The sequence below is a fragment of the Hyperolius riggenbachi genome, chromosome 5, assembly GCF_040937935.1.
Source record: "Hyperolius riggenbachi isolate aHypRig1 chromosome 5, aHypRig1.pri, whole genome shotgun sequence".
NCBI classification, from domain to species: Eukaryota; Metazoa; Chordata; class Amphibia; order Anura; family Hyperoliidae; genus Hyperolius; species Hyperolius riggenbachi.
This window is the reverse complement of record NC_090650.1, coordinates 312798829-312943007: the sequence shown is the minus strand read 5'-3', so window position 1 is coordinate 312943007 and position 144179 is coordinate 312798829. Positions and strand designations below refer to the sequence as shown.

Below are 144179 nucleotides of genomic sequence, written 5' to 3'. Positions count from 1 at the left end.
GCCTCCTCCTGTTCCATCACGTGTGCTGCTGCTGCTGCTGCTGCTGCTGCTGGGTTACCGTTGCCGGTCCCTGTTTATGGAACCTCTTATCTTTATTACATTTATGACTACATGGCGGTACAAAGCATGCTATCCGCACGCTTTTTGTCCTCATGCAAGGCCTGGGTTGTTGTGTCTCACAAAGCGTGGCCTTCTCCTCCTGCGCCTCCTCCTGTTCCATCACGTGTGCTGCTGCTGCTGCTGCTGCTGGGTTAGCGTTGCCGCGTGGTCCCTGTTTATTGAACCTCTTATCTTTATTACATTTATGACTACATGGCGGTACAAAGCATGCTATCCGCACGCTTTTTGTCCTCATGCAAGGCCTGGGTTGTTGTGTCTCACAAAGCGTGGCCTTCTCCTCCTGCGCCTCCTCCTGTTCCATCACGTGTGCTGCTGCTGGGTTAGCGTTGCCGCGTGGTCCCTGTTTATTGAACCACTTATCTTTATTACATTTATGACTGCATGGTGGTACAAAGCATGCTATCCGCATGCTTCTTGTCCTCATGCAAGGCCTGGGTTGTTGTGTCTCAAAGCGTGGCCTTCTCCTCCTGCGCCACCCTCCTCCTGTTCCATCACGTGTGCTGCTGCTGGGTTAGCATTACCGGTCCCTTTTCCTGGAACCTCTTATATGTATTACATTTATGACTGCATGCCGACAAAAAGCATGTTACCTGTGCAAAGAAAACAGACATTTCCCGCATTTAAAAGACAGTTTTCCCTTTGAAACTTTAAAATCGATTTTCTCAAAAACTATAAGCTCTTTTTGCTAAATTTTTTTTCCTCTTGTACCCACTCCCAAGGTGCACATACCCTGTAAATTTGGGGTATGTAGCATGTAAGGAGGCTTTACAAACCACAAAAGTTCGGGTCCCCATTGACTTCCATTATGTTCGGAGTTCGGGTCGAACACCCGAACATCGCGGCCATGTTCGGCCTGTTCGGCCCGAACCCGAACATCTAGATGTTCGCCCAACACTAATGGGAATCCCAAAAGTCATCGAATTGGAGAGAGTTAACAGCAGTAAACATGGCTCTGCTACAAGTACAACACGAGGTAGCCAACTGCCATGTGCTGGTCCAATCAGACAATGTGACGACCGTGGCGTTTATAAACAAACAGGGAGGTTCAAGATCCCAGTTGTTACAGGAGATGGCAGAACAGATTTTTTCATGGGCAGAAAAGAACATATTGTCCTTGAAAGCGGTACATCTCAAGGGTACCTTGAATGTGGAGGCAGACAAATTGAGTCGCAATCAGTTTCTGGCCTCAGAGTGGTCTCTCAACAAGGAGGTGTTTGCAGAGATTGTGGCGAAATGGGGTCTTCCAGACGTAGATCTCTTAGCCACGGAAGAAAATGCGCAGGTTCAGAAGTACTTTTCACTGAACCCGAGAGTCAATTGTTTAGCAGTAAATGCATTCAACCAGAACTGGGAGTTTCCACTGCTGTACGCTTTCCCTCCATTGAATTTGATTCCAGCAGTAATCAGCAAGTGGAGAAAGTGCAGAAGGAAATTAATATTGATTGCTCCCTTCTGGCCAAGGAGAAGTTGGTTTGCAACTCTGAAATCATTGGTAGTAGAGGAGCCTTGGATACTCCCAATCAGGTCAGATCTACTGTATCAGGGTCCGCTATGGCATCCTCACCCAGATTATCTGAGTCTAGCAGGGTGGATCCTGAACTAAGGTTACTTAGAGGATTGGGGGTGTCAGACAAAGTGGCTTCTACTTTGATTAGTAGTCGCAAACTGGTGACAAGAAAAATATATATGAAATACTGGAAAACATTTCATTCTTGGCTGGAAATTCAAAGTTTAATAGCTTGTCAATCCCAGCGGTTCTGGAGTTTCTTCAGGAAGGCTGGGATAAGAGAATCTCAATAAGTACACTGAAAGTACAAGTTGCAGCACTTTCTGCGTTTTCTGGGTTGCCTTTGTCTTCCTCACCTTTAATTATAAGGTTTTTCAAGGCCCTGTCTAGGAAGTCTCCGATCTTTAGACCTTATGTGTCCCCATGGGATCTATCTATTGTGCTCAAAGGTTTATGTAAAGAACCGTTTGAACCTTTAGAACATTGCTCCTTTAGATTGCTCACATTGAAAACGGTGTTTTTAGTGGCAATCACTTCAGCCAGGAGAATTAGCGAAATTCAAGCGTTATCTGTAAAGAATCCATATTTTCAGGATTTCCAAGACAGAATTGTACTACAAACTGATCCTAAATTTTGCCCAAAGGTTATGTCCAAATTTCATAGATCTCAGGAAATTGTGCTTCCTACTTTTTGTGTCAATGCAGGTTGTGAGAAAGAGAAAATTTTTCACACTCTGGATGTTAGAAGATGTGTTATGGAATATCTAAAAAAGACATCTGAGATTAGAAAGACAGATTCTTTGTTTACGTTGTTTTCAGGGAAAACAATAGGTCAGAGGGCATCAAAATCTTCTATTGCTAATTGGATAAAGTTGGCTGTTGTTGAAGCATATAAGGCAATGCAATTAGAAGCTCCGGCTTCATTCAAAGCTCATTCGACTAGAGCAGTGGCGGCATCATGGGCCAATAATACAGGGGCTTCACCAGAACAGATCTGCAAGGCAGCCACGTGGTCAAGTTTTTCGACCTTTATTCGACATTACCGAATTGATGCAATTTCAGCTCATGATCAGGCGTTTGGAAGAAAAATTCTCCAAGCGGTGGTCCCACCCTGAGGTTGTATTACTTGTTAATCGTCTCACCTTGCCCTAAAGGATTGTGGGAAAAAATCAGAGTTAGTACCTGCTAACGCTGTTTTGAACAATCCTTCAGGGCAACGATCCCACCCGGGTGTTTATTGTCTATGTCATATAGTAGCATGTATGTGGGTTAGTGGATGTTCACCTGTCGGGTACATGGGTTAAAAGCACTGAGGGTGGACTAACCATGTGATTGTTTTATAGGGAAAGTGCTGCTTGTTCCTGCGTTTGGGTGGGGCAACGTCTCACCTTGCCCTGAAGGATTGTTCAAAACAGCGTTAGCAGGTACTAACTCTGATTTTCATATCTGCTGTTGTGTGTGCGCGGTCGCGGGGTGGCGACTGGATTGGCGCACACACATACAACCTGTCCCTTTGCTCATTTTCATTTGCAATCGCCTCTCTTGCGATTGCGTTCTGCGCTTCGTACAATTCCTGTCTGGCATTTGTGGAGGTACAGAGGATTGGTTCCTCTGCACTCCCCAGCGCCATCTGCCGACAGGAATTTTCCCTCTACGGGTGCGTAGCACCTTTTGCTGGGTTCCTGCAAATTATACGCTTGTGGAGGATTTCCGCCGTGTCAGCGCACGCGTTGTGCGCTGATCACGGGGAAAGTTCCACAATCGTTACAGTATGAACAGCCCAACCCAAAACCCCAGTGTAGACGGAAATTCCGATTTGTACGATTTTGTCGAGTTTGGGTCCTGTGTCTTTAAGAGCTTTAAAAGGCTTAATTCAGAGACCAAGGCGGAATTTCTTTCTGAATGTGTGAGGTTTTGCCTGAATCCCACCTTTCAGATTTCTGATCCGTCCACGTCGGCTCTTCTGTTTGCCTATGTGCTCTTAAAAGACGATTTGTTCACCTGGGCATATAATCTGTTAAAAATCAATTCTTGGAATGGTAATCTGTATCAGTTGCTTGCAGAGATATTCTCTCACTGGTTTAAACTGCCTGGCTTACCACCTGCTCTGATTGAGTGTGTAGCTGCTGATAAGTCAGCTGATCTTTCCCTTCCATGCAAAACTTTTCAGTATGACAATCAGTTCAATCTGTCTGTTGCCACTTCAGGTTTTAAACAGCAGATATGCAAAGTGGCGAAAAAGAGAAAAACTAAAAGACGCAAGCATCGGAATAAAACACTTCCTATTGATGTTTGTAATGATGTTGTTCCGTCTCCGGCTTTTTTGCCCCAATCCAAAGCTTATGTGGATCCTGCTATAGGTAGGATCGCACACTACATTAAAGCAGTTAAAAAATCTGTTCTTTTTCCTGAACTCCAACCCTATGGAGATTATCTGGATACTGGCCTGTTTGAACCCCCATTTGCTTCCTGGGATGTTGGGGCCTTGCTGGAGGAATTCGATTTTGATTGGAAAGCCTTTTGCGATTTTTACATCGCAAAAAGCGAAGATGTCTTGAATGCTTGTCTTGACTCTATGTACCTTCTGATTGATTCCGATGAATGTGACAAGGATGATGTGGATCTGGTGATCTATGTATGGCAAACGATTTTGGATGAGTTGCACACACACCAACTAATTGATTCCAATAAAGAGACATCGTTGTCGGATGATTGTTCCTGCCTTTCTGGGGTAAAGCATGTAAGTCTTGACTTTGTGCAATCTGAAATAAATGAGTGTGCCGCTGTGGTTGATTCCTGTGCGAATCCTGAAGGATTCACTCCTGACAGTGTGCAGTTTGAATCTGTGCGATCTGATGCCTGTTTCTCGGATGTTCCTGCAGATTGTGATCGGCATGAGTCTGCCGGTTTCCTCAAGGATGTGTGGGATCCTTTGTCATTTAAAAACAGATCTTTGAGATCTTCCGTCTGTGACCCTGCTATGGGGAAAAGTTCTCGACTATGCAGCGTCAAAAGTAAATTTAATATGCCTAATAAAGTTTGTCCTGTTGATGTCACTATTTCTTCTGCATATGAGTCTCTGTCTCACCCTGTTCACACCTGTAAGGGCCCGTTGCCTGGGGACAGTTGCTCCAACGTTTCGGTCCTAGATGCCTGGCAGTCTGCTCCGCAGATCGCGGAGGTTTGCGCTATAGAAGCGTCAGTTTCACAACCTAAAGTGAATTTTGATTTGCAGGTTTTGCGTTCTGATTCCTCGGATTCGACATTGTTAGCCGAATCTAAGAGTGAGACAGCGCTTCGGTTTTGCGAATCTGATGCTGAACCCTCTTTGCCTTATTCAGAGACGCTTTCTCTGAACCTGCCCTGTACCATGAATAACAATATGATGTCCAATCACACTGACATTTGTGAGTCCCTTTCTTGCTCTGAGGGAAGTTTTGACTCTCCACCCTGTACTCTGGATGAGTCAACATTGCCTTGTACAATATCTCCTCCCCTGCCCCTAGAGGCTCGTCTAGGTATTGCTGCTATTTTTACTTGTTTTTCTGCAGTTTTGGAGTTTAAAGCTAGTTTGACTGCCACACAGAATTCTGGGTACAGTGAGAATGAAGTTAGGGAGTCAGTGTGTGTTCCAGTAAATATACCTGTACATTCCCCTCATGATGATGAGATCCAGTCTCAGGTTATGGTGGAACCATTCCTGGGACATCTGCCCTGTCCACAAAATAAAGTTCCAGTTTTGCCCTGTAACATGGATAGTTCAGAATCCTTCCTAGAAAACTTGAAAAATGATGTTCCTGAGGTCTTGTTTGATGTTCTGGAGGTCTCCGAGTTCCTCCCAAAGGGTGCAGAACTTGTAGGAGATGTCTCCTGTCCCCCAAGTCTTTCTGAGGTGTTGCCCTCTTCCGTAGGCATTGCTGCCTTGCTGGCTACCTTTTCAGCTCTGGTGGAGCTTCAGTCATGTGTAGTCAATGATGATATTACAGTCACAGAAATTTCCGAATTTGAATCCGAGTCTTCTTTTGAAAGTCCAGTGCTTGAGACCATTGCTCGTGATGATTCTCTGCCCAGTTCTGGTTTTGGTTTCCTCGTGCCGGACTCTGAGGTTAGCAGTTCCCCGACATGTCCTGAGGTTTCTCTTGTGCTGGTGTACCCCAGTGTGCTCTGTGACCCAGAAAGCCCAAGTGTGCCTCGGTTACCAGCGTACTCAGATGCTTCCTCGGTGGAGACATGCTCTGATTTAGCCTGCCTGCTTGCATGCCCAGAAGTGGTCCCTGAAAGTCTTGATCTTGATGGGTGTCCTCGTAATTCTGAATCCAGAATTGTCATTGGTTCCATGGGGGTTCTTGGTAATTCTCCATGTGAGCCTGGTGATTGTTCTGCCCTCTTGGGATCTCTGTGGAGCTTCAAAAGGTTCTGGGAGATTCCGGGAGAAATTTTGCTTGGTCCCCTGGATAAGATCAACGGTGGCTTTTGTGTTGTAAGGGACACTTCGAGCAGGTATTGTGGCAGGTTTGGTATTTTCGGACGCTCCTTGGAAGGTGGTGGGTATTGTCTGGAGGGTGTCGATGGCTTCTTCTCTGGCGTTCACAGTCCTGATGGGTGTTATACTGAGACTGGTGGTACTGATAGGCATGTTTCGGTGGCTTCTGTTTCCGATGAGGTCGGTTTCGGGTGGACTGACTCTGGAATTGGACCTTGTCGGGCTGTCCTGACCTTCATGAGTCTTCAATTTGAGTCTGTTGCTAATAGCAGTTTTGAGGGTCGTCTGGAATTCGACCCTGGAGGGGGGGGGTACTGTGATGATTTGCTCAGCTGCCTGTGCAGGCAGCCAGCCTTTTGACCATTGTGTAGGTTTGCATGCTGCAGGACTCTGGAAAGAACAGCTTCTGTCAGTTTTGCAGCTTGTGCTTGCAGAGGAATTTGCATACGTTGTCATGCAAATTGCCTGGCCACATTCATTGGAGGCGTGTACTATAAGTACTATGTCTTTCCCACAATGCTTCGCTGTTCATAAGGATTTCGTCCTATGTAACACTCCTGGTGGGGTGTCAGCCTTGCTCTCTGTTTGAACATCAGCTTAGAGTAATTCCTAAATCTGCGCTAGGCAGATTTCCCTAGTGCTGTTAGGATTGTATTATCTGTAGTGCCTGTTCTGTCTTGTCTTGCCTGTTTGCCATTGTCCTGTCCCTATGGTGGTTGACAGGAAATGGTTCTGATCTCTGTTCTTGGAGTATAGCTGGTGCAGCGGTTGCTACCAGCTATCTCTTCTGTTCTGTCTCCTGGGATCGCACTAGCTACTTTTTGCTAGCGCTGGGGATCCTTCTGTTCTGTCTCCTGGGATCGCGCTAGCTACTTTTCGCTAGCGCTGGGGATCCTTCTGTTCTGTCTCCTGGGATCGCGCTAGCTACTTTTCGCTAGCGCTGGGGATCCTTCTGTTCTGCTTCTCTGTACCTGGATCGCGCTAGCCACTTTTCGCTAGTGCTGTGGATCCTATCTCTCGCTTGTCCCTGTTTTCGTGTGTCTGTCTTATCTGCTACGACCGCTTGCTGGAGGCTCGGTGAGGTAACCGTTAAGCAAGCGTTCGCGTCCTCTGTTTCATGTTTGTCTCTCGATGGTTAGTTAGGCGTGCTTGTCTCTATTGTGCTTATCACGTGGAGACCACGCATAACCGCGTGCACTGTTGCGAATGAGTGCGGTGTTCGCGGTTAGCTAGCATTTGTTGTTTTCCACATCTTCTCATTGTATTATTTACTGTGCCTTTGCTACCCTCGTATTCTGTCCTGATCTGCCTTGTGTCACGTCTGGCGATCGCACCTTTCGCGATCGCGTTCCTATTTCATATCTGCTGTTGTGTGTGCGCGGTCGCGGGGTGGCGACTGGATTGGCGCACACACATACAACCTGTCCCTTTGCTCATTTTCATTTGCAATCGCCTCTCTTGCGATTGCGTTCTGCGCTTCGTACAATTCCTGTCTGGCATTTGTGGAGGTACAGAGGATTGGTTCCTCTGCACTACCCAGCGCCATCTGCCGACAGGAATTTTCCCTCTACGGGTGCGTAGCACCTTTTGCTGGGTTCCTGCAAATTATACGCTTGTGGAGGATTTCCGCCGTGTCAGCGCACGTGTTGTGCGCTGATCACGGGGAAAGTTCCACAATCGTTACACCCTGTCACTGTTTTCCTGCTGTGTGCTGCAGCCCCTCTGTGTGTATATATATATATATATATATATATATATATATATATATATATATATATATATATATATATATATACACACACACACAAAATATGTATATATGTACAGTATCTGTCATAGATATTTTGGTGCAGAATGCACAGCCCTTAATGGAACAATAGTAGTTACTACAACAGTTAGCCCATTAGATCGCAGGACATTGGAATGTGTGCTGGAATATGTTAATACAACAGATAGCACATTTAAAACTGACTCTGTTACAATTTAAGTCTATAAAGGTTACTAACAGTCCTCTGGCTTATACATAAAAAAGAAGCTTCACAGAATAACAAGAACACTGAAGTTGAACATGAAACTATGTGAAACACGGAAAGAATGTTTTATATAATTTCATGCATGTCCAGATGGAGAAATCACTTTCAGATTGCAGCAAACACCGGTAGCAAAAACTTTCCTGTGAAGCTTTTAATGAAGAAAACTATTGTATCAAAACAACAAGCAAAACAAAAAATGTTAAGCTTCCAGTGCCACTAGTGTCATTTTAATAAAAATCTATAAAAGCAAAAAAAAAAAAATGTACCTTGAAAAGGCCACCCACAGGATTGATAAATCCATAGCTTCTGTTTTAATACAGTCCATCATGAATGCGGCAGCCAAAATTATCCACTCCTCCTATCGCTCCACCACGGCGGTTCCCTTCTGTGAATCCCTCCACTGGCTTCCTATCCAATCCAGAATCAGATTCAGATACTGTGTCTGGCCTACACATCTGTCCACAAAACCTGTCCAACCTACATTTCCGATCTTACTCAGAGGTACACACCTAGCCGCTCACTCCGCTCTTCCAATTAACTTCGCCTGACTGCCCCCCGCATGCCTCCAGGACTAGCTGCTCCAACACTATGGAACTCCCTACCTCCACCCGTTAGGGCAGCCCCCTCCTTCAACATCTTCAAGAAGGCCCTCAAAACTCACCTTTTCACTCTGGCCTACTACCCTTCACAAGTATAAATATAGGGAGCTGAGATATAGCAGTATCAAATTTTTAATCAATCAATTTGCACATATCAAAAAATACATAATTATATCCACAAGATTAAAAACAATTAAAACTCACAACCTATAGCTCCAAACCTATGCAGGATATTTTATTACGGGCAATATAGCTCCAGGTGCACCTGTTTATACCGGTATATGCATATATATATATATATATATATATATACTGTATATCTTCAGGCCCCTTTAAATCCTGTTCGGTTAGACTATAGAACGTCATCCATTAAGAAACGCAGTATCTTCAATCCACCCTGTATATTAATTTATGTGTAAGCCTCTTATCCATATATAGGAAACACCCCCATTACATGTAGCAACCTGCTACAAAACCTTGCTTGCCTTAACTGCCACCGGAACGTCCAATCATAAAAATGACATTTAGCAGGAATTAATTCTGACAACAGCAGGCAGTTGCGCTGGCTGGTTAAACAAAGCCACCTTGTGCTGTGTCGAGTCGGCCAAGCAAGCCTGGTACTCACGTGCCCTGTCAGGTTAGCAGGGACTTGGTCGTTATTGCAGCTGTATTTCCAGACGTGTCAGCGTTCTCCTTGCGGCCAGGCGGCTGGAATAGCCGCATTAGCGAGGTATCCGGGAGTTAGGCCAAGCTAAGGAAGAGGGGTGGAGGCGCGGGGTGGATCACTGCAGCCAGCGTGGTGGCGGGATGACGTCACAACACGTGATGCGTTTCGCCATTAGGCTTCTTCAGACGTGTATGGGCGGAAGTAAGGGCGCATCGTACTTATAGTCCTTTTAGATGCCGCCCTCTTCCGTTACGTATTGCGTAGATATTTCTTATGTTGACTACTTAATCAAGAGCACCATCTAGTGTCTATTTTGAGAAAGACAGGCCAAGCGAACTCAGTTAGGAAAAATAGGTATATTTTTATAGGAATACCTTTAAATTCATATCACAGTTCGTACCATTCGGTTGCAGTGCAGTGATCCACCCCGTGCCTCCACCCCTCTTCCTTAGCTTGGCCTAACTCCCGGATACCTCGCTAACGCTGCTATTCCAGCCGCCTGGCCGCAAGGAGAACGCTGACACGTCTGGAAATACTGCTGCAATAACGACCAAGTCCCTGTTAACCTGACAGGGCACATGAGTACCAGGCTTGCTTGGCCGACTCGACACAGCACAAGGTGGCTTTGTTTAACCAGCCAGCGCAACTGCCTGCTGTTGTCAGAATTCATTCCTGCTAAATGTCATTTTTATGATTGGACGTTCCGGTGGCAGTTAAGGCAAGCAAGGTTTTGTAGCAGGTTGCTACATGTAATGGGGGTGTTTCCTATATATGGAGGCTATATATAAGAGGCTTAAACATAAATTAATATACAGGGTGGATTGAAGATACTGCGTTTCTTAATGGATGACGTTCTATAGTCTAACCGAACAGGATTTAAAGGGGCCTGAAGATCTATATATATAAATTTGATACTGCTATATCTCAGCTCCCTATATTTATAATTGTTGATCTATACCACGTTAATAGGTGAGACAGAGAGCCATAATTAAATTATTTTTTAGGTTGATATCCCACAATTATTAATGTTACCCTTCACAAGTGCTCTAAACCCGCAGCTGAACTCTGGTCCCCTACCTTTCATGTCCCTACCTCTCCCTCTAGATTGTAAGCCTTTGGGCAGGGTCCTCCTCCTTTTGTGTCCTACCTGATCATGCACCTCCATTACTGTGAACCTATGCTATGCATTTGAGTGAAAGTAACTTGCCTAATCTCCATGTTCCATCCAGTGACAGACTAAGCATTACCTTGTACTCATACGGTGCTGCGTGATCTGGTTTTTCTTGTATTCCTGTATTGTCATATTGCTGTATGTCACCCCTAAATATTGTCTGTAACCTAAACTAATGTCCAGCGCTGCGTAATATGTTGGCACTTTATAAATACAATAAATAAATAATACATAAATAAATAAATGTGGCCCTGTAGTGGATCCATGCATTTTGAGTCTGTTGCACATGGGGCATTGTGCTGGGAACAGTTTAGCCACCAAAGGAAGAGGAGGGTTGTGCGTAAAAGGTTTCTGCACATGTGAGTTTGGATGTGGTGGGGGTTTGGGAGGCCTGGTGCGTGAAACTATGTAGCAAAAATGTTGACCTAGAAGAGCAAGTATAGACTCCAGGAAGTTTATAAAATGCTATGGAAGCCGGTCAGGGCGATTACTGGAGCTGCTACCTTGGAAGTTTCTATGATTTCCAGATTAGCCTCTCTTCAGCTATACTATCGTTACCCAACCCTGTCCTCAAGGCCCACCAACAGTACATGTTTAGCAGAAAAGCACAAGGTGGGTTCATAAGTTTCTGAGCAGTGTTGATTAACTACCTCTGTGGATTTCCACAAAATATGTACTGTTAGTGGGCCTTGAGGATTAAAATGGGAAACACTGAGCTTTATGATCAGTAGGATCATTTGACATATCTTCTCTCTATACATTATGCTTTAGAGTCTGAACACACTAATGCACTGTCCACTTTTCAGCAATACCTCAATGATGAAGATGCTGAAAAGCGGACATTAGGGCATTAGTGTGTTAAGGCCTTTTTTGTTTGTTTTTGGTCTGACTTAGTAGTGCATAATCTGTGTTTGTTTATAGATCTTGTAATAAGAACTGCGGCCAACAGGTAATTAGTGGTGTGATTTATACTGGAAATTCATGTAGTTATGTTTGTTGGGCTAATGTTCGTTTACATGTGCTGCACTTTCCAATGAACTGACCTTCGAGGGAAAGTGTGAAACAGCCTTTGAAAATACATCATACAGCCGCAGTTCTATCTCTGTGCTTTGCGCCTGTCATCTGACAAATGGCTGAACTCTACCTAACTTTTATGACCTACTTAAAAATCTTCTCAAGCCGTTGCTTTCTTGAAAAACGACACTGCTAGAGTTGCTATTTTCATTTGAGAGAAAAGATGCTTGAAATTGGGCCATTTATTCATGTTATTTACCTCAATTCAGCCTGCACAGCAGGTACCTGTTACTAGAGGATGCTGGGAGTATAATCCAAAGATTTATTACAAATTACACACATAAAATTAATTGAAAAAATAAAATAATATTACATTTTCTTTTTTGTGCATCAAAATCTTTAAAAAAAAATGACAGAATGGTTACAGGAAAATAGGTTCCAATTAATTATATCAACATATGGATAACACATTGACATAAACATACTGTACATACATACCATATCTACAGCTTATATGAAATGGACATACTCGTAGTAAAAACTGGGCCAGTAAAAAATGTTTTGAATATTAAAAGGCACAGAGTGGAGAATACGGCTATCTCCAAGTTTTAGTGATAATTCTACATGCATAACAGCGGCATACAGCCTATAACATAAGAAAAAAAAATTCTATTGAAACTAAATCCATCACACTATGCTAATTATTTACATTTCTGTCTAAGATAAAATTAGTATTTATTTATTATGTCAGTCCATGTGTCAATATTTATAAAAGCATATAATATAAAAGTGATTGCTCCCAGTGACAAATTTTAAGTCCAAATTTTATATACAGATTTATCTTATACAGGCATTGCATGGTCTTGTCAAATGATGATAATATATCGATAATATATCCAATGTCAAACCACCTAGAGACTATATTGTATTCCCTCTGGGCCGCAGGATTAGGATTGTTCATGGCCAGGATTATTCCTTCAGCAATTAAATTACTGTCACAAATTGTTAAGTAATATCCAGTAATATCCATAATAAAGTAATTTGAGATTGCAGACATAATAAATAGTATTGTTTTAAAGGAGTAGTAAGCACAGTAAGTGCATTCTGAAAACTGGCAAGTTAGAAAGAGCAATAAGGCACAACTATGAAACAGTTCCTGTTACTCCGTCGGTAGTTGTGGCTGTTGCCATTATGTACAGGAAAAACATACACAGAATCATTTAGAAAAAATAACACAGTGATAACTTGTATGTGCGTAGTCACAAGCCTTGCAGAGATTATAGGGGCATTTTGAGCAGTTGGGAGCTCTGTTTAAATAACAAAGTCAAGCCCTTGGATTACATTTTGGGGTTTGTCAATATTTACAGAACAATTTTCTTTCATGGAATCAATGTTAAAAATCCTGGGCACAAAATAAATAGATAATAATAAACAATATAACAAAAACTTCACCAATAGGATTTGTCAGTGTCTACTGTCTATAAGAGGTAAATCCTGTTTAAATGGCTCTGAGGGGGTTCCTTCCTCATCATCCTACATAATATCCTATTTCATTTTTTTAAATAAAATGTTATACCCACTAGTGTGAACTGTTTAATACAGGGCTGCTATTAGCCTGGAAAAGGCCTAAAGTGCCATCTGGTGTTAGAGACATCACTCCACTGTATTTAAAAAAATAAAATCTGCAAACCTTTGTGCACAATCCACAGGATGCAACACTTAAGTCCAAGGCCACTCAATCTCTGTCCCATTTGGTAATGCACATAAGCCAGCCCCTCACTTCTGGACTGGTCACAGGTCAACAATGCAGGTATTCAGCGAAGGACAGGCATCTACAGTGGCAGGCAGAAAAAGCAGGACTCCCTTATGTCAGGACCGAGGGACAAACTGCCACCAAGCTAGAGCAGGTAAACCTGCAGGAGCAGCAGTTGGGGTGGTATCGGTGAGCCTGTCTGATACAGTGCAGCCAGAATGACTTACTGTGTGCCGCTTGGTGCTTTACGGCTGGCTGCAACCTCTCGCTGCTTTGCATCCTGTCCTGTTGGGGGTATGTGGTTACAAAGTCTACCTACTACTAATATCAGAGGGGGGTAGAAATGGCTAATACCTTAAAGGGGAGCACAAAGGCTGCTGAATGATGAAATGTGGGGCACAAAGGCTACCTAACACAGATATCTGGGTTGCACAGGCTACCCAATATTGATATCTGGGGATGGAGGAGCACAAAGTCTACCTACTACTTAGCACCAACATGGTATTCTGTAAGTGTATTTTTTTTTTTTTTTTTACTGTGGACATTCCTTTTTCATCATATATTCTCCTTATACATTATGCAACACTTGCTGCTTCTCTGTTATTGTCCATAGCTGCTTATTATTTTTATTTCCATAGCTGCGTAGTATTCACACTGTTAATGTTTTAGATCATCCCCTCCCCCACTTTTCTTGCCACCACTCATTATCGTTGTTACTAGCAGTCACTTTCGGTTGTGTTGTTTGCAGATATTTGCACATGTTATTGCACCAGCACCTTTCTGTGAATAACTTACATCATTTTGCATTTGTTACTCAGTTATTTTTCTAATATAAATTGAAGTGATTTTGCACACTTTTTTTAACCTGCACTTTAATAAACAAAAGTGATAGCATGAGGGTCATGTGATTGGGAGTCAGTGATTGGCAGCAGGGAGTGTTCTGCTTTGAAGCAGCGTCTGGAAGTAGAAAAAAATTACAGTTACTCTGCATGGCTTTTTTTGAGTAAACGGGGAGTTTTTTTTTTTGCTAATTGGCTGCACTTGTGTTTGGGGAGCCCCCCCTAAGCCTCCATGCGATGGCAGGGGTCGCAGGGGTGATTGTTACACCCATGTATTAATCAATTGATTGTGTGAGTAGCCCCTTGTATGTGTTTGAATTGTGGATCATTTCCTTCATATTAACTTCCCTGGCGGTACGCAGTTTCAGAGGCTGTGTCCGCAGAGGATTTATCTTAATAAAATGTGTTTTTTTAATGTTTTAGCTAGCAGTTCGCTAGCTAACTATGTCCCCCAAGCCCGGCCGCACCTATCTAAACCCCCGATCGCCGCTGGCAATATTTACCTCTACCCCGGTCCCGCGGGAGCAGCAGTTTCACCATTCAGCTTCACTCGTCGCTATGGCGATGATCGGACATGACGGCTGACGTCATCTACGTCATGCACAGTCCCGATCCTCCCCATAGCGAAGCCTAGAGCTGATTGGGAGGCTGCGCCATTGCGGGATCCCTGGGGGGTATCGATAATGGCGGCGATCGAAGGGGATCGGTGGAGAGCGGTGAAACTTGGGGGACATAGTTAGCTAGCAAAGTGCTAGCTTAAGCATATACAGTAAATTTTATTTTTTAAAATTCCTCCCGGGGCCATGTGATCCTCTGCGGTGGCTAGCCCGAGCATAGGGAGGTGAATTGATAAATTGCAATATTGTATTTCCATTACTGCTGGTACTGCCCCTACCCAATTTTATTGTTTGTTTTATTGCTTGTATCATGTGTTTGGTGACTTACTAAAGAATGTTATATATTCTTGAATGCGACATACCGTCTCAGGGTTGGTGCTTTATGTGATTGCGGTTGTTCTGTCTGGATTGTTACTAAGCAATATGTGAGTCACATACCTAAAAGAGGCATGCAGTATGAGTCCGTGATTCAGAAAGTATTAGAGGAGAACAAAAGACGTACTAGAACAAATGAAAGTAGAACCTTTTACAAGGGAATAGAGATTGAATTCTCCTTATCCCTCCATCTACAAATTTCCTTCCAGAAGGAAATTGCAATTTAGTTCACACATCAGAATCAGTCCAATATTGCATCACTTCAGGACAGTGAGCAGAGTAATGCAGTACATTAATGTCTGTCTCTGTAAGCCAGGCCTGCAACCATAACTTCTGTTTTATAGCACACTTTTAGCTCATACTTACAGAATCAAGTTTCTTAGTGTACCCAACACACCTCCAAATGACCTCTAATGATGGGGAGAACATGTTCATTCAATAAAATACATAAAGTCTGCAAGCCAAGTTGTCTGAAAACAGAGATGTCAACAAAACCACAGGTACCATACTATTTACTTTTGAAAAGAAAATGCACTAGCAGGTTACCTTTTGAGGTTGAATTCAGCGGTGTAACTATAAGTCATGTGGTGCTGCAGTAAAAACTATTCTCGCATAACATGTCCATCCTTACATCCCAACAATGTTAGTGAGGGTCAACCTTTCCACTCCTATCCCATGCAGTCCTCCATTCCCTCCCCAATAACATGCTGGAATTCATACCTCCCATATTAATGCACTAGACAAAAAGTGTGGCTCCCTCTCCTAAAGCTTATTACCTCCTTGTCTACCATTCAGGCTGGTATTCCCCTGCTGTCAACTCTGCAACAAAATAAAGAATTATTTAGCAGTTAAGACCTGCTTTGGCATAAATATATTGTGGGCTGGGGCACACCGAGCGGGTTTTATGGCGTTTTTGCAGCCGCTTGCGGCTGCGGATACACTTGGTTAATGTATTTCAATGGGGTGGGTCACATCAGAGCGGAAATCATTTTTCTGAAATGCATACTCCCGGGGTGAGGCATTTTTTGGATTGCGGAGGCGTTTCTGCCTCCAATGTAAAGTATAGGAAAAACACAAACCGCTCTGAAAAACGGCAGTTCAGAGCGGTTTTTCAGGCGTTTTTGTTACAGAAGCTGTTCAGTAACAGCTTTACTGTAACAATATATGAAATCTACTACACCAAAAATGCTTCCCAAAACTGCAAAATATAACGCTACAGAAAAATAAGAAAAAGGGTTTCAAAATCTGCTAGCATTTTGCGGATCTGCTAGCGGGTTTTGGTGTGCACCAGGCCTATGAGGGGGTAAACCCTGGCAGCAGTATCAGCCTTTAACCCTCCTGGCGGTTTATTAAAATCCGCCAGGGGGCAGCGCAGCAGTCTTTTAAAAAAAAAATTTTTAAATCATGTAGCGAGCCCAGGGCTCACTACAGGATAGCCGCTATGCAGCGGCATCCCCCCGCCAGCTTCGATCACCTGCGGCGATCTCCGATCAGGAAATCCCGTTCAGGGATCTCCTGGAGGGCTTCCCCTGTCGCCATGGCGACGGGGTGGGATGACGTCACTGACGTCATTAGGAGTCCCGATCCACCCCTCAGCGCTGCCTGGCACTGATTGGCCAGGCAGCGCACGGGGTCGGGGGGGGGGGGTGGCGCGGCAGAGCGGAGCGGATAGCGGTGATCGAGCGCGGGGCGGCGGCGATTGGTGTGCTCACGCAGCTAGTGAAGTGCTAGTTGCGTGCAGCAAAAAAAAAAAGTATGCAAATCGGCCCAGCAGGGCCTGAGAAAACCTCCTGCGCGGCTTACCCCGAACTACATTCGGGGTTACCGCCAGGAAGGTTAAAGAACAAGTATCTAAGAAGAAATTAATAGATTTTGTAACACTTTTGTTTTTTTTTTATATGTATTGTTTTGATATCTTTTTTTAGAAACATAATATTGATGGAGAGATGATGCTCCCATGTTATGAGAGTGGTTTTAATTTGGACATGATTTTAATTTCTCTAATGTATAAATAATAAACTTGAATCAATTAAGAATGTTATGTTAGCACAAGTTTGCATACAAAAATGAATCGGTTAACAAAGTTATTTTCTCTTCCTCCTTGACTTCATGAAACTCAACAAAAGGGAGTATGATGAGACACTCAGAGCCCAATGGATTTCAAATTATGAGCTCTGGCTTAACCACTTGAGGACCCACCCTTTACCCCCCCTTAAGGACCAGCGCTGGTTTGAGTGATCTGTGCTGGGTGGGCTCTGCAGCCCCCAGCACAGATCAGGGTGCAGGCAGGGAGATCAGATTGCCCTCCTTTTTTCCCCCCTATGGGGATGATGTGCTGGGGGGGTCTGATCTCTCCTGCCTGCTGTGGGTGGCGGGGGGGGCACCTCAAAGCCCCCCTCCGCGGCGAAATCCTCCCCCTCCCTCTCCTACCTGGCCCCCTCCTGGAGATCCGGCTGCACAGGACGCTATCCGTCCTGTGCAGCCAGTGACAGGCTGTCTCCTGTCACATGGCGGCGATCCCCGGCCGCTGATTGGCCGGGGATCACCGATCTGCCTTACGGCGCTGCTGCGCAGCAGCGCCGTACAAATGTAAACAAAGCGGATTATTTCCGCTTGTGTTTACATCTAGCCTGCGAGCCGCCATCGGCGGCCCGCAGGCTATTCACGGAGCCCCCCGCCGTGATTTGACAGGAAGCAGCCGCTCGTACGAGCGGCTGCTTCCTGATTAATTAGGCTGCAGCTGGCGACGCAGTACTGCGTCGCTGGTCCTGCAGCTGCCACTTTGCCGACGCACGTTATGAGTGTGCGGTCGGCAAGTGGTTAAAGGACTTACTAAAAAAAAGTTAAGTACCTTAATCATTTTTAAATGCACGGAGGACGCCGTCCGCGCCCTCCGTGCTGTTCCGCCTGGTCCCCGCAGTCTGATCGCCCCCCGTGCCGCTCCCGACCCCACGGACGGGGTCGGGCTCCCCTTCCTCTCCCAAGATGGCCGCCGGAGCCGGCCGCGGCTGCGCAGTCCGCATACGCGTTAGTGCGGCTGCGCAGCTCTAGGGCCTCCCCCCTCGATCCACGCTACCCGACCCTGTCCGTGGGGTCGGGAGCGGCACGGGGGGCGATCAGACTGCGGGGACCAGGCGGAACAGCACGGAGGGCGCGGACGGCGTCCTCCGTGCATTTAAAAATGATTAAGGTACTTAACTTTTTTTTACTATTTGGGCTCGTAAGTCCTTTAAAGGGATACTGTAGGGGGGTCAGGGGAAAATGAGCTGAACTTACCCGGGGCTTCTAATGGTCCCCCGCAGACATCCTGTGTTGGCGCAGCCACTCACCGATGCTCCGGCCCCGCCTCCAGTTCACTTCTGGAATTTCTGACTTTAAAGTCAGAAAACCACTGTGCCTGCACGTCCGTGTCCTCGCTCCCGCTGATGTCACCAGGAGTGTACTGCACAGACACAGACCATACTGGGCCTGCGCTGTGCGCTCTTGATGACATCAGCAGGATCGAGGACACGGCAACGCAGGCGCAGTGGTTTTCAGACTTTAAAGTCTGAAATTCCAGAAGTGAACTGGAGGCGGGGCCGGAGCATCGGTTAGGGGCTGCGCCAACACAGGATGTCTGTGGGGGACCGTTAGAAGCCCCGGGTAAGTTCAACTCATTTTCCCCTGACCCCCCTACAGTATCCCTGCGGCCACAACTGCGAAGCTGATTGTGACCACATCCTGCTCAGGTGGCAAGCAGCTGTGATGTGCAGATTCTGGGACATCAGGAGCCAAGGCCTTCACTGAAATGAATAGGGAAGTGTGCTTGACCACGCCCATTTCCCTATTCATCGCTTGACATCGCTCGGTCTCATGGGCAGGTCTTTGTTGTCCATTTGAATTGTTTATAAAATGTTTATTTGCTTAGTGTTTTAAAACCAGTAGTACTATGTAAAACAATGATAAAAACAACCGTTCTTGTATTAATTTTTAATGTTGCTAGAAGGCTTCAGGGTTCATCTTCAGAATCTCCTCCTTGACCCACCACTGCTTCCTATTTTGGTTGGTGAGCAGCACCTCTCTAAAGCTGCCAAAAGTCTTCTTGCTGAAAGAAACTTGTTATGTTGAAATAAACTAGTATCTTCTAGTGTCTTGCCAGCTTGTACCCTCCTTCTTTTAGATATTTTGCTCAACTAAATAAGGCCTCACTGCTATAAACGACTGGGAGTTATTTGAATTCCTGCCACTATTGAATGATTGCATTACCCTCCCTTATTATTTTGCCTGAAGAGGAACTTTACAGAATACCATTTAATGAATAAAATTGCTCCATTATTATTATATCACTTATTTACTCAATGCTTGCCCATAGTAAAATCCTAATTTACACCTGGATAGTGTACTGGTAAGGCTATTGATGTGGGATTTGAGCCCTTTGACCAGGGTTTAAATCTCGGCTCAAGCCAGTACGTAAAACAGTCTGTGGGCAAGACTCGCTAATGATCCTGGTTGCCCGTGAAGCGTGCCTTAAAGAGGAACTCCAGTGAAAATAATGTAGTAAAAAAAAGTGCTTCATTTTTTACCATAATTATGGATAAATGATTTAGCCAGTGTTTGCTCATTGTAAAATCTTTCCTCTCCCCGATTTACATTGTGACATTTATTACATGGTGACATTTTTACTGTGGGCAGGTTATGTAGCTGCTCCTAGCTGTTTTGGCTGTTAGAGACAGCTATAAACAGCTAATTCCTGTCTGTGAACATTGTTATATTGTGGCAGTTTGCCCAGAGTACCGCGGTACTCAGAGCTTCTTGTGGGAGGGGTTTCAGCACAAAATCAGTCATACAGCGCCCCCTGATGGTCTGTTTGTGAAAATCATTATATTTCTCATGTAAAAGGGGGTAGCAGCTACTGATTGGGATAAAGTTCAATTCTAGGTTGGAGTTTCTCTTTAAGTGGCTACAACTCTGGCTCTGAGTCCGCCAGGAGAAGAGTGCGATATAAATGTTCTGTGTCTTATCTACAGCCATAAAATTATCACAGATGGTGACATCTTTACTAATGGCAAAGTGAATCACTGTGGAATGTTTTTTACCCCTCTCTGAAGTGAATAGTAGCAATGCCCGCTCTCCCAGAGTGCTCTAGGACAAGAAGGCTGTGTGGCATCTTAGCTTAGGCTAAGCATCACTGGTAGGGTAAGGTTACACATCAATATATAGGTATAAGAAGTATTTCTGATGCAGAAAACAATTTAAAAAAAATATAAATGTTTATCTTCAATAATGCAACTACCGGTATATGTCATTATATCTTTAATTTATAAATATAGACAGGGTGATTGGATTAAATTAATTGAACTATTGAGCTTAAAGAAGATGGAAACTGCAGTCAGTGACTCTTCAGTAATATTAGAAAACCCCAAACAAGCACACAAGACACCAGAGGAACACATAGTGCAAGCAAGATGACAAGATTCCCTCAGCAATAATAAATAATCTATCAATATGGAAATGGATGAAAATGGGAAACCTAGTCTGCTCTGCTGAGAGACCATTTTTATCCGTGTACCTGAGTGAGTGTGGTTTTCTAATTTCCCCCTTATAAAGGGATTGACCAGAAAGCACTATTAGCCCCTTCAGTGTGAACACTGAAAGCTTTGAGCCTAACATTGGGATAACAGTGCTTTGCAATGATAGGGGTGGGGGGTTGTGATTTAATGCTCTCCCCCTTCTAAGATTGAATTAACCAGTTCACCACTAAGGGGTTTCCCCCCTTATGGGCAAGCGCAATTTTCACATTTCAGCGCTCCTCTCTTTTATTCTCCACTAACTTTATCACTACAAAATGATCTCTATCGCGGTTTTTTTCACCACCAATTAGGCTTTCTTTTTTAGTTGTAAATTTTGCTAATAATTATTTTATTCGAAATGCATTTTAATAGGAATAATAGTGGCCATTATAGTTTTAAAATAAAATGTGCTACCGTCAATAAAATCTACACATTCTATTTGCCCATTTGTCCCTGTTATTACAATGTTTAACATATGTCCCTAATACAATGCATGGTGACAATATTTTATTTGGAAATAAAGGTGTATTTTTTCCTTTTTGAATCTGTCATTCAGTAATATACCCTCATGACATACATATTAAAAAGGTGAGTCCCTAAGAAAACGATTTATGTACTTTTTAAAATGTAACTTTTTTCAATGTTTTTATACAAGTGTTTTATTTTTTGAAACTATGGAAGAGGAGGTAAGGGGTTAATTAATGGTGGTATTTTATGTATTTTTATTTAATGTAATGTATGTAGGTGTATTTTTACTATTTGGCCACTAGATGTCCCCCCACTTTATTCCGCCTGTGTACTTTGAACAGTACACAGAGGAAGTAATGTGTGTATGCTTTACTTTCACTTTTGTCAATGGGGGGGAAGGGAGGAGTTCATTATGCCTGAATACTGATTATGATTATGAAACAAATGTGAAAAGAAACCCGTGCTTGGGAATAGAAACTGTTTATGAAACATACATTTTTCCTTGTTTTCTTTTTTTTTTTGTAAGAAAAATATAAGCGGTTAACATTTAAAAATCATAACATTTTTCAAAAATATTTCAGTTTTACAAAATAAAACACTCAGCATTGTACTTCAGGTCTCTATGAAGAGCTGGTGTGCAAGGCCTTTTGAATTCAGCTTGTGATCTATTTGTCTTCAGTTCACAATCAGTTTGCCATTCAGCAATATTGTTGACATATCCGACTGAATGCAAATGGCTGTCCAAGGCTCATATATAGTACATTACACAAACTCTAGATAGGCATAAATGTTTCACAAACACTCCAATATATTTTCAAATAAATAACAATAACCAATTTTAATTCATATTCATTCTGCTACCTAACATTTAATGCGTATTCCTAATTTACTTTTAGAAGCAGAAGCAGTGTTTGCAACAGTAAGAAGTATGTTGACAAGCGTATGTCAGATGCTTGTTTGCATAGATGTAGTCCTAGCACTTATAATGAAAGGTTCTGTTTTCCTGCTGGATGTGTCTTGTTGGAATTCTGGATGTTGAGGCATGAGGGGGCGTAAGGTATGCATTGTTTATCAAGATGCAGGATATCCAGCAGACCTTCAGCGGTAGCAGACATGATCCATAGCTGTGATTGTGTAATGTTGGTCTGCGTGTAGGTTGTGACTTGTGGGAATTCTTACTATCTATCTATCTATCTATCTATCTATCTATCGTTTTATAACATGTAACATAACAGCATCAGTGAGAAAACTGGCTGAGAATGTCCGTAACAGAAGGCAGGACTCTGCTGACGGTGCCATCACAGGCTGCTGTCTGAAAATGAATGACAGAGATGGAGAGTCATACAAAGGTGAACAGAGGGAAAAGCCATAGTCTCTGAAATGAGTGCATTTTGCAAGCATATTTTGAAAAGCATGGTTTCGCATACATGTTTACAGTTAGAGAGAAATATGCAATATATCATGCTGTAAAACATGGGATACCGAGGGACAGTTATGCATTTTTACAGTTTTTACCTTTCTATACAGGAAATATAAGCAGTATGTATACTTAGATAAAGCACCTTTCACACACATTGTAAGGAGAGAGAACCAGTGTGTACTGTACAGGAAAGCAATTAGAATTAATAACACTCTACTGAGTAATTCGGTAAGCATAAAGGAGATATATGTGAAAAAAATGCTCATTTCTTTTTCAATTTTGAATTTTGCTACAAGCAGCTGGTCTACCATGCTATGCTTCAACCAGATTAGCAGTCCATATAATACAGATCTTAGGCCTCAAACCCACTAAAAGCCTTTTCTAAGCACTAGTTATTTGAAAAAGCTCTTGCTAATGCAATGCTATGGGGTATTTTTTATAAAATCACATCCCTCAAGTGGGATCACACCCATAGCATTACATTAGTAAGAGCTTTTCAAATCACAAAAGCGTCAGAAAAGCACTCCTAGTGGTTCCAGGCCTGAGAGGTTTACACCCTCTTTGCCAATGCATATCAAAAACTTTGACATCTTTTTTGTATTCCCCTGAACCAAGTGCTATCTCTATGTATTTCATTTTCCAGCTCCATTAAAGGGAGATGTTTTGTGAAACTCTAAAAATAAAACCAATCAATTTTTTAAAAAAAATTATATTATGCTATGAGAATGTTTTAATCCAAGATAAATTCGGGCTCTAGAAGACCACCATGAGGTGCAAAAGTTTCCTCAGAGACCACACTATCGCTTAATAAGAATACATTTTGTATTTTTTTTTTTATGTCCGTTAAATGTTAATACTTTTGCATATGTATTTCCTAAAATGTTTCGTAAGCTCAAAAGCAAAGGCAATTACACTGACATGTTAAAATGCTTGACTAGCAGCACTGTGTACAAAGCCATAGTTCAAAAAAAGAAAAACAAACAAAAACAGTGAAACAGGCAGGTCTGACCTGAAAATAATTTTCACCATTTACACATCTGAGTGGCAAGCCTATCACAAATTCAGCAAATGGAACATGAAAAAAATAAATAAACTTGCTTTTAGCAATCTTTAAAAGTAAAGTACAGGCAGAAAGTTATACTTAAAAAGACTCTGAACCCACTTGAAAAACAGGTTTTTACCTTTTATTTAGGTTAAGCATGTTTGCCCCTGCTAAAACACTGCTATGCCACAGCAGAACAAGCGTTTTTTACCCCCCAAATCCTAGGGCAAAAATCCACAATTTTCCTGGTTGTGGATTTTGATGCCCGGGAGGCAGATCTTTGGGCTGTAGCTCTGCCTCCATTTACGTCAGTCTGCCCGCAGATCTCCGCCTCTCCCCTCTCAGCGAAAGAAGACTGAGAGGGACGGGGAGAGGCGGCTATCAGCGCAGATTGAAGTGCATGGAGGCAGAGCTACAGCCCAAAGCTCTGCCTCTATGCGGAAGGAGCCCCACAATGTACCCCAGGGGATTTGGGGGGGGGGTAAAAAAAAAACCTCGTTTTGCTGCAACCATGCTTAACCTAAATAAAAGGTAAAAACTCAATTTTTAAGTGGCTTCAGAGTCTCTTTAATGGAGGTTACAATTTTTGATGTAATGAACACGCTTTGGTTATGTAATGATTTGTGACTAACATAAGTAAACTATCCAGGGTTATATATTATTATCCTGTATGTTATTAGGTAAATGAGATGCAAATAATATCAAGTTGATGCAGGATTATACACATTTTCTATGCAAATTGAAAATGGACCAATCGAATTTTACCTCAGAATTTGATTGCTTCATTGTCCAGCTGCATACATTTGCATACAAAATTAGCATAACGCTGAATCAACTCAAAATGATTTGCATCTCAACAACCATCCCTATATGTTATGCTAAATGTTTAAGGGCATATTCACAGTGGGATGTTGTGCTCTAATGCAACGTTAAAGTCGCAACGCAGCATTACAACACAATGCAAAAAATAAAGGTAGTAACACACATTAACGCTGCATTACCATCACATACAGTAGATACAGTGGAGCATACAGGCAATGAAAAGTATGCCTCTCTGTATCTGTTTAACATCTGCATTTAGAGGTAACACACTGCAAGCAGTAATTTACAATAACACAACATTTACAATGCGATTTTAACGACGCACTGTGAATGTCGCATAGGCTTAACATTACAGTGCGTTAACCTGCATTATAATGTCTTTATAACACAGGACAATAACGTCCCTCTGTGAATTTGCCCTAAAGCAATCCTGAGGGCAAAGCTCGGATTCAAAAACAGATACTTACCATGAAGAGAGGGAAGCCTCAGGATCCTATTGAGGCTTCTCTCTGTTGTTGGCAGCCCCCCGTTGCTGAGCGTGGTCCCCCCTCCATATTGTGGCTGCGCGGCTCCTCTTCCACATTCATGGCCAGGCATTAAAAGCTCAAGCCCGTCCGCACATGCACAGTAGCACGGGTGGGCTTGAGCATCTAATGCGCGTCCATGAATGTGGAAGTGGAGCCACATGATCCGATAGGATTAGTGACAGTGCCCTCTCGCTACTAATAGAGGGGGCCGCGCACAGCAGATCACTGAGGGAAGCCTCAATAGGATCCTGAGGCTTCCCTCTCTTTAGGTAATTATCTGATTTTGTGTACCCCAGCTTCAGCTCAAGTACACTTTAAGTTTAATTGCTAAATAAAAATACATGTCTGGTTACTATTAACTGTGCCCAACTGCCTCATTGTTTGATAATGCACCATTGCACTAAACTAAAACTAACTCAAGAGAAACCATATCGATAAAGTTGGAAATACTTGGAATGTATTGCTGGAAATTGAACCCTGAATAAATCCAACACTGCTGCAGTGCCTGATTGTTTATTTACTCAACTTTATCAATATTGCATCTGTATTTAACTTTCATCATGAGCACACAGCAATAACTGTTGAGGTAGCAGTTTGTGACGTGATACACCTCTCTACCATTAAACCTGACTCCCCCCTTTGGAACTTGGAGCAACTCTCGTAGTGCCGACTGCTTTCACAAGCTCTCTTTGATCGATTGTATTACCTCAAGAGAAACACTGTAGCTTATGTATCCTAAATGTTTTTAAGTATGAGGACTGATGAAACAATGACTAACCTTGATGCACGGAAAATATGATCACACAGACATATCAATTATTCTCGTAATGTAACATTAGTGCAAATAACAATGATGAGTCATCTTGGATAATGAAAACATACAATGATCATAATACAGCGTTTCCTTTCCATTAAAATCACCCTAGCTGTGGTTTGCCACTATTATAAATCTATCCCACAAGAGAAATGCTTGTTATGTATCATAACAGCTTCAGAATGAATACAGTGTATGCTTTAACAATACAGCTATACATTTTTAAATAAATGATTTTTCTTTATTTATATTATTATAAATTATTTTGATAATAGAAAACATCAAAAGGCTGACATTCTGACAAATGGGCCAGTGATGCAAATCTACATTGAATAAATATGAAATGTAGCAAAAATACATTTTATCATGCAGTTCACTTAATTTCCATTTCTAGAAATTAAATTCTATGGTAGCTAGCACAATTTTCTTCTCCTAAATTACTATGTACTCTGCATTTCAAGTCTGCTTGTTGTAAGCAAGATTGCATGCCGTTATTAAAATACTGCAAGAGGTAAAAAATAATAAACCAAAAATAACAAAAATACATTTTGGTGCATGTGATATAGTAGAATGTAAACATTTCTTGAAACTTTATTATTTATAATAATAATATTAATGTTATCAGTTAATAACCATAGCATCCAAGAAAAATATTTTATTACAGAAGATTAAAATTATTTGAAAATAAAATTCTAACAGTCCCACAGAAGAAAAGTAAATTGATATCCTTTGTCCGTCTTTAAACATAGTTGAATATTCTGTAGCTTTACACTGCATCTGTAATATCTGTCTTCAAAGAAATGATAAAGCTTCTAAAATAGTTCCTTTAAAAAAAAATTCATTTTATCGCTATGTAGGCAGACTTGCTGCCTTAGCATCTGAGTAAGCCAAACTAAATCGCCATAACCGAGCAATTACTGACATGCCATCAGCAGGAAAAATATCTACTGTAGCTAAAAATGAAGTGTGCAGTTACTGTTAAAAATAATCTGATTTATACTGAAAGTTAGAGACAGGCTATTTTACTGTTTATTAATACAGTTAGGTATCAGTCATACATACAGTTACAATCAGGTGTTGGCGATGGTTATCAATATATACCAAACTGTTGACACTGCAGATCTTTGGATATTGGTGAGTTCCCTGTAATACAGAATACTCCGGGACAAACTACTGATGAGTATCAAAGTGTGGCTTAAAAAACTGTGTTATCTATGTCATCATCATCATCAGAATTTGCGTGAGACCTGGAGAGCATCAACAGTTTGTCTTTATTACTGTACTGCTTCTGTACTATATGTTGTTCTGTGCTGGTATCTTCCAAGGAAATTTCTATATCTATAGCCTCAGTCTCACAGTCTTCTGTTTTATTGGCTGAGGTGTCTATAGACTCGAAGGAGGTTCCCGCCTCCTCAAGATGAATGTAGCCCTTATTGCTTGATTGGTCAGACCCTGAACTCTGGGAATCTCTTCTTATCAGGGGTGCTGCGGTAAGAGAATCCACAAGAACAGCAGGTTTTGTTTTGCCAAAAGAAGAGCCTCTCACTAAAAGGCTACAGTCTAAGTCTGTGCTACTTAATGACTGGCTACCCAAGTCCGACAGAAGCCCAGGTGATATGGGCCTCCTGAAGTCAGGCAAACAGCTTGTGCTCTGGCGCCTTAAAGGTAATTTTCTATGACTTTTGGGAATATCCCAATTTAAGTCTGCATGGCTAAAATTGGTCAGACTTAATTCAATGTCTCCCTTGGATACTTCTTTGGCACATTTGTTCCCTTCCCCATGTTCTTCTTTCTTCTCCAAAAGACCGTTATCTAACTTGACAATAGGCAGTGTGAAAGCACTGAGGGAATGACCAACTATAGAACATGTACTACTCCTACCCCATCTTAGATCGGGTGATGCAGACAGGGCATCATTACCATCATCTATCCCTGAAATTCTGTCAAATGGTAAAGCAGAGTTCGACCTCTCTCTGTAAATACTATATACTCCTTCATTCATGTTCATTTGCTCAGTTGGGTGTCGTTGCACCTTAGGAGAAGACGTCCTTGTTTCCCTTAGATTTGGAGGAGAGAAAGAAATGGGTCCACCAAGAGCAGAATGCCATGAGCTCTTAGCCAACATTGCAGCCCCAAATGTGTCACCACCTTTCACATCAATACTCCGAGATTGCACATAATTAACAAACCCATTTAAAGGAGCTCCATCTTTGCATTTCATGCCATGAACATCAATCACTGTAGAGTAGAGATCCCTCAGATTGATGATCTTTGTTTTCTTGTCTCTATTTTCATGAAGAACTGCATTTGCACAAATAAACAGAAATATTCCAATGCCCATTATTAGGGGACCAAATACTTTTAAGTTATCCGAATGCAAGTATCCAGAAAACAGACCTGCAAAAAATCCAGGTGATTTGTTTTTCTGAAGGCCTCTTGTTAAATTTGTATCACTTACTTTGAAGGCATTCTGATTAGTTCCTTGACTGTTGTCATGGCTCCATGATTGGCTTGTATTTGCACTGATAATATTAGTGTCACCTGATGACAGTTTGGCTTGATTTGTCCCTACTCTGGTATGATAAACAGACTGACTTTTTGGCCAATATCCCATAACCGCCATGGCAATTCCAACTAGAAGAACCAAAATTCCACATAGAGCGATTAATCCAGAGATGGAACACAGTTTAAGTTTTCCTTTTACAACCACGACATCATTCTTCCGTTTCTTTTTTGCTTTTCTTTTTTTCTTCGGAGTTTGGCTTTTAGGTCTGAGAGGATCTTGTTTTCGTGCAGAGATCCTTAATAGACCTCCAGTGGCAATCATAACGACCTCAAACAGCCACGCAAATCACTCCAGCTCCTGTGAAATAAAGAACAAAAAAAATAAGCAAGACTAATACATAAACAGCTTCACGCTATGTCAAATCATGAAATTATCATACCAAAGCACAACTAAAACCAAAGCAGCAAAGCATGCCAGAGTATACATTAAGAAGGAATAAATATTATAATTTCACAACCTACTCAATGTGAATAGTTACAAGATACTACAAAATGTGAAATAAACTTTGTAATTTTTACCATAGAAAATAATCAGACGGTAATTATCGATTGTTCACATTTACTGAACGATTATTTCTTCAAATTTGATCATAAAATGCAACTTTCAGATCTATTTTATCCTATTTAGCAATCGACCAAAGAATTGTTCCTTATCGATTGCCTTCATAAATGGCATTTTCTATACAATTCAATCATTAAAATCGCAACAAAAGATCACATTTGGTGAAAACATTTTACCATTAATGGGAACCTTAGGTTGGCCTTTTTACTTGTGCTTTTCTTTTATTTGTGCAACAAGACATGTGTATAGAGATGGCTCGAACCTCTGATTTTTGGTTCGTGAACCGCGAACTTCCGCAAAAGTTCGGTACGCGCGAAGTTTCGCGAACCGCAATAGACTTCAATGGGGAGGTGAACTTTGAAAACTAGAAACATTTATGCCGGCCACAGAAATGATGGAAAAGATGTTTCAAAGACAAATACCTATATAGCGCTTTTTTCCTGGCGGACTCAAAGCGCCAGAGCTGCAGCCACTAGGACGCACTCTATAGGCAGTAGCAGTGTTAGGGAGACTTGCCTAAGGTCTCCTGCTGAATAAGTGCTGGCTTACTGAACAGGCAGAGCCAAGATTCAAACCCTGGTCTCCCATGTCAGAGGCAGAGCCCTAACCATTACACTATCCAGTCACTGTTTCAAGGGGTCTAACATCTGAGTTTTTGCATGGATGAGTGGGATAGACGCCAAAAGTCCCGAGGAAAAATCTGAATTTGATGCAAAGCAGTTTTTTAACGGCAGAAATCACATTTTATTGCTAAATTGGAGGCCTAAAGTGCTTTAAAACATCTTGCATGTGTATACATCAATCAGGGAGTGTAATTAGAGTACTGCTTCACACTGACACACCAAACTCACTGTGTAACGCACCGCAAACAGCTGTTTGTGTTGTGATGGCCATGCTGGACTGGTGCGCACCATGGCCAGAATGCAGGCGATGGCGGTTTTCAAGCCCATATGCTCGGGCTGAGGTAGCTCAATGACAGAACAACAGTGACTGAGTGTCCAGCTGATCGAATTTGGTCTGTCCACAATGAAGCAACAACCTTATTATCTTCGGTGTGCCCCCACCCCTGAGACACTCATATAGTTGGCGGTCATTGCTTCATTGTGATACACAAGCCCCTTCACCGCAGCAAGGTAACGATCACAAAGGGCTCTTTCACACTAGAGGCTGCGGTAGAAAAGGCTGAAAGTCAGCCTTTTGCTTAACGCCAATACCTAGCGTTTTCAAAGCGTTTTCAAAGCGTTTTACAGCTCATATGAAAAATGTCTTTTTTTTTCTATAAAAATAAGTGAACAAGTCAGCTGTAAAACGCTTTGAAAACGCTTTGAAAACGCTGAAGTTGGTGTTTTCCATTGACTATCATTGAAACGCCAACAGCCAACTTCGGCTGTAAACAGCTCTGAAAAAGCTCCTGGAAGCGTTGAAACGCAACGCTCCAAAATGCCGAGTTAGATGTGAAAGGTAAAATGAAAGTCTATGCATGTATTGCTGTGTTCTATTGCTTGTGTGTGTCGAATTTAGCATTCAGTATGGAGGCAGTGTTGGTGGGTTTTCTGGATGTGAGAGGTCCAGAGCCTGGGTGTGAGAGGTCCAGGCCCACCTGCACTCCCCTCCAGGTATCACGCATTGGCCTTGGGGCCCCGGCCAGTGAGAGAGGTCCGGGGCCCCTGGCCATCGTGCGAACCAATCGTGTGGTTTTAAACGTTTTTTTTCAGCTCTAGGACATGGCGGACAGGTGAGCGGTTAGGGAGGGACCCCTGTGGGAGGGATGCCTGCACGGGGCGGTCCTGCTAGCGACGCAATCTTGCGATTTGCGTCCAACTGAAGCCTCCCACCTGAATGCTAATGGCTGCTAGATGTGGTATGGCAGGTAAAGGGTGTATGACAGTGCATCCTGATTGGCTGACGAGCACCTGCTGATGACTCAAATGTAGCTGCATGCATGTATTGCTGTGTTCTATTGCTTGTGTGTGTCGAATTTAGCATTCAGTATGGAGGCAGTGTTGGTGGGTTTTCTGGATGTGAGAGGTCCAGAGCCTGGGTGTGAGAGGTCCAGGCCCATCTGCACTCCCCTCCAGGTATCGCGCATTGGCCTTGGGGCCCCGGCCAGTGAGAGAGGTCCGGGGCCCCTGGCCATCGTGCGAACCAATCGTGTGGTTTTAAACGTTTTTTTTCAGCTCTAGGACATGGCGGACAGGTGAGCGGTTAGGGAGGGACCCCTGTGGGAGGGATGCCTGCACGGGGCGGTCCTGCTAGCGACGCAATCTTGCGATTTGCGTCCAACTGAAGCCTCCCACCTGAATGCTAATGGCTGCTAGATGTGGTATGGCAGGTAAAGGGTGTATGACAGTGCATCCTGATTGGCTGACGAGCACCTGCTGATGACTCAAATGTAGCTGCATGCATGTATTGCTGTGTTCTATTGCTTGTGTGTGTCGAATTTAGCATTCAGTATGGAGGCAGTGTTGGTGGGTTTTCTGGATGTGAGAGGTCCAGAGCCTGGGTGTGAGAGGTCCAGGCCCACCTGCACTCCCCTCCAGGTATCGCGCATTGGCCTTGGGGCCCCGGCCAGTGAGAGAGGTCCGGGGCCCCTGGCCATTGTGCGAACCAATCGTGTGGTTTTAAACGTTTTTTTTCAGCTCTAGGACATGGCGGACAGGTGAGCGGTTAGGGAGGGACCCCTGTGGGAGGGATGCCTGCACGGGGCGGTCCTGCTAGCGACGCAATCTTGCGATTTGCATCCAACTGAAGCCTCCCACCTGAATGCTAATGGCTGCTAGATGTGGTATGGCAGGTAAAGGGTGTATGACAGTGCATCCTGATTGGCTGACGAGCACCTGCTGATGACTCAAATGTAGCTGCATGCATGTATTGCTGTGTTCTATTGCTTGTGTGTGTCGAATTTAGCATTCAGTATGGAGGCAGTGTTGGTGGGTTTTCTGGATGTGAGAGATCCAGAGCCTGGGTGTGAGAGGTCCAGGCCCACCTGCACTCCCCTCCAGGTATCGCGCATTGGCCTTGGGGCCCCGGCCAGTGAGAGAGGTCCGGGGCCCCTGGCCATAGTGCGAACCAATCGTGTGGTTTTAGACGTTCATTTTACCTTAGAAAACGCCAACTTTGGCTGTGGCGTTAAAACGCCGATAAAGTCCTCTGGTGTGAAAGGGCCCGAAGGGGAATTGACACATGTACATGCCTTTTGTTTTGTTGTTGCAGCTGCAGTGCAGCCAGAAACATTAGGCAGGCATGTACACGCACCAGAAAACTTATTATAGCGGCCGCTGCTAGCAGCGGCCTTAAAAATTCAGGAATATGCCTGAAGTCGTGGACCCTGTTGGTGGTGGCGGAGAAGGCAGTCAAGCGGCCTGCAGGCAGAGATGCTGTGTGGAGAGTGACTTAGTCATGGGGCAGGCAGTCACACAGCGTGCAGGCAGAGATGCTGTGTGTGGGGACTGACTTAGTCTTCGGGCGGGCAGTAGCCCTCCGGGATCCATTCCTCATTCATTTTGATAAAGGTCAGGTACTGAACACTTTTTTGACTTAGGCGACTTCTTTTCTCAGTGACAATGCCTCCAGCTGCACTGAAGGCCCTTTCTGACAGGACGCTTGAGGCAGGACAAGACAGAAGTTGGATGGCAAATTGTGACAGCTCTGGCCACAGGTCAAGCCTGTAGTCCAAGGGTTCATCACTGCTCACAGTGTCTACATCCACACGTAAGGACAGGTAGTCGGCTAGCTGCCGGTCCAGGCATTGGAGGAGGGTGGATCCGGAAGGGCTAAGGCAAGGCTTTGGACTAAAGAATGTCCGCATGTCTGGCATCACCATGAGATCGCTGGAGCGTCCTGTCCTTGCCTGCGTGCACATGGGAGGAGGATTACTGGCAGTGGTACCTTTATTCCATTGTGCTGTGACATCACCCTTAAACGCACTGTAAAGCATAGTTGCCAGCTTGTTCTGCATGTGCTGCATCCTTTCTGCCTTCAGGTGAGTTGGTAACATCTCCTCCACTTTGTGCCTATACCGAGGGTCTAGTAGCGTGGCCACCCAGTACAGCTCATTCTCCATGAGTTTTTTTATACGTAGGTCCTTTAACAGGCTGGACAGCATGAAAGATGCTATCTGCACAAATTTGGATCCAGACGTACTATCCATCTCCTCTTGCTCTTCCTTAGTGACACCAGGTAAGTTCTCCTCCTCCCCCCAGCCACGAACAAAACCACGGGAAAGTTGAGCAGCACAAGCCCCCTGCGATGCCTTCTGCGATTGTTCTTCTACCTCCTCCTCCTCCAAAAAACACCTTCCTCATCATTTGAGTCTGACTCCTCTTTCCCACACGTCTCTTCCTCCCCCTCCTCCTCCCCCCCCCCCCCCCTCTGTGCTGCCGCAGGTGTTGAGGAAACATCTGGTTCTGATGAGAATTGATCCCACAACTCTTCCTCCTGTTAATGTTCCTCTTCACGCTCCTCCACAGCTTGATCCACCACTCTACGCACGGCACGCTCCAGGAAAAAAGCATAGGGGATCAAGTCGCTGATGGCGCCTTCACAGCGACTCACCATGTTTGTCACCTCCTCAAACGGCCGCATGAGCCTGCAGGCATTTCGCATGAGTGTCCAATTCTTGGGCCAGAACATCCCCATCTCCCCAGACTGTGTCCTTCTACTGTAGTTGTTGAGATACTGGGTGACGGCTTTCTCCAGTTGTAGCAGGCGGTCAAATAAGACCAGGGTCGAATTCCAGCGAGTCGGGCTATCACAAATCAAGCGTCTCACCGGCAAGTTGTTTCTCCGTTGAATGTCTGCAAAGCGTGCCATGGCCGTGTAAGACCGCCTGAAATGCCCACAAAACTTCCTGGCCTGCTTCAGGACGTCCTGTAAGCCTGGGTACTTCGACACAAATCTCTGAATGATGAGATTCAGCACATGTGCCATGCATGGAACGTGTCAACTTTCCCAAATTCAAAGCTGAAATTAGATTGCTGCCATTGTCACACACCACGTTGCCGATGTCCAGTTGGTGCTGGATCAGCCACTGATCCACCTGTTTGTTAAGAGCAACCAGGAGAGCTGCTCTAGTGTGACTCTCTGCTTTGAGGCAAGACATGTCTAAGATGGCGTGACACCGTCGTACCTGCCATGCAGCATAGACCCTGGGGAGCTGGGGCTGTGTAGCTGGAGAGGAGATCGCAGCACCAGTAGAGTTGAACTGCCACTCAGCCAAGGAGGAGGACAGCGAAGAGGATGTAGCAGGAGGAGAGGAGGTGGCAGCAGGCCTGCCTGCAAGCCGTGGAGGTGTCACAAGTTCCGCTGCACAGCCACGTACTCCCTGCTTGCCAGCGGTCACCAGGTTGACCCAATGGGCTGTGTAAGTAATGTACCTGCCTTGACCGTGCTTGGCAGACCAGGCATCCGTGGTCAGATGAACCCTTGACCCAATGCTGTGTGCAAGAGATGACACCACTTGCCTCTTAACTTCATGGTACAGTTTGGGTATCGCCTTTTTTGAGAAATAATTGCAGCCTGGTATCTTTCACTGCGGTGTCCCAATGGCCACATATTTTCGGAAGGCCTCAGAGTCCACCAGCTGATATGGTAACAGCTGGCAAGCTAACAGTTCCGCCAAGCCAGCTGTCAAACGCCGGGCAAGGGGGTGACTGGCAGACATTGGCTTCTTACACTCAAAGATTTCCCTCACACACACCTGACTGCTGCTGTGGGCAGAGGAGTAGGAACCACTCAAGGTGAGAGGCGGAGTGGAGGATGGTAGCTGTGATTGTGAAGGTGCAAGGGAGAAAGCGGCTGAAGATGATGCACCTGAAGGAGGGAGAGGAGAAGGAGGGTGGCTTTGCTTTTGTGTGCTGCTTTTCCTCAGGTGGTATTCCCATTGCAGTGTGTGCCTTTTTAGCATGTGCCTTCGTAAGGCAGTTGTCCATATGTGGGTGTTGGCCTTTCCACGGCTCAATTTTTGGAGGCAGAGAGAACAGATGGCATTGCTCTGATCTACGATAGACACTAAAAAATTTCCAAACCGCTGAGCCCCTCTGGGGTGTGGGCACTATGGTGGCCTCAGCAGCTGACGTTGAAGGGCATGTTGGCTGGCTGTCCATAGGTGGCGATACATGGCGCCGGACACTGCCACCAGCTGTTTCTGATGACGAGCTCCCCCTGCTTTTTTCAGCAACTCGTCTCCTCCTACTCCTCTCTGACTCCCCCTCTGAACTGTCCCCCTGTTCATCTCCTCTATTGGGAACCCACGTGGCATCCGTATCATCATAATCATCCTCCCCAGCTTCGTTTGCCTAAGACACCTCAAACTGCATCAACAGCAGGTACTTCATCATCCTCCTCCTCACACATTACGTCCATAGTGTCGCCTAACTCAGGTGAGGTGGTGTAACTTGCTTAGCGTCTTCATCTTGTTGTAAGAAGAATGGCTGTGCATCAGTGATTTCCCCACCAAATAACTCCTGCGAAGTGTCAGATGCAGTGGATGTGGTGGCAGTAGTAGCGCTGGTGGCTGTGGAAGATGAGGTGTTCTGTGTTAAATAGTCAACCACGTCCTGACAATCTTGGGAGTTGATGGGACATGCCTTCTTCTGAACACTGTACTTTGGGCCAGGGCCGCATGAAATCACGTCAGCATGACCTCGAACGGACCTGCTGGGTGGCCTGCCTCTGGGTCTGCCCCTGCCTCTACCTGTGTTGTCCATATCAGGGGGGGAATGAAGTGAAAGGTATGCACTGACTTGACCAATACAATGTGCAGTCACACAGGTGCAGTGAAAGGTATGCAGTGATTGGTATTACAATACAATGTGCAGCTGTCACACAGGTGCAGTTAACAGGTATGCTCGGAGTGGTATATTACACAGCGTGTGGTCACACAGGTACTGTGAACAATTATGCAATGACTGATATTACAAATGTGCACCTGTCACACACACACAGGTATTGGACAGGCACAGTGACACTGCATGCGCTCACATAGGTAGGTGGGTGCACTGAACAGGTAGGTATATGCAGTGGTGGGTATTACAAATGTGCACCTGTCACACACAGACAGGTACCAGACAGGCACAGTGACACTGCGTGCGCTCACGAGGGTAGGTGGGTGCACTGAAGTGAACAACAGGTAGGTATATTCAGTGATGGGTATTACAATGTGCACCTGTCACACACAGACAGGTACCGGACAGGCACAGTGACACTGCATGCGTTCACGTAGGTAGGTGGGTGCACTGAACAACAGGTAGGTATATGCAGTGGTGGGTATTACAAATATGCACCTGTCACACACAGACAGGTACCGGGCAGGCACAGTGACACTGCGTGCACTCACATAGGTAGGTGGGTGCACTGTGAACAACAGTTAGGGGTAATTACTACTGTGCCAGGTGCAGATTTGTAATACCCATCACTGCATATACCTAAGGGCAGCTGCAACTGACTGACAGGGCTGTATATAATGCAAGTGGGCCACACCAAAAAATAAAAAAAAAATAGATCGCAAGAACTAGATTAGCTCTCAAAAGAGCTGTTGAGGGGTGCTTTAGCGATAAGAATCAGCAAGGAGCAAGCTAACAAGCCTACAAGAGCCTAACTAAGCTTTCCCTTTATCTCTCTCTGCAGCAGCTCTCCCTTCTCTAATTACTGCAGGCACACGAGTGAGTGAAAAGCCTGATGCTGCCTGCCTTTTATAGGGGGGGGGGGGGGGGCTCCAGGAGGGAGTGTAGCCTGATTGGCTACAATCAGGGGCGTAACTAGAAATCACTGGGCCCCCCTGCGAATATTTGTATGGGCCCCCCCCCCCATAGGTGCCAAATAATCGTAATGGGGCAGCGTTTCACTGTAAATTAATTGTAAAGTGGGCAGCATTTTACCAGACAATCGTAATGTGGGCCAGAAAATCGTAATGTGGGCAGAGTTCACCAGAAAATCGTAATGTGGGCCTTTAGAAAATCATAATGTGGGCATAGTTCACCAGAAAATCGTAATGTGAGCACAAGTCACCAGAAAATTGTAACGTGGACAGCATTCACCAGACAATCGTAATGTGGGCAGCGTTCACCAGAAAATCATAATGTGGGCAGAGTTCACCAGAAAATCATAATGTGGGCAGAGTTCACCAGAAAATTGTAACGTGAGCAGCAGTCACCAGAAAATTGTAACGTGGACAGCATTCACCAGACAATCGTAATGTGGGCAGCGTTCACCAGAATATCGTAATGTGGGACAGAAAATCGTAATGTGGGCAGAGTTCACCAGAAAATCGCAATGTGGGCAGCAGTCACCAGAAAATCGCCATGTGGGCAGCAGTCACCAGAAAATCGCAATGTGGGCATCAGTCACCAGAAAATCCTAATGTGGGCAGCAGTCACCAGAATATCGTAATGTGGGCAGCAGTCACCAGAAAATCCTAATGTGGGCAGCATACACCAGAAAATCGTAATGTGGGCAGCAGACACCAGAAAATCGCAATGTGGGCAGCAGACACCTGAAAATCGTAATGTGGGCAGCAGACACCTGAAAATCGTAATGTGGGCAGCAGACACCTGAAAATCGTAATGTGGGCAGCAGACACCTGAAAATCGTAATGTGGGCAGCAGACACCTGAAAATCGTAATGTGGGCAGCAGACACCTGAAAATCGTAATGTGGGCAGCAGACACCTGAAAATCGCAATGTCGGCAGCAGTGACCAGAAAATCGCAATGTGGGCAGCAGTGACCAGAAAATCGTAATGTGGGCAGCAGACACCTGAAAATCGTAATGTGGGCAGCAGGCACCTGAAAATCGTAATGTGGGCAGCAGTCACCAGAAAATCGTAATGTGGGCAGCAGACACCTGAAAATCGTAATGTGGGCAGCAGGCACCTGAAAATCGCAATGGGGGCAGCAGACACCTGAAAATCGCAATGGGGGCAGCAGACACCTGAAAATCGTAATGTGGGCAGCAGTGACCAGAAAATCGCAATGTGGGCAGCAGTGACCAGAAAATCGTAATGTGGGCAGCAGACACCTGAAAATCGTAATGTGGGCAGCAGGCACCTGAAAATCGTAATGTGGGCAGCAGTGACCAGAAAATCGTAATGTGGGCAGCAGACACCTGAAAATCGTAATGTGGGCAGCAGGCACCTGAAAATCGTAATGTGGGCAGAGTTCACCAGAAAATCGTAATGTGGGCAGCAGACACCTGAAAATCGTAATGTGGGCAGCAGACACCTGAAAATCGTAATGTGGGCAGCAGACACCTGAAAATCGTAATGTGGGCAGAAGACACCTGAAAATCGTAATGTGAGCAGCAGGCACCTGAAAATCGTAATGTGGGCAGCAGACACCTGAAAATCATAATGTGGGCAGCAGACACCTGAAAATCCCCCTGCAGAATTTCAATGTGTGTGGGCAGCGGGCAGCGGGCAGCAGCGGGATACATACCTTCTTCCTTGCGTTCCATCGGAAGTGACGTCAGCCGCTAGAGCGAGAAGGCGGCGATGGAACGCAAGGAAGAAGGTATGTATCCCACCGCCGCTGCCCGCTGCCCACACACATTCACTAGCTGGAGGGGAGCGCAGAGGGGAGAGCCCCGAGGTGAGGGAGAGGGGGGGAACTTCCCCTCTCCCCGCCGACTGTGGGCAAGGCTTTCCCCTCATGCTGCCACCCCTCCAGCCCCCAAAAAACGGCCCCGAGCGGGCCCCAGGGGGGGGCCGGGCCCCCCCGCGGGCGCAGGCGCTGCAGGGCCTATTGCTACGCCCCTGGCTACAAAGCGATTGCTGACTGTGATGTAGAGGGTCAAAGTTGACCCTCATGATGCACTATGGAGGCGAATCGAACTTCCGGTGCAGTTTGCAGTTCTCTGCGATCGCGAACCCTGGAAGTTCGCTAATTCCCGTTCGCTGGCGAACCGTTCGGGCCAGCCCTACATGTGTATAGCTTGCCTGTCCTTTTTTGTGTTATTTCTCAGTTACAGGAACAGGAAGACAAGCACTGCTGCTATTTGACGAACTTCTTTACATTTATTTTTATATCACTAGCTTTGATTTAAAAAATTGAATTGTTTATTAGCTAAAGTCCAATGTGGAGAGCTTTCATTTTTCATCAGTCTCCAACACATTTTTTTCAGCAAGCTCCCAAGTCTCAAGGAACAGCAAGCAATGGGCAGCGCTCACAGGCTGCAAGTGAAGTGAAAGCTCCAGAGATATGCCCAGCTCCTTGGGGCTAAATACACACCTTGAATACAAATCAGATGCAAATTATGTGCTAACACTAATCTAAATTCTAAAATTTGAATGCAAGCTGTCACCCCTGGAGGCAGCTAGCCTGAAGTATACTTAAGTTTTGTACAGCAGAAGGAAATGGCAGCGCTTCCAAACAGACGCTGCACCTGAATTGACTACCTGCACAAGTATGCAGAGCTCGACTAACGGGCAGGTTACACACCTTGCATTCAAAACAGGTACATTAAAGGGGGCGTTAGCTTCAGCATAAGTTGTGCACAAATTATCCCTAATAGCAGGGCCGGGCCGAGGCATAGGCTGGAGAGGCTCCAGCCTCAGGGCGCAGTGTAGGAGGGGGCGCAAAATTCATTCAGCTGTCATTCCTAATTGTGTATGTAGCAGAAAGAAATAAGAAAAGGGGATACATAGCAGTGACTGCAGGCCAGAAAACTAGATATTGAGGTGTTGGGGAGGTTGTGGGCTCTGGGGCGCCTCTTAGTCTAATAGCAATCAGTGTGTGACGGCTGGGGTAGGAGGGATGGAGGGGCGCACGTTGGTGTCTCAGCCTTGGGTGCTGGAGGACCTTGTCCCGGCTCTGCCTAATAGACTCTCGTACGGCGGTGACGTGCCCCAACAGGAGAGAAACTAACCACTAATCTAGCAGTGAAACATATCAAAAAGTGAAGCATGTTCAAACAATGAAAATTGTCCAAAAAAGGAAAAAAAAAAGGGTTAAAACCTCAAACTAATGTAACAGTGAAGCATATTCAACAGTGAAACAGAATTTAGATTAGTGTTAGCACATAATTTGCATCTGATTTGTATTCAAGGTGTGTATTTAGCCCCAAGGGGCTGGGCATATCTCTGGAGCTTTCACTTCACTTGCAGCCTGTGAGCGCTGCCCATTGCTTGCTGTCTTTTGAACAAATGTGTATACTATTTATGGCTAGCTGCACCAGGTAAGGATTATGATTTTAATTTTAGACTAGCTAGGGTTCACTGTTGGATATTTTTCACTGTTGAATATGCTTCACTGTTACATTAGTTTGAGGTTTTAACCCATTTTTTTTTCTTTTTTGGACAATTTTCATTGTTTGAACATGCTTCACTTTTTGATATGTTTCACTGCTATATTAGTGGTTAGTTTCTCTCCTGTTGGGGCACGTCACTGCCGTAGGAGAGTGTAACCTGCCCGCAAGTCGAGCTCTGCATACTTGTGCAGGTAGTCAATTCAGGTGCAGCGTCTGTTTGGAAGCACTGCCATTTCCTTCTGCTGTACAAGTCTCAAGGAAGACAAATACAGCACAGTCAGTCAAACCAAGCTAAAATAGACTGTTTCACAAATTTGAGTTCAATCGTTACCTTTAATTCTGATTATTCTACAAAAAAGGAGAGCCCCTATGCAAGCACAGGAAATTAGAAAAAAAGAAGGTTATAGCTTTAACACTTGATAAAGATACAGCTAAGTATCAAAAACACTGTTAAGATGTGTGTTTCAATATCGTGACTTGAAAATGGACAAGTAGCAATGGAAAACCAGCTCTCACAGCAGCAGGATGTGGTGAGATTGGACAGCACATGATAGCTGTAATAAACATAAAAGAGGATCAGAAGAAAAGTACTGCAAAGAAGAAATAAAATGCACTATTTAAAGAAGAAAAATTAACTATACAGATGAAAAAGGCTGAAACAATGTGGAGGTATACAAAAGAATATCAGATGTGAAGGAAATATTATGCTGAAAGGGAGAAAAATACTGAATAATAAAAAACAATACAGTGGTGAACCAATTAGAAAAGAAGGGTTTTTTTTTATATTTATTCTAATAAAATATGTTTTATTCATACTAAACTGGTTTTTAAACTATCCCTTCCATCTAAAGAGCTGTGTTCAAAAACAACCCATTCACTTACTGACCTGTAAAAGAGAGGACATTCAGGGTCCTCTTAATATTATAGGGGGGTATCGGTTGAAAAGGGCGCCTGAGCTGCCTGTATGAAAAGGGCGCCGCCATAGACATCAATGTTATTTCTGGAAATATGGGCTACAAGGTGTAGAAAAGGGCGCCCGAGTTTTGATATAGGCTACAAGCGGGCTCCCCTTTGTAGCCCATATTTTTTCGGCTACAAGGTTTTCGGCTACAGTAGGGTGCACCTTTGCAGCCCATATTATTGCCTTTTTTTTTTCCTGTAGCCAAAGTTTTTATATGGGCTACACTAGGCGCCTTTTTTGTAGCCTAAGTTTGTATATGGGCTACAAGCGCTCTAAGCCGAATTATTTCATTCCCCCACTATCCATGGCGGCCTGGAGGGGGAATAGTAATTAACACATCCTGGAGTTTTTCTTCCAGCCGAAGTTTTTATATGGGCTACAAGTGCTGGAAGCCGAATTACTTCATTCCCCCACTATCCATGGCGGCCTGGAGGGGGAATAGTAATTAACACATCCCAGAGTTTTTTTTGTAGCCGAAGTTTTTATATGGGCTACACCAGGTGCCTTTTTTTTGTAGCCGAAGTTTTTATATGGGCTACACCAGGTGCCTTTTTTGTAGCCGAAGTTGATGTATATATGGGCTCCACCAGGCGCCCTTTTTTACAGGCGCCCTTTTCATATAAACCCTATAGGGGGCATGCTATTTTTTTTCAAACATTTCATCTTAATTAACCCTTTAGCAGCAAATGTATTTAGAGGCTTGCAAGTGCTCCAGGCCAATTTATTTTAGCACTTTTTTATCTCTTATTTGTTACACTTCCTTGCTAATAATTAGTACTGCTGTAATGTGTATTTATGGCCACTTGTCACTAGGGGGCAGTGTGAGACAATAACAGAGGACTTCTGCTTTCAGTTTCCATATTTTCTGCTAGCAAAGAGACATCAAAGAATTTTGAAGAATTTACAACAGAACAAGTTCTGCTGACTGCGATCAAAAGCAGCACACGTATTTCATAGTTACATAGTTATTTTGGTTGAAAAAAGACATACGTCCATCGAGTTCAACCAGTATAAAGTACAACACCAGCCTCCTCCCTCACATATCCCTGTTGATCCAGAGGAAGGCGAAAAAACCCTTACAAGGCATGGTCCAATTAGCCCCTAAAGGGAAAAATTCCTTCCCGACTCCAGATGGCAATCAGATAAAATCCCTGGATCAACATCATTAGGCATTACCTAGTAATTGTAGCCATGGATGTCTTTCAACGCAAGGAAAGCATCTAAGCCCCCTTTAAATGCAGGTATAGAGTTTGCCATAACAACTTCCTGTGGCAATGCATTCCACATCTTAATCACTCTTACTGTAAAGAACCCTTTCCTAAATAAATGGTTAAAACGTTTTTCCTCCATGCGCAGATCATGTCCTCTAGTCCTTTGAGAAGGCCTAGGGACAAAAAGCTTATCCGCCAAGGTATTATATTGCCCTCTGATGTATTTATACATGTTAATTAGATCCCCTCTAAGGCGTCTTTTCTCTAGACTAAATAAACCCAGTTTATCTAACCTTTCTCGATAAGTGAGACCTTCCATCCCACGCATCAATTTTGTTGCTCGTCTCTGCACCTGCTCTAAAACTGCAATATCTTTTTTGTAATGTGGTGCCCAGAACTGAATTCCATATTCCAGATGTGGCCTTACTAGAGAGTTAAACAGGGGCAATATTATGCTAGCATCTCGAGTTTTTATTTCCCTTTTAATGCATCCCAAAATTTTGTTAGCTTTAGCTGCAGCTGCTTGGCATTGAGTACGATTACTTAACTTGTTGTCAATGAGTACTCCTAAGTCCTTCTCCAAGTTTGATGTCCCCAACTGTATCCCATTTATTTTGTATGGTGCTAGACCATTAGTACGTCCAAAATGCATGACCTTACATTTGTCAACATTGAATTTCATCTGCCATGTATGTGCCCATATAGCCATCCTATCCAGATCCTGTTGCAATATGACACTATCTTCCTGAGAGTTGATGATTCTGCACAATTTTGTATCATCTGCAAAAATAGCAACATTGCTCACTACTGCATCTACTAGGTCATTAATAAATAAATTGAAGAGCACTGGACCCAGAACAGACCCCTGTGGGACCCCACTGCTAACAGTCTCCCATTTTGAGTACGATCCATTGACCACAACTCTTTGTTTTCTGTCCATTAGCCAGTTCCCTATCCATGAACACAGACTCTTCCCCAGTCCTTGCATCCTCAACTTTTGCACCAGACTTTTGTGGGGAACAGTGTCGAAGGCCTTTGCAAAGTCCAAGTATATCACATCTACAGCATTCCCAATATCCATATTAGCATTCACTACCTCATAAAAGCTGAGCATGTTAGTCAAACAGGACCTGTCTTTAGTAAACCCATGTTGATGCTGAGAAATAAGATTATTTTCTACTATGAAGTCATGTATAGTATCTCTTAGTAACCCCTCAAATAGTTTGCATACAACTGATGTTAAACTTACAGGTCTATAATTTCCTGGATCAGATTTTTTGCCCTTCTTAAATAATGGGAAAACGTGGGCTGTACGCCAATCCACTGGGACTCTGCCAGTTGCAAGAGAGTCACAAAAGATAAGATAAAGGGGTTTATCTATAACTGAACTTAATTCCCTTAGGACCCGAGGATGCATGCCATCCGGGCCAGGTGCCTTGTCTATTTTTAATTTATTTAGTCTTGCCTTCACTTCTTCCTGCGTTAAGTATTTAATATTACAGTTAGAAGATTGAGACTCTTCTGCCTCTGTAGTTTGCAACAGTGCTGTTTCTTTTGTGAAGTTCATTCCTTTGAAGCTTGTAATGGATTAAAATAAGTAATATATTATTTTCAAAATATACATATAAACAAGATGTCAGGAAAAAGATTTAAATACATGCATACAGTTTAAATATGTATTTGTGCAGCAGCAGCAGCCTTGCCCTTTGTTTAGCCCTGTCACCAGAACCAATTGACAGGATTCAGTTAGCAGATTCCTGTATGCTAAGATGAAGTAAATTGGGCACTGGGGTTTGGCCATTTCCTAAGGAAACTCTGGCTAGAAGTGGAACAAGCAATAGGGTTGAGTAATCAGTGCCTCGGTTTCAGCTATTATTTAGCGAGATACCGCCACAACAAATGGTGAATAGAGATGGCTCGAACCTCTGATTTTCGGTTCGCGAACCTCAAACGCAAAACTTCCTCAAAAATTTTGGTTCGTGCGAACTTTTCGAACTGCAATAGACTTCAATGGGGAGGCGAACTTTGAAAACTAGAAACATTTATGCTAGCCACAAAAGTGATGGAAAAGATGTTTCAAGGGGTCTAACATCTGAGATTTTACAGCAGGTTCTCTCCCTTCTCTAATTACTGCAGCCACACGAGCAAGTGAAAAGGCTGATGCTGCCTGCCTTTTATTAGGGGTGGGGGGGGGGGGGGGCAGGAGGGAGTGTAGCCTGATTGGCTACCCCATGTCTGCTGACTGTGATGTAGAGGGTCAAAGTTGACCCTAATGATGTAGTATAGGGGGTGGGTTGAACTCGCATATAGTTTGCGGTTCACTGCGAACAGGAACCACCGAAGTTCGCGTGCGAACCATTCGGGCCATCTCTAACGGTGAAGGTAAGTATTATGTATACGAAAACGGAATATTGGCATTGGCAAACTTGTGTGACAGATTTGAATTAGAGGCCCCCAGGCTATTATATAGCCAAACACTAGATTGGCTGCGGCACATTGCATGGCTATCTTAATCAGTGTTTAGATCAGGCTTTCTCAACCAGAGTTCCCTGGAACCCCAGGGTTTCTTGAGGACTCTGCAAGGGTTCCTTGGCATTTCCCCCATCATGGGGGAAGTATAATAGAGCACACTATAATAGGTGGTACTGTAGCAAGAAGCACTAAATTGAGGGGTCAGGAGACAGTATAATGAGTGGCAGTGTAATAGGGGTAGTGAAATTAACAGCCTAACCTACTTTTAAAGACCATGCCTCTTTAAAAATAAATGTAGGCCAAAAAATTGTGTGCAGGGGTTCCTTGAGATCCAAAAGTTATTTGCAGGGTTCCTCCAGGGTAAAAAGGTTGAGAAAGGCTGGTTTAGATGAAGGGTTATACAGTATGCAAGGCTGTCTTTCTTCACAACAACAACAACAACAACAACAACAACACATTTGTAAAATTCTCCTGTAGGGAAAGCAGCTAAAAAGTGCAAAATGATGCAATACATCAGAGTGGGCTTCAGTCGTCATAATACTAAAGTTCAAGAAAGGAGTCCCCAATTTCTTTTCAAAATATACAAAATGAAGTACTGTAATCTGTTAAAGTGGACCTGAACTCTTGCACAGGACAGAAGAAAAACAGAGAGGAATGCACCCTGTATGTATTTAGAGAGTTTAGCCTGTAATTCCCCCTCATCTGTGACTAAACACAAGTTGCAATTTGATCCCTCAGCTGTGACAGCTGACTGCCACGGCAGAGAGCTCATTAGTAAACACAGGATGTTAGCAATATGCCTGCTTACATGAAAGCAGGAAGTAGACAAACTGCAGATTTATTGCAGAATTTGTATCAGCTGTAACAGAAAAATAAGTTTTTTGTTTAAAGGTTATTATGCTGTTGCTTATCTTTTAGAGAAGAGAGGAAGTTCTGAGTTCAGGTCCACTTTGAAGTGCAGTTACTTCTTTAGATCAAAAGCCTCTTTCATGTTATTATGGAAGCACAAGTTATGCATTTATTGGATATACCCAGCAATGGAAGTGCAAGAACTGTTGTAAATACATTTCAAATAATAATGTACTCTAAGGAAAGAAAGACTACAACAAAGAAGTTCATTGTTAGACTTTAGTTGCTCCAGTCAACTAGTTGCCATAGTAACTAGCAATGACCTGCACATAGTGTCAGACACATCCAGCATGCTGTAGCTCTTTTTATTGTCATTGGTAGACCTCTCCCCTCACTCGACCTCCTCCACATCTCCAGATTACGATCTAGAGCACTGAGAATTGCCAGTGACCCCTCACACCCGGGCCACCGCTTTTTCAGCCGGCTCCATTCAGGCCGCAGGTTTCGAGCCATTTACACCAGAACTTCGAGGCATAGAGACTCCTTTTTCCCCTCTGCTGTCAACCTTCTAAACTCCCTTCATCTCTAACGCTTCCCCCCCCCCAAATGCTGCAGTTGCCGACCTGATGGACTGTCTAGTATAAAACTGTTTAAACTGCACCCTGCGAACTACCGCCAGTGGCGTACCTAGGGCATTTGACACCCGGTGCTGGGTATTATAAGACCCCCCCCCCCCAAAAAAAAGTAAAGGGGCAAAAAATGGGTGGCGCTATCGCGCGCCGCGGCAAAAATGGGCGTGGCCATGACCGGATGAGGGCGGAGCTAACTGTAATTTGACGTGAACCCAGGTGAGAGTGATATGGAGGCTGCCATATTTATTTCCTTTTAAACAATACTAGTTGCCCTGCTAATCTATTTGGCTGCAGTAGTGAACTGAATCACACCAGAAACAAGCATGCTTGTTCAGGGTCTGTGGTTGAAAGAATTAGAGGCAGAGGACCAGCACGGCAGCCAGGCAACTGGTATTGCTTAAAAGGAGATAAATATGGCAGCCTCAATATATTTTCACCTCGGGTTCCCTTTAAAAGTGCAACGCAAAGACAGTGGACCCAAGTTTTGGTGACCCTTTCCCCAGAAAATTCACATAATTGTGCAGGTTTTCTCAAGAAAATACACGTAATGTGTGCAGATTTGCCCAGAGAATACGTTCAATCATGTCGGCAGATTTGCTCAGCAAATACATGCAATCATGTCGGCAGATTTGCCCAGAAAATACATGCAATCATGTTGGCAGATTTGCCCAGAAAATACATGCAATCATGTCGGCAGATTTGCCCAGAAAATACATGCAATCATGTAGCAGATTTGACCAGAAAATACATGCAATCGTGTGGCAGACCTGTCCAGAAAACACTTCAATCGTGTAGCACACCTGGCCAGAACATAAACGCTACCCCTGGCTGCTAATATACAGGATCTTCTCAAAAAATTAGCATATTGTGATAAAGTTCATTATTTTCTGTAATGTACTGATAAACATTAGACTTTCATATATTTTAGATTCAAATACACACAACTGAAGTAGTTCAAGCCTTTTATTGTTTTAATATTGATGATTTTGGCATACAGCTCATGAGAACCCAAAATTCCTATCTCAAAAAATTAGCATATTTCATCCGACCAATAAAAGAAAGTGTTTTTAAAACAAAAAAAGGCAACCTACAAATAATTATGTTCAGTTATGCACTCAATACTTGGTCAGGAATCCCTTTGCAGAAATGACTGCTTCAATGTGGCGTGGCATGGAGGCAATCAGCCTGGTGTTATGGAGGCCCAGGATGCTTTCGATAGCGGCCTTAAGCTCATCCAGAGTGTTGGGTCTTGCGTCTCTCAACTTTCTCTTCACAATATCCCACAGATTCTCTATGGGGTTCAGGTCAGGAGAGTTGGCAGGCCAATTGAGCACAGTAATACCATGGTCAGTAAACCATTTACCAGTGGTTTTGGCACTGTGAGCAGGTGCCAGGTCGTGCTGAAAAATGAAATCTTCATCTCTATAAAGCTTTTCAGCAGATGGAAGCATGAAGTGCTCCAAAATCTCCTGATAGCTAGCTGCATTGACCCTGCCCTTGATAAAACACAGTGGACCAACACCAGCAGCTGACATGGCACCCCAGACCATTACTGACTGTGGGTACTTGATACTGGACTTCAGGCGTTTTGGCATTTCCCTCTCCCCAGTCTTCCTCCAGACTCTGGCACCTTGATTTCCGAATGACATGCAAAAGTTGCTTTCATCCGAAAAAAGTACTTTGGACCACTGAGCAACAGTCCAGTGCTGCTTCTCTGTAGCCCAGGTCAGGCGCTTCTGCTGCTGTTTCTGGTTCAAAAGTGGGTTCATGCTTCCATCTGCTGAAAAGCTTTATGGAGATGAAGATTTCATTTTTCAGCATGACCTGGCACCTGCTCACAGTGCCAAAACCACTGGTAAATGGTTTACTGACCATGGTATTACTTTGCTCAATTGGCCTGCCAGCTCTCCTGACTTGAACCCCATAGAGAATCTGTGGGATATTGTGAATAGAAAGTTGAGAGACGCAAGACCCAACACTCTTGATGAGCTTAAGGCCGCTATCGAAGCATCCTGGGCCTCCATAACACCTGAGCAGTGCCACAGGCTGATTGCCTCCATGCCACGCCGCATTGAAGCAGTCATTTCTGCAAAAGGATTCCCGACCAAGTATTGAGTGCATAACTAAACATAATTATTTGAAGGTTGACTTTTTTTGTTTTAAAAACACTTTTCTTTTATTGGTCGGATGAAATATGCTAATTTTTTGAGATAGGAATTTTGGGTTTTCATGAGCTGTATGCCAAAATCATCAATATTAAAACAATAAAAGACTTGAACTACTTCAGTTGTGTGTATTTGAATCTAAAATATATGAAAGTCTAATGTTTATCAGTACATTACCGAAAATAATGAACTTTATCACACTATGCTAATTTTTTTGAGAAGATCCTGTAAATAAAAAAAAAAAAAAAAAAAAAATTAACTCACCTGCAGCAGAGCTCCTGTTCCGACCTCCGTCCAGTGCGCAGCTCCCACGATCCTCTGCAGCCAGCAACTCCCAAAGTCTCCAGAGCAGGGCTTCGGACATTTTACTATAGCCCTGCTCTGCCGCTGCGGTGAACTGATATGTCATCTATTAGATGCCGAAAGTCAGTTCATGCTGGGGGGTGCTTGGAGAATTTTAAGGGGTGCTTCAGCACCCAAAGCACCCCCCCCCCCCCCCCGGTGCCGCCACTGCCGCCAGTATAGGTAGCTAGCAGTTGCCCCCAGTATAGGTAGCTAGTTGCCCCCAGTGAAGGTAGTATAGTTGCCCCAATATAGCTAGTATAGTTGCCCCCAGGATAGGCAACATAGCTGCTGTCCCCAATGTAGGTAGTGTTGCTGCCCCCAGTGTAGCTAGTATAGTGGCCCCCGTACAGCTGCCCTCCAGTATAGCTAGTATAGTGGCCCACAGTTTAGATAGTATAGTTGCCTCCATTGTAACTGGTATGGTGCCCCCCCCCCCAGTATAGGTAATATAGTGGCCCCCATAGATGCCCCCAGTGTAGCTAGTATAGTGGCCCCCCGTTTAGCTGCCCCCAGTATAGCTAGTATAGTGGCCCCCAGTTTAGGTAGAATAGTGGCCACCAGTTTAGGTAGTATAGTGGCCCCCAGTTTAGGTAGTATAGTGCTCTCCCCCCTCCCCCGTGTAGCTAGAAGGAGGGGTGACAGCAGGGATAGCGGCGGGGAGGGGGGAAATATCCCCCCTCCCTCTCCTGGGTCCCCTCCTTCTGCCTCTCTTCTCCCCCCAATATGCGGGCAGCGGGCCGGGGGCAGTGGGCAGCGAGCAGGCTGGCGCGGAGAATACGTTACTTCCGCGTATCAGCCTGGAACGCTGCGTCGCCGTCACGTGCCTCTACTGCGCCTCCAATGATTGGAGGCGCAGAAGAGGCACGTGATGGTGACGCAGCGTTCCAGGCTGATACGCGGAAGTAACGTGAGTATTCTCTGCGCCAGCCTGCTCGCTGCCCACTGCTCCCGGCCCGCTGCCCGCATTTTTGGGGGGAGAAGAGGGGCAGAAGGAGGGGGACCCAGGTGAGGGAGGGGGGGATATTTCCCCCCTCCCCGCCGCTATCCCTGCTGTCACCCCTCCTCCTAGTGCTGCTCTTCCCCTCCTTAGTCAGGTGTAGGGGGGTCGTGGCGACACCCCCCTGGCTGTCTGGCACCCGGTGCGCCACGCCCCCCTGCGCCCTTAGGTAGGAACGCTACTGACTACCGCTATACCGCTGCTCGTCAAACTATTGATATGCACTACTGATTATACTGTATGTTTTGATATGTCTATGCCCTTATACTGTACTATTGCATGACTATGCTTCTTTTCTTATGTTGATACTACTCTCACTCTCTCTCTGAGCAATTGTATGTGCCAAACCTAATTCCGGGCAGGACCCAGTCGTGCTTGGCGATTAAAAAGATTTCTGATTCTGATTTCTGTCTGCACCTTCTGACAGTGCGTTACTACTTACAAGGCCACAAGCTCTATCTGTCCTCTGCTTTAAAATGATAACTATTGTACATTTATTAAAATAGCTTTGTTTCTACAATTCTAAATGACTGCATCAAAGCTGAAGTCTATGCTAAAAACAAAACAAAAAGAAAACCCGCTATAGTGGCTTTGTTTATATTATTTTTACCATTTATGCAAAAACAAACCCGAGGTGGACATTTTTGTTAAAATGAAAAAACATGCTACCTGATCCGGGGGGGCTCCGGATCAGGCCAACTTTTAGCTCTGGTTCCGTGTATCTTGACAGAGAGCACAACACAAGGAGGCGGGGAGAGGAGTGCCAGAAGATAGAAGGGGCAGGGGAGAGGCAGAGTTGGCCATTAAGGGCGTTCCTAATGCCAGAGTGGGAGATTTGCAGGAGACACCCCTTCCCCACTCGTAGATTGGTGACAAGCTTGCCAAGCTTGTCACCAATTTCAGTAGGAGGGGGGAGAGATAACAGCGCAGCGAGGAGGGTGGGCTGTGAGCAGCACATAGGGAACACAGAGGCATCGCATAGAGCTGGGAACATGCCTCTGCATCCCATCTGCCCCCCCCTCCCATGCCACCACCATCTCGGGTACACTTTAAAGAATTGGTACACTTAAAAACCAAAGTTTAATTTTCCATTATACAGTTGCCACATTATTTGGGGGTGAACTAAGACTAAAAGGACACATGAACTGAGAGGAATATGGAGGCTGCCATATTTATTTATTTTAAACAATGTACAATGCCTGTCTGTCCTCCCTCTGCCTCTAATAATTTTGTCCATAGCCCCTGAACAAGCATGCAGATCAGATGTTTCTGACTGAAGTCTGACTAAATTAACCACATGCTAGATTCAGGTGTGTGAGTCAGACATTTCTGTTGCATAAAAGATCAGCAGGACTGGCAGGGAATTGGTGTTGTTTAAAAAGAAATCAGTATGAAGCCTCCATGGCCCTCTAACGTAAGATGTGCTTAAAAGTTAGAATATCAGTGCATTTATATTCTGTTGTTGGCAATCTGACAGAGCACAGCGGCGTAGTGGCTAGCACTCTTGCCTTGCAGTGCTGGGTTCCAGGCCCAAATCCCAGCCAAAGTATTATCTGCAAGGAGTCTGTATGTCCTCCCCGTGTCGGCATGGGTTTCCTCCAGGCACCTCTGATATCCCAAAATTATACAGACAAGTGTTTTAGCTTCCCCCTAAATTGGCCATAGACTACAATGAACATATGACTATGATAGAGTTTAGATTATGAGCTCCTCTGCAGGACAGTTACCCAGGCCACTGCTTTTTCAGTTGGCTCCCAGCAGGATGTAGGTTCCAGTCCATCTGCATCAGGGCCTTGAAGCACTGTTTTTCCCCTCACTGTCAACTCTCTTCATGCCCTCCTCCAACCTCAGCACCCCCTTCCTCCTCCCACACCTCTTAGGTCTAGTGCTGTTTCGACAAACCATATTCATACTGCTGTATATTGTACAACGTGGTCTACATGTGTTACTCTGCTGTTTTCTGTTCTAGAATTGTCACTCTGCTGTATGCGTAACGGTGTTTGTTCTGTTGTGCCAAGTCCAATTCCAGGCATGACCCATGGTGAATAACAATGATTCCGATGACTATATACTCTGTAAAGCACTACAGAAGATGTCAGCACTATATAAATACTAAATAGTAATAATAATAGCTCTTGACAAGGCTTTTGGTTCTTCTACAACTTAGGTATCCCCTTATCTTTCCTAATGTGAAAACCTAATTGCTCGTCCTAACATAAACTCTTCTTCCTGATGCTTAACTCTAACATCCCACCAGTGTTAAATCCTTCCTTATACCAAACCCTAAATCCATCTATATTCCTTCTAATGTAGAGTCCTTCCTAACTGTAACTTTCTCTTGCTGTTTTTTTCAGTGTTATACACTATGGCCTCATTACTCAGCTATCTTAACCTGCAGCTGACCTTACATTCCATCCCAATGTTAACCCTTTCCTGATGCCTAATCCTAACTTCCCCATAATGTTAATTTCTTCTTGACACCTAACTGTAACCACCCCAACCTGACATAAAATCCTTTAACCTCCTGAGCGTTACGCCGCTCAGGAGGTTTTGTTACTTTTTGCCGGATAGTTAAATAATTGTTCCAAATGACTGTACATCCTTTAGCTAGCACTAGGCTAGCTAGTAGAAGTGTTCGGCACCTTCCGATCCCCGCTTCCCCCCCGTTTATACATTACCCAGCCTGGATCCAGCGATCAGCGCATCCTCCCTGGACAGCTCCGGTCTTCACTATGGGGAGGATTGCACATGACGTCATAACGTCATGCGCAAACCCGATCCTCCCCATAGGGAAACTGTGCAGGGAGGCTGCGCGATTGCTAGATCCACGGGGGGTAATGTATAAACGGGAGGATCGGGGGGGGGGGGGGAAATCGCAGGGGAGCGGTGGGTGCCCGACACTTTACTAGCTAGCCTAGTGCTAGCTAAAGGATTTACAGTCATTTGGAACAATTATTTAATTATGGGGGACTCCTGGGACCACAGAGTGGTATGCCCGACACAGTGTCAGGCATACCACTAAGGAGGTTAAAGGATACCTTAGCAGTAATTAAATAGTGTGGATGCTTGCCGTGTCCCAGCGTCTTCCTCTCTTCTCCGCTAGCGATCCAAGTAATCTTTTTCCCGGTTGGTGTGATCGGTGCCTTCCGACCTTGACATATTACGCTGCACATGTGCAGTATGTCCGCTTGAGCACCTTGCGATCGCACTCTCCAGGCAGTGATAGCATATGATGTAAGCACGTTGACACAGTCGTAAGGTGCCCAAGTGGTGTGCACCAACCGCGCCGACCAGGAAGATGATTACGTGGATAAGTACCGGCGAATGGAGAGAGACGCTGGGGCATGTGAGGTGCAGTAAGCATCCGCACAACTCCCCATACACACATTAGGTGCCCTTTTTAAAATTTTATTACTGCTAAGGTATCCTTTTAGGGCTCGTTTCCACTGTTGCGGTGCGGAATCGTCTGGATTCCACCGCAGAAGAAATCGCATGCGGCTGCGTTTCCACATGCGGATTTAGCCGCGATTTCACATGCGATTTCGCATGGCAAGGAGCCAGGCGATTTTAACCATGTCACTGCCTGTGTGAATTTACATCGGTACCTATGCGAATTCGCATGCGAATTCGCGGCAAAAAACGCATGGGGAAAACGCATGTGATTTCCCTATTAAATACTTTGCATGCGATTCGCATGCATTCCACTCTCAGGCGAATTCGTTGGCTCTTTTGTGCGTTTTTTCTCCGCTCAAAAAAACGCACATCACCAACGCAACAGTGGAAACAGGCCCATTCACTTGTATACCATGTGCGAATCCGCATGCGTTGGACGCATGCGGATTCGCGATAGTGGAAACGAGCCCTAAGTCTTATATATAAACCTATCTCCCCCTAACCTAATCCCCTTACTAACCCTAACTGCAAACCTTAACCAATGCCAACTTCATTACCAGCCCCACAGTGCCAGTGTGCCAGGGTGCAACATCCTCTGTGCACTGGCATCAATGGTTTTATTGCTGGCCAGCAAGCAAACTAAACATTGTGTTTTTTTGCAAGTACCCTTGCAGATAAACCCCTGGGCACTACTTACATTAAAGCCAAACACTGGAGTCCAAATTAGTCTGGGGAATAAAACAGCTGCTGTTATGTAGCACTACTACTAGTATTTATAATAGGTTAGGCCATCCGCTGATGAGTATTTTGTCAACATTTCTGAGAGATTAAATCTCACTTATTCTGATGCTGAACTACTGACCTCTGCAAAATAATAAACTTCCAATTGATTTTGTCCAGTATGTCAATAACATGACCCTGTGACTGTGTGCGGTGGTAATTTGAATTGATTGGGTGGGGAGAAGATGCATGCAGGATCAGTGGCCACATCCTTGTTTTTAAATTGTTTTACTTGTTATGTAATAAAGACGGTTTACACTTAGATGTGCCGTACATCTCTTTCATGTCACTATCCTACTGGACTCTCCTTTGGCGAGTCTCTGCGACCTCAGGACATCTACTATATTCCGGAGGAAGTTGTGGTGTGCAACATCGCTGGTTAAACGACACCATTTGAAAGCTCTGCAGACCATCTATCAATCTCGTTTACAACCTTATAATGTGGGTTGTTGGAATCTGGTAAGCCTTGCTCCTTTACCCTTTTGTTCGAAGATTCTGTATACCAGAAAATGACGAAAGCTGTATTACTATGGACCTGCGCTGACTTTATATATTCATTGCTTGTGTGGACTTTTGGACATTGTCCTTCTCGGCTGCGGTCGCCTTCTGCCTTGGCGCTGACACTTGTTGTTTATTAATGTTTTAGAACAAAGGCACTTCAGTGATAAGACAGGACACAGAACATTTATATCACACTTTTCTCCTGGCAGACTCAAAGTGCCAGAGCTGCAGCCACTTCAGGGCGTGCTCCATGGGTGACCAGGATATTTAGCCAAAAGACTCCTTATTGTTTCACATCCTGGCTTCAGCCGGGATTCAAATCCTGGTCAAAGGCCCAAATCCTACATCACAGGCAACAGCCTTATCAGTACGCTATCCAGCCTGAGTAAGGTTGAATGTAACTATGTCATAGTTGTGGTTGAATCCTTAGACCTGATCCACTATACACACTTCCAGACGAAGCTGATTGTGTTGTAATTGCAAATATGACTAGTTAGGCCATTCGATTCTAAGCTATTTTGGCAGGGAAAACTGCTACTAATGATTCAATAAAAGCTAAGTACTGAAAAATATGGTGGTGTTATACAAGTGGGCTAAATAAATGATTAGTATAGTTATAAATAGTTTATATTAACTCATACAGCACATGACACAAGCTCTTGGGTGACATTATAAAGAAAGGCACTGCTCTCATTACAAATATATTCTTCCCAGTGTAGTCAGTCTCTATTTACATGACTTGTTTATATGTCTATGCGTATTAGACTGTATTTCCACAGTAACTCAGCAGGAGATATCTTAATTAAAGACACAGCTCTTGCCATCATCTGTGCCCGCAAAACATGAAAACAAATACAAAATATATGAATATAAAGTCATTAAAGTCAGAATTAGCATTAAAGTCAGAACTCCAGAGTTGCCTCTACGCAGCTGCTCCAATTTTTATTTCTTTAAATGTCCCCATCATTTATAAAGGCGGCTACTACTATTACTACTAAGAGTCAGCGCTGTCATTGAGGCAAAGGGGGCAATTGCCTCAGGATCCCCTAACTGCTCCCAGGCACCCCTCACTCTATCGAACCCCCGTGTGGACTCCTGCCGATTGCTCCTGAGGCCTTGTGTATCTGCATTGTACTAACCTGTCCTAGTGGCAGGGCCGGATTTGTACTTTCCAGTGCCCTAGGCCTGCTGTCATCTACCGCCCCCCCCCCCCCCCGCCACCACCACCACTAACAAAAAACATTCTGACCAACACTGACTATCGATCATTGGTTTGAATGGGCTCATTTCAGTTGTGCTGCTCTGCCTCCCATTCAGCCAAGAATGCTCTGTCTGCTCAATAATTCCTACAATTTGTGCTCCTGCCCGAATGTGCAAAGCAGCCAATAGTGTTCTGGGAATGCATACTTGAGAAATGACGCTGATATATGTACTTGTCAAGAATGCATAACACTATACTGGCGTTGGTTGCTGTGCACATCTGGGCAGGAGCAGAAAACTTGCGCAAGTCGCAAGTGGCCAGAGCATGCGCTGCTTCTTTGTCCTCTGTGAGACTGGCTGCAGTCAGAGCAACAAACAGGTGACAGGGAGCGTGAGTGGCCAGAGAATGCACTGCTTTTTTGTCCTCTGTGAGACTGGCTGCAGTCAGAGCAACAAACAGGTGACAGGGAGCATGAGTGGCCAGAGCATGCGCTGCTTCTTTGTCCTCTGTGCGACTGGCTGCAGTCAGAGCCACAAACAGGTGACAGGGAGCGTGAGTGGCCAGAGCATGCGCTGCTTCTTTGTCCTCTGTGAGACTGGCTGCAGTCATAGCCACAAACAGGTGACAGGGAGCGTGAGTGGCCAGAGCATGCGCTGCTTCTTTGTCCTCTGTAAGACTGGCTGCAGTCAGAGCCACAAACAGGTGACAGGGAGCGTGAGTGGCCAGAGCATGCGCTGCTTCTTTGTCCTCTGTGAGACTGGCTGCAGTCAGAGCAACAAACAGGTGACAGGACAGCTCAATGGAGAGAAACAGAGAACAGGTAAGTAGCAAACATCCTGTCAATACCCACTTTGGATGTTTGGTTGTAATTAGAGCGGACCTGAACTCAGAACTTCCTCTCTGCTTCAAAAGATACATAATAACCTTTAAAAAAAACTTTTCTTTGTTACAGCTGATACAAATCCTGCAATAAATCGGTAGTGTCTACTTCCTGCTTTCATGGAAGCAGACATATTGTTAACATCCTGTGCTTTCAAATTAGCTTAGATGTTGTGGCAGTCAGGGGACACAGGAGAGATCAAATTACAACGTCAGATTAGACACAGATGAGGGGGAATTACACAGGCTCTCTAAAAAAATACAAGGTAGATTTTTCTATGTTTTCCTTCTGTCCTGTTCAAGAGTTCAGCTCCACTTTAAAGCATCTGAATGATATTTATTTATATTTGAAAAATCTATGTATCTCTTTTGAATGCTGAATGTACATATGGTGGTGTGCTCTAACATACTGACAGTATACAGGAACAAAGTCTTAAGAAGGCTTATTCACAGAAAGATTACTTTTTTTCTTCTAAGCCAATAAATGGTATCATTCTCATTCAAAACTCTCTGCTTTCGCTGTGGCTAAAATGGTACAATGCTTTACTGCTACAGGAAAGGAGAAGGATGCCAAACTATACAGACTAGCATAGAGGTAGTAACAGCTCAGGTGACAGTGACAGTTTAGCAATGAAAGTAAAGCAAACAGCATTTTTATTCCTCTCATAGATGGTAGGAACAGAAAATGAGTCAGGAAAGAGTTAACTGAGACCACTGCTGGCTAGGAAGAAAAAAAAACCCTAAAGCCATAAATTTAAGTAGACTAGAGATAAGAAAGTGTAATTTACAGCTGCTGGGGTCAGTGTTACAACTGAGAAAGTGAAGAAATTAGCAGGGTTCACTGATGTCTTTGAATGCCTGCATTAAAACTCAGCGGAACTTAGTTCTATCTGCTTTGTAATGTAAATCCCTGGTATTTCTCACATCAACTTGTATGATCATGATAAGAGGAATTGATCATCAGATGAGGTGACAGCAGATGTTGATTGAGAGAGAGACTTGCTGGAATTGAGGAACTCTGGAATTCAGCTATTAGTGCAGAGCAGGGCGCTGGCTGGCTGCGCTGCGGGACCAGAAGAGGTGATTAATTTTGACATATGACCTCTTCTCTCTCCATGTCATGCCGCCCTTCTTATCTTATCTGATTTTATCGCCAAAAGGCCGTGGCCTTTTTGGCCTTTCCAGAAATCCGGCCCTGCCTAGTGGCTGCTCTGTCCGTGCTCAGTCTTCATCTCCACTGCCTGCCTCTTCTCCATGACCCATCATAGCTTATTTATGCAAAACAAAGAGGCAGGCAGTGGGGATGAAGACAGAGTGTGGATGGAGGAGCCACCGGGACAGGTGAGTTACATATTACAATGCAGCTGCTTATCGTGCAGGGCAGCAATCAAGGGAAGATGGGCCCTGGGGACAGACTTTGGGGATGTTGGAGGCCCTTAAGTTACCTTTGCTCAGGGGACCCTATGCCACTTAAACTGACCCATAGTAGTAGGCATCTACTCAGGGCAGCCATCGGGGGGGGGGGGGGGGGGACGACAACTGACACTGTGGTGAGGGGCCCAGGGCTTCTGGGGGCCCTAGACCCCCCCCCCAAAGCACTGGAAGGGCCACATGTGCTGGCTGCGCATATAAAATCAAAGAAACGCAAGTTGAAAAATGCATGCGTTTTTCTTGCGTTCTAATGCGTTTTCTATTGCGTTTTGCACACACACGTGACCCAGGGGAAAAAAAAAATTATGGGAACCGCAGAGGGAAACGTACGCTAAAAACGCAATAGTACGCGTTTTTAATACGTGTCCATAGACTTTCATTGCGTCCGTTTCTATGCGTGACGCACAGAACTGCATGCAGCAATGCGGATAAGAAACGTATGCGTCTCATATGCATATATGTGAACTAGCCCATTCAAAAGCATTAGGAGCCGTTTCTATGCATTTTTGGTACCCGTACGCGTTCCCTGAAAACGGCTAGGAACGCACATAGTCTGAACAGGCCCTAATAGTGCATTTCATTCTTTATAAATGCAGTGATCAGGGAGAATCTTACAGGAGACATCACATGAAATATAATCAGAATACTAATCATGCCCCTTAATTGAGCTTTTACTCAGACAGGTATTTTGTAGTTGTTCTGGTTTTCTATGTAAAGCATCATAAGGTGCTCAGATTAAGACATACAGGGTAAAAAAAAGGTGGCTTTTGCTAAGGATACTGCAGTGTTTTACTATGCCTCAATCGCATGATGCATGCAGTTTGGAGTGGTTAGTAGTGATGTAGCAGAGCCAATTACACCTGAACACGCTATATGATGTCGTCCTGCTGGTTACCATGGCAACAGGATGTAGACGGTACACTGATAATACAACCTCTTTTCTTAACATTTATATGTTTCTTTGGCCCAAATACTTTTATTTAATAGAAGAAATTGACCACACAAGAAGAAGTCCACTAGCTCAGTTAGAGAGGGGTGTTAATGCATAGAACCACAGACAGTATGTGTTTATATATGCACAAACAACGGTTCACACAACAGTCAGGGGTCCCGCAATCTGCCACAGACCAGGGCCCCTAAACCACCATGTGATACCTAGTGGGAGATATAGGTGAGCCGTGGAACTCTCACCACCAGGGGAATCACTCCGTCTCTAAACTGAATGCTGACTGCAAAACACGAAAAACAAATGCACACTCCCAGCTTGCACATTCCTACCTTTATCTGATCAGCAGGCAGCCTGTCAGCCAATCAGGTGCCGTGGTATACACCCGAATGGCCGAATCTAGCAGGATTTGCATAAATTGCATACATTTAGCAGCATTCCGGTGGGAGGCTTCAGTGGGACATAATCATGGATTATGTCACTTAGCAGGGACACTGCGTGCAGGTACAACCTCCACTTGGTCCCCTCCATAATTACTCACCTATCAACCTCATCCTGGAAGCTGCAAAAATAAATTTAAACCCACAAACACTAGTTCACACGACAGTCAGGGGTCCGGCAATCTGCCACAGAACCCCTAAACAGAACCACACAACAGAACCCCTAAACCACCATGTGATACCTAGAGGGCCTCACCTGTATTCCCCTCTAGGTATCACATAGTGGTTTAGGGGTCTCGGTCTGTGGCAGATTCTGGGATCTGCACACAGTGTCCCTGCTTAAGTCAAGAAACCAAAATCAGCCTGCATCTAAGCCCATTTTTTTGGCATGTGATTTTAATTTTGTGTCTGAATAAAGAGCTATTTCTTCAAGAGTGGTGCTGCTGATCTTGGTTTCTTGAATCGGCAACCCTTGGGCATCAGGGTCATATCAGCTTTAGCACACTCCTATCTCCATTGGAGTGCTTGGTTTAACACTGTGGCTTCGATTCATAAACAGCAGTGCGATAAAAAAAAATTGTCGGGAAAATACCGCACTCGGTATTTTCCCGGTCTGTGTGCTAATTCATAAAGATTTCCCCAGCTGCCCTTGGAGGTCGGTAAATTACCGCAGCCCATTGAGCGGTAGAGTAGAGCAGTGTCTCCATTCTCTCTTGAAATGAATCACACAGACGGCTCTCTCTGGCTCTCTCCACTGATGACTAAGACAGATGAGTCACACAGTCTTTCCCTGTCTGCTAAATGACTCACACAGAGGGCACTCTGGCTCTCTCCACTGATGACTCAAACAGACTTCGGCTCTCTGCACTTTTGCATTCATCAGAGCTGTCAGAGCTGTCGGTAACATGTTAAGACCTCACCAGAGGTGTCGGTAACTACCGCCAGGCTTACCGCTTGTTGAAGGCTTTATGAATTGACATTTGCTGACAATTTATTGACATGTGTTGTCGGTAACTGCAGCCAAGTTGGTAATTTATCTCCCTGGTCGATAATGTCAGCTTTTCATGCGGTAACAGCCTTTATGAATTGACATTTTGCTAAATGGTCGGTAAAGTCTGCTGTTTTCAGCATTACCGCATGAGGTAATGCTTTATTAATGGAAGCCTGTGTGTGTCCCTGCTAATTGACATAATCCATGATTATGTGCAACCGAAGCCTCCAACCTGAATGCTGCTAAATTTATGCAATTACTGCTAGATTTGATACAGCAGACAAAGGGTGTATACCATTGCACCAGATTGGCTGACAGACTGTCTGCTGATCAGATAAAGGTAGGAATGTGCTAGCTGGGAGTGTGCATTTTTTTTTAGTGTTGTGTGTTTTTACATGGTTATCTGAAGCAACTGACAGGTGGCTGGAGGATTTTTATCAAACACTTGACAAAAGTCTGCTGTTGGGCAGCGATTGAGTCCAGTTTGCATCTACACTCAGTCCATTTGGTATTTGCTTAGCTTCTCAAAGCAATAGTATTAAGCTGGCCATACACTAGGCCGATTCCCCGCCGATCGACAGCAGATTCGATCACTGGGATGGAATCTGCTGTCACATCGCTCACGCTACACGCTAAATTTCCTGTCGATCGCTCCGTGCAGGAAATTACCATCGATCGCCCGCGGGAAGGGAGCGCGTCGCTAGCGGCGTTCGAGTGCCCGACGACCGAAGCAATACAGCAGCAATACATTACCTGCTCCGCCGGCGCGACTTCCCAGGTCTCTGTTTTCTTCTCCGCTCTGGTCTGGTCTGTCCCGGCAGGAAGTTTAAACAGTAGAGGGCGCTCTACTGTTTAAACTTCCCCCAGACAGGAAGAAGTGAAGCATGCCGGACCTGGAGACCAGACCAGAGTGGAGAAGACAGCGGAGCAGGGCCGGTTTAAGCAGCAATGGGGCCCCAGGGCAAAATAAACCTGGGGGCCCCCCCAACATATACCCCGGAACAAAAATCGGCATTAGGGGACCTTTTTTGCAGCTGGTATAGTCAGGGTGTGAAGTCCCAATCGGTCGGAGCTCCACATTCTGGCTATCCCAGCCTGCATGGGGGACAAGGGGTTAAAAAGTTTCAGGAAGGGGGACCCAACGTATTTTTTTTTTTTAAATTCCCACACTCTAAACATAAAAAAAAAATTGGAAAAATAGGAAAAAATGCCAGGGATCTTCATACAGCCATATTGCGGCTGTATAGCGATCCCTGGCCAAAGCGCTGCGGCTGCGTATAGACCCCCTGGAAACCCTGTCAGGAAATTATTGCGCTTTCGTTTGATGCATGTAAAATGACACTACCGTTAGGTTTGCTACTAAAAGTGACATTTACCGCATTTAAAAGTATACTTTTTTCCTTCTAAACTTTAAAATCGATTTTCTCAAAAACTATAAGGTCTTTTTGAATAATTGTTTTTTCCTCTTATTCCTAATGATCTTCTTAACATATCCTGCAAATTTAGGGTTTCTAGCATTTAAGGTGGATTTGCTATTAACCATTAAAGTCAGCAGGTTTTTAAATGTATTTTTTTTCCTTTGAAACTTTAAAATCGATTTTCTCAAAAACTATAAGGCCGATTTGCAAAAAATCTTTTTCCTCTTGTAGCCACTGGGGGCCCCTACAAGCTCTGGGGCCCTGGGGCAGCTGCCTCCTTTGCCTTAATGGTAGCGCCGGCCCTGCAGCGGAGACCTGGGGAGTCGCGCCGGCGGAGCAGGTAAATTTATGCGGGGGGGGGGGGGGGGGGGAGCGGCGGCAGCACCCCCACCACCACAGATTGTGAATGGTTTCATGCTGAAATCAATTCACAATCTGTTTGCAGTAAAGGCAGCCATACGATCCCTCTCTGATCAGATTCAATCAGAGAGGGATCTATCTGTTGGTCGAATCTGATGGCAAATCGACCAGTGTATGGCTACCTTTACAGTAGTTATTTATAATAAAAAGTACAGTGTCTTGCAAAAGTATTCTGCCCCCTTGAAGTTTTCCACATTTTGTCACATTACTGCCACAAACATGAATCAATTTTATTGGAATTCCACATGAAAGACTAACACAAAGTGGTGTACACGTGAGAAGTGGAACAAACATCATACATGATTCCAAACATGTTTTACAAATCAATAACTGCAAAGTGAGGTGTGCGTAATTATTTAGCCCCCTTTGATATGAGTGCAGTCAGTTTCCCATAGACATTGCCTGATAAGTGCTAATGACTAAATAGAGTGCACCTGTGTGTAATCTAATGTCAGTACAAATACAGCTGCTCTGTGACGGCCTCAGAGGTTGTCTAAGAGACTATTGGGAGCAACAACACCATGAAGTCCAAAGAACACACCAGACAGGTCAGGGATAAAGTTATTGAGAAATGTAAAGCAGGCTTAGGCTACAAAAAGATTTCCAAAGCCTTGAACATCCCACAGAGCACTGTTCAAGCGATCATTCAGAAATGGAAGGAGTATGGCACAACTTTAAACCTACCAAGACAAGGCTGTCCACCTAAACTCACAGGCCGAACAAGGAGAGTGCTAATCAGAAATGCAGTCAAGAAGCCCATGGTGACTCTGGACGAGCTGCAGAGATCTACAGCTCAGGTGGGGGAATCTGTCCATAGGACAACTATTAGTTGTGCACTGCACAAAGTTGGCTCTTATGGTAGAGTGACAAGAAGAAAGCCATTGTTAACAGAAAAGCATAAGAAGTCCTGTTTGCAGTTTGCCACAAGCCATGTTGGGGACAAAGCAAACATGTGGAAGAAGGTGCTCTGGTCGGATGAGACCAAACTGGAACTTTTTGGCCAAAATGCAAAACGCTATGTGTGGCAGAAAACTAACACTGCGCATCACTCTGAACACACCATCCCCACTGTCAATTATGGTGGTGGCAGCATCATGCTCTGGGGGTGGTTCTCTTCAGCGGGACAGGGAAGCTGGTCAAAGTTGATAGGAAGATGGATGGAGCCAAATACAGGGCAATCTTGGAAGAAAACCTTTTGGAGTCTGCAAAAGACTTTAGACTGGGGGCGGAGGTTCACCTTCCAGCAGGACAACGACCCTAAACATAAAGCCAGGGCAACAATGGAATGGTTTAAAACAAAACATATCCATGTGTTAGAATGGTCCAGTCAAAGTCCAGATCTAAATCCAATCGAGAATCTGTGGCAAGATCTGAAAACTGCTGTTCACAAACGCTGTCCATCTAATCTGACTGAGCTGGAGCTGTTTTGCAAAGAAGAATGGGCAAGGATTTCAGTCTCTAGATGTGCAAAGCTGGTAGAGACATAACCTAAAAGACTGTCAGCTGTAATTGCAGCAAAAGGTGGTTCTACAAAGTATTGACTCAGGGGGCTGAATAATTACGCACACCCCACTTTGCAGTTATTGATTTGTAAAAAATGTTTGGAATCATGTATGATTTTCGATCCACTTCTCACATGTACACCACTTTGTATTGGTCTTTCATGTGGAATTCCAATAAAATTGATTCATGTTTGTGGCAGTAGTGTGACAAAATGTGGAAAACTTCAAGGGGGCTGAATACTTTTGCAAGCCACTGTAAATTTACTACAATGCACCCAGCACAAATCTCAGGCTTAAAGTACACCTGAAGTGAGAGAGATATGGATGCTGATATATTTTCTTTTAAAAAATGCAAGTTACCTGGCTATCCTCCGGGAACTGTGTCTTTATTAATTTTAGCCCCAGACCCTGAACAAGCATGCAGATCAGGTGCTCTGACTTAAAGGACACCTGAAGTGAGACACATAGGGAGGCTGCCATATTTATTTCCTTTTAAACAGTGAGCATTGCCTGGCTGTCCTGCTGATCATATGCAACTAATCATTTTAGCCATGAACCATGAACAAGCATGCAGATCAAGTTCCCTTGCGTCTGACTGGATTGGCTGCATGCTTGTTTCAGGTGTGTGATTATTATTACACTTTTGATGCCAGAATGATCACCAAGACAATCAACTTGTTTAAAAGGAAATACATGTAGCAGCCTCCATATCACTCTCACCCAGGCACGTGCACAGGGGGGTGCTCTGGGTGCCCAGGCACCCCCCTTTTTAAAATCTTCAAAAAAAAGCCCCTCTTGCCGCGCAAAATAAGCCCCGCCCCCGATCGTGATAAGCCCCGCCCACCCGCAGAAAGCTCCACCTCCGTCTGGGACACTTTCAAGTGAAGAGGCCCAGACAGAAATCCTAGTGTGGCATACTGACCTCTCCCTCCACCTAGGACCAGGGGAGGACTGGGACCTTTTGGCCTGGAGGGAAAACACAAACTAGAGGCCCATTTTCACAGCAGCCCGGGCCCGAATTACATCACACACGTGCCCCACGTGCTATATGCCAAAAGTCACATGGGAAATACAGCAAGGACACATGAGGGACAGCGTAACAGATAAAGTATAATGCACTGGCAATGGGGGGGGGGGGGGGGGGGGGCAGATAAAACATTTTGAGTTACAACGGCCAGGGTTTCCGTCGCATTTATTGTTTGTGATTATCGCACTGGATTGACCACATCAACCCAAGATTTCCCAGCATCTCAGATTGATACTTTCAACCAATTTCCACCCGAAATCAGACAGAAATTTACCACGGACCCTGCAGGCAAGCCTCTGCTCTGCATCATGCTGTTTATATTAACCAACTTGCCCACCCTCTAATTACTCTGTAATTAGGCATTGATTTCCCTCGGCCAGCCTAGTGGTTCACATTGCCTTATACAAAACATGTACCAGGAACTGTACCAGCCCTAAATCATTAAATGAGAGGCAGCCTGGGGGGAAATTGCCCCCGTCCCCCCCTGGCCAGTCCTCCCCTGCCTAGGACCCATACTGACCTCTCCCTCCCCCCGCACCCATAGTGACCTCTGTCTCCACCTAGTACCCATATTGACCTTTCCCTCTCCAGTACCCATAGTGACCTCTCCCTCCACCTAGTACCCAGTGACCACTCCCTCCCCCAGCACTCACAGTGACCTCTCCCTCCACCTAGCACCCATAGTGACCTCTCCCTCCACCTAGTACCCAGTGACCTCTCCCTCCACCTAGGACCCATGTTGACCTCTCCCTCCCCAGTACCCATAGTGACAAATCCCTCCACCTAGTACCCAGTGACCTCTCCCTCCACCTAGGACCCATACTGGCCTCTTCCTCCCCAGTACCCACAGTGGCATCTCCCTTCACCTAGCAATCACAGTGACCTCTCCCTCCACCTAGGACCCATACTGACCTCTCCCTCCCCTAGCACCCATCGTGACCACTCCCTCCACCTAGTACCCATATTGACCTCTCCGCCCCCAGTACCCATAGGGACCTCTCCCTCCACCTAGTACCCAGTGACCACTCCCTCCCCTAGCACTCACAGTGACCTCCACCTAGGACCCAGTGACCTCTCCCTCCACCTAGTACCCAGTGACCTCTCCCTCCACCTAGGAGACCTAGGACCCATATTGACCTCTCCCTCCCCAGTGCCTATAGTGACCTCTCCCTCCACCTAGTACCCAGTGACCTCTTCCTCCACCTAGGACCCATACTGGCCATTCCCTCCCCAGTACCCACAGTGACATCTCCCTTCACCTAGTACCCAGTGGCCTCTCCCTCCACCTAGGACCCATACTGACCTCCCCCCCCAGCACCCATAGTGACCTCTCCCTCCACCTAGTACCCATATTGACCTCTCCACCCCCAGTACCCATAGTGACCTCTCCCTCCACCTAGTACCCATACTGACCTCTCCCTCCCCAGTACCCACAGTGACATCTCCCTTCACCTTTCACCCACAGTGACCTCTCCCCTACCCAGCACCCACAGTGACCTTTTCCTCCATCTAGCACCCACAGTGACCTCTCCCTACCCAGCATCCACAGTGACCTTTCCCTCCATCTAGCACCCACAGTGACCTCTCCATCCCCAGCACCCACAGTGACTTCTTCCTCCACCTAGCACCCACAGTGACCTCTCCCTCCCCCAGCACCCACAGTGACCTCTCCCTCCCCCAGCACCCACAGTGACCTCTCCCTCCACCTAGCACCCACAGTGACCTCTCCCTCCCCAGCACCCATAGTGACCTCTCCCTCCACCTAGCACCCACAGTGACCTCTCCCTCCCCAGCTCTAGCAGTGATCCTGCCTACCCCAGCACCCACACTGACCTATCCCTCCCCCAGCACCCACAGTGATTTTTCCCTCCCGCAGTGGCTACCCTCCTGTCCCCTGCAGCACCCACAGGGACCTCCCATCCCAAAAGCAGCACCTACAGTGACCTCTCCCATTGCCAGCGCCCACAGTGGCCTCTCCCAACACACAGCATCCACTCCCTCCTCCAGTAACCACACTGACTTCTCCCAGCACCCACAGTGACCTCCCCTTCCTCCAGCACCCATACTGATCTCTTCCTTCCACAGCACCCACAGTAGCCTACCCTTCCCCCAGCACCCACACTGACCTCTACCTCCCTTAGCAGCAAGCAACTATGCCATTCATAGCAGCACCCAAAGTCACCTCCCACCCCCTGCACCCACAATAACCTCTACCTCCCGAGACCCACAGTGATCTCCCCCAAAGGACCCACAGTGGCCTCCCTTTCCTCCAGCACCCATACTGACCTCTACCTTCCACAGCACCCACAGTTACTTCTCCCCCCAGCACCCACAGTGACCTCTACCTCCCCTAGCAGCAACTATGCCATTCATAGCAGTACCCACAGTGATCTCCCACCCCTTGCACCCACAACAATCCAACCAAAATTCATCTCCCACATACATTACACTCAACCAGTAACCCCCACTATAGCAAGCACCCAGTACTTGCACCGAGCACCCTGCACCCAATACTCACATCCGGCCTCAATATGGCACTTAGTACTTGCATCAAACAGCCACATGACACCCAATACCTGCACCCCTTCACCCTATAGCTGGCACCCAGTACTCACACCTACATGGCACAGTACTTGCACCCAGCCCCAACATGGCACCCACTACTCACACCTGCACACAGCCTCCACATGGCACCCACTATCTGCACCCACATAACTAGTACTAGCACCCAAAGTACCTGCATTTAGAACCCACATGACATAATGCCCAACCATAGCTAGCACCCAGGCATGGCTCCAAGTTTTTGCATCTATGTGATACCCAGTACCTGCACCCAACACCCACATGTTTCATCTGCAGTAGTTCCAGTTGCGTTAAGCCTCCACTTGGTGCCCAGCACCCACACCAAGCACTCACATATGACATCCAGTACTTGCACCCAGAACTCACAAGGGACTGAGTACCTGAAATCAACACCTACATGATGGTTGATACACACCCATACAGCCAGAATCCACATGACACCCTGTGCCAGCACCCAGAACCCACATGGCACCCAGCATCTGCCTTTAGCATCCACATGACAACAAATACCCCACTAGCCAGCACCCATCACCCATATGTCACCATGTACTCACTCCCAGTACCCACTTTTGCACTCAGTATTTGCACCTAAGACCCACATACCACCATAATGAACACGCACATGGCACAGTACTCAAAAGTCACCAAGTTCCAAAGCCATTATATGCACCTAGTACCCATCCATGGCCAGCACCCAAATAGCACCCAGTACCCATCCTTGGTCCAAACCCATATGAGACTTAGTACTCTCCCATAGCACACATCCAGACCACACATGGCACTCCCTACTCACTCATGTCCAACACTCACATGGCTCCCTGTACCAATTAGCACTCACATGGCACCCACTATTGTTTATCACCATCTGCTACTCATTCAGCACTCAATACTGCATAGCACCCACTGCAAATATACACCCAATACAAACTAGACCTTGGTACCCAAAGCAGCTTGCTACAGACTTTACTGCTAACTTGCTAACACTTAGCGCCGGTTAGTGAATCAAGCCCCAAGTATCTGCACCCAGGCCTAAAATTGCACCCAGTACTCACACCTGCACACAGCTTCCACATGGCCCCCGCTATCTGCACCAAGCACCTACTTAACCCGTACTCGCACCCAAAGTACCTGTGATGCCCAAAGCCCACCCATAGCCAGCACCCAGTACAGGTTTGGCACCAAGTATTCACACCCATGTCACATCCAGTACCTGCACCCAGCATCCACAGGACATCCAGTACATGCACCCAGATCTTACATGGCACTAAGTATTTGCAATCAACACCCGCATGAAACTCGATACCCAACCATAGCCAGAACCCACATGACACTCAGCACTTTACACCCAGAACCCACATGGCACCCAGCATCTGCATTCAACAGCATGACAATCAATACCCCCTAGCCAAAAACGAGGTGGGGGGGGGGGGGCATGCGGGGGAAGGCATTGCCAGGCCCCTTTTTTAAATTTGAGCACCCCCCACTTAAAGACCCTCTGCACGGCCCTGCTCTCACCTCAGCTTAACTTTAAAGAGACATTAAAGCGAAAAAATAATTATGATATAATGAATTGGTTGTGTAGTACGGATAATTACTAGAACATTAGTAGCAAAGAAAATAGTATCATATTTTTATTTTCAGTTAGTGTTTTTTATAACATTGCATCAGTCTTTAATATTTGCAGTTTACTTACTACTCCGGATTCTAAATGATTTTACAGAGCAGGCCAGAGAACTATTGACCTGTCCTCTCGAGAGAAAAAGAAAATACAGTGGCTGACAGTTGAGATAACAAGCTTCATAAGACAGAGCTCTCTGCGACTTTGAAAGTCGTGGAGCTCAATGGCTCTTTTGCATAGATAACAACTGGAGTTTCTTAACTCCTCCTGTATTGGAAACAATATTAGACTTATGTATTTGCTCCTATTATTTCTTAGCTGTACTACACATACAAATCATATCATATTTTTTTTCGCTTCAGTATCTCTTTAAACATGTACAGGTTAACTGTTATGCTAATTAGCCTTACATAGGAAGCAAATATTGGCATTAGCCAATGGCAGTTTTTAGCACCTGATCTAGTTAACTAGCAGCTATATTGTTTTTTTTGCTTCTAGCAATTTGGATAGCCCCAGCTTCTCTAAAAGGCTGGAGCCACACTATAAGCGCTTTTATGAGTGATTGTGATTGCTGAGCGCTTGTTACGCACTTTTTCCCATTCACTTTCATTAAAATCATGGTAAAAATCACATAAAATCTTTATTGTATGTATTGTGTGTATTTTTGCGTGATTTTTACAGTGATTTTAATGAAAGTGAATGGGAAAAAGCGGTCAGCAATCACAAGCGCTCACAAAAGCACTTATTGTGTGGATCCAGCCTTAGGCTCCCTGCACACTGCAAATCAGTTTTCTGATTCTGATCCCGATTCCGTTTCCGATTTTCAATTCCGATTTTCCCTGAATACATTCAACAGAAAAACGGATCAAAAACAGCAGCATGCAGTAAAGATTAAAAATCGGAATCGGAAATGCATGCAGTGTGCAAGAGGCCTAACAGTTGAGGTGAATTTCAATGTTAGGAGAATGTTTTGCTCATTATACTGATGAACTTATTTTATCTGTGAACAAATAACTAAACTGGCCTTATTAGCAGGGTTAAGTGGTGACTTCACAGGGGTTGGAGATGTGATCATAGTAGAATTCTGAGATCAGTCCATAGTAGAATTCAGAGATCATTCCATAGTAGAATTCTGAGATCTTTGCTTGCTACTTTGCTAACAAAGTATCCTCTATTCGGTGTCTCATTCAGTCCACAGCACCTAAGACTTATTCAACTCCTGGAAATAGTGGCAAAAACAACCTAACACCCTGGACTGACTTCAAAAGTATTAGTGAGGAAGAGATCTCAGACATCCTCCGTCGCCTCCGCTGCCAGACAACCTGCGACCTGGACCCTGGACCAACTAAACATATGCTGAAATGCCCTGACCTGCTTGGTCCAGCATTTCACAAAATAGTAAATTGCTCTCTGCAAGCAGGGAGGTTTCCTACCTCTCTAAAAGAAGGAATCATCAAGCCCCTTCTTAAAAAACCTTCCATGGATCCAGATGCTATGAGCAGCTACAGACCTGTCTCCAACCTCCCCTTCTTAGGTAAAGTTATTGAAAAGGCTGTCTATCGGCAACTTGAAACCAGGCTGTCAGTAAACAACATCCTGGACCCTCTACAATCTGGCTTTAAGAAACACCACAGCTGTGAAACAGCCCTCATCCAAGTCTGAAACGACCTGGTCATGGCAAGGGACAGAGGGGAATGCTCCATCCTAATCATGTTGGATCTCTCAGCGGCTTTTGATACAGTTGACCATGAAATCCTGCTTAACAGACTGCAGGAGTACTGTGGCATCAGTGGATCAGTCCTCCAGTGGTTCAGATCATTCCTGACTGACAGAACACAGAGAGTATCCCTAGGTCCTATAATGTCCAAACCTGCACCTCTACAATTCGGAGTGCCACAAGGATCAATCCTATCCCCTCTGCTGTTTGCAATCTACATGTTGCCACTCGGTACACTTATCCTATGTCATGGCCTGACGTACCACTGCTACGCCAATGACACACAGCTATACCTGTCCTTCAAACCTGGTGGAACAGACCCTACCCCAAAAATAAACTCTTGTTTAGCTGAGCTACAAGCATGGATGAATGATAACTGGTTGAAACTGAATGCTGACAAAACTGAGGTCCTAAATGAAGAAACAGAGGCGCCAAATAGAGTAAAAATAGTGCCAATTAAAAACAATTAAAATTGCGGGTGGCAATGGTGGACTTGCCCACCCTACAAGCAAACAACGGACCACTTTCTATGGTAAAAAAGCAAATTTAATCAATTTAGTACTCCAAGATAAAAAATACAGTTTGCAACGCGTTTCGCGGGTCTCAAGCCCGCTTCCTCAGGCAGAAATAATCATAAGCAGGAGCAACTGAAAACAGAAAGGAAAGGAAAAAAAATATATATATACCAAACAAAATCCATAACAATTCAAAATCAACATCAAAAAGGAAAAAAAACAGTCAGTCCACATAAGACTACAAAAAATTATTGCACATAAAAAATGGTAGTAGTAGTCTCTCCATCCAAAGGGCCCCAAAAAGGAGGGGGGGCCCAAACAAAAAGGGGGGGGGGGGGAGGGAAAGACAAGGGGTGTGACGTACCCCATCGACGATATATGATTAGTTAGTGTAGCTTGTTGGTTACTAGTTTCCAATTGTGGGACATATATATAATAAAAAAAACATTCCTTCATGATTATCTAGTCCTGGGTGATCAGAAATAATAATAACATTAGTGATAATAATGATAGTAGATACCAAATCACCATCATATCAGCCATTAGACATCAAACAAATGTATGCGGCTGCATCATATAACCCCATATCTACCCGTACATATGTATGTATGTATGCACATATGCGGGGGATGCGTGCGGGGGATACATCCCATACAAGCGCAAGACAAAATTCGGGAACACAGAGGTGCATGTAGTCATACATACCTATGCCGGTCAACATACAGGGGGCTCTATGGATGTCGTAAGGGACCATTGTATATAACCCCTAGAACTTAATTGGCAACAATGTATCATGTACCGGACCTGTAGTGAGGCATCATGCACCTGTTTACTTAAAGAAAGTAGCATAGCTCTTACATTAAATGTATAACGTGACCAAATAGAATATATATGGTCCTATGGTATGGGACAGGTCTTGTTCTTATATATTGGAGACGGCCCATTGTTCATCTCCCACATAGACAGGCCTGATGGTTAAATATAGACAAGATATACAGAGAACATATAAACCATATATATGTATATGTATGTGGGTAAAAAGGGCCTATAAAGAGTGAGAGGACAGCGGGGGCCAGTGGAAGCCATTGTGAGTTAAAATAAAATAAATAAAATAAATGAACCAAGGCAAACTTACCCAAGCAGTGATCAGAACTGGCGTGGCACCTCTGTTACGTCTAGGCGCCACGCCAGCCGCTATATACCCCCCTCCATGTAGTGACGGCCGTGTACGAACGCCGTCATAGATGGGCGGAGCCAGCAGTATGCGGAAGTAGACGCCTTCCGCCATCCAGCCATTGGTTAATGGTTCCCGGCGGAACTACGTCACCTCAGGGCATGAGTCCTGTGTGGCCATATCTGTTGGGGTCAGTGCTAAGTCTAATGGGGGCGGAAGTGTGTCAGATGTGGGTTACATTTTGTTGTAGCCCTGACATATACAGTGTTGCGCGTTGGATAAGCGCAGGGATTTTAACTAGATAAAATCTGTATATAAATAAAATGACTAAAAAAATAAGTAGATAAATAAATGGATAAATAAGTATAATATAACAGGTTGTGTTATATGGGGACTCGGGGAAAAACAGAGGTGGTAATTGTTAGGAACTGCTATGCCTAAGTTTGTGTCCCATGAGTTATTGCCCCATCTAGTGGTCAAAAAAAGAGATGGTGTTAGATAGAGGCTGTAATTGAATCAGGATTGTGTGTGATCCATTCCAGGTATTTAAGATGTGTTCCTGTGTTGTATATCTACACTTGCTCCTGTATCCTATGTTCTGTTGGGCTAGCACCCGACAGTGATAGTACTACTAATAATGAGTAATATATAATATATAATAATAATAATAATAATAATAATAATAATAATAATAATAAAAAAGTGGTGGAAAAAAGGTACTAAACATAAAAGGGATAAAAGAGAGCGACTGAGGTATAACAAAATCAACCTAAAATACATGATTTACAAAAAGGTCATGGTAAAAAGGAGGGGAAAAATGGAAAATAAGAATAAAGCACATATAAGTGTCAAATAATATGTACATGTGTGCTTCTAATTTCAATACTGCGCTGATGTTATATCTGGTGTGCAGTGCTCACTCTGGACAACGTATTACATAAAATGCAAGCACGATGGAAGAATATGTGCCTGCTATATCCAACCAAACTGTTAATGTATGGTGCTTCTAGAAGGTTTTCTCCAATTGTTCATTCAAACCCAGGGGCACCAGAGTTTTCAGCGTTTGGATCCAAAACATCTCCCTGTTCTTCAGTGTCTGGATCGCGTTCTGTGTGAAGGGGTTAATGTGTTCTAAAGCTATGAATGAGAGCAATGATACGTCTCTACTGTGAACTAAATCGAAATGTCTAGAAAGGCTGTGTGTGGCTAGGCCCTTGAGAATGTTACGTCGGTGTTGTCCAATTCTGTCCCGTAGTTGTTGGCTGGTACGTCCTACATATTGTATCTTACAGGGGCAGGTGGCTACGTAAATAACCAGTTTGGAATCACAGTCAATGTATTTCTGGATTGGGTAGGAGATTTTGTTGGTAGTTGCTACCAGATGATCCACATTGGTAATGAACGTACATGCTAAACAGCGTGTTTTATTACATGCGTGGGAGCCTGCCGATCGAGATGGCAATTTGGCGGTTGTCCTAATTCTACTAGGTGCTAGTAGATTGTGGAGGTTTGGTGCTCTGCGGAACGTCATTATTGGTTTCTTGGGGATACAATCCCGTAAATATGGATCCTGCTGTAGGATTTCCCATCTGTGGGCTAATATATTCTTTATGTGTTTGTGTTGGGCATTATATTTGGTGATGAATCGCAATGTGGTCTCTGTGTTATGGGAAAGTGTGGTATTGTCACTGCTGGAGGATGTGTGGGGATGCTTTGCCTTGGATTTGGCATTTTGTATAAGTTTTTTGGGGTATTTCCTCTCTCTAAATTTGTCCACCAGAACTTTGGACTGGGTCTCATAGTCTTCGATGTCGGTACAGTTCTTACGGATGCATTTGAATTGATTATATGGGGTGTTGGTTGTCCAAGGTTTGTAGTGGAAGCTGTTAAAGTGGATGTAGCTGTTTGAGTCCACCTGCTTGAAGAAGGGTTTTGTCTTAATCTTTCCTTCGTTATGAAACAAGACCAAGTCCAAAAATTCTAGAGCTGTACTGTTAAATTGTGAAGTGAAGGATAGCTTGGCTCTGTTTGAATTTAGATAATTAAGGAAAAAAGGGATTAGTGACGTGTCACCCTGCCAAATGAAAATTAGATCATCAATGTACCGTTTATATAGCACGATGTGGTCTCTGAATGGGTTGTTGTTATAAATATAAATGGTCTCTAATAGTCCCATGGCGAGGTTAGCATAACTGGGCGCAAAGCTGCTGCCCATAGCCGTGCCCCCTATTTGTTGGTAAATAGTGTCCATGAAGGAGAAGTAATTATGGGTTAATATGAATTCGACACATTGTAACAAGAAATTCTTCTGTTTTTGTGGCATATCCGGGTCAGACTGTAGGTAGAAATGTGTGGCTTCGATTCCAAACTCATGCGTAATGTTGGTGTATAAGGCTGATACGTCACATGTCAGCCATGTATAGTCGGATTTCCAGTCCTGGTCTTTGAGTATATCTATGAGGTGTTGGGAGTCCCTTGTATACGATTCCAATTTGCGTACATATTTCTGTAGGTGTTGATCGACATACTTGGATAAATTGCTGGTAACAGAGTTGATACCCGATATTATGGGCCTTCCTGGGGGGTGTTGCAAATTTTTGTGTATTTTTGGTAATTGATAAAAAAAGGGGGTAGTCGGATTCTCGATCAGTATGACATTTTTTTCATTTTTGGTGATCAGGCCATCCATTAATGCTGTATTGATAAATGTTTTTAGTGCCGTGTGATATGTAATAGTGGGGTCAGAAGGTAGTGTGCAGTGATTGACGGGGTCTCGAAGTAGGCGGTGGGATTCCTCAATGTAATCTTCCCTGTTGAGTATGACTATCCCTCCCCCCTTGTCTGCAGGTTTGATGATCAAATTTGTATTCTTTTTGAGGTTGTTGAGGGCAGTTTTCTCAGATTGTGTCAAATTGGACGGGAAATCTAGGTTCTCATGGCATAATTTCTGTAAATCCTCCAACGCTAGTGAATAAAAAGTTTCTATAAAATTGCCCTTGGAGGCTGTGGGATAAAATCTAGAACGACCCTTGAGGGAAGTCACTATACATTTCTCCAGTTGTAATTCTTGTGGATCTACCGTAATTGTTGGTATACTGTCATCCTGTGTCAGAATAGGTAGTTTAGTATTATCAATTTTCTTTAGCGCAAAATGCCTTTTCAGGGTCAACTTGCGGACAAAGGCATTGAGATCTGTGTACAGTTCACTGAGTTGGGCCATATTGGTAGGACAAAAGGATAAACCCTTGCTTAATAGTTTTGTCTCGTTTTCCTTAAGTATATAGCTGGACAGGTTAAAAATAGATCTGGTATTCATGTCGTTAGAGGATACTAGGTTTTGTTCCTTTTTTCGTTTGCCCCTCCCTCTTGCTCCTCGTTTTCTGTGTTTTGGTATGGACGTTTGCAGATGCTTGTGGGCTGCAAGACCATACGTGACGATTTCGGGCTGGGAAGCTGTTTGTGTAGTGAATCTTCACTACACAACAAAAGATTCACTACACAAACAGCTTCCCAGCCCGAAATCGTCACGTATGGTCATGCAGCCCACAAGCATCCGCAAACGTCCATACCAAAACACAGAAAACGAGGAGCAAGAGGGAGGGGCAAACGAAAAAAGGAACAAAACCTAGTATCCTCTAACGACATGAATACCAGATCTATTTTTAACCTGTCCAGCTATATACTTAAGGAAAACGAGACAAAACTATTAAGCAAGGGTTTATCCTTTTGTCCTACCAATATGGCCCAACTCAGTGAACTGTACACAGAACTCAATGCCTTTGTCCGCAAGTTGACCCTGAAAAGGCATTTTGCGCTAAAGCAAATTGATAATACTAAACTACCTATTCTGACACAGGATGACAGTATACCAACAATTACGGTAGATGCACAAGAATTACAACTGGAGAAATGTATAGTGACTTCCCTCAAGGGTCGTTCTAGATTTTATCCCACAGCCTCCAAGGGCAATTTTATAGAAACTTTTTATTCACTAGCGTTGGAGGATTTACAGAAATTATGCCATGAGAACCTAGATTTCCCGTCCAATTTGACACAATCTGAGAAAACTGCCCTCAACAACCTCAAAAAGAATACAAATTTGATCATCAAACCTGCAGACAAGGGGGGAGGGATAGTCATACTCAACAGGGAAGATTACATTGAGGAATCCCACCGCCTACTTCGAGACCCCGTCAATTACTGCACACTACCTTCTGACCCCACTATTACATATCACACGGCACTAAAAACATTTATCAATACAGCATTAATGGATGGCCTGATCACCAAAAATGAAAAAAATTTCATACTGATCGAGAATCCGACTACCCCCTTTTTTTATCAATTACCAAAAATGCACAAAAATTTGCAACACCCCCCAGGAAGGCCCATAATATCGGGTATCAACTCTGTTACCAGCAATTTATCCAAGTATGTCGATCAACACCTACAGAAATATGTACGCAAATTGGAATCGTATACAAGGGACTCCCAACACCTCATAGATATACTCAAAGACCAGGACTGGAAATCCGACTATACATGGCTGACATGTGACGTATCAGCCTTATACACCAACATTACGCATGAGTTTGGAATCGAAGCCACACATTTCTACCTACAGTCTGACCCGGATATGCCACAAAAACAGAAGAATTTCTTGTTACAATGTGTCGAATTCATATTAACCCATAATTACTTCTCCTTCATGGACACTATTTACCAACAAATAGGGGGCACGGCTATGGGCAGCAGCTTTGCGCCCAGTTATGCTAACCTCGCCACGGGACTATTAGAGACCATTTATATTTATAACAACAACCCATTCAGAGACCACATCGTGCTATATAAACGGTACATTGATGATCTAATTTTCATTTGGCAGGGTGACACGTCACTAATCCCTTTTTTCCTTAATTATCTAAATTCAAACAGAGCCAAGCTATCCTTCACTTCACAATTTAACAGTACAGCTCTAGAATTTTTGGACTTGGTCTTGTTTCATAACGAAGGAAAGATTAAGACAAAAACCTTCTTCAAGCAGGTGGACTCAAACAGCTACATCCACTTTAACAGCTTCCACTACAAACCTTGGACAACCAACACCCCATATAATCAATTCAAACTCATCCGTAAGAACTGTACCGACATCGAAGACTATGAGACCCAGTCCAAAGTTCTGGTGGACAAATTTAGAGAGAGGAAATACCCCAAAAAACTTATACAAAATGCCAAATCCAAGGCAAAGCATCCCCACACATCCTCCAGCAGTGACAATACCACACTTTCCCATAACACAGAGACCACATTGCGATTCATCACCAAATATAATGCCCAACACAAACACATAAAGAATATATTAGCCCACAGATGGGAAATCCTACAGCAGGATCCATATTTACGGGATTGTATCCCCAAGAAACCAATAATGACGTTCCGCAGAGCACCAAACCTCCACAATCTACTAGCACCTAGTAGAATTAGGACAACCGCCAAATTGCCATCTCGACCGGCAGGCTCCCACGCATGTAATAAAACACGCTGTTTAGCATGTACGTTCATTACCAATGTGGATCATCTGGTAGCAACTACCAACAAAATCTCCTACCCAATCCAGAAATACATTGACTGTGATTCCAAACTGGTTATTTACGTAGCCACCTGCCCCTGTAAGATACAATATGTAGGACGTACCAGCCAACAACTACGGGACAGAATTGGACAACACCGACGTAACATTCTCAAGGGCCTAGCCACACACAGCCTTTCTAGACATTTCGATTTAGTTCACAGTAGAGACGTATCATTGCTCTCATTCATAGCTTTAGAACACATTAACCCCTTCACACAGAACGCGATCCAGACACTGAAGAACAGGGAGAGGTTTTGGATCCAAACGCTGAAAACTCTGGTGCCCCTGGGTTTGAATGAACAATTGGAGAAAACCTTCTAGAAGCACCATACATTAACAGTTTGGTTGGATATAGCAGGCACATATTCTTCCATCGTGCTTGCATTTTATGTAATACGTTGTCCAGAGTGAGCACTGCACACCAGATATAACATCAGCGCAGTATTGAAATTAGAAGCACACATGTACATATTATTTGACACTTATATGTGCTTTATTCTTATTTTCCATTTTTCCCCTCCTTTTTACCATGACCTTTTTGTAAATCATGTATTTTAGGTTGATTTTGTTATACCTCAGTCGCTCTCTTTTATCCCTTTTATGTTTAGTACCTTTTTTCCACCACTTTTTTATTATTATTATTATTATTATTATTATTATATATTACTCATTATTAGTAGTACTATCACTGTCGGGTGATAGCCCAACAGAACATAGGATACAGGAGCAAGTGTAGATATACAACACAGGAACACATCTTAAATACCTGGAATGGATCACACACAATCCTGATTCAATTACAGCCTCTATCTAACACCATCTCTTTTTTTGACCACTAGATGGGGCAATAACTCATGGGACACAAACTTAGGCATAGCAGTTCCTAACAATTACCACCTCTGTTTTTCCCGAGTCCCCATATAACACAACCTGTTATATTATACTTATTTATCCATTTATTTATCTACTTATTTTTTTAGTCATTTTATTTATATACAGATTTTATCTAGTTAAAATCCCTGCGCTTATCCAACGCGCAACACTGTATATGTCAGGGCTACAACAAAATGTAACCCACATCTGACACACTTCCGCCCCCATTAGACTTAGCACTGACCCCAACAGATATGGCCACACAGGACTCATGCCCTGAGGTGACGTAGTTCCGCCGGGAACCATTAACCAATGGCTGGATGGCGGAAGGCGTCTACTTCCGCATACTGCTGGCTCCGCCCATCTATGACGGCGTTCGTACACGGCCGTCACTACATGGAGGGGGGTATATAGCGGCTGGCGTGGCGCCTAGACGTAACAGAGGTGCCACGCCAGTTCTGATCACTGCTTGGGTAAGTTTGCCTTGGTTCATTTATTTTATTTATTTTATTTTAACTCACAATGGCTTCCACTGGCCCCCGCTGTCCTCTCACTCTTTATAGGCCCGTTTTACCCACATACATATACATATATATGGTTTATATGTTCTCTGTATATCTTGTCTATATTTAACCATCAGGCCTGTCTATGTGGGAGATGAACAATGGGCCGTCTCCAATATATAAGAACAAGACCTGTCCCATACCATAGGACCATATATATTCTATTTGGTCACATTATACATTTAATGTAAGAGCTATGCTACTTTCTTTAAGTAAACAGGTGCATGATGCCTCACTACAGGTCCGGTACATGATACATTGTTGCCAATTAAGTTCTAGGGGTTATATACAATGGTCCCTTACGACATCCATAGAGCCCCCTGTATGTTGACCGGCATAGGTATGTATGACTACATGCACCTCTGTGTTCCCGGATTTTGTCTTGCGCTTGTATGGGATGTATCCCCCGCACGCATCCCCCGCATATGTGCATACATACATACATATGTACGGGTAGATATGGGGTTATATGATGCAGCCGCATACATTTGTTTGATGTCTAATGGCTGATATGATGGTGATTTGGTATCTACTATCATTATTATCACTAATGTTATTATTATTTCTGATCACCCAGGACTAGATAATCATGAAGGAATGTTTTTTTTATTATATATATGTCCCACAATTGGAAACTAGTAAACGCGTTGCAAACTGTATTTTTTATCTTGGAGTACTAAATTGATTAAATTTGCTTTTTTACCATAGAAAGTGGTCCGTTGTTTGCTTGTAGGGTGGGCAAGTCCACTATTGCCACCCGCAATTTTAATTGTTTTTAATTGGCACTATTTTTACTCTATTTGGCGCCTCTGTTTCTTCATTTACGCTATTATCCACCTGGTGGATGGGTGAGGACACCCCTTCTTTTTCTACAGAGAGCGACTTCTTAACCTGAGCGGGGACAGGTTTGTTCTCCCCGCCTGCAATTCGAGTGGTTGCCTGATCCCGGCAACCTACACTTGTGAGTATAATCTACTATTATTTTCCCTAGACCATTTGATCTACAATAATACACTATTGGGGGCTCTCGATTGTTCCTTTCTCTTTTTAAAACTGAGGTCCTGTTTGTCCAAAGACAACACTCGCCATCAAAACAGCTCTACCCTAAAGCAACACCAATCAGGATTAGGAATTCAGACATAAAGAGCTCCAACCTTGTGCGCAGCCTTGGAGTACTAATCGATGGGGAATTGAGTTTCAGAAACCAAATTTCATCTGTAGTTAAATCTTCCTTCTTTCATCTGAAGAACATTGCAAAGATTAAACATCTGATTCCCCCAGAGGATCTTCCAACCCTAGTCCACGCCTTCATCACATCACGGCTGGACTACTGCAATGCCCTTTATGCTGACCTCCCTAAAAAGGACCTGCGTCGCCTGCAATTAGTGCAGAATGCTGCTGCCAGATTGCTAACAAACCAGCCTCGCCACTGTCACATTACACCGATCCTTCGCTCACTGCACTGGCTACCAGTAGAATGGAGAATACTCTTCAAGATTGGACTGCTGACATTCAAATCCCTGCACAATCTGGGCCCTGGATACATGAAGGACCTGCTGAAGCTGCACCACACCTCTCACAACCTCAGAATCAGATCAGCAAGTTCTATAAACTTGGTCACTCCCAGAGTGCACCTCAAAAAATCTGGAGATAGAGCCTTCTGTCATGCTGCCCCTACTCTTTGGAACTCCCTGCCACACCCAGTAAAGACAGCACCATCCCTGGAGCTATTCAAGTCCAGACTGAAAAGCCACCTGTTTAGCCTGGCATTTCCAGACTTATAAAATTCTTCCTCTGTACCACGATGGTCGGAGCCATGCTTATGCGCTTTGAGTCCCATGGGAGAAAAGCGCTTTACAAATGTTAGTTGTTGTTGTTTGTTGTATTCCTGTTTATCATCTACGTTTTGGTACTCAGGAAGCTCAAATGTGTCGCTAACATCAAACTGGAGGTAGGGCTGGTTCACATTAGAGGAGCTTGCCATTAACTTGCCGATAGACGCCGATCCGAAAAGCACAGTACAGTATTTGTTTATGAAGGTGTTCCCACAGCGGTGCTGCAATTTCTTTAAAATAACAAACGTGCTGCAAGCAATATTTTTGAAGTGATTTCGTTTTCAAGTAATGTGTAAAAATGCACATACCTTCAAAAGCACTTAGAAAATCGCTTAGCATTTTGCAAGCGTGAACTAGGCCTGAGGTAGATTTTATGCATACGTCAAAAAAAGATTCCTCGAAATGTATGCACCCAGAAAAACTAATAGTAGAATATCTGCAAATTTACGGATATTCTACTATCAATTTAGAAAAAACAATAGTAAGATATCGGTATGAAATAGTGATATTTTACTTCAGCTAAACTTAAGCCTAACCTTATATTCAGATTTTTTCAGGAAGAATTAATGAAAAACAGTGGTGTGATGCACTCCTCTAGGAAAAGTAGATAGATGTGCCAGGCTGGAGTCCTGCAGCACTCAGGAACTGGTCCATTCCTATAATGATTGATACTATTGGTTACGAATATGACAAATTGTTATTGGCTAACTGTGAACCATGTCTAGTATATAAAGATGCTTGTTATCATTGTATGTTTGTATTACACACAGCGCAGCTTGATAAAGAGGAAGACGCCTGGAAACGTCACATATTTTTGCTGTGATGTTCATATTCAATAAAAAAGCCTAAGATTACTTAGGAAGAATTAATGAATTGCCCCCCACCTCCCCCATTCCAGAATGGTATGTACCAAACAGATGGTATAACAGACCTACAGCTCCAATATCCAAGTCTCTCAGCCTGCCAACAGTATGCAACATAATCATTTGTGCTAATTTATCAAAGTATTTTATATTACTTGAGTTAAAGGTTGTTTAAAGTTAGAAGTCATCTTTTCCTCACCAATTGCCCGTTTCAGAAGATTTCTAAATTTACAAGAGCTGGTTCACACTGAGGACGATTGTGCTGTGCTTGCCGATCGCCAGTGATTGGTAAAGGGCTAGTGCAGTATCATCCTATGAGGTTTTTCTCATGGCAGCATTTTGATTTTAAGAAAATTTAAATTTTGCTGCATGTATCATTTTTCAGAACGATTCTGCTTAAAGGAATGAGCTAAAAAAAAGGAACATTCTTTTAAAATTCACTCGGAAATTTACAATTGCTAAGATTAGCTTAAAGGTGAGCAAAATTAAAAGAGCCACCAGCTCAACTCACATGAAGGCAGGGGACATAAATAATACCTCCAAAATTTAGAGATTGCTAGTACCGTAGATCGGTGGATATGGACATTTTTTATTTTATTCTTGATTACTGTAGAAAGGGCAATTTTAATTGCTGGGGATGTCTCTATTGCACAGGTTTTCCCTCATTCCCTGTTCCTGGGATCTCTAGGAAGCTTCGTGACTTTAATATGAAAACTGGTAGTCTTGGTGGCAACAAAAAGTCAGGAATAAGGATTCTGTTACCTACTTTCAAAAATGGTTTATGCCTCTCAATTCCTGTTTGGGCAAGAGTCAGACTACATGGAAGTTCTCACAGGTGGGAGTATGGGGCAGCAATAAAAAGAGATTCTAACAACTTAACATAGTTCAAAACTAAAATAAGTCAGAATATTCAGTAAGTACACAAGGGATGCAAAGCTTTTAAGACCAAGGGCTAGTCCACAGTTTTTGAGACTGCTGGGGGGTGGAATGTTAACTTGCAAAATTTAAATACAACTTTTGCTGATTGCCTCATAGCACATATTTTCTGAAATAAAAGATGTCCAATATGGACTAAACTATTTGTCATACAACATCTGCAGTTATCATGCCCCCTACAGTGTGCACAGTATGTGCATAATCAGAAGAGTTTGCATGTAGGCATATATGAGGCAAACATAAAATACTTTAAGAAAACAATTATATAGTCAAGTCAATTCCAATCATATGCAAATAATAATAACGGTAGGCAGATATAAATGACATATAGATATCACCAAATGACAGGATATTTCCAATAACTTCCACACAATACTAGCAATGTCCAACAGATATCAAATGCCAGGTTATTTCCAACAATAAACATCATAATTAGGCAGAGTTCTCCCCCCGAAAAAAACAAAACATAGACTGCCCCCCAAATAACAATATGCAGAGTGTCTTTTCACCCTTTCCCTGCCAAGCACGTACTAGGTATGTTTCAGCAGGGAAGGGCTTCAACTACAAGCAACATACTAGGTACGTTAATTGGCAATTTGCCCCCCGGGAAGCAATGGGGTGGGGGGCCAACAGCATTCCTCTCTCCCTCCCTCCACATGGGTCCCCCTCCTCTGCCTCCCTGCAGTGCTGGATTAGTGGATGGAGTGTAATTACCCACCCGAGCCTGCTGCTGGAGGGGGACACCTGAGCATGGAGCCAGCAATCCGGTGAGTTATTTACACACTGACCGCTGAGCTCCAGCTCTGCAGGGGGCCACAGGAGGGGGGCCCATGTGCAGGGAGGAAGGATGATATCGGCCCCCCTCCTCACAGTGGCACCTATACCTTCTCCTTATACTGGGGGCACCTATACCTACTACCTATGCCGTGGTAACTATACCTGCTCCCCATACTGGCGGCACCTATACCTACTACCTATGCTGGGGCAACTGTACCTACTACCTATACTGTGGGCACCTATACCTACTACCTATATTGGGCCACCTATACCTGTTACTTATACTGGGGCACCTATTCCTGGCTACCTATACTGGCTGCACCTATACCTGGCTACCTGTACTTGGACATCTATTCCTGGCTACCTATACTGGCTGCACCTATATCTGGCTACCAGAATATCCTCCATAGAAATGCTGGTGGACTGATCAGCCTGCCCTATCACCCCTGGGCCCATATGGAATTCACTTTTTCTCCTGAGTTTTCTCCAAGGTGATATTTTAACAACTTGTAAATAAAATGCCTTTTACACCACCAGCAAGTAAACAAATACTCAAAATAATTTTGACAGTACTTTTTCACCTACATAACATATTGCCTTCATGTAAATAACAGAACCACTACCGGTGTGCCCATACACTTAAGTCATTCTGGTTAGCGTCCTCACTCAGGTTTAGAAGTTAGCATGCAATGTACCCCAGGGCCCAAAGGGATCAATCACCTAAAGTTCCTAATAACAAATGTCCAGACAAAGGCTCTCAAAGTTCCTCTCTGCATCCACCAAGGTGCATAAGGGGTATTTTATACAGTTTTTAAAACTGAATCTACATTATTGATTTTAGATGTGTTTTAGAATACAAGACTGTTACTGATTAGCCTGTACTTAGTGCTTGCTGTAGCAATTATTAGATCTACAGAGGCACGATAAGTTGTTTAGAGAGACCATTTACAACAAAAGAGAAGAATGAACTACAGTAAATTAAAGGATAAACAAAGGGTCATGTGACATGATGAGATAGATGTGGATGTACAGCACCAAGCACACAAAAACTATGCTGTGTTCCTTTTTTTTTCTCTTCCTGAAAGGGTTACCATTCAGTCATGCAATTGACAGTTTCTGCCCGGGTCAGACTATACTGTAACTCTTACTGATAAGGAATTACAACCATAAAACATTGTCCTGGCAGAAAATGGATTGTGGGTGCATGAAAGAGATAAAAAGGGACAATATTTCAAAGATTTAGCTCTCAAATACTTCAATGCATTTGCCATTGAGCAAAGACAATGAAACAGTAAAAACCTAAAAAGTAGCTTTAAATATAAATTAAACTGCGGGATATATATATAAAAAAAGTCATTTTTAGCAGGAGGAGGAAAGCTACAATTGTTTATCTCATCGCTTTATTTTCACTGTATTGTTCCTTTTAGTAAATGTGTTATCTCAAGACAATTTTTAGGGCACCTGCATTTTCCCGATTGCAATGATGGCAGTAGTTTAATGTACCAGTAATTGAAGTTGACTTTTCCAGTAGTGTGATATGATTTTTACACAAACTACTGCAGTTTTCAAGTGTTTGAATTTGTGTAAAGTCAATGGGGGCGCCCAACAAAATCTTATACATACATGGTGGTGCTTTGTGATCTCCTTCTTCGGTTTTAAAGTAAATTTTCCTAACCAATGCAATTGTAAACATAGTGACAAATTTAAAAATCACACAAAAATGCGCAAAAAAGCAAGATAAAATAAGCACAAATCGCAGTCACAATGAGTCTGCAATTTGTAATCCTAAAATTTGTATAGCTCTTCTTTCCTGTTAGACTCAAAGCAGTCTAGAGCTGCAGAAGGGTGCACTCAAGGGACCACCCTGAAGTGTTAGGAAGTCTTGCCCAAGGAATTCTTACTGAATAGGTACTGATCCTAGCCAGGATTCGAACCCTGGTATCATATGTCAAACACAAAGCCCTTAACCAGTACACTATCCAGCCATTTGTAGTGGCAAGAGTTGCTTACTTAGCAATGATCACTAATAAAAAACAATACTAATACTGCAATAATACTATATGTTAAAAGCAGGGCAGCTATCAAGGGGGAGGGGCAACTGACACTGCAGTGAGGGGCCCAGGGCTTCTGGGGGCCCTGCTGCCCCCCCCCCCCCAAAGCACTGGAAGGCATGTGCTGGCTGTGGGCCTGTGGCTCACTAACCAGCACACTGCGTTCCAGCAATGACAAAAGAGGCACAGGAAGAAAAGAGGAGGACAAAAGAGAATGGATAAAGAATAAGAACGGACCTACAAGTCCCTGTCTCATTTGTTAACCGGAGACTACCTGTATTTTGCTAGTATTTGACTCCACCCACAACATGCCATGGCCACCACGTCCACTTTTTGCCGCATCATGCTGTGCATGCTACTTTCTTCAGTGTCGGAGTGGTGCACATTTTTTTGCCGCAGCGCACTTCGTGCATGGGGGTGGGGTGGCTAGTGGGCGAGCACAGCAACCAGTGGGTGGGCCCAGGGAGGGGGGCCCCAGGCCTGATGATGTGTGAGGGGCCCCAAAATTTCTGATTAAAAGTCTAATTGTATAGTTTAATACAGCAAATTATGAATGCTTTTAAATACACAGAAGTGGCCTAACTAGGGCCTCGCTTGTAAGAACACTTGAAAATGGGAGATCTTTTCCATTGAACATTTGTCATTGTTCTATTTAAATACTGATGACGTGTACTGTTAGGTAGACCATAAAACTATTATTGTGCCAATAGATTTAGCAATGTTGTTTATATTCTGACTTAATGAGTGTTTTTTAAATGTTTACTGTGCACATTTAACATGTTTTTGTGCATGAGTGTTTTATGTGTCTTTGTGCATGAGTGTTTTATGTAACTTTGTACTAATGACTGGCTGAGTCACTCTTTCAATAACTGAATAGAAGAAACTGAACAACTCAGAAACTGCAAGATTTTAGAAGCACATTATTTTCAAACTGGGATCAGCACAAACTGTAGTTTATTTACTGTTGATATAGGAGCACAGGAACAGCTTTTATTGTACACACAAGTGTGAGATGCCATTTACTTAAAATAGAGACGTGAAAGTGCATCACATTACTGAGTCACACATCAGTTTCAAGCAAACCTGTAATGAAAAATAAACTGATGAGATAAACCAATGAGCGCCCGTTTCCTCTATCGCTAATTCGCATAGGCAATACAAGTGGATGGGGCTGTTTCCACTTGTCAGGATTTCTTTGCGGTTTTGTGCGCAGGAAAAATCTGCACGGCAGAGCCATCAGAATTTTCTCGCCGCAAACAGCTAGGCGATTCGCATACAATGTACTTAATAGGAAATGTGCATGCGGTTTCGGTATGCAAATGTTACCGCGAATTCGCATACGATTTCAAATAAAACCAATGTAAAAGCACACAGGCACTGACATGGTTAAATTTGTATACATACAAACATATACGAAATCGTATGAGAATTCACTGTAAACTTTGCATACAAACGCTAAAGAATTTGCATCCGCATGCAAATTCGTTACCACAGTTTCCGCGACGATTCCGCACCGCACAAGTGGAAACGGGCCCTGAAACTTCCTACCCTATGTATGCTTCCCTTTCCCCCCCCCCCCCCCCCTTTCTTCTTTAAAGTGTAACTGTCGGGCATTCAATCAAAAATCTATTCTTTATTTTTATCTGGTAAACAAGTAATAAGGATGCTAATCAGGCAATCCAAAAGTTAAAATCTCTGATACTGTTCTTGTTTATAAATGATCATTCCCCAGTTTACCTGACTCTTATTTGGTACGTTGCCGCACAAAGGAAGTTGCAGGGCATGCTGGGTTGTCATTTTTTGCTTCTGCACATTAGTTAAGTCTGAGAGGAAAGTAAAGAAGCAAAAAAGACAACCCAGCATGCCCTGCAACTTCCTTTTTGCGGCAACGTACCAAATAAGAGTCAGGTAAACTGGGGAATGATCATTTATAAACAAGAAAAGTAATAGTGATTTTAACTTTTGGATTACCTGGCTAGCATCCTTATTACGGTACTTGTTTACCAGATAAAAATAAATAATTGATTTTTGATTTTATGCCCGACAGTTACACTTTAAGCATCCCAAAGTTTTTTGTTTTTTTTTGTATTTTAAGGGAATGTGAAGTGAAAATAAACTTATGATATAATGAATTGTATGTGTAGTACAGCTAAGAAATATAACATTAGTAGCAAAGGACAGAGTCTCGTATTGTTTCCAGGATAGGAAGTGTTAAAAACCTTCACTTATTATCTATGCACCTTGGGCCAACTTGGGTCGGAGACAGTCCTATTTTCTGTAGCACTTATACATCAAAGAAACAGTGAGACACAGCTTCAGATAGGGTTTTACTGCATGGACATTCAAAGGGGCATTAGCTCTGCTCTGTTTCATAGTTTGAAATACAGTGTGTGGTTTGTAATTGCAAATATGACAGAATGATGCAATGTTATAAAAAAAAATGCTATATAACTGACAATAAAAATATGAGACTTTTTTTTGCTACTAATGTTCTATTAATTATCTGTACTACACATACAATTCATTACATCATAAGTTTTTTTTCACATCAGTGTCACTTTAAAAGCTAAAAAAGTAATTTTAATGATTTTAGAGTGTCAGCTGAATGACCCAGTATAGTGTTGCAGAACTACAATCTATAAACGATTGACCTATTTTTTCATCTATTCCATGCACTCAAAATGCATTCTTTGCCAAGCAAGAATTATTTTGCTTGTAATTGGTTATCAGTGCTGACCAGGCCTCAGTAGGGGAGAGGTTATACTGTATGTGTGGTTGAATTTCAGGTATGTATTAGCAATCCACAGAAACACTACATGGGAGGACGCTGTATGGGGGGGGGGGTACTATTTTGGGGAGAACTATATGTGGGGACATTGCATGGGGGTCCTTATATGTGGAGATCACAATATGGGAAGACACCATGTGGGGCGGCACTACAGTGCCTTTCAAACGTATTCCCTTGGCATTTTTCATGTTTTGATGCCTGACAACTTGGAATTAAAATGGATTGTTTGAGAGTTTTCACCATTTCATTGACAGAACATGCCTACAGCTTTAAAGATGTATTATTATCTAAATGCATAGTTTGTGTTTATTGCCACCCAATGGCTCTAAAAATGTCTTTAAAAACGATTAAAAAACGATTCAAGACAGATGACCCATATGAAAGCCAGGCCGCTAGCGAGTTTTCGAATGATGCCAATGGTTATAATCACTCACAGTAAGTCTGCTGGAATACAAGACGATTATCTTATTCCCGTGTTTAATATTATACAAGATTAACATGGTGTTATGGTAAATTTGTTGACAGAATACGCTGTAGTGATCTATCACTTGGAATTTTGTTCCAACATCCGTTTGATGTTGTTATCTCTAAGGATATTAATTTTAGCCTGTGAAATTCTCTTGATGAATTGTAAAAAGCCAGTAATGTAACTGAGCAGTGTGTGTGACTCACACATATACTTTTCAATATTTAAAATAAACCCGTCTGTGTGCCCACTGCCCAGATTACAGTCTGTTAGAATTAGGATAATGCGGGCACCCAGAGATGCCCCTCTCACAGTGCTTGAGCCCTGAATCCTGAGGAAATCTATTATGCAAATACTTCTGCAGAAGAAATGTTTGTGAAGTCACTCCTGAGTAATTTACCAATTACAGTTCAGTAGTAACAGTAGCATTTGAAAATGGCTCAGGGCTCGTTTCCACTATCGCGAATCTGCATGCGTCCAACGCATGCAGATCCGCACATGTAATACAAGTGGATGGGCCTGTTTCCACTGTAGCGTTGTTGAGGTGCGTTTTTTTCAGCGTGAAAAAAACGCACAAAAGAGCCAACGATTTCGCCTGCGTCGGGAATCCGTGCGAATCGCCGCTAATGTATTTAATAGTAAAAACGCATGCATTTGTTACATGCGTTTTTACCCGCGATTTCGCGTGCGATTTCGCACCTTTTTCAATTTTATTTAGCCCTGGCAGTGTCATGGTTAATTTCGCATGGCACCCTGCCATGCGAAATCGCAGGCGAAATCGCGGGTAAAAACGCATGTGGAAACGCATCCGCATGCGTTTTTACAAGCGTCGGAATGCGGCCGAAATCGCGTCGCAACAGTGGGAACGAGCCCTCATGAGCAGAAAGCTTGCTCTATTTCTTTTATGTTAGCCAATAAATGCTTTCATCCTGATTCAAAACTTCTTGCAATTACAGCTCAACAGAGAGACTTCAGTGCAGTGTACTTTATGACCCTCTATTTTCATATTAGTGCTCAGAGAACTTTGTGTGTCCCAGAGTGAAGCAGCAAATTTGGATGCCAGGGAGATTTGGGGGCTACCACAGGCACCCATATTAATAGCCGTGATCAGTGGCGTACCTAGGGAATTTGACACCATGTGCGGATTATTTACAGACACCCCCCAAACAACCAATTTAATAAAAAACAAAAAACAATAAAAAATAAACCTTAAATTAAGAAACAACTGTGAGCAAGTTAATTGTATAAATAAATAAAATATTAATCTAAATAGAAGAATAACTAACGGCGCTACTTGGACCATTATACAGATTTAAAAACAAAAATCTATCAAAAAATTGCTGTGAGTCTAAAGCCAGCCTGAAACACATATAGCTCACACGCAATACACTTCACTGTTATCTGCAACATCTGCATACAGACCGCACAAACTACAGTAATAGCATATCAGTGCTAAGATGCGGTGTTTATTCCTCGTATGTGACAGAACCACAACAACAAGCCAACAGCAGATAATACTTCCACGTGAATAAACAGCAATAACCAGCTTCAGTCGCAGAGAATCGAGTAGTTTGAGGCCAAAAGCTTCAAAGTGCCACAAGCAAGCATTACACAGTCCTTGTGGGTGCAGAAATTCAGTGCTATGTAATCTCACAGGGGAGAAGCAAGCAAGAATGACCCATGCTTATTATAATAATAACAACTCCATAGATAAGGGTGGCCACCCAATGTCCACTAGAAACAAAAATCTTTATGACTAGCGTTTCCTTGGACTGTATGCATTTCCACACATGTTAAAACGCATACGGTAAATTTGCAGCTCCAAAGGGAAAACACTGTATGCAAATATATGTAAAACAAACAAACAAACTGCCATGCGATTATTAAACATCAATGCATAAAAGGTATTTGCGAATTGCTGACCTATGCATTTTACTCAGCAGCCTATAGACATATGCGTTTTCGACTATGCTGCAAAATGTTTGTGACTCAAATAGGTGTGCTCCCTGCCTTAGTGTTACAGTATATATATATACCCACCAATATTCCTCCAGGGCAGAGCGCAGATTTGTAGGTGCTGACGGGTGTAAAGTGCACATGTGAGCATGCTTTAGTATGCATAGCTACCTGTCCTCATTCCAACTTGCTTCCTCTAGTGTCCCGTGCAGCTTCTGAACTAGCCACTAGAGCTCCAGGCTTACTGTCATGTGATTGCAGTGAGCGTGGAGCTATAGTGGCAAGTCCTGAAAGCTGGATGTGACACTATAGGAAGTAAGCCAGAGCAAGGACAGGTAGCTATACCTGCTGAAGCATGCCCTGCCGGGCACTCTGCATACTGGGGGTCACACACATATCACCCACGATAAGTTGACCCCCCCCCCCCCAAAAAAAAAAAGTCGGTTTATCGATTTTTTTTCTCCCCTTTTTCTCTGGACTATAAGTGCTCTAGTCTATATGACGCACTTAGGTTTAGAAGACAAAAACCAAGGGAAAAATATATTAAACCTGGTGCATCCATGGTGCGAGGGCATCTTATGGACCTTCTCCCTGGAGCAGTGCTTTTCAGTGCTGCTAGATTTGGGCGCAGCCGGCGCCTCCAAAGACTACAATAGGAATCACTCCTATTGCACCCGTCAGAAGACGGAGCTGAGGTTGCTTAACAAACACAATAATTCGGCCTCCAGCAATCGCTGGAAGCCAAATTATTTAATTCCCCCACTATCCATGGCGGCCTGGAGGGGGAATAGTAATTAAAATGGCCCGGATTTGTGCAGAAACAGGATCAGCCATATACCGGCTGTATCCTGCTCCCAAATCTACCAGCGCCGATTTCAAATGTACTCCTTCTCCCCCCCCCCCCCAATTATTATTTCCCCCTAGTGCCTTCCTTGTACCTTTTGTGCCCCCCTGTGTGCTCTGTTTTCCAGTGTCTCCTGTCCCCGTGTCCTCCTCTGTCCCCATGTGCCCTGTCTCCCTGTCCTTGTGTCCCCTGTCCTCCGGTGTCCCCATGGCCTCCGGCTTTATTAGATGGAGTTAGGCGCAGAAACAGAAGGGAATTTAGAACATGACTGAAGAGTGTTTCAAGAACCAACATAAAACAAGCCCATCTTCCGGACTTTGGCTCAGCTTCGGCTCAGTGGAAGTGGTCATTAGAACACGTTTCCATATCCCTGGGTCTTCTTGTGTCCTCTGTCCCCCTGTGTCGGTCCCCCTGTGATCTCAAGAGTCCAGCGTCCCCCTTCCTATGTCCCACGTGTCCTATCTACAAATTTACATTGCAGCCATGCTGCTTTGCTGCTCTTATCTAAGAAAGTAGCTGTGAGGAGCAATCTACCAATTGGGTGGGGGGTGGTGCCCCAGACCACCATCACTGCACGTCATTGGCCAATGACAGAGCCATGGTCCGGCCTTTGAGTCCATCGGCTCCAATTAAGAAGGGAGCTGCGAGCAGTGAGAGCTGTGATTAGTGGTCTGGGGCAGCAACCCCTATCTGGTTGGTAGATTGCTCCCCAAAGGCTACTTCCTTCGACTGGCGCAGCGGAGCAGCATGGCTGCAATGTAAATATGTACATAGGACACAGGGACATAGTAGACGGGGACATAGGAAAGGGGACACGGGACACGGGAGGTCACAGGGGGACAGAAGACAAAAGAGGACACAGGGGGATGGAGGACAATAATTGGCGCAGGTTCGAATATGCATTATTCAGACTATAAATGCATTGACTTTTTCCCCCCACTTTTGCAGGAGAAAAAGTGTGTCTTATAGTCCGAAATATATGGTATATATACTGTCCCTCTACTGTACCCCTCTCATCATAGATAAGATTAGACCCCTTGAAAGCATCCCCTTTATGCCATTCTCTATGTGGTCTTTGTCCTGAACATACTGGCACTTTATCAACAAAGAAAATAAATAGCCTTCCTTTTCTTCATTGCACCAACTGCATGAAACAAATGATCACAATACAAGCAGTGCTACCTTCAGTGTATGTTTTTAGCAATGGAAACACTTACTTCCTTTTTCCAGATAGAACAAGTAAAAGCCAACACAACACTAGCTGTCAAGGTAAGCACTGTCAGTCACTGTGGACATTTACACATGTTGAAAGGCAGATGTCACTTTTATCAGGGGCGTAGCAATAGGGGGTGCAGAGGTAGCGACCGCATCGGGGCCCTTGGGCCAGAGGGGCCCCGAAGGGCTCTCCCTCATCTACATTATTACCTCTCTATTGGTCCTGTGCTCATAATAATCATTTCTATAGATGCTGTGAATAGTAGTAATCACTAACAAACTGTTTCCCAGCCTCTTCTTGCACCTCTGACACTGTAGTTGCCATTGACAGGTTTTGGCATGCCGTATCAATTGTTATGTATAGAGTGCTTGGGGGGCCCCATGTAAAACTTGCATCGGGGCCCACAGCTCCTTAGCTACGCCACTGACTTTTATGATATACAGGTATGGATATACACACAATGACTTCCAGTGAAATAAGATGTGATAAAGGATAATGAACAGATGGCAGCCTGCAATCAGATACAGTGAATGGAAACTAGAGCAGTGCTTTGAATATATATTATATTAGCCACCACATGTCTTTGAATGCCTAGGTGGAACATGTCACAGCTGACAAAATACATATATGAAAGCCATTTGTGGTGTCCGGGATTGCGTTGGTGGCGGCCCCAAGTGACTGCGCACATTCCTGCTAATCCCAATAAGAGCGCCGTTCACTTCATGCTTTGAATTATGGCAGGTTTCACATAGACTTCTGAAAACAGACAGTTGGTACGATGTATACGGACAAGCGTTTACAGATATGTTCATTGTGGAGAAAAAGCTTCACACACAGAGGGAAACACAGTACTTACTGTAATCCGTAACAATGCGAGGTGTAAGGCGAAATGAATGAACTGATTTGTAGTGTGACATCTAGTCACTGAACAGACTGCATCCCTAGAGGAACAGATCACATTCAAAGATGTAAAACTGTTCTATAGGATATAAACAACAGCAATGCTTTTCCCCACAGACCCCTGGGAATAACTTGACATGTGTCAAGGGTTACCTCAAGAAAGTCCATTAAAGATGGTGGCTTGTGTCTGTCAGCCCCCAGTGTGACATCATTATTGAAATGATTGTGAAGCTCTGGAACCAGTTACAAGATCGGCCACAGGCCTTCATGCAAATGTAATACAAATAGTACACAGCTTGGAACTGAGCCTTTCAAATGTGCTTCCTGTCAGTTTTGAGTGGCCTTATTCCAGTCTGCATAGAAACTGCCTTACATGTATGCGAGCCAGAATTATCAGCAGAGGTGTATCTGGGTAATACGCCACATATGGCAAACACTGAAACAGCATCCTCAGATCAGCAGTGACAGCAGAGGCAGAGAGAGTGCAGATGCTACCCACACCCAGTGGGCTTCAAATGCAGGAAGTGACCAACTACGTCACTCCCGCAATTGGAGTACACCAGGCTTGGGTAGCGTGTACACTCTCTCTGCTGTTTCTGCTGATCTGAGGACTGGTACTGTGATGGAGAGTGGGGTTCAGGGGGCAGGGGTGGCATCGGAGCTGGAGAGGCAGCGCAGCAGACAGCAGTGGCAGGGGCAGGCATGGTGCCCATGTCACTAGCCATGCCTGCACTCCTCTAGATACAATACGGATTATTAGCATCTCATTGACCATCTTTACTGCTAAGTAGTGCTGCAACTTCAAAGGGCCCAAGTGTATTGCTATAACTTGTAAAATCACTGCTGAAGTGGAGGTTTCGTCATTTCATCCACTCTGCCAGCCCTGTGAATTTGAAGCAGTAATACTTCTCCACCCTTTCTCCTGCTGTTTAATAGGACATAAAAGTAGCCAACTCTGGAATGCAAACTTAAAGTGTACCAGGCATGAAAATAACTAAAGATTTGATACTTTCCCAGGGCTTCCTTCAGCCCAATAAGCTCGTCTGAGTCCCACGCCATCCTCACTCGGTCTGCCGTTCAGCCATGATCAGCCCCGGTAACAGCTCAGTCACACTCAACCTGTAGAAGACCCAGACTGGACGTGACTGAGCAGTTACCAGGGCTGATTGCGGCTGAACGGCAGACTGCGGGAGGTTGACGTGGGACTCGGACGAGCTTATGGGGCTGGAGAAAGGCCCGGGTAACTATCAAATCTTTAGTTATTTTCATCTCTGGGTTATTTTAAGAAAGGAGTCAAATACTTAGTGACATATAGAAGAATGTATTAAATTGTTACATTAATTATCTTGGTTTCATTCCAATAATTCCAATATTTTTCTATTTTTCTATATTGGTATGTAGCCCCAATCTCATTGTGATATTACAGCCTAGAATGTTTAGCTATGTGGAATTCTACTCCTAGAGCATTCTGGGACACCAGGTATGGTTTCTACTGACTTCTACTGTACAGGCTTTGGAACACTAAGGCCCCGTTCACATTGCACGTGTAGACGTCCGGATTTCGGAAACGCGTGCAGGAGGCCCGACACACACAACATCAGAAAGTGCATAGACTGCACTGTTTGATGTTCACACTGCATGTGTTCCGGCCGGCCCAGTGCGGTCTGCGAACGCATGCTGCATGCATTTTTTAACAAAACGCATGCAAACACAGATGGCGTGCATTCGTACACGGTGCGTTCCGAACGCACGGCCATCAGCGTTGATGATGTTCATGATGTGAACGTGTCCTAAATATACAAACATTCCGCAGTGATGCACATGTCAGCACTAAAGGTGTCAACAATTGTGATACATTTCAGAATGTAAATTAGGGTGAAGAAAAGGTGAGGAAAAATGTTACAATGGGCATAAAATGACTAAATAATATATAAAGTAATATTGTAAAAAAATAAGCAATTCTATTCATTACAATAATTTCAGTACAGTTCCTCTTTGAGGCCAGCAAGGCAGCTGGAATAAGAAAATGTAACCACCACATCAGTGTTTCACAGACGTCAAGTATACATGCAGGTGCCCTATGGCACCCTCCTGCTGGCAATGTTTTGTTAGAAATGTATATAGCCAGATGCTCTTTAAAGCACTGAAGTAACAAAAAAAATTCCAGCTCAAACCCACATCATTCTCCACAATCCTCTTGAAAAACACAATTATTAGTTACAGATCTGCAAATATACAGGAAACTTATATAGCCTTTGGCTGGGCCCAACCTCCTTATGTACAATACCTGATAGTGCACAGAATAATGTAACTTTGAATTATTAGAACTACTACTCCAGTGCGTGATCTGGCATGGTGTGTCTTCTTATTACCTGTATTACATTATCTGCCACCATTATAATCATTGTCTGTAACCTTACTTAGGGCATGCACGGATGGATAGCTTCTTATCAATCGAGCCGCTGATGGCTCGATTGATAATTTCCGATGTGTCCGATACCCCGCCAGCTCGATACTGCGCTCGATCCCCGCTGGCGGACAATGGGACAAAAACGAGTGGAAGATAAGAAGCGCCCGTGGGGACGAGCGGGTATCAATCCGGGAGCACGCGGGGACGAGTGGGGACGCCAGAGGCTCGATCCGGCACATAATTGCATCCGTGTATGCCCAGTTCCACATAATATGTTGTCCAGTTCCGCATAATATGTTGGCGTTATATAAATCTAAATCCAATAAATAATAATAGTAATAAGCTTCATGTAACTGTAGACTGTTAAACAATGTAAATATCCCAAACTGGTGATACATTGTAGCAGATGGACACTGGGAGTTTATCATCTTGTTTTGCAGGTGCCCTATTCAACTCTCCACTTTCCTGAAAAGTTTTCTGCACTGGTCTTTAACAAAAGAGGTAGGTATCTAACTTTTTAATAAAATCACAGGTTTGCTTTAAAGAGGAGCTGTTAGGTATAAGGTCTCAGAGAAAATAAACACATATATCAGTAGCTAAAGATTGGCTGTACTTACATTACATATGCATTTCACTGTCCACGTTTGGATTTCCCAGAATTTGTATATAGTATATGCAGAGATAGATGCTCCTGACAGCTCATGGCAGGCTCCATGTTTTTCTGTCAAATGTGTCGTCATGTCCTGCCTGCTTCCTGATCACAGATAAGCTCGTACTTGAACAACACAGTGTGCAGTGAATATTAATGAGCCATGTGGCTAGGAACAATAGCTGACTCCTGCAGTGTACTCTGCCCGGAGATTTATCAGTTCTACGCACTGGACTGATTACAAGCTGCTGTAACGTCTCATTAGCAGCCGAGGGGAGGGCCCCAGAATGCTTTGCAGTTTAGTATGCGGCTTGCGTCCTTATGGGTCTATAACAGCCTTGCTGATAAGCACACATCAAAGGTAACTGAGATTTTTATCTTCACTAATGGCTTTATGGCTTCCTTCTAAACTGTTTAACACAGGAGAATAGAGGTTTAAATTAGCTTCTGCAGCCTGCCAGTTACTCTTTAAAGGGAGTTTAAGTGAAACAAATGTGGCTGGTTATTTACCTGGGGCTTCTTCTAGCTCCCTAAAGTCGTCCATCATTCCGCACTGCTCTAGTCCTCCACTGTCCCCCTCCGAATGCTGCATTTGCCTCCTTCATCGCACTCCAGTGGCCTGGAGCATTCTGCTCTTGTGTAGTAAGTAAAAATATCATGCACAGAACGAAATAGAGGAGGCACATGGGCAGTGGCCATCAAGTCGTCCAGCTTATGGAGGGGGGGCACTGGGGGAACGGAGCCGTGCATGATGACGCAGAGGGAGCAGGATGACTTCAGGGGGCCGGAGAAGCCCCAGGTAAGTAACCAGCAACATTTGTTTTACTTAAAACTCCCTTTAAAGCAAAGCTGTGATTTTATAAAATAAGTTAGATACTTACCTCTTTTGTTAAAGACCAGTGCAGAAAACTTTTCAGAAAAGTGGAGAGTTGAATGATACTTTTTTTTTTTTTTTAATTATTAATAGAATATAGAGAGTACAGTTATACACAATGCCCCTTCAACCACCTCTGCCTCCCACCTACAGACACGTTGTGCTATGTGAGGAGACAGCCTCTCCAAACATTAATCATTAGCTTTAATCCACTTGCAAACTGCCCCTGTGTCAACACCAGCTATTTTCTTTCATATGCCTGCTTAAAAGAATACTATCGATGTATGCATTTATTTTTAAATGCTGTATGTTGTAGCACACATTAGGACAAGTACTAGGAGCAATTTGATTCCTCACACAGCTGTTCCTCTCAGCTGTAAAATCCTCCGTCAGTTTTGGCGTCAGCGTTGGATACAAAATGTATCTAATACTGAGCTCCCAGAGGGCTAGACCATGTCTCTGCACAGGGGAGTTGCTATCAACTCCTCAGTTTATAGTTTAATTATCACCTTGCTGAAAGAATCTTATTGATATGGTGGTAAGGGGTTAAAGATTCTAGCAATGTGTGTTTATTATCTTTGCCTCTCTTGACTGATAAAGATACTAATAATGCTAATTGTAGACAGTGGTCTGCCGCTCTCAGCAGCTTGTAAAGTGGATGCAACCTGGAGTGAATCATCTCAAGCAGGCAGCCAGTCTGTTGTGTAAACACAGACTAGTGTTAAGGCCCATACACACGTCGGATTTTTGCGAACGACCCGTCGTTTGAACGTTCCGTCGTTCGCACGTCAAATCCGGCGTGTGTACAGACTATCGTTCGGGTGATAAGACTGGTTTTCAGCGATCCGCCCGGTAATATTACAGCTCATTTAGTTACCTGTTACCACCTCAGATCAGCCTATTTCTCCTCATGTCTGCTGCATGCTGTGAGTGACACAGTAAAATATATTTGTGAGCTGTGTGACAGAGTAACCAAGCAGCTCAGGGTGACCCAAACTACTATGAGCTGTGTGAGAAATGAATTTTTAAGCAGGGATAGCGAGAGAGAGAGACCTGGGTGAATAAATAAAGTGCCCCTAGCACTAGTGGTAACGTGTACACTGATATAGAGTAATAAAAAAAAAAGTTGTTTCAATCGATAGTATTCCTTTAAACGTTCCTGGACCGACGCAGTACGAATCTACGTCCAGCAGGTGGCGCTGCGGCCCTGACTGGATGTAGACTCTACACCGCATTGACCGCGCATCCCTGCCATTACCGTCGATCTCGCCGCTCTGTCCTCGCCGCAATTTGCTCGCCCTGCCGTCTCTAAGACGGCAGAGCTCTGTGAGTAGGTCAGGAACTGTTTTCATTGGCTCCTGATCCTGTCATCACTGTAAGCCAATCCCATTGGCTTACATTAATTGACAGGGTCAGGAGCCAATGAAAGCTGCTCCTGACCGGCGCAAAGCGCTGTGCTGTCATAGGGACGGCAAAGAGAGTAGCCTGCGGCAGGGACAGAATGGCGTGACCGGCAGGAGCGTCGGATTTTGGCGGCGATTCATCGGGAAGCTGCGTTTTAGTGTACCAGCTGTCTCTGGTCCTTAAGGGGGTAGAGGCTGCTGGTATCGAAGTGGTTAAAGCTGTGCGCACAAGCTCAATAAATGTCACAAACAGAAATCCCGACTTGCTTCCCATGTCGACAGCTTAGTGCCAAGTGCCTTTAGGCTAGCAAGGCATCTGTTGCTATAGAGGCAGGAAGAGGGACACAAGCGGCGAGTGACAGAGAAGCTTCTGGCCAGTGGGGTGAGGGGAAGAACTATGTGCTAGCTGGTCGATCAAGAATCCTTGTCCCCAAAGATCTGTCATTCTAGATATTCAGGTGGCATAAGAGGGTGCACATTATGGCCTCAATTCACTGCTATCACAGCAGTTATCACGCGAGCTGCCGTGCGCAAGGGGTAGCGAGCGAACAGCATTACTTCGGGTGATAAGCGAAGGTTTGCACGCAATCATGTGCGCTTTTTACGTGAAAAGCGCACGTGATCACACACAAACCTTCGCTTATCACACGAAGTAATGCTGTTCGCGCGCTACCCCTTGCGCGCGGCAGCTCGCGTGATAACTGCTGTGATAGCAGTTATCACACTTTAGTGAATCGAGCCCTATATATGATAATGAAAGCATCACCCACACAATGAGTAAACAAATTGTAAATACAAACATACAAAGTGCTTAAAGGACCACGATCATAAAAAATGTAAAACACATGAAAAAACACATAAAGTACATTTCTCCCAGATAAAAATGTGCTATAAATTACTTTTCCGCTATGTTGCGGTCACTTACAGTAGGTAGTAGAAATTTGACAGAACTAACACATTTTGGACTATTTCCACATGGAGGATTCTGAGGGTTTTCTTTATTTTCAAAAGCACTTAGTGGATGGCAGCTGCTCAGTTCAACTGCCAGCATAGTGTGTAAACAGATAGAGGGGTGGCCTGCATCTTTGTATAGATGCTTTCCAGGGATTGCTTTTGTAAAGAATAAATGCAATACTTTGAATCTCCCATGAAGAGATGGACTTATCAAAAACCTGTCAGTTCTGTCAGATTTCTATTACCTACTGTAAGTGACAGCAACATGGGAGAAAAGTAATTTAAAACTCGTTTCACTCTGGAAGAAACATACTTCTTATTTGTATGTGTTTACAAGTATTTTAAATTTTACAATTTTTTTGCGATAGTGGTCATTTAAAGAGCTTCAGAATAGTCACATAATGAAGACTCCACAACATAAGTCTAATGCACCAGGGCAGGCAGCACTCGCTTCATTAAGGGCAACAAGGAAGGACAATATGCTTCATAATAATGATTGTTCTTTGGTCTGAGGAAGTTGTGCAGCTGCCCATGTGCACTTCTACAGATGAGCTGCAAGATAGCCAACGAACCTGATCAAACTGCTCAAGCATGTGGTGATGTTTTCCATCTACCAAAGAGTGAAGCCATTTTCCCAAATTTATTTTACAGATGTTGTGTTTGGCCATTTTGATTGCACCCTATCCAGGGACGGATTTGTACACTTTACCGCCCAAGGCCACTGTCACCAGCCGCCCCCCCCCTTTGGTATATAGGTAGTGAGATGACCCCTCCCCCCTTTCCCTCCAGTATAGGTAGCCAGATTACTCCCTTAATCCCACCTTTTCCCACCCCCCTTCAGAAAAGTTAGCCAGCTTACCTTCACACCTAGCAGCCATCAGTGTCACTCATTTCTCAGCTCTATGTCTCCAGTGCTGAAGCTTCCTCTTCCTTTCTGCCTCCAATACAGATCAAGTCCCTAGCCGCCGGCCCCAATGCAAACATGCAGAGAGCATGGTGGCCGCTGCACAGGCCGCTGGCAGCTGAGTACTGTGGTTAGGCGCTCACCCGATCTCCCTGCATTGCAGCATTTGCAAGCTGGCACCAGTTTAGCCTGCTGCTTAGGTGCCCTTGCTCCTGTGGTGCCCTAAGCCATGGCCTAGGCTGCCTTGCCCTAAATCGTTCCCTGACCCTATATAAAAAAATGAAGCAGGGACTGAAGTGGAGTTCAAACTTCTCATTCCTACCACCTAAAACCATTGTTACTTTGTAAAAGCTTTCAAAATAAAAAAGCAGAAGGAAGAAAAAAAGAAAGACAACTATAAACAAGAATAATGAAAAGTACTTCTGTCATTCAATTCTACACCCCAAATCATGTAATACTGACTAGAAGGAAATATCCAACTGAAATCCATTTAACCTACTATTTCTGACACATTCAATGCCCTAAACTCTATCCAAATTGAAGAATAACAACATACAAACACTTCAAGTGCACTTCTGAATGTAACACAAAATAATTTGTTTTTATATTGCTCAAGAAAAAAAAATGTACATGGAAAGGAAATAGGAGAGCCCAGAAAATCAATAAAACACATAATTGTATCTCGCAATACATTTCAATTATCTGACCTTTAATCTATATGGAACACAAGCCCTGAGTCTAGACAACCACTTTACTGGTGATTGTTTCCTTTCATATTTTCTTCCTCTACGGATAAATGTTCTCCTGAATCAATAAACAGAGGCGAGCAATGTCTCACTTTAACACTTCACGGGCCGTGCTATTAGTAAGAGAAGCCCAAGCACCATGTTCCCTGCAATATCTCAGCTGTTATTGCTTTAATAAGTCAAAAATAAGCATGGACATATGTGTGTCGGTAGTCCCCATTATCCATTCAGATTTCATAAATCATGAGACCTTTTACGTGATGGTCTAATTCACAGGGCCAATTGGCACGCTGGTTTCACCACCCTTGACCAACTCTTGCGGAGCTTGGTGATTGTGGACAGCTGGAGCCTATAGGGCAGTGATGGCTAACCTTGGCACTCCAGCTGTGACAAAACTAAAAATCCCATCATGCCTCTGCCTCCCCGAGTTATGCTTAGAGCTGTCAGAGTATTGCAATGCCTCATGGGACTTGTAGTTCCACCACAGCTGGAGTGTCAAGGTTAGCCATCACTGCTATAGGGGGTGGCAGTGATATGGTGAACAGTGCCTCTTCATGAATATCAGAGCAGATGGCAAATGCATGCCAATGATGCCATACATAACATGAACATTTAAGTCAACAGCATACTGCAACTGCATACCAACCTTCACTCAAGAACATTTTGCTAAACTGCTCCTGCTCATAATTTCTTCTTGTATTCCACATCCACACCCTTAATGTCACTTGGCTGCCAATATTTACACCCAACATTTAATGTAATATATTGCCACTGTATTCATAATTGTAATGCATGCAAGTGTAGTCTCATTTGAATGCTATCACCTGCTAAAGGTTTGCATTTTACTTAAACATCTGTAGAGCAATTCTAGACTGAATAGCGCTCAGGAGATGCAGAGACAGAAAATTGGTTCTCCTTTAGGGCTTATTCACACTATGTGCAGTGCTGTCGGTTTTGACATACTGCACTTCCCTGAGTGGTGCGATGTAACATGTCCAAGACACTTTATTGGACAGCGCATGTGATTTTCAATTGAGTTGTAATGTGTTGCAGCTGCCAATATCTGCTTTTTAACATACCCTGCAGTGCATGTTGTGTGTCGGGAAACACGTGCACAAAATCACATTTGTGCATGCGTTTTGTAGTGTGTGAATGAACCTTTGGAGAAATTGGGTATAATTCACTAAACTTATCTGTAGCGATGAAAGGCAATAGTTGCAAAATGCAAAAATATCCCAGCGTGTACAGGCGTTGCAGTCCATGGCAGAAGGAGTTAACTTACCTATGTCACCACAGCTTCCAGAACTGCAAGTTTGGTTTTGAAGGTGGAAGCATCATGAAGATGGAGAGCGTTGTGCAGCGCATCGGTGAGAGGCAGTCAAATAGGCAAGTTAACTCCTTTGCATTTCGCTAAACTGTTCCTGCTCATCCTTGCTTATCTGTTCAAATATCTTACCTTGCTTATTTTTAACGTCAACTATATGGAGAGCTAATTCTTGATATATACAGATAGTGGGCCTGATGTACAAAACTACAGGATGGCCATGCACAGGGATTGCACTGCAATTTTGCCATTACTAGGTGAGGGAACAACCCACATTAACCCTTTAGCAGGGTGGGTTTTACCGCAGATAACTTGCGGTGCTCCTGGCATTATTATCAGTAAAATAGCCATGCACTCCCTGCACACGGTAACTTTACCACAGTGTAGTGAATCAGGTCCATAGAGAGGTAATTCATGAGATAAATTAAATGATTAGTAAGACGAGGCAGAAAAAAAAGTAATTCATAAAATAAGATTTATCAACCCATTTCCCCATATCAGTCTCTTATATTATGACTTCTCTCTCCATGGGGTTGAATCATTAAACATCAGTAAAATTGCTGTACACAGGCAGCGCATAGCAATTTTACCTATACTAATGGCAGGTGTAATGTGCATTGTGCAAATACCACAGGTCGTGTTTCCTAGGCAACGCTACCTCTGCTAACAGTGCATTTCCCTACTTGCATAATATAAATATTACACAAGTAGCGTAATGTGCACAACATACATTATGTACATAGAGTTAGTATCTATGCTGACTGCACACAGAAAATTTACCAGTGTTTTGTGACTTAAACCTCTTATGGGGTTAATTCACAAAACTTCTCTTGAATTATTGTATCGCACCTTACTTATTAACTTATACTTTGGCTATCATTCATAAAGCATTACTGCATGCAGTAATGCAGAAAACAGCTGACTTTACTGAGCACTTAGCAAAATGTCAATTCATAAAAGCAGTTACCGCATGAAAAGCTGAAATTCCCGAGCAGTGAGGTAAATTACCACCTTATGCAGTGATTAACTCAATGAACACATGTCAGTAAATGTCAATTCATAAAGATTAGAGCAGGCGGTAATAGCATGGAGAATACTGCCTGCTTTGAAGAGGTGATAAGAGAGTGATAACATAATGGAGACAGATCTCCCAGGAAGCAGCAGAGCGATCGGAACAAACAAGGCTTCCCATAAATACCCCAGGCTGTGTTTTTAACCTCTTGGGCACCTGCTCAGATGTATTTCACATCAGAAAGCCTGCATGTGTGAAGTTTCTTGAAGTTCTTCTCAGCTGTGGCAATTAATAGATGGTTTAAAAAGACTAATGCTGGGCATACAGGCTCGATTTTTCCGCTCGATTCCGCGCCCAATCGTTTTCTGCGCTCGATTCTGCAGGCGATTCTCTTATCTTCCACTCGATTCTCTTATCTTTTCCCATTGTCCTCCATGCAGAATCGAGTCCGCAAACGATCAGGCGGGTAATCGGAGATGTCGGAAAATATCTACCGAGCCATCTAAATGGCTCAGAATCAAGCCGTGTATTCCCAGCACTATAGACAGATTCAGAGCAGATTCAGGGTAAGGAGAGGCAGCATAACAATAAATGCACATCTAAAGGGAAGTTGGGGATGCCTTTTTTATTGTAATGCTGTCTCTGCACGCAGAACAGGAATGTAACAATGTTGTAACAATGTTACGGTCAACTGGGCTTCAGGAAAACACTGCATTTCTATCGCAGCTGTGAAAAGGTTTATGAATTAGCACACAAGTCTAAAATACTAAATGCGGTATTTTCCCGACCAGATTTTTTTCACCGCACATGCTTTTATGAATTATAGCCTTTGTCTCTATGTATCCGTGTTAACTCATGATCTATCCCTCCTTATCTGTTTATCTCAAGAATTAGTTCTCCTTTTAGTTCTCTTAAGAGGAAGATGTTATTTAAAACAGATGTAAATTATACCTAGCAGATACCTCAGTGCCTCACAGAGCTCATCTTTAATGGTAAGCTCCTGTAAAAATAGCCAGATACTTGGATTTGTGTTAGCACTACTACACACGGCAGTGGAGGATGGGCTAGGAAAAGAGCTGGTAGTATTGATGTTGAACAATGCGGCAGCAGAACATAAACACTCTAAAGTAAAAGAATGTAGCATTCAATTAACAGGCTGCTGGGCTAGCACACCAAACATCAGGATCCAATGCTGAGCACACTTGTGTCCATTTAGTAAATGTATTATTATTTTCCTATGTATTTGCTAATTGTCATGTCTTTTGTCTGAGTCACTGAGTGTTGTATTCACTAAACACTCTATTCTTATTTTACCAACAGTAGAAGCTGTGTGTGTTAAAATAACAATTGTTCTTAAATTAAAGACAAAATAATGCGTGTGTGTTTTATTTTCATTAATAGACAATTCACAGATACTATGTTTTATGAACATACAAGCTTGTCCTAAATTATCTCTACTAGCTACCTGTCACTATTTAACTTTCACTGTGAAGAGATGGTTTGGGAAAGAAAGAAAGAAAGAAAGGAGGGAACAGAAGGGAGGACAAAGGGGAAAGCTAAAACAACCATGTGAATGTTAGTGCTTTTTTACCATATCTTCACTCATATATACAGTATAACAATAATCTGTATGATTATTGAATTGTTATTAATTTAGATCGTATATAGGAATGTTTGATAGAAGCCATAAAGGATTTTACATTCAGGCTTTTGAGACAAACGTATCTTTCATAATAGCATATATTGCTATACTTTTTTTTTGCAATATTATCCTCCTCCCATTCATTCCCCAAGAACTATAATTACTTATTACACCTAAATGATCTATATATTGTTTTTGCAGAACAAACCAGGCTCTCTTTGAGTGGTACTTTTGTGAAGAATTATTTTATTGCCTATGCATTTTAAAGGGAATTAAAAAATATAGAAAAAAAAGTCATTATTTCTCGGTTTTTAGCCATTATAGTTTAAAAATAAAAAGTGTTACTGTAGATAAAACCCACACATTTTATTTGCCCATTTGTCCCGTTTATTACAACATTAAAATTATGTCCCTAGTAAAATGTAACGTGACAATATATTTTATTTGGAAATAATGGTGTATTTTTTCCATTTTGTGTTTGTTTATACTATACTATATCAATAATTACAAGCCCCTTATTGAAAAAAAATAACGGTAATATACCCTGATAACATACATATTAAAAAAGCTGAGTCACTAATGTAACTATTTATTTTAAATGTCACTTTTTTTTTTCTTTTTCGAACATTAGATTTTTTATTGGGTTTATTTTTTGTACATCTACAAACAAATTACAACTTAAGATATTAAACAATTGCTTTAACAATTTAAAGTCAACATTCTTATATTAAGTACATGTGACTGAAAAGACATAGAAATCACTAGTCAACAATATCTGTAACACGTATATCAAAAACATATCTAAATATAGATTAATATGGTGAGTCTATCCTGTCAGAGCTGCATTTACTTGGCCACTTGGGCTGCAGATCCAGCAGGTGCATTTTAATGGACAACCAAGACCAGAATTGGTTCATCCAAGTCAAAATACCATATAAATGCTTTGTATTAGACAAATGACTAGAAAAATGTATGTTAGTGTTCTACTAGTTTGGTAAGTGTTGTAGAGAACCAGATCATATCACATGTGCTTTATTGCTAACCAAGTGCTAGATATTAAAAATATTTATAGGAGAAACATGGATCTAACTATAAAGAGGAAAACTGGAAATAAGTATTAAAAAAAAAAAAAATTAAAAAAAGGAATTAAATCAAAAAGTTGCTAATTAGTCTCAGTCTTTTGATGAATGTAATCTTTTCTGTATTAGAACTTGTATACCTATGGCCTCTTAATGTTTTTTTTTTGTTTTATTCTACTTTCTGAAGCCTTGTAAGTACTAGATTAAGTAGAATTTCTGGACTCTATAAATATAAATAACAGATATATAGTGATAAAACTAATATTTATTAACAATCTAATTATCTTTTACCCATTTGCATGTTGTCTCTTTAATAAGCATGGTTACTATCGATAGTTCAGGGGGTTTGTACCTTTATTAAAGACCAGTCTATTAACCAAAGATTTGTATTCGTTTGAGGAGATAATCTTGCTGTAAGGGATTTTTCTAAGAAAAGATTTTGCTGAATCAGATTTTTGAGGTGAGAGAAAGAGGGAATATCTTCAGATTTCCAATTTGATATAATCAAGTGTGCAATTGATCTCAGGGATAAAAAACATTAAAACATTTTCCCACTCTATGACTCACCAGGAGACCTGGCATAAAATTGTTATGAAATGGTACATGACGCCTCATAAAATCGCTAATTTCTCTCAAGACTCCTCCTCCTTATGCTGGAGGAATTGTGGGCAATCAGGTACTCTATTTCACATCCTTTGGAATTGTCCTAAAATAAAGACATTTTGGGACCTCATTTTCAATCTCATTGAGCAATACTCAGGCTTTAATGTTCACCCTTGCCCTCTCTTAGCCCTTTTGCATATTGGTTTAGATAAATTTCCTGTTCAATTTAGAGTTACTATAACCCATGTCACTTTTTTTTTTCAAGTGTTTTATTTTGGTAACTATGATGGAGCGGGATGGGGTAGAAAGGGTTGATAAAGGAGTTTTTTTTTTCACTGAGAGTCAATTCACAGATGCAATGTTTTTTTAACGTATAAGCTTGTTCTAGTTTATCTCCACTATCTACCTGTCACTATTCAACTTTCACTGTGTAAAGAAGGTTTGGAAAAGTGAGAAAGGAGGAAACAGAAGGGAGGAGAAAGAGGAAAGCTAATCCATATAGATAGATAGATAGATAGATATTTAATGTATTTTAATGTATTTTTAATTTAATTTTACTTTTTGTCGTCTAGGTGTCTCCACACTTTATCCCGTATACTTACCACAGTACACAGGAATTGAGTGTATGTTTGCATTTATTTATGAATGATCACTGACTTCTCAGCGATCATTCATTCACAGGCACTTTGATGGACTTTGGGAACGATGCTCGGCAGGGTGGTGACGGGCGTGTGAGACAGCACACACACCTTCGCTATATGTAGCAATGACCTGGTTTAGCTATCTCCTGGTCACAGACAACCAGCAGACAGCTGGCTTGCAGCATTGCTTCTCTCCTGCTCACAGACACATGTGTCCACTACATACCGGGTACCCATCACCTTATCAGCAGGTCTCCCAGATAGTCATCTCTGATACGTTGTATCATGTGTCAGAGCTGATTATCATGTGTATTGATAGAAACTAGAGATTCCATATGGTCCCATCTTTATAAATTAAATTCCATAATGGCATTTAAAGACCTCCGCACCTTACCAGAGAAGCTCAATGGGAGCGTAAACTGAACATGAGGTGAGACTGCTATGGAGGCTGCCATTTTTATATCCTTTTAAAGAGAACCAGAGACGAAGCACCCTCATGTATTTTATTACATTTATCAGTGGGAACATGACAGTAAACACCTACCCTGCTTTTAGTTTTATTCTTCTCTGCTTAATCTGTCTGTTATCAGCTGTGATAAGAATCCCCGACTGAGCATTCAGTCTAGGGTTGACCTGGAATCATTATAGCTGAGTCAGTCTTCTGTGCAGTCTTTTCAAGCCCAAGCCTGCCCCACTCCTGGCTCAGATTTCCTGTTTTGCATACTCCGAGCTGATGACATGGGAGGGCTGCTCCTGCAGAAATAAACTCTGAAACAAACAAGTGCCGGTGTGTGATCTGTGTGCACTGTGCAGCCAGTCATCATTATTATCTACTGTATGCAGTTTCATTTCTATGAGAGACACTTCCTACAGGCAGCCACACAGCATACCAGAATAATAAAGTTGAAAGCACACAGATGAAAGGCTGCAGCAGCAACCCTGCTTGTCTATAGTCTCATAGAGGCTAGACAGCCCATCCAGAACAGCTCATAACCTGGAAGCAGAAGGGATATGAGCCGGCGGCCATATTGGATTTTTCCTGGAGCAATAATGGATAAAAAAAAAAAACACTTAAAAAGTCACACCAGAGTGGCGAAATTATCAGGTAGAGCATTTATTCTTTACAAGCTATCGACTGATATGTTTATTTTGTGTGAATCGTTCATCTCTGGTTCCCTTTAAATAAACAATACCAGTTGCCTGGCAGTCCTGCAGATCTTCTGACATCAGTAATGTCTGGCAGTCGTTCAGCAGCGCCGTGCAGTCCACATCAGATAGCTACCAGAAAGCTCTTCCACCTCCAGAGATCCCATATAGGTGCAATATGTACCTAAGTGTGCAGCTCAGTAAACAGGATATAATGAAAAGGGAATCTCTCAGTGGAAAAATATAGAAGACACTTTTATTTGAGCACATGTGTGCAAATATGCAATTAAAATCACTCACATTAAGAGGGTCCTACTCCAGTAGAGACCCTCTTGGCACAAACACTTCCCACTCAATGCGGTACTAAACCAATCTACTTGCGATCAGTTGATGCAGTAAATGCCCGCTCTCGTCCCGACTAGTTTCGGCCTTCTGCCGTCATCAGGGGATACGGATACAGTAGTGTCTGAGTCAAAAACCTGAAAAAAGCATATAGCTAACCCAGTCAGAGCACCTGATCTGTATACTTGTTCAGGGTGTATGGCTAAAAGTATTAGAGATAAGGATCAGGACAGGCAGACAGCCAGGCAACTAGCATTGTTCTGAAGGAAATAAATATGTTAGCCTCCATATCACTCTCACCTCGGGTACCCTTTAACTAATGGTAGGTTGGTAAAACCATTGGGGGTTACAAACAATTGCAAATGAGGTCAGAGTACTATAAAGATTGTTTGGGGGCTACACAGGATGCCCTTTATTAAGCACATAGATGAGACAGTCACTGTTTAGCTATTTCATTGATAAAGGGAATCCTGTGCAGCCCCCAAACAAAAGCTGGAAATATGGTGCAAAATTTCTCAAGTGAGGTTTTTTTTTCAGATATTTGCACTGACCTCTTATGGAATTGATGACCTTTATAAACGTGTTGTTTTAAAAATGACAAATAGGATGTCAAAAGTAAAATGCAAATAAGCAGGGCTGTGGCATTTGTACAAAAATCATCCAACTCTGACTCCGGCTCGTCACTTTATGAAACCACCAAATCTGACTTAAGGTACCAAAAATTCCTCAGACTCCACATCCCTGGCAGGGCTGTGGAGTCAGTACAAAAATTATCAGACTCCAACTCCTACTCAGTTTATGAAACCACCAACTCTGCCATCTCCACTTTTTCTAAGTAGGCCCCAAAAGCTGAGAAACAATGTCCCTATGAAACTGAACTTAAAGTACCTCTGACCTGGTTCCCTCCACCCACCCCATACTTTTATTATGTTTTATTACTGACTGAAAAATACATACATGTACATTTCTCCTACAGTAAAATGTACTATAAATGACTTTTTTTTCTATGCCACTGTCACTTACAGTAGATAGTAAAAATCGGACACGTTTTGGACTATTCCATCCCTTCATGAGGGAATCTCTGGTATTTGTTTTTTATTTACAAAAGCACTTACCGAATTGTAGTTGTACAGTCCAACTGCCAAAATAGTGTGCAAGCAGTAGGGAAGTTGGCTGACATGTTCGGACAGATCCTTTCCAGGAAGTGTTTTTGTAAAAAATAAAGATAATACTTAGAATCTCCCATAAAGAGATAGAATAGTCCAAAGCCTGTCGGATCTGTCAGCTTTTTTAAAATGACTGTAAGTGTCAGCAACATAGTAAAAAGATAATTGGTAGTGCATTTTATTCTGTGAGAACTGTACATTATAGGTGTATTTTTTATTTTACATGATAGTAGTCCTTTAAGTATACAACTATTTTCATGCAAAGAGAGACAAATTAAAACTGGAAACCTTTAACCAATATTTCAAAGATGAAGGCCAAGAATTGGGATTTGGGCGATTTCCAATTCTCAGTCATACTCGGGGAAAGGGATAAACAGACAACTTCTTAGCTAGGGACATCAGTATGCATACAGATGTAACAAAATATGCTGTGATCATCAGCAAGACTTGCCAATATGGTTCAGAGATGTAGTTATGTCATCTTCTGCCATAACAGACGAGCCATCCTCCATCCATGGCCATTGTTATTACATTTTATAATGCTGTAAGTGAAAACTCCTAATTTTGATAAATGGAATAATATAGCTCAACACTCAAGATGTTGAATCACACAGAAAATGATAGTTGAAAAAAAACGGGATAGGAAGCCTGCTTGCTTTTGGAATGAGAGCTACTGTATAATTACCACGAATGGGAAGAGTTTATACAGTTATTCTATCCAAATCGATGCTTAATGAACGGCACTACAGATCTCGTTCTGGGCACGGCACCAAAGCCAATGGTCCATTCACAGCTGAAACAGAGAAGCAGATGGCACCCATTCTCCCAAGTGTTTTCTCATCAATATTAAAAAGCACAAGTGGCTGGTCAGCTAGCAGAACATATTTTCAGGAAGCAAAGTATAAATGTGCCTACTTACATAAGCTCACTCCCAACCAGCACGCTCTCATAAAATCATATCACTTCTATTAAGCTAATTTAATTAACGCAGGTAGTATATCCTCCAGATTTCCCCTGATTATTATTATTTTAATTAAAGTAGAGTCTTCCTCAATGTAGATAGAACGTTTAGACCTTTGAAGGCTCGTTGGTTGAACTTTATGTCTAAAACTGCATTGTTACATAGCCTTTTTTCGATGCCAATTGATAAATTGAGCTGGAAATAACCAATAAAATTAGTTGATGTGAAGTGCTATACTATACTCACCAAAATGTCCAGGTGTGTGGAAGAGAACAGTGGAAACAAGTGGCCTTTTTTTTAATTTTTTTTATTTTTCATCATAAAGAATCTTTTATTGGAATTTTTAAGATAAAAGTTGAGTATACATGAAAAGCATATTCAGAACCTGTTCTGCATGTTGAACTTACAAATACAATTGCACATAAATGAAGTGTCAAACCTCAAGACCAGTACATGACAATATTTTGTGACAGGAAGATTAGAATCATATTTCCCAGAATAAATTAGAACAAAGAAGAAAACCTAATAATAAACACTAGGATACTCTCAAACCAGACATTTACAATACCTAGTAGGTAGCCAGGAAGAGGATATCTTGTTTAGGAAATATATGCATGTAATCTAGTGGAACCAGTGGGCCAGAACGCACCCCCACCAGAGAACTTAGAGTAGCATGGAGTAATAGCGTACTATCACCGATAAGATCAGAGCCTGGTATGGAACCTGAACAGTATAAGTAATGAGTAGAATAACTAATTAACTAACTAACTAACTAACTAACTATCTATATACCTAAACCATAAACCAACCAGGTATATATTTGTACCATAATAGGAGAGTGTTATATTGGACACTCTTATTGTGCTTAACCCCTCCTTTCATTTGAGTTATAACATGACCCTTGTGCCTACCTAAGCAGTTAGGTTTCTGAGGTAAGTGTGTATTATCCTAGCCGGAAAGACCCAGGTATCAGTTGTTTCAACTGTTCGTTCCATATAGAAGGAAAATAGAAGTTGGAGTATTTCAGGCGCAATCTAGCTCCATCAGTATGTTATTTCTTGTATATGAAAGGAGTTGGTGGGGTGGGATTTCTTCTTGAGATTTCCAATTTAACGTTATCAGGTATAAGGCACTCAAGACTAGGTGGTAGATTGGGGACGTATTTCGGAGGGGAATTGGTTGACATCTATCAAAAGAAGGGCAAGTTCTGGAGTAAGCTTGAAATTGGGCTTGGAAATATTACGAATATGCCTTTCTACTGAAGACCATAAACTAGCAACTAATGGACAGTGTCAGAACATGTGGAGGAAAGTTGCATTTCCAGCAAGTTGGGGAGATGGAAGTAGAAAATGAGGCTAGTTGCCTGGGAGTCCTGTACCACTTATATAGAATTTTCTTTGATAGTTCAAAATGGGAGTTACAGCGTTATGTTTTGGCCATGAATCTACACGCAGCTATTAGTTTGCTCACTGAAATCTCACAATTAAGGTCTGTTGACCATACAGTAGCATATCTGTTGAGAGGAGAAGGGGTTTCGATCTTGAGGTGCTCATACCAAATAGAAATGCCACCTTTAAAGAGAATCTGTATTGTTAAAATCGCAAAAAAGTAAACATACCAATGCGTTAGGGGACATCTCCTATTACCCTCTGTCACAATTTTGCCGCCCCTCGCCGCATTAAAAGTGGTTAAAAACAGTTTTAAAAAGTTTGTTTATAAACAAACAAAATGGCCACCAAAACAGGAAGTAGGTTGATGTACAGTATGTCCACACATAGAAAATACATCCATACACAAGCAGGCTGTATACACCCTTCCTTTTGAATCTCAAGAGATCATTTGTGCGTTTCTTTCCCCCTTCTACTCTCATGCACTGAAGTTTCAGGCTGCTTTTTTCTTCCTGCAAACAGCTTTGCCCTTGTCTGTTCCTCAGTATGTGAAAGCCCAGCCAGAGGAAGATTTATCCAGCTTGTAAAAGATAAGAGAGAATAGAGAAGCTGCCCTAATCTAAATAATACACAGGCAGTGTGCATAGAGGGGCCTGGAGGGGGGAGTGCATCACGGAACCACAACACTGAAGAACTTGGCAGCCTTCCAGACACAGGCCGACAAGTCTGACAGGGGAAAGATACATTGATTTATTACAGAGACTGTGATAGTATAAAGTGCTGCAGTAAGCCAGAACACATTAGAATAGCTTTTGGAACTTGTAGGATGATAAAAAACAGCATGCAATTTTTGTTACGGAGTCTCTTTAAGCACCATCAGGTTGAATAGCTACACCTCCGTACTCATCAGGGGCGTACGAAACGCGTTGGGCGGAGCTTAGAGGCGTTGGACAAGTCGGCTTGCTGGATTACATTTGTTGATATGCGCTGTTTTTATCTGGGAGATGTGAGTGCACTACTTTTTAACTTTTAATAAATAATACAGTTTTACACTATGTTGAGCTCCTTCAGTCATTAGGTTGGATGAGCATTTTTGCTGGGAGATTAATATTCCGCTGAAGAAACGCTGAGGAGAGTGCCGGGGATAAAAGTTATAAGTGTGGTTGCTGTCTTATAATCTGGGCAGCAGCCGAAAAGGTGAGAGGCTAGTGGTGGCGGTTAAGAACTCACACACAGGAGGAGGTGATTCGAACCTGTGGGTCTGTGCTTTTATTGCTGTCTGTGCCTGGGCGGCCACGGTAGAGGGTGAGGACCTGCAAGACCCTGTTTATGGTGTAATCACTGTGGAAAGTGCCTGTCTTTTCACCATTTTCTCCAAGGTGGATTGAGTGCTTATTGCACAGGGCTCTTATTGCTGGGTGTGGCACGGTAAATGGTACCACACGGTGAGGGCGTATGACAACTGGCCGTTGGTGGATTCATGTGTGCATGCAAGGCATTGGGGACTGTATAAAGGATATAGGTCATTTAAACAGTATTATGCTATGTTCTGTGTTTTCTCTTTTTTCTATGTATAATACTATCACGGAGTGGAGGAGATACATGTGAGCGCAGGATTACCTGTACAGACTTTGGATTACACACTATATGCTTGGTGACTGATTCTGCGATCCATGGACATGTGACATGATGAACTAAGTGATTTGCATTTTTTGTAAATTTGCACATATTTTGTATCTGGGATACCAGGAGTGAGTGAGCGCACTTTTTTGTTGTATTTTTAATAACTGCTATTGTCTGTTATAATCTGCCCCTTGATACTGAAAATGTTCATATATCCTCAGAAACAGGTATTATTTGCATTAAAGTAAAAAATGATGCGAAGTCCTCCCTTCCAGGCCCCTTTAACCCCTTGTCACCTAAGCAGGCTGGTATAGGCAGAATTTGGAGCCCACACCTAGTGGGGCTCTGCACCCCGTTTTTTTTTTCAATTAAGAAGAATGTAAAGATGTTTTACTAGGGAACAGCACTGCTTATCTTAAAGGACAACTGAAGTGAGAAGAATATGGAGGCTGCCATGTTTATTTTCTACTATACAATACCTGTTGTCTGGCAGCTCTGCTGATCTATTTGGCTGCAGTAGTGTCTTAACAACACCAGAAACCGGCATGGAGCTAATCTTGTCAGATCTGACAATAATATCAAAAACACCTGATCTGCTGCATGCTTGTTCAGGGTCTATTGTTAAAAGTATTAGAGGCAGAGGATTAGAAGGATAGCCAGGCAACTGGTATTGGCTAAAAGGAAACAAATATGGCAGCCTCTATATCCCTATCGCTTCAGTGATTCCTTAAAGGGGTTCTGTGGGGGTTTGCTAAGGATAAAAACCGCCACTTACCTGGGGCTTCTATCAGCCCCCTGTAGCAGTAATCCTCCTCCGTTCTGCTGTTCTCCACCGCCGATCCCAGGCTAACGCAGCACGCCATCCAACTGCGGCTGTGTGGCCGTGCTCGCTCCCGCCCATGTCATCAGAAGCTTATTGCGCAGGCACAGTACAAGAAAACTTTGTACTGCGCCTGCGTAGTAAGCTTTTGATGATGCGAACGGCAGCGCGCATTATTCGGCAATGCCAGAGGAATAATGCCCGGTGCCAGCAGCGGAGAATGGCAGATCAGAGGAGGACGGCGTGGGACATTACTGCTACAGGGGGCTGATGAAAAACCGCCACTTACCTAGGGCGTCTATCAGCCCCCTGTAGCAGTAATGTCCCACGCTGTCCTCCTCCGATCTGCCGTTCTCCGCCGCTGGCACCGGGCATTATTCGTCTGGCATTGCCAAATAATGCGTGCTGCCGTTCACGTCATCAGAAGCTTACTGCGCAGGCGCAGTACTAAGTTTTCTTGTACTGTGCCTGCGCAGTAAGCTTCTGATAACGTGTGTGGAATCGAGCAGCGCCGTGCAGCCGCAGTTGGACGGCATGCCGCGCTAGACCGGGGCCGGCGGATCGGAGGAGGACGGTGTGGGACATTACTGCTAGTGGGGGCTGATAGAAGCCCCAGGTAAGTGGCGGTTTTTATCCTTTCCAAACCCCCACAGAACCCCTTTAAAGTTCCTAAGTTGGGGCACGGGTGCTGCGGCTTGACGAAAAACAATAGGCAAAAACAATAGGCAAACTAAACATGTTCGCTTTCTTAAAATGCATCAGAAAGTGGAAGAACCCAGTTAGCAAACAAAACAAAGCTACACCAACATTTTTAAATTTGTTTGTATAAGCATTTCACATTAGCACTTTAAAGTAACACCTTCCCCAGAGCAGCACTGCATCCCCTCAGCCAGAATAAGACCAAGGCGAATTAAGATGCCTCATGCTCTGCTCCATTTTGAAGCTGCAGCTTAGTCACTGGGCTCTATGACATTAAAAATTCAGCATCTGCTCTCTCTTGTCATCTTTATTTTAGATAACAGACTCACTGTTTCCTCAGCATGATAAAAATTCATTAAAAAGATCTGTAATGTGCAATTACTGTTTGTTACATAAGCTGCTCACAGGACTATGCTTTCCTAATTATTTATTGACATAAAGCCATCTACCTGAAGACACACTTTAGATAACTAGTCATTGTAATATACACCCTGCTAGGCTTCGTCATGGTATGTTCCATAGTCATTTGCCATTATCAGAATACTCTTCATGTGGCTACTGTTTAGCAGAGAAGAAATTAGCAGCTATTGATTTTCTTAGTACAGGTGAACCCTACAACATTAATGGAAAAGCTTCCTTGCTACATGATGTACCGTATTTTTCCGACCATAAGACGCACCTTTTTGTCCCCCAAAAGTGTGTGTGTGGGGGGGAGAGTACCTGCGTCTTATGGTCCGAATGTAACAAATGAGACCATCAGCTGACCCCTGCATCCACCGCACTAGCACATCCATACATCAACATGACCCTTACAGATGCCTGCAGTGCTGGCCAATCACCTGTGGACACTGTCAATCACAGCCACTGCAGTGGCTAGACACGTTAACTTCCGCCGTCTACCGCATCATTTTACTGTTTTGCTTGGCCTGGATCTTCATTTATTGCTGTCAGATGCCCCGGCCCGCCATCTAATAACGCAGGGACGCTGTCAAGCAAGGCTGCTGCACCGACCAAACACGCTGACCCCCACCATCCATCGCACCTGCACTCGCTATTCTTCTTGTATGGTCCCATTCAGACTCCTGCTGGCCAATCAGGCGGGGGCCGATGGTCTTGAGGGCAGGACCAGGCTATGTTATACTAGCCAATCACTGCACTTGCTGATCTCAGAGCGAGTGCAGGCATTGGCTAGTATGGCAGAGACATGTCCCGCCCTCAAGACCATCGGCCCACGCCTGATTGGCCAGCGGAAGTCTGAACGGGAACATTCAGGAAGAACAGCGAGTGCTGGTGCGGTGGACGGCAGGGGTCAGCGTGTTTGGCCGCTGCAGCGTCCATGATTGACAGCGACCCCGCGTTGTTAGACGGCGAGCCAGGGCATCTGATAGCAATATATGAAGATCCAGGCCAAGCAAAACAGTAAAATGATGCGCTGGACGGCGGGAGTTAACGTGTCTGGCCACTGCAGCGGCTGTGATTGACAGTGTCTCCAGGTGATTGGCCAGCAGGCTTCTGAATGAAACATATGAAGGCAGAGGCCATAAAGAAAAGTGATGCAGTGGACGGCAGGGGTAAGCGTGTCTGGCTGCTGCAGCGGCCATGATTGACAGCGCCATCACGTGCCAGGCAACTGTTAAAAAGGAGATAAATATGACAGCCTTATATCCTTCTCGTTACAGTTGTTCTTTAAAAGTATTTGGTGGATGAACACTTCAAGGGAACTTAAAGGACAACTGTAAAGAGAGGGATATGGAGCCTGCCATATTTATTTCCTTTTGAACAATACCAGTGACCTGGCAGCGCTGCTGACCTATTTAACTGCAGCAGTGTCTAAATAACACCAGAAACATGCATGCAGAAAATCCTGTCAGAACTGACAATGTCAGGAACACCTGATCTGCGGCATGCTTGTTCAGGGTCTATGGCTAAAAGTATTAAGGCTCATACACACATCAGACTATGGTCTTTGGAAAATGGAAGATCACAGACCAATCTTAGGCCCCGTTCAGACTGCAGAACGCGGACTGCAACGCATGCGGACCGCAACGCGTACGAACGCACGCCATCCGCGTTCGTATGCGTTGCGTGGCTGATCCCATCACTGAAAAGTGAATGGGACAGCCATGCGTTTTTACAAAAAATGCGTGCAGCATGCGTTCCCGGACCGCACAGGTCCGGAACGCATGCAGTGTGAACATCAGTCGAACATCGTCTGATGTTCACACTGCATGCGTTCCGGACCTGTGCGGTCCGGGAACGCATGCTGCACGCATTTTTTGTAAAAACGCATGGCTGTCCCATTCACTTTTCAGTGATGGGATCAGCCACGCAACGCATACGAACGTGGATGGCGTGCGTTCGTACGCGTTGCGGTCCACATGCGTTGCGGTCCGCGTTCTGCAGTCTGAACGGGGCCTAAGATTGGTCTGTGATCTTCCATTTTCCACCCTTCATGTAGTATGAGAGCCATACTCTACAAAGTCTTTTCTATGGACCTGAACTCCACATCAGAAAAAAATCTTTGCTAGATCCTGCACACACAGATGCTGTACAGACACAAAAGATCTGTAGCTGCAAAAGATCTGTTCCTGCCAAAAATCCATTCCTGCAAATTGCAATGATAGTCTATGAGATCTGCAGATCCTCATACACACATGATAAAGGGCCTGTACACACTGAAAAACGCAAGCAAAATCGCAAGCGCATGCGTTTTTAAAGTGCATGTAGTTTTAAAAACGCATGCGCTTTTGCCTGCGTTTTTTGTGCGTTTGCGTTTTTCTTGTAATTGCTGATTGGCTAAAGAATCCTTTGTTTTTTTTTCTAGTTTACATTTCAACAGGAATCAGGAGATTGCAGAGTCTTCTGGGATACTGACTTCTGAAAAACGCAGGCAAAAACGCAAGCGCATGCGTTTTTCATGCGCTGCGCTTAAAAAAGCGCAGCAGGCACTGCGATTGCGTTTTTCTAAAAACGCATCGCACCAGTGTGTACAAGTCCTCACGATTTTCATTCTTTTTCAAAAGACCTTGCGATTTTAAAAACGCATGCGTTTTTAAAAACGCAGCGCAAGCGCAGCAGTGTGTACAGGCCCTTAACTGACATTCATCTGCAGATCAGATCCACCAGGATGGATTTTCAGATCTGCGGATGATTGCTTGATCTGCAGATGAATGTCAGTTAAATCATGTGTGTATGATGATCTGCACATCTCATAGACTATCATTGCAATTTGCAGGAATGGATTTTTGGCAGGAACAGATCTTTTGCAGATACTGATCTTTTGTGTCTGTACAGCATCTGTGTGTGCAGCATCTTGCAAAGATTTTTTTCTGATGTGGAGTTCAGGTCCATAGAAAAGACTGTGTAGAGTATGGCTCTCATACTACATGAAGGGTGGTAAGATTGGTCTGTGATCTTTCATTTTCCAAAGACTATAGTCTGATGTGTGTATGAGGCTTTAGAGGCAGAGGATCAGCAGGATAGCCAGGCAACTGGTATTGATTAAAAATAAATAAATATGGCAGCCTCCAAATCCTTTTCGCTTTAGTTGTCCTTTCAGTGGGATTACGCTCAAAAATTAAAATTTGTGTCCTAATGCATTAAAAACAGTAAAAATGACGATGAAACACCATAAGACTACTCTGCTGTAATTTAAATGTAAACGAATACCTCACTGAAGCTAATTGATATCATTGCTGGATGCAGGACAAATGAACAGACTGACACCTAATTAAGTTATTAGTAAGCAAATAAAGGAGAGAAAGTTAACTGCTTTTCTCTTGGATACAGCAGGATCTTTTCTACATTATTTACACAATTTATTACACAAAGGCAAGGGCAAGATTATCAATTAGCTAAACAGCTAAATCATGGTAAACAGGGTAAAAACCCTACCAGCACCTTGAAAAATAGTCAGATGGTTTTAGCTGTTAATTGTATGCAGTGTTTAATGCTATAAAGACTATTGATGAATATTTGAGAACAATACCAATTAAACAGTAGGGATGGATCACTGATTGCAGAATTGTAATAATAATAATCCGAACATTTATATAGCGCTTTTCTCCTGTTGGACTCAAAGCGCTCAAGAGCTGCAGCCACTGGGGCGCGCTCAAGAGGCCACCCTGCAGTGTTAGGGAGTCTTGCCTTGAACTCTCTACTCAATAGGTATTGACTCTAGCCAGGATTTGAACCCTGTTCTCCCGTGACAAAGGCGTTGCCCTTAACCAGAACACTATCCAGCCACCGCGGTCCAAAGGCATAACTAAATAAAAGTTGTTTAGGTGATACTTTTAACTAGTTCCGTACTAGCAGTCTCTGGCCCTTAAGGATCAAAGACTGCTAGTACCGCAAAACGGCACCTCCCGACGAGTCGCCACACATACCCACCACTCACACTGCTCTTCCATCACCGCAGGGCCCTCTGTCTGCTGACGCTATGACGGCAGAGCTCTGTGCCCTGTTCAGGAGCCGCTTTCATTGGCTCCTGACCCTGTTATTCAATGTAAGCCAACGCCATTGGCTTGGTGATCACGCGGTCAGGAGCCAATGAAATAAGTTCCTGATCGGCTCAGAGAGCTCTGCCGTCATATTGATGGCAGAGCGAGTGAGTTGCGTCGGGGATAAAGCAGCGTGATAGTCTGGAGCAGTGGTGATGTTCAAATCAGTCTGTCAGAGCTGCACAGCCACAAGCAGGACATAGATTGCAACCACGCTGTTCCGCAAGCGGTTAATGACTAATTGTACAAGACTTCTTTTCAAGCTCACAAATAAATCTTGTACAGTTAGTCATTAAACGCATCTCCTAAAGAACTTTTGCTGTTTTAGCTTTGGATTCTCTCCATGAATAAGGCTCCCTGCACACTGCATGCAATTCCAATTCCGCTTTTTAATCGGTTTTTACATCCGATTCCGATTTTTAATTGTTCCGACTTTTTATTGTTTTTATTTGTACATGCTGTGTTTTTTCCTCCGTTTTTCTGTTGATTGCATTCAGGGAAAATCGGAATTGTGAATCGGAATCACAAAACGGATTTGCAGTGTGCAGGGAGCCTAAAGCCCCATCTACACGATACGATTCTTCGTACGATTCGATTACGATTCTATTTACGATCCGATTAAATCCGACATGTCCGATCGGGATTCGATTTGCCATTGTTTTGCAATGGCAAATCTAATTGAATTGAATCGAATCCCGATCGGACATGTTGGATTTAATCAGATCGTAAATAGAATCTTAATAGAATCATACAAAGAATCGTATCGTGTAGATTGGGCTTAACACCGTACCACACGCAACCAGTACTGTGGCGAGATTAATCTTGTAAGGTTTCCAGGTTCCCAGGTTTACACACCTGCTGAAGACTACACAAGTGGCTGCCATTGTCCTCTTCGTTTATTTTTTTGCCCTTATGTTTTACTCTGCAAAGAAAAACGACAGTAGAAGTGAAAGCACATAAATGTGCCTGGAACACTGAAAATACCACGACGTGTTTCATCTTCTAGGTAATTTGCCACTGAGGTCTTGCTGCAGGAGTCTGCATGACTCATTTTAGTATCCAGCAGCTATCATTTTCAGGTGTGCTGATTCTCTGTGGGTGATTTACTACAGCGCTATGGGTGATGGGCGTTGCTGAATAGTGATGGGATTCTGTGTTTCTATCAAACATCTTATAATATGCAGAGAATTGCCTATGTTAGGTATTCTGCTGTACATCTGTATGGCTGATGTTTCAGCTCACCCCTTTAACTGCAATTCTCCTTTAGCTACACATCACGATCAGTTGCTGAAAGTGAATGGGAACTGCATTTAAAAAAATGAGACAGATACTTACCCAAGCAGAGGCAAGGCTTTGGGTCCTATAGTGCCTTCCCGCTCCTCTCTTGATCCCCTCGATTTAGCGCTGGCTCGCCCGGTAGCAGTATTTGGCTAATTTAGTCAAATACTGCTTTAGTCGACTGAAGGAGGCTTCAGAAGTCTTCAGGGAGCCCGAGTGCTCCTGAAGAAGGGCGGCCCTGTACTGAGCCTGCGCAAGCACGCTCTCTTGCACGCTCACGCCTGTGCAGTATGGAGCCGCACGTCTTCGGGAGGAGAGACGGCTCCCGAAGACTTCCAAATACCCTTTCGGTGGGGGATTAAAATGGGGGGAGCCAGCACAGGATAGAGAGCACCGAGAGAGGAGACGGAAGGCTCTGTACGACCCAGAGCCTTCCCTCTCCTTAGGTAAGTATTTGCTTCTTTTTTTTTTTAAATGCGGTTCCCATTCACTTTAAAGCACAATTAAACCCAACATTGAACAAAGCAAAATGTAATCCTAATCAGGATAAGTAAATATAAACAGTGCACAAAAGCGAAGTAGAGGACAGAATAACTTAATCATGTGACAATGTCCAAGCATTTTGTGCATCACAATATAGTTAAATGGAGAGTAATTTGTGAAAATAATCTTTTAAAGAAAACCTGAAACGTTATGTATTGGTGTATTCAGTGGCGTAACAATAGGGGCTGCAAGGGATGCAGCCGTGGGGGACATGCCCAGGGTTGTTTTGGAGGGCAGGAGGGGTGGCAGTGCATGAGGGGCAAGCATTGGCCACCCACAGCAGTGGGGAGGAGAACCCACTCCCCCCCCCCCGCCTTGGGCCCTCCCCTCAGCGACTTCCCTCCAGCATTAATCGGCAGCAGCAGCGTGCAGGAACATGGAACGTGCATATACTTCCGCATTCCATGCGATGAACGGTCTTCTCTGCAAGCATCTGGCGCTACTTCCTGTTCATCAGGAAGTAGCGTGAGTCGCTTACAGAGACCGGACCTCTACCGAAGAGGTATATCCACATTCCGTGTTCCTGCCCGCTGCTGCTGCCGCCGCCGGTTAGTGCTGGAGGGAAAGCGCTGAAGGGAGAGCTCCCTCTCCACCGGTGTGGGTGGACAATGCTCTCCCATCATGCACTGCTGCCCTGGGACATGCCTGGCTATACTGGGGGCACCAAAACCTAGCTATACTGTGGGCACCTATACCTGGCTACACCGGCAGTGGCTATATTGAGGGCAGCTATACCTGGCTATATTAGGGGGAACCTATACCTGGCTACACAGGGGGCTCCTATACCTAGCTATACTGAAGGCACCTATACCTGGCTATACTGGGGACGGACACCTATACCTGGCTATACGTACTTGGGGCACCTGGTGGTGATCTCCGTGTCCCAAAACCACCGTCTCATGTCCTTTCCTAACCTAAGTTTTAAAAATGACCCAATGCTGCACAGGTGCAGAATGCCCCTGGCTGTGGGAGCACGGCGGGGGACATCCGTGGCCAGGCCATGCATTCACAGAAGGGCACAGCTGGCCAGATTTACCGTCAAGGATAACAAGAGAACGGAGCGGCCAAAGAGGATGATGAGGCAGCCCACTGAACTCATGAGGCTGGAGGAAGCCCCAGATAAGTATAAATACACCCAGGGGCGTAACTAGAAATCACTGCCCCCCCCCCCCCCGTGAAAATTTGGATGGTGCCCCTCATGGAGGGCCCAATGTAAAACTTGAGCTGGGGCCTAAAGCTCCTTAGCTATGCCACCGTGCAGGGTAGTATTTACTTTTAAAGCAGACCTGAACTGAGAACATCTCCTCTACCCTAAAAGATAAGCAACAGCATAATAACCTTTAAAACAGAAGGGTCTGCCATACTATGCCAGGATAAAAACACATTTATAAGTAGATAACTACTTGCTCTACTTACATAACATGTTACATACTGTCCACGTTTTGATTTCAGTGAATTTTATATAGTAAATAAAGAGATTTCTGTTCACAGCATTTGTCATCTTGGTTCCCTCTGACTGAAGCACATACTGATGTCATTTTCTCCCTTACCCTTGTTTTCTCCTAGAATCTGTCATAGCTGCTTGCTTAGTGAACACATAAGAGCACAGGCATAAAGATCGTATTTCAGCTCACACTGAACTGTACTCAGCCAATCAGTGAGGAGCCGGAATGTGGGAGGGGAGATGACAAGCTTTCCTCTCTCAGTCTTTGGCGATGGCGAGAATAAAGCCTGTCTGACTGAGATAAGATTTATTACAACATAAACATTTCTGAATAGACTGGAGAGCTTGCACTGCAGGGTGAGGTTTCAGGCTGCACAATGAACACAGAGCAATGGAAAATTGAAATTTGATTTTATGGCTGACAATCCGTCTTTAAAGAAACATTTAAAGATAAACATGTATTTGTTACAGCTCATAGAAATCCTGCAATACATCTGCAGTGTGTCTACTTCCTGCTTTCATGCAAGCAGACATCGGGTTAAAACCCTGTGTTAAGAAATTAGCTGCTCTGCCAAAGACTGCTGAATTGCTGTGCTGACACAGCTGATCTCTCAAATTACACTTGTGATTAGTCACAGATGAGTGGGAACTAGACAGGCTAAACCCTCTTAATACAAACAAGGTGAATGTATCTATGTCTGTTTTGCCGCTGGCCTATTCAAGAGTTTAGGTCCACTTTAAATCTTAGATGTATTTTTGTTTTATTCTATTTACTGGAATGCATTTTTTCACATTTGCAACTCTGCTTTTCCTAAAATCTTACTATTAATACATGCTGTATATCAGTGCTCTGCACATCTTGTTTTGTGATTTAATGTCATTAAAAATGATTTTTCCATTTCAGCTTGCAGCCACTTTATATTTCCAAAACAGAGCTAAGTACAAACTGCAGTTTTTAAGCCATGAAATTTGTACCAAAGATCATATCCTCTGCCAGCCTGAGCAGGAACATTTGCTTTTCTCTGCATCTTCATTGAGTGACTTGTAGCAGCAATGATCATTGAATCATGACACCCCTAAACTCAGTCTGTTTGGGTCACTGGTAATGGCTGTGGGAAAGTATACACATAACACAGAGAATTTGGGCAAGCTGAAATGTTGGTCATTAAAGAGAATCTGTATTGTTAAAATCACACAAAAGTAAACATACCAGTGCGTTAGAGGACATCTCCTATTACCCTCTGTCACAATTTCGCCGCTCCCCGCCGCATTAAAAGTGGTTAAAAACAGTTTTAAAAAGTTTGTTTATAAACAAACAAAAAGGCCACCAAAACAGGAAGTAGGTTGATGTACAGTATGTCCACACATAGAAAATACATCCATACACAAGCAGGCTGTATACACCCTTCCTTTTGAATCTCAAGAGATCATTGTGTGTTTCTTTCCCCGTGCATCTCTCATGCACTGAAGTTTCAGGCTGCTCTTTTCTTCCTGCAAACAGCTTTGCCCTTGTCTGTAATTCCTCACTATGTGAAAGCCCAGCCAGCTCAGAGGACGATTTATCCAGCTTGTAAAATATAAGAGAGAAGAGAGAAGCTGCTCTAATTTAAATAACACACAGGCAGTGTGTATAGAGGGGCCTGGAAGGGGGAGTTCATAGCAGAACCACAACACTGAAGAACTTGGCAGCCTTCCAGACACAGGCTGACAAGTCTGACAAGAGAGAGATAAGTTGATTTATTACAGAGACTGTGATAGTACAAAGTGCTGCAGTAAGCCAGAACACATTAGAATAGCTTTTGGAACGTGTAGGATGATAAAAAACAGGATGCAATTTTTGTTACGGAGTCTCTTTAAGCCTTGCAATCTATAGAGCTGAACTGAATGCCTGTTATTCAGTTTGGCTTAATATTGTGTTTCCAGCCAGTGAAATGGTATAGAACAGCTTTCAATGTCTTACATCATCTCTTAATATTAAACATTGTTATCAATAAATCCTGCAAGTTCTCCATCTGTGTAGAGTCCTGTGCAATCTTAATTCCTGTCTGATTTCTCAGTGGAGCAAGTAAGAGACACTGCCCCATATGCAAGGTACTTTTTCTCCTAAGAGATAATTTTTTATCTTCTGTTTAAAATATATATTTAGTACGCTGCAATAAAAAAAAAAAAGCCAAAAGTGAGTGAAAGGACTGTCAAAATAATTCTATCAGGGCAGTTTCTAGGCTAAATTTCATCCAGGGCGAGGGTGTAAAAATTTCACTTCCCACCGCTGGTCTCCTCCATCTGTATAGCCACTGACACATGCTCTACTTCCTGTCAATCAGGAAGTAGAGCGTGTATCGGCTGCTATGCAGAGGAGACCAGCGGCAAGTGAGCGGCGATTGGAACGGCAGGGAGGCGAGTTCCTTTCACCAGGCTTCCCTGCGCTTACTTACAGTGAAGGGAGAGAGGCAAGTGAAGCATGTAAGAGAACTGAAACTCTCGCCAACAAAAAAGTTGCTCATATCATACATCAGAATTTTGGGGACAAAAAATATTTTCAATGTGTTTTCTTTCTGAAATGCTCTATTTACCTTATTCAGGGGGTAGGGGAGAAAAGGTACAGAAACTCGATGGATCTGCCCATCAAGAACAGGTTCACACCATTTGCACAATAATCTTCACCAGAGTCCAGAATCAGCCAGGTTGTAATACGTAGCTCTGCCCACTGTCCAATATGGCAGCCTTTATGGGCAAGGATATGGAGCAGTGCATCGGAACCTGGACGTTTAGAGACTCTGGTAGTTAAAACTTTTAAATTATAAGCCTAGTTCTGTGTTTTCTATGTACACCAGAGGTACGCTTTAAGGATGACAAACATTTGTAAAATATTTTAAAGGATACCACAACTGACATGTGGCATAATGAGATAGACATGGGTATGTACAGTGCCTAGCACACAAATAACTATGCTGTGTTCCTTTTTTTTCTTTCTCTGCCTGAAAGAGGTAAATATCAGGTATGTAAGTGGCTGACTCAGTCCTGACTCAGACAGGAAGTGACTACAGTGTGACCTTCACTGATAAGAAATTCCAACTATAAAACACTTTCCTAGAAGAAAATGGCTTCTGAGAGCAAGAAAGAGATAAAAAAGGGGGAAATTCTTATCAGTGAGGGTCACACTGTAGTCACTTCCTGTCTGAGTCAGGACTGAGTCAGCCACTTACATACCTGATGTTTACCCCTTTCAGGCAGAGAAAGAAAAAAAGGAACACAGCATAGTTATTTGTGTGCTAGGCACTGTACATACCCATGTCTATTTCATTATGCCACATGTCAGTTGTGGTATCCTTTAAGTGTATTGTGTGTAGTGACATAAAAACTGATGCAATTTGGCAGGTGCAAATAAAACTACAGCAAACTGGCACACATGCCCAGAGCAACCAATCTGAACCCTTGTTTCATGCACCTGCTGAGACCTGATTGGTAGCCCTGGACAACGTCTCCAATATCATTCTCTTCTTTTCCCCTATTCTGGTTTACATCACAAAGAATATTGGATAAATTCAATAAAGAACATTTTTGCAGTATGGCTTGGTGTGGAGTAACCTTTGAATGCTATTTAAGGAGAAACTGAAGCCAATAAAAATAGGGCTTTTTATTTACCACTCCTCTTCTGCAATATCAACTAAGATGCATTCCCGCAGCGTAACGAGGTCTTTAGCCGCCTGAAATCCCCGGGGCAAAAATCCCCCGTTACTTCCTGGAGGAGGCAGAACTTTTCGCTGTAGCTCTGCCTTCAGTTTAGTCAATTAGCGCCGATCGCCGCCTCTCCCCGACGCTCTCAGTGAAAGAAGACTGAGAGGGGTGGGGAGAGGTAGCGATCAGCGCTGATTGTACTGGAGGCAGAGCAACAGCCCAAAGCTCTGCCTCCCTGGGCAGCAAAATCCATGACTTTGAAAGTCGTGGATTTTTACCCCGTTAGTTCGGGGGGTTACAGGCCTCGTTTTGCCGCGGGAATGCGGCGATTCATCTTAGCTGATAGCCCTATTTTTATTGGCTTCAGAGTCTCTTTAAAACAAAAAATGGACACTTACCAGGGGCTTCTACCGGCCCCCTGCAGCTGTACTGTCCTGCGCCTTCCTCCTACAATCCTCTGTTCCTCAACGCTGGTCCCGGTCTAATTATGCTTTTAACTAAACTGCGGCTGCGCGTGGGGAGCTTACTGCGCAAGAGCAGTACAAGAAAGACGCGCGCGGGAGCGAGCAGTATTCGTCTTGTTCGACTAATAATTAGACCGGACCGGCGGCGGGGAATGGAGAAACGTAGGAGGACAGCGAAAGACATGACAGCTGCAGGGGGCTGATAGAAGCCCTAGGTAAGTGTCAGTTTTTTATTTTAAATAGCCTCCACAGGACCTCTTTAAGGAAACCTTTGCCTATAGTAAATCAGGCACCATAGTGCCAGTGGACTATTCTTCTTGTGAGTCACCATTCTGCAATATCGCCTTTATGGCAGCTTTACACTTACTTCAACCTTTTTACTGTCTGAAAGACGCACAAAACAAACTCAGCAGGTACTGCAGTCTATAGAATGTGACCAGCTTGACCTTAGTCTAATAGAGCGTAGAAATGTGACAGAGCTATAAGCAGGTATTTGTATTCATTACATACAGAGTATTAGGTTAGCATTGCCTGATATATTAAACTACACTATCATATTTCCTGCTTATATACAGTTGCAGAAACACCCACAGAAGCATTATTTGAGGGTAAATGTTTTGTAACTGAACGGCCCGAAACGTCATGCTGTTGTAATGCTGATGTACAGCTGCCATTAATATGCAATAAAGCACCTATAGGCACTTTGAAGGGTTGAGTTCTGCCGGGACAAGTTCTTTTTCTGGATGATTGAAGCTGAGGAGTGATGGACCTCTAACCCGGATAGGACTCCCCAACATATATACCATTTTTATCCCAGAGGCGGGCAGATACTATACAGATTGCGATTGTAACTGAACGGCACTGTAATATATAATATACATTTACAATTGTTCAGAAATCACACTTTGGTTTTCTTAGATTTATTTTTTTGTATGGGCGATTCATTTGCTTTTAATATGAAGGTTTTTACAAACACAGAACATTTATATCGCGCTTTTCTCCTGGCGGACCCAAAGCGCCGGAGCTGCAGCCACTAGGACGCGCTCTATAGGCAGTAGCAGTGTTAGGGATACTTGCCCAAGGTCTCCTACTGAATAGGTGCTGGCTTACTGAACAGGCAAAGCCGAGATTCGAACCCAGGTCTCCTGTGTCAGAGGCAGAGCCCTTAACCATTACACCATCCAGCCACCACAGATTTTAGATTTTTAGATTTCCTACAGATCATATCTTAAGGCCTCGTTCAAACTATACGCGCATGCGCATTTTGGCAGCGCGTATAGTGTGCGACACGCAAGATCATATCATCATATGCGCTGCGTGGCAGCGCGATTTCACTATCGCATACTGCACGCATTTTTGTGAATCGCAGCACAGATCCCATTCATTGTAATGAATGGGATCTGCAGCGCAGTGCATAGTAACGCTGATGGCGTGCGATCGGACGCGTTGCGTTCCGATCGCACAGCCATCTGCGCTAAATGATGTGAACAAGGCCTAATACACTTGTGTCGAAATGCCCTGTATCTTGTCGTCATTCAGTTATAACGAGCTTAGCGTCCAGTAGTGCACAGCTTGCTTTATTATGATGTAAGGCTTGGTTCACACATAAAAAGGTGTCCAGTCCTGTCCTGTCAGTTTTTTACATTCTGTATGCGTTTCTCTGGCTGTGTTCACACAGAAAAGGTGTACATTTTTGACCCGGTCCAGTCCTGTCAGTTTTGTATCAGTTTTGCTTGTGTTTTTGTGGGTGTGTTCACACATAAATCTGTACATTTCAGCTAGCTTCCCACTTGAGGGGATGCTAAATGAACACAACATGGCTCCCTCCATTTTGCATCCGCTGTGCCATCCGTTCCATGGTCACACGCCTGAAGCGATTGCCGATCACCTGTTCCACCTCTGATCACCACTGCTCAGTCCCTCTCTCTGCCCAGCCCAGAGGCCGACTGGAGCATGAGGCTCTCCACGGGCTGCATGAGACCAATTCTCCATAGCAACAGGGAGAATTTTCATTGGTCCACCATGAACCAATGAGAATTCTCCGTTACTGAAGATACCCACTGATCTTTTGCAGCCCAATGGAGATCCCCATGCTTCTGTCCTGTGTACAGGGAGGAAGCGGCATTGGGAAGTGTAGCCCAGGGAAGATGTGTTATGGGCTAAAGCAGCCCCCTGCCTGGGATTATCAGACTGTACAGAAGATCGATCTGCTTACAGCAATGGATCCCGCAGATCCGATGCCGTGTGACAAATGTGAACAGGACCTATCTGTTTGCATTATACTTTGAAGCACGTAAAAGCTTGCATGACTGCAATGTGAAAAAAATAATGTACCTTGCATTCAAGCAACATAAATTAGGTGTTAAAGATGGTATGATCTGATATTATCACAGTTTGTGCTGGTAAGCCTGTCACCTATGGACAACTTATGGTATTTTTAAAAAAAAGCAGCGAATGACACATTTCAGTAGTTTCGCTGTTTTTTTTACAAACAGCAAGAAAATGCTGCCCAATAAGGTAGGGAGGACACACTCTGCGCTGCAGAAGCAGGCCATGACATACTATGTGATGACTAAATATCACAGTCTGGTGTCAGAGCAGCAATTCTCTTCACACCAGCAACTCATTTCAGTGATGTCAATGCGACTGATGACAGAGGTAACAGATGATCATACGTTCTAAAGCAAACGGCACTTAGGTACAGGGCACTATTATTATCAGGTACAAGACTCTTCTATTTTAAAAAGCAGATCTGTCAGTGCTGAACAAACAAAGACTGATGTGTGACACAGTGGACTCCAAAATGAATGCTGATCAGAGGCACAAAGGTCGATGAGCAATCTTTATACTCTTACTATCTAATGTGATCATCTGAGTTACATTAATTCGGAATGATTTCTACACAAATTCTGCAACCCTCTTAGATCCCAAGTTTGCTTAAATTAGATGGTAAAATTACATGGCCCCTTCAATGTATACGTATTGTCCACCATTATAACCTTAGAGGTTCTGTTTTATCCAAATTATTGTCAGACTGACACTTACTGTCATACTTTGTGTATGAGCCACTTTAGCCTTAAAAGGGCATTTGTATGGCAAAGTGGGATTACACGTTAAATAACATTTTGCCCAAATGTATTACACACAGTACAAATGAAAATGAAAATGAAAATGAAAATGAAAATGGAAGGCAGCACGGTGGCCTAGTGGATAGCACTCTCGTCTTGCAGCGCTGGGTCCCCGGTTTGAATCCCAGCCAGGGCACTATCTGCAAGGCGTTTGTATGTTCTCCCTGTGTCTGTGTGGGTTTCATCCAGGCACTCTGATTTCCTCCAACATCCCAAAAACATACAGATAAGTTAATTGGCTTCCCCCTAAAAATTGGCCCTAGATTACGATACATACACTACATGATACATACATAGACATCAGCGGCGTAACAATAGGGGCTGCAAGCCATGCAGCTGTGGGGGGCCCGCTCAGGGCCTTTTGGGGGGGCAGGAGGGGTCGCAGTATGAGGGGAGGACAGTAGATGTCAGTGCTATATAAACACTAAATAATAAATACTATAAGACTACTTGAATGTCATTTCAATGCATATTTACATCGCACTGAAGCTAACTTATTTCATCGCAGGCTGCAGTACAAATGATCAGATGGACTCCTTATTAAAGTGACACTGATAAAAAAAAATGTATGCTATAATGAATTGTACGTGTAGTACAGATATTTAATAGAACGTTAGTGGCAAAGAAAATAATCTCATATTTTTATTTTCAGTTATATCGTTTTTTTTTTTTTGTTTTTGTTTTTCTACCACCTAGCGCTAGCTACATGACGCCCCCCTCCCTTTCGCATCCCTCCCACCCCTCCGATCACCGCCGGCGCTATTACCCATAAGTTCTGAACGGGATTTCCTTTAGGGCTTCCCCCATCGCCATGACGACGATCGCGATGACGTCATCGTCAGACGGAGTTCCGATCCACCCCTCAGCTCTGCCTGGCACTAATTGGCCAGGCTGCGCAGGGTTCTCGGGGGGGCGCGGCGCATTGGCGGCGAGCGGCGGTGATCGTCCCCAACACGCGGCAAGCAAAGTGCTTGCTGCATGTTTAAAAAAATAAAAATATGAAAATCGGCCCAGCGAGGCCTGATCGGCGCCCACCGGCAGTCATGGACGAGCAAACCACCAAGGAGGTTAAGGGCCCGTTTCCACTACGGCGATTTCGCCGGCGATTCTGCAGAGTTTCCCCGCACATGATTTGCATGGGGAAACTCTGCCATAGAGGATGACGGGGCCGCAGCGGAATCGGTTGCGGGAGCGATTCGGCCGGAACCCCCCGCAGAATTCGCGGCGGAGGCTGCGAATCACATAGCCAGGCATGGCACGGCTCATGGGATTCGCTTGCGATCCCGCCCACCCGCTCAGTGCCGCACTCCGCACTAGTGGAAATGGGCCCTAATACAACATTGCATCATTCTCTGATATTTGCAATTTACAAACTACACTCTGTTTAAGCTATGAAACAGAGCAGAGCCAATGACCCTTTGAACTTCTCTGCAGTAAAATCTTATCTGAAGTTGTCTTTCACAGTTTTTTTGATGTATGTGCTTTGGAAAATAGCATTAGTCAGAGAGCTCAGAGAAGCTCTTTTGCATAGATAAAAAGTGACTTTTTTTAACTCTTCCTGTACTGGGAACAATGTGAGACTTTTATTTGTGCTACTAATGTTCTATTCCTTAGCTGTACTACACATACAATTAACTAACAAGGTGGCAGCCCCAGGACCAGCTAATGCTGAAAGAAGTCAAGTCCTGGGGCGGGGCTTTACAGAGGATCGCGCGCATCTCCGCTAGAGTGATGGCGCTCCCCTCCGTCATCAGTCTACTAGCGGCGATCAGCGCTAGCAGACTTTTAGATGCCGCCGTCTATTTACATTGTATAGCACTGCGATCTACTGCAGCGCTGTACTGGGGGCAGTAGTGTCCCTCAGCTGAAAAATAAATATAAAAATGAACAATTTAATTTAAAAAACAAACAAACAATAAAATAACAACATTGCACCGGCGGTCAGAGCACACCAACAGAAATTTCTGTCGGTGGGCAGAAAAGGGTGGGGTGGAATTCACTTGTGTGCTAAGTTGTATGGCTCTGCAATGAGCTATTAAAGCTGCAGAGCACTAAATTGTAAAAGATAGCCTGGTTATTAGGGGGGTGTAAGCCTATGGTCCTGAAGTGGTTAAACAAGTTTATTTTCACTTCAGATTCCCTTTAAGTAATAAGTGAGCAAAGAAAGTAAAGAAAGGTACATGGTTCCCCACCGATACAGCAGGAATAGTTATATATATATATATATAATTTATTTTTTTTGTTTACACAGTTTATCAGGCTTTCAAAACAGTCTGATAATACTGGTCGGCAAGGGCAGGCTTATCAATTAAGTAGGGTAGGAGGCACCCAGGATAATCCAAATGGAAAAAAGGAAGGTATGTGCCCAAGATATGTGGGTATACTAGTAGCAGCTCTATGGTAGTGGTAAAATGGTCCTACCTTCAGGCCTCTTTCACAGTGCGACGTTAAAGTCGCACGTTAGAAAATGCTCCAACGCAGACTAACGCTCAGCAATGCAAAGTCTGTGCGACATTCACAGTGCAAACGTTGCGTTGTGTATAACGTGTAGCAATATTTAGATATTTAATATAAGTGCTGCATGCTGTGCGTTTAGCAATATATTTGCTGCATTGTGCGTTGCACATCCTCAGTAATGTTTTTTTTGTTTTTTTTAATGTAACGCATGCGCCATTTTCGTTCCATCAGTATGCAACGAAAACGGAACACCAAGAGACACATAACATAGTACAAAATAACGTCCAATTTTATAACCTACATGCGCTGCGTTAGGGGCACGTTGTGCGACTTTAACATTGCATCAAACGCAACGTCCCATTGTGAAAGAGGTCTAAATAAGTAGTCCTTCAGTTTGAACAGAAGAAAAACCTTTATTGGGCACTTTATTATCAATTAGCAGCTACATCAAGTAAAAAGCTGAGTATTAACCGTTCCAGTACCTTGAAAAATATTCAGATGATTTCAGCTGTTAAGTATATGCTGTGTTTAATGCTTTAGACAATAGATGAAATTTATGTGTAATATCACTTTAGGGCACAATCTGATCACTCGCACAAACAATGTTATACAAAAGCATGAATATTCCAAGTGTCCTTTGGAAAGGGAAAGGAAATGGGCACAGATCATACAGCAGATGATACCAGCTCTGCTTCTGTCCAGGGTCAGCAATAACAACTAGACAGGTGCTCTAACCTGATGAATTGATCCATTCCCTGAAGAGCAGTCACCTGACAGGCATCCACTTCACACAAAGACCTGAGATTCTTGCCCTTGTGAAGCTGAAACAGCTTTACCTTGCAGCTGACATTGCATGTCTATGGGCAGCCTGAACTAAATAACTTTCACCACTTTCAGTAATCGCCCAGTCATTGATTCTGGCGAAAGATGAACAGAACACATCAGGCAATTCACACATTGGAAGGACTTGCTAAAAGGTTTCCATATTTGAACTATTGAAAATGATTAAAATGATACAATAAGAAATGAAGAAATGCAATGAGGTGTGAGTACATGGTCTGCAATGCAAACCACACTGGGAATGTAATTTTTGTTTGCACCACCCGTGGCCCTAGTCAGTAGGTCACTATCTGACTATTCCACACACTGGAGAATAAATTATACAACTGGCAACAGACATGGTTTGTGGCTGGGATGGTCTTCAGTCTGGTAAAGATGTTGAGCAACAGTTGCAACATTTCTTATAATCCGCTGGAGGCACACAGCTCATACAGCACTCTACAGGTAGTCACATGATGTTACCATCTGCCTGCCCAGAGCCTGTGGAGCCATAAGTAGACAAGAGGCAGGAAGAGGAAGTAATTCTCTAACTGGCGGATCAACCTATCCCCAGCTTTGTCTCTACAAAGGAGAGCATGGATTTTATCACTACAGCCACTGGAAGGAATAAGTAATATTGGCTGCTCACAGAGTGAGCTTCATTTATATTCCATAGGATGTTGAAAGTTGTATTTTAAAGCAATTGCAAAAAAAAAAAAAAAAAAAAATAAGTCAATTACAGATGGTCCTAGCAGGAAGCAGGGGGTGAACACTGGTGCAAGCTTAGCAGTACCCCTTCTAACACCCATAGAAATACTAAACTAGATAACTTAGATTGTAAGCCTATTTGGCAGGCCCTCTTCCCCGTGTGCTCATCTCCTCCATATGGACTCAGTGACTTGTCTTTTATATTTATCCTTACGTTGCAATCTGCACACTATTGTTTATTGTAACATCACTCATTTGTGTACCATTGTTTAACTCTGTAACATCCCCACATTCTATTGTTCAATGTTGTATTGTCTATTCTTTCTATTGTACAGAGCTGTGAAATATGTTACTGCCTCATAAAGTTTAATAAGAAGAACTGGATTACTGTACAAATTGTCTTACTGTTGTTTATATGTTACCTCTAGGCATATACAACCCTACAATATTTGTAAATGCATAGTGTAGTATTATTTTTAGATCTTTACCAATAGCCCCCTGATCAGCATATCAGATACATAAATAATGAATTAGTAATATTTCTCCTATAAAAAGGATGTAGAAATAAGCCCATAGGGCAAAGGAATGTACGCAATCTGTCTGCAGTGCCTGTCTGTAATGCTACAGTTAGTCCATCCCAAACAGCACTAACCATATTGTTACACTGACCCTCCAGGAGTTTGTGGTACCTCAAGGCTGCAACAAAGTTTCTAAACTGTTAGGGCTTGTTTCCACTAGTGCGGCGTGCGTCTGCGAGACCCGCGCCATCACTGAGCGGGTGGGCGGGATCGCAGGCGAATCCCATGAGCTGTGCCATGCACGGCTATGGGAATCGCAGCCTCCCGAGCTAATTCTGCGGGGGGTTCCAGCCGAATCGCTACCGCAAGCGATTCGGCCGGCGGCGGCATTCTCCCCTATGGCAGAGTTTCCCCGTGCGATTCATGTGCAGGGAAACTCTGCGGAATCACTGCGATAGTGGAAACGCGCCCTTACAGCTGCATATTAAAGTACCAGCAGCTTTAAAGAACCTCCAGACTAAAAATCTACTCTGCAGAACTGAAAAGGGTTGGTGTTTCTTTAACAGTTTCACAGCATCAGAACTTTGTTTTTTTACCCAAGCCTCATTTTTAGCTGCACAGAAGAAAACTGCCCGGGCTTTTTTCCCCTGATGCTGTGCAAAGCATGATGGGATTTCTGATGTTGTTGTTCTCTTTCTGCTGTTTTGGTGCAAATTTGTTTTTTAAAATTTTGAATTTGAGATTTGAAGCCTAGCACGTGCAGCTGGGAGGGGTGATCAGGACACAGGACAGTTGGAACTGTGTCTCATGCTCCCTGCCACCTCCTTTCAACCAAAAAAGATGGCTGCCCCCATGAGAAAGATGGCTGCCCCTATGAAATCACAAACATTTGCCTGTCCTTTTAAAACAGGGTGGGTAAGAGATTATATTACCTATTTTAATTAACATAACTAATGTAACTTAATGACAGTATGTTTGTTTAGGCTGAAGTTCTGCTGACAGCGGACAACAGGAAGCTGAGGATCAGGATGGAGCCATTTGTAACTTCTGGTCACATGTTCACATTTGTTAGCCAATGCAAGTGACCAGGTTACAATGTTTCTAAATAAGAAAAATAGTAACAATAGTAACAGTTATTTGCCTTGCTCTCTCCCTTTTGTTGTGGGTTTCGGGTAGGAGAGAGAAGCAAGAAGATACAGTGTTTGCTGCACATGACACCCATTTTCACTTTTTAACCTTTATTCCCTCACCGTTGTTTTATATATATAAATATTCAGTTATATCAGTGTAGGTAGGCTTTATATTGTATGTACACTGTAGTACCTACAAGACAAGTACATGGAGACATAGACAAAGCACTTACTATTAAAGGTGAAATTGTATTACTGGCCCTGCACTCAAGACAATGCATGCAGGTGCACTGTGGGAGGTATGTAACTCTGCAGTACAGCCTAACTCATAATTCACTCTTTTCACAGCCAAAGAATAAGCAAAGATGAGAGGTGCTCCGAACACATCTTACTTCTGGGTGCCTCTGTCTATATTCCTATCACAAATATGCAAGGCTGTGATTATCCTTTTTCCTCATCTATGCCAAATTTCCTGTGGCTCCAACTCCAAATGCAGCCCCTTTTCTGTGTTTAGCCATTTTCCCTCCCACTTCATGTGTAGCCCCTCTTGCATGTGTACCAGCCAACTACAGCAGACCCTTATAAAAGTACAACTCCGTCAGAAAGGCCCTCTCCTCCTCCATATGTTGCTCAACATTTGCAGTTTTCCTATTCTATTTACAGCCTTCTCTTCCATACACAGCATCTCCCTCTTCTTTGTCTAGCTGGCTGTCTCAGGCAGAAGCCGCCCTAGTCAGTGGCCAATGCAAACTTTGCAGAAATCATGCCCGGTTCATATGATGTCAAAGTTCACAAAAACAACACAATGGATTTCAGATACATACCGGGTACATCTCAAAGTTACAGAAAACTGACTGCCAATGAACTGGTCATGTTGCCATCAGAGCTGCAGTAGATCAGCTTATTACATTTCTTCCACAGAACATTTTGTGCAGTAACTGGACATGTCTGCAAGCAATGACACTTTGTTATCTTGCCATTATTGTATCAATATCAATAATACATTACATCTGAATGATCAAATAGAGGCTGCTTTAAAAGCTTTCTGTGCCAAACAAAAATAAAAACAGGGCAAGGATTTCACATACCGCTATATCAACTGAAATTTTGCCAATGTTCACGCACACATTTCCCTGTGACTGCAAATTATCTGTTTGTGTCATTGAACTGGGGCCTACTGGGTGTCAAAGGGCCCAATTGCCATCCACTTTGACCCTTCTCCCACCTCAGCTTGCCAGAAAGGCTACCATGGGGAGCTAAAGTATTAAATTGCCTTGGGCCTCATTTTGTCTTCATCCTTCTTAGATACCTCCCTACTTTTTTAAAATAAGATATGAGGGAAACATTTAAGACATGCCTCTGCCACACCTCCAGCCACACCCCCATCCACGCCTCCTCTGCATCATTAGTCAGACATGCTACAATGAATTCTTGAGCAAAAAATGTATTTTCACAAATCAACCCACTCTTGTCCTTTCTATCATCACTACGTTTCCTTGACTTTAGCTTTTCAGAATAAGTAACATCAATGTAATGAATGGTAGGATGGTATAAACACATTTTATATTCATACAGATCTGCTCATCAACCCTGAAAGAGGGACAAATAAGTAAAAATGGACACACACAGCATCCTCAGACTGAAATATTTCCACGATGAACTAGGTTATTTACAGGCCATCTAATAATGACAAAATCCCTAAATTAATCGACCTGTTCTCATGAGGATGTTTTACTATTGACGTCAATATATTCAGTTGAAAAGGTAATTCTGAAAAAACAAAAACAAAAAACCAAAACAACAACAACCCCCCCCCCCCAACAAAACGTAAAAACAAAACAAACAAAAAACAAACATAACCAGGCCTTTAGTCACTTGTGCTAACATTTTACTTACATTTGTGTATTTTGCACTTATAGAACGATGTCATATAGACACATATACAATTTGAAAAGCATAATTAGCTCAGAATACTGTACAGAATTATACCTAGAATGTAGCAAAGCAATAATACTTCATAATCTGAGAAGGTTCTCAACTATCCACATAATGATGTATGCTAAGAAGAATAAGGTAGCTTTAGCGGGACACCTTTTCTGGTTTCAGAACCCCTTCTTTTCCTTTGGATACTACAGCATAACACTATTCTCCAACACTAGGTCTGCCATTGCAGGTAACACTGAGCATAGCAGCCTTGTTATTCTCAGCTCTACCTATGAAACTCCTGCGTGAGCTTTGCATTGTTTACTATATGTAATATGGCTTCCTGGAATACCTAGTCTTTGTTTACCTGGGCTCTTGTAGCTCATAGATCTAATGAGATAAGGTGAAAGTGAACTGCACTGAGAAACACAGCAGTACCTTTTACTGGTAATCAACCACATGGGTAGGTCACTAACCTCTCTCACTCATCAATGCATTGACTACCTGCACATCACTAGCTACAGCCCAGCAGCATACATGTCACTCATCACCAGCACAGAGCTGCCTATCATACAATATACTCTCATCTAGCAGAGACAAATTGTGCTGCAGCCTCTGTGACATAAATGGGGACTGTGGTTTAACATATCCCTTGTGTCTGAGGAATGGTGTGTATATAATGAAAGGCATTCTGCCTGTCTCCTGCAGGACTCAGATGGAAAACAGACAGGACTGCTGGACCAGCACTTACATCTCATGTGCCATTAAAATAATATAGATGCCAGCTTTAGGAAAATACTTAATAATCCTGACATCCTTCCTTAAACAACACAAAACCAACACTCTAAATCAGTTTGATCACCTCTGTGCTCTGATCTACATTAGCCTCTGCTGAAAACAAGAAAGAGAAATGTATCTCACTAGTGATTAGAGCCACTAACATTGTTAAAAACAAAATGTGCTATAGAATGGGTGCTCTATATGCTGTGCATGCACCATATATAGAATGTCAGGTCTGAACCTACAATGCATTGTGATACACTGCCCCCCCCCCCCCTCACTCACCCACTGAGGCATGGTGGTGTCAGTCGTTGAAACTTGCAGGGACACATCAGAGGCTCTGGAACCAGGAACCTGCAGAACTGCCCCCAGCTGCAAGCCTCTGTGTATGTCACGTGTGCTGATCTACACGTTGCCATAGCGATTCTACATAGATACAAATGTATTCATGCAGCAGAAGAGAGTCCTGGTTCAATGAGAGTGCATGGCTCGCTCTGCTAGGATGACACTGAGACAAATAGAGGGGATGGAGGAAAAGGCAGCCTCCGGTCTCTTATACTTAGCTCGCTCAGTATGGATCTTGGGCCCCCTGTCTGCAGTTTAGGGATCGGTTTCCAAGGAAATGAGAGGAGATCCCACAGCAATGGCCTTGCTTTTAAAGAAGCAGTCAGATGATTAATCTCCTTGCTGATTTATTGTTCAGGTCAGAGGGGTATAACTACAGGGGGGTAGCCCCTGTGATTACAGAGGGGCCCAGAGCTTTAAGGGAGCCCCAATTACTTCTTGACTGCGTCCAGTACTCGAATCCATCCTTCAGATCAGGTGATTGTGTGGCTACACTTGTTATGGGTGTGAAGAATATGATGTCCACACTTGTTTTATGACCCTTGTAAGATGGGCCCTGGGCTGTGATAGTCACCGAGGGTAGGCTAGGGAAAGGGTATGACCACTGAGGGGCCTCATCACATTTTTGATGAGGGGGCCTAATGACTTGTAGCTTTGCCCCCAGTTCAAGTCATTACCCTTTATCAAGATTTTGTAGTATTAAACATGGAAATACAGTCCAGGTAGGGTGATGGTGACACATATCAGGTGGTAATAAAAGTTGAGATAGTGTGATCAAATAAAACTGTAATCATATAAGATTAAATGGTAATTATAATAAAAAGTCTGATGTTTGAACTACAATCCTAAACCAGAACAGAACTCACAAGCAATGTATAGAGCAGCAGTAGACAGCCTCCAGCAACAGCCCCAGATACACTGTGTGGGCTGCCTGCTGGGCAAAGGTTAAGGACACTACAATGAGATATGGATGGCAGACTCTTGAAGATCTGTGATTTCCAGGATCAGAAATTCCAATAAAAGCAAAACAAAAAGACTGTAATCAAAATCAGCTCATTAAATACATGATCTCCATTGCTGAGATTCCCTCCACTGAAGGATTAACATGTTAGCTTAGTACATCAGATCATTTCTTCACCAGCTGAGTGGAGGAGACAACAGCTTGCTATAGCTAAAGGGAAATCCATTATTCAACTCACCAGTCTGCTGTGCAGCTGAATTAATGCCCGGCGACAGCACAGGCAATACAACTCCTTTCACTAAATCCTGAGACGTTCCTGCAATCGGATGTTCATCATGTTCCTCCATTGAGTGCCCCCTGGCACTATCGATCCGCCTCACGTGCTGCTGATGCTCTGCCTGTAGCCCTTGTGACAGCTGCTGCCTCTTTCCAGTCCTGCAACGTGCTGAGGATGGGGAATAGCTGTCCGCTGACATCCTCGGCAGCAGGATCCGCCTCTGTGCACTGTTCAGCAGCAAAGCCCTGGGCTAGCCCCGCCCACTGGTCCATTGCCTCCTCTTGCTGTTGGCCGTCTCAGCTATGCACCCAGTAGGGGAGGAATAATCCACAACCCTGGAGAGCACCTTTCACACCTGCTTAATGAGCTAAGGTGAAAGTGAACTGCACTGAGAAACACAGCAGTACATTTCACTGGTAATCAACCACATAGGTAGGTCACTGACCTCTCTCACTCATCAATTCATTGACTACCTGCACATCACTACAGCCCAGCAGCATACATGTCACTCATCACCGGCACAGAGCTGCCTATCATACAATATACTCTCATCTAGCAGAGACCAATTGTGCTGCAGCCTCTGTGACATAAATGGGGACTGTGGTTTAACATATCCCTTGTGTCTGAGGAATGGTGTGTATATAATGAAAGGCATTCTGCCTGTCTCCTGCAGGACTCAGATGGAAAACAGACAGGACTGTTGGACCAGCACTTACATCTCATGTGCCATTAAAATAATATAGATGCCAGCTTTAGGAAAATCCTTAATAATCCTCCTGACATCCTTACTTAAACAACACAAAACCAACACTCTAAATCACTTTGATCACCTCTGTGCTCTGATCTACATTAGCCTCTGCTGAAAACAACAAGCAGAAATTAGCTCACAAATGAATACAGCCACTAACATTGTTAAAAAAAAAAGTGCAATAGAATGGGTGCTCTATATGCTGTGCATACACCATATATAGAATGTCAGGACTGAACTTACAATGCATTGTGATACACTGTCCTCCTCTCACTCACCCACTGAGGCATGGTGGTGTCAGTCCTTGAAACTTGCAGGGACACATCAGAGGCTCTGGAACCAGGAACCTGCAGAACTGCCCCCAGCTGCAAGCCTCTGTGTATGTCACGTGTGCTGATCTACACGTTGCCATAGCGATTCTACATAGATACAAATGTATTCATGCAGCAGAAGAGAGTCCTGGTTCAATGAGAGTGCATGGCTCGCTCTGCTAGGATGACACTGAGACAAATAGAGGGGATGGAGGAAAAGGCAGCCTCCGGTCTCTTATACTTAGCTCGCTCAGTCTGGATCTTGGGCCCCCTGTCTGCAGTTTAGGGATCGGTTTCCAAGGAAATGAGAGGAAATCCCACAGCAATGGCCTTGCTTTTAAAGAAGCAGTCAGTTGATTAATCACCTTGCTGATTTATTGCTCAGGTCATATCCCTTTATCAAGGTCTCTTAGTATTAAACATGGAAATACAGTCCAGGTAGGGTGATGGTGATAAATATAAGCGAAGAATAAATGTGTAAATAATTTGTTGGAAAAAACAAGAGGGTGAAGGATTATAAAAAAATAATGTAAGCAAATAAAACTGTAATCATATAAGATGAAATGCTAATTATAATAAAAAGTTTAATGTTTGAAATAAAATCCCAAACCAGAACAGAACTCACAAGCAATGTATAGAGCAGCAGTAGACAGCCTCCAGCAACAGCCCCAGATACACTGTGTGGGCTGCCTGCTGGGCAAAGGTTAAGGACACTACAATGAGATATGGATGGCAGACTCTTGAAGATCTGTGATTTCCAGGATCAGAAATTCCAATAAAAGCAAAACAAAAATACTGTAATCAAAATCAGCTCATTAAATACATGATCTCCATTGCTGAGATTCCCTCCACTGAAGGATTAACATGTTAGTTTGGTACATCAGATAATTTCTTCACCAGCTGAGTGGAGGAGACAACAGCTTGCTATAGCTAAAGGGAAATCCATTATTCAACTCACCAGTCTGCTGTGCAGCTGAATTAATGCCCGGTGACAGCACAGGCAATAAAACTCCTCTCACTAAATCCTGAGACGTTCCTGCAATCGGATGTTCATCATGTTCCTCCATTGAGTGCCTCCTGGCACTATCGATCCGCCTCACGTGCTGCTGATGCTCTGCCTGTAGCCCTTGTGACAGCTGCTGCCTCTTTCCAGTCCTGCAACGTGCTGAGGATGGGGAATAGCTGTCCGCTGACATCCTCGGCAGCAGGATCCGCCTCTGTGCACTGTTCATCAGCAAAGCCCTGGGCTGGCCCCGCCCACTGGTCCATTGCCTCCTCTTGCTGTTGGCCGTCTCAGCTATGCACCCAGTAGAGGAGGAATAATGCACAACCCTGGAGAGCACCTTTTACACCTGCTGGTGTTACTGATAAATAAATGCAAATGAGAAGCCTGGGCTGGCTTTGTAAAAGTAAAGGCAGCTTGGAACAATGTTCAATCAGCTGAGATGAAAAAATTATGAGGAGCTACCATCTGTACATTAAAACAATAATGAACTGGCAAGTCTGCTTTGTATTATTGTATGCCATAATTAATGATGAGGGCATCTCAGCAAATGCATGCCACTCTTACTAAAGCAGAGGCTAGGATTAGCTATGCTGGGTCACACTGAGTGTGTTAGTAAAAGCTGCCCTTAAAGCATATGCACTTTTGAAAAAAAAATGTTTCAATGCCCTCTGTGCCCTACTACCAATAGTTTACCCCCTTTCACTCCCTATCCCCCTCCCCTTT

The 144179-nt window shown here is 43.6% G+C and overlaps 1 protein-coding gene across 6 annotated transcripts; it reads right to left on the bottom strand.

Annotated features, from left to right (window-relative positions):
* Positions 1-26038: 26038 nt before the first annotated feature.
* On the bottom strand, positions 26039-143626 carry TMEM200C (transmembrane protein 200C). Of its 6 annotated transcripts, none has more exons than XM_068234707.1 (2): positions 143409-143626; positions 26039-28682 (listed from the first exon to the last, which is right to left on the bottom strand). In XM_068234707.1, the coding sequence occupies exon 2, from the start codon at positions 28644-28646 to the stop codon at positions 27015-27017; it is 1632 nt and encodes a 543-aa protein (XP_068090808.1). In that variant the 5' UTR covers positions 28647-28682; positions 143409-143626; the 3' UTR covers positions 26039-27014. The 6 variants fall into 6 exon arrangements, with proteins under 6 accessions (XP_068090808.1, XP_068090811.1, XP_068090810.1 ...); XM_068234710.1 differs by lacking the exon at positions 143409-143626 and adding an exon at positions 142383-142513; XM_068234709.1 differs by lacking the exon at positions 143409-143626 and adding an exon at positions 142418-142513.
* Positions 143627-144179: the final 553 nt, after the last annotated feature.

Coding starts and splice junctions, on each gene's coding strand:
- TMEM200C (XM_068234707.1), bottom strand. CDS start 28,646: ATGATTGCCACTGGAGGTCTATTAAGGATCTCTGCACGAAAACAAGAT.